This window comes from Conger conger, chromosome 6 (genome assembly GCF_963514075.1).
Source record: "Conger conger chromosome 6, fConCon1.1, whole genome shotgun sequence".
NCBI classification, from domain to species: domain Eukaryota; kingdom Metazoa; phylum Chordata; class Actinopteri; order Anguilliformes; family Congridae; genus Conger; species Conger conger.
In genome coordinates this window covers 17,867,791-17,986,380 of record NC_083765.1, presented here as the reverse complement: position 1 = coordinate 17,986,380, position 118,590 = coordinate 17,867,791, and the positions used below count along the sequence as shown (strand labels likewise).

The 118,590-nt window shown below is 42.9% G+C and overlaps 3 protein-coding genes across 5 annotated transcripts; all 3 read right to left on the bottom strand.

Moving 5' to 3' along the window:
* Positions 1-14,763: 14,763 nt before the first annotated feature.
* On the bottom strand, positions 14,764-58,754 carry chsy1 (chondroitin sulfate synthase 1). The gene is made up of 3 exons (XM_061245463.1): positions 58,063-58,754; positions 55,133-55,628; positions 14,764-17,552 (listed from the first exon to the last, which is right to left on the bottom strand). The coding sequence occupies exons 1-3, from the start codon at positions 58,371-58,373 to the stop codon at positions 15,957-15,959; spliced, it is 2,403 nt and encodes an 800-aa protein (XP_061101447.1). The 5' UTR covers positions 58,374-58,754; the 3' UTR covers positions 14,764-15,956.
* A 2,083-nt stretch (positions 58,755-60,837) lies between these two features.
* Positions 60,838-64,578, bottom strand: snrpa1 (small nuclear ribonucleoprotein polypeptide A'). Its single transcript, XM_061245783.1, has 9 exons — positions 64,373-64,578; positions 63,883-64,030; positions 63,667-63,745; positions 63,348-63,394; positions 63,075-63,177; positions 62,681-62,760; positions 62,247-62,319; positions 61,645-61,738; positions 60,838-61,275 (listed from the first exon to the last, which is right to left on the bottom strand). Exons 1-9 carry the CDS (start codon positions 64,452-64,454, stop codon positions 60,977-60,979), a joined length of 1,005 nt encoding a protein of 334 aa, XP_061101767.1. The 5' UTR covers positions 64,455-64,578; the 3' UTR covers positions 60,838-60,976.
* A 10,064-nt stretch (positions 64,579-74,642) lies between these two features.
* pcsk6 (proprotein convertase subtilisin/kexin type 6) lies at positions 74,643-116,458 on the bottom strand. Of its 3 annotated transcripts, XM_061246646.1 has the most exons (22): positions 116,237-116,454; positions 115,937-116,117; positions 113,901-114,005; positions 111,391-111,501; positions 109,202-109,345; positions 108,775-108,851; positions 106,632-106,720; positions 103,887-104,059; positions 103,114-103,326; positions 101,706-101,806; positions 98,235-98,338; positions 97,160-97,277; positions 89,851-90,039; positions 86,550-86,686; positions 84,956-85,117; positions 84,653-84,755; positions 84,003-84,199; positions 83,224-83,311; positions 81,476-81,579; positions 80,598-80,727; positions 77,321-77,433; positions 74,643-75,277 (listed from the first exon to the last, which is right to left on the bottom strand). In XM_061246646.1, exons 1-22 carry the CDS (start codon positions 116,314-116,316, stop codon positions 75,180-75,182), a joined length of 2,817 nt encoding a protein of 938 aa, XP_061102630.1. In that variant the 5' UTR covers positions 116,317-116,454; the 3' UTR covers positions 74,643-75,179. The 3 variants fall into 3 exon arrangements, 2 of the variants coding, with proteins under 2 accessions (XP_061102630.1, XP_061102631.1); XM_061246647.1 differs by having other exon boundaries at positions 115,937-116,454; XR_009709005.1 differs by lacking the exons at positions 74,643-75,277; positions 77,321-77,433; positions 80,598-80,727 and having other exon boundaries at positions 84,657-84,755; positions 116,237-116,458.
* Between the last annotated feature and the right edge of the window lie 2,132 nt (positions 116,459-118,590).

The window sequence follows — 118,590 nt, the reverse complement described above, 5'->3', positions numbered from 1 at the left end:
GGGGTAACAGATGGGTTTCTGGTCCTGTGATGTGGAATTAGCATGTGATTATAGCCCTGTAGTCACTGGTCACACCTGGGGATTGTCCTGCTTGTGATTAGCCCTGAACTGCCCCCCTGCATGGGCTGCAGCGATGCACAGGGCCTCCCGCTGACCTCCTCGGCCCCAGCGTGAGTTGAACCTGCAGCCGGGGCTCCTGGGAAGGGGCCTTTGATGCCCAGTGATTGACGAAGGACGATGGGCTGATGACAGGGACCGCACCTGGGCGGGGAAATAAAGGGGGCTTTTATGAGCCTCCCAGCAACTGCAAATTAAGCCAATTACATGGCACTGACTGAGGGCTTGTGACCTTCAGCAGGGAGAGGGGCTGATGGAGCTGCCCTCTCTTCCCCCAAAAAAACCAACGTACTAAAGCAGGATTCCAGCACAAAACGCAAAGCACGGTCTGCAGGTTCCCACAGTCTGGCTCAAAATGTTTTTGGTCCCTGATGGAATATTGATGCTTACAAGTTGGATAAATTCCACAGCATGACAGCTGCATACCATAAAGCAGGTCTCATGAACACTTTGCCTTTTGTGCATGTCAAACACCACTTGCCATGGCAATCACACACTGAGGCTTAGCCCGTAATAATAAGCACCACGTACCACCACATGGGGGATATCTCTAGCAAACTCATTTCATTTTCCTTTATTTAAACTTAGAGACAGGTGCCCTCTTTTGCAAGTGTGCCCAATGTACACGTAAATACGACAACAAGGAAAGGAAGTTTCAAAAGGAAACAATAAACTAATTTAAAATAGTAACTTCATATACTTAAAATACATAGTAAAAATAAATAAGATAAATTGCATTACTAAAAACATTTTAAAGTCAGGCTAACCAAATTATTTATAGTCACTTTGAATTAATTTTTGGACACTAAAGTATTCCGTTTCAGGTTTTGCAGCATTTCAAAGTCCTATAGATACCATTTCTCCAGTCCAGAAGCATTGAACGATATGGTGGTAGTCCCAGATTCTCCATGTGAGTCTTTGTAAATTTGGTGTCAAGCCAAATGCCTTGATATTTACACTGCCGTTCAAAAGTTTGGAATGAACGTTTTCTGATTTAAAACTCAGAGCTTTCATTAAAGGGTATTATGCTGATACAGTATGGAACACATTTGTTGGCTAAATGGCATGAAGGGTCCATGGTCTCAAATGAACCTCAAACTGTCATGCTGCAGATATTTAGTAGTGGAAATTTCCATAAGTTATAGAAGATAAAATATAATTTATTTACAGGGTCAACAAGACTGATCCTAGGATAGAACCTTGAGGAACTCCTGTCGTGACACTTAATGATTTATGTCCTGTGCTTCACTAAAAGCACACACTGACCTAGTTCTACTAGGTGTAGTCAACTCTCACTCTCTATGATGTAATGTGACCACAGGATTCCTCCAATACTTCTGCCCTTAATATAGCTTAATATAGAATGAATCTCATACTGATTCCCATGGCTTGGCTCACCTTCAGAGGAGTATGCTGGTGTTCCATTCCATTCCTTATCATTATTCAAATTGTATTATTATTATTAATTATCTATCAAGACAACAGTATCCACACAATTAACAAAAATAAAATATTTATCATTTTGACAGTTCTACTAGGTGTAGTCAACTCTCACTCTCTATGACGTAATGTGACCACAGGATTCCTCCAATACTTCTGCCCTTAATATAGCTCTTTGTTGAATAGCTGTTATAAACAACCGAAGAGGGCAGTGTGGAATCCATTGGCTGATCCTGAAGTATTGTGGGGGATCTCTTCAGCTGTCAGTTACTGTACATCACCACTCTACAAATAGTAGGAGAAAATGACAAAAACATATTTCAGTTGGTAAAGATCTTACTTGTGACTGCTGTGCAATAAAAGGGGACAGACTAACCTGCTGGACTACCTAGCTCATGCTTTCATTGGCAGAGTAGTGACCATTTAAATATGTATATTTCCAAAAATTCAAATACATTTTCAAAATTATCCCCTCCCTCACAATCCCACACTACTTGGTTCCAATCACTAGACTCCATCAGTAGCAATTTCTAATGGAGAATTTTAATTTGGTGTCAAGCCAAATGCCTATATATTTACACTACCGTTCAAAACATTGCAATCAACTTTTCTGCTTTTTCTGATTTCTTATTTTATTTTCTCTGTAATCAATCATTTCACACATAGTCAAAATGCAGACTCAGAGCTTTCATTAAAGGGTATTATGCTGATACAGTATGGAACACATCTGTTGGCTAAATGGCATGAAGGGTCCATGGTCTGAAATGAACCTCAAACCGTCATTCTGCACATGTTTAGTAGTGGAAATTTCCATAAGTTATAGAAGATTAAATATAATTCATGTACAAGGTAAACAAGACTGATCCTAGGATAGAACCTTGAGGAACTCCTGTCGTGACACTTAATGATTTATATCCTGTGCTTCCTAAAAGCACACACTGACCTATCTGAGAGGTTGTTCTGAAACCACTTGAGAGCTGTGGTATCAAGGCCAATTCAGGGAAGTTTTTGTAAAAGAATTGTTTGATCAACCGTATCAAAATCCTTTAAGAAATCAACGAAACTACATTTTTAGTGTCTTTGAGTACCTTGAAAAGCGCTCTAAGTAATATATACTTTTTACTTTGACACCAAACGTAATCCTCGTACTATCAGTTAGACACTAAATCTAGTCATGTTGATTCCCATGGCTTGACTCACCTTCTGAAAATAATGATGGTGTTCCATTCCTTATCATTATTATTATAATTGTATTGTTATTATTCATTATTCATTATTCACAATTAACAAAAACAAAATATTTATCATTTTGACAGTTCACCTAGGTGTAGTCAACTCTCACTCTGTGACGTAATGTGACCACAGGATTCCTCCAATACTTCTGCCCTTAATATAGTTCTTTGTTGAATAGCTGTTATAAACGACCGAAGAGGGCAGAGTGGAATCCATTGGCTGATCCTGAAGCATTGTGGGGGATCTCTTCAGCTGTCAGTTACTGAACATCACCACTCTACAAATAGTAGGAGAAAATGACAAAAACATATTTCAGTTGGATAAGATCTTACTTGTGACTGCTGCGCAATAAAAGGGGACAGACTAACCTGCTGGACTACCTAGCTCATGCTTTCATTGGCAGAGTAGTGACCATTTAAATATGTGTATTTCCAAAAATTCAAATACATTTTCAAAATTATCCCCTCCCTCACAATCCCACACTACTTGGTTCCAATCACTAGACTCCATCAGTAGCAATTTCTAATGGAAAATTTTAATTTGGTGTCAAGCCAAATGCCTATATATTTACACTACCGTTCAAAACATTGCAATCAACTTTTCTGCTTTTTCTGATTTCTTATTTTATTTTCTCTAATCAATCAATTCACACATAGTCAAAATGCAGACTCAGAGCTTTCATTAAAGGGTATTATGCTGATACAGTATGGAACACATCTGTTGGCTAAATGGCATGAAGGGTCCATGGTCTGAAATGAACCTCAAACCGTCATTCTGCACATGTTTAGTAGTGGAAATTTCCATAAGTTATAGAAGATAAAATATAATTCATGTACAAGGTAAACAAGACTGATCCTAGGATAGAACCTTGAGGAACTCCTGTCGTGACACTTAATGATTTATATCCTGTGCTTCCTAAAAGCACACACTGACCTATCTGAGAGGTTGTTCTTAAACCACTTGAGAGCTGTGGTATCAAGGCCAATTCAGGGAAGTTTTTGTAAAAGAATTGTTTGATCAACCGTATCAAAATCCTTTAAGAAATCAACGAAACTAAATGTTTAGTGTCTTTGAGTACCTTGAAAAGCGCTCTAAGTAATATATACTTTTTACTTTGACACCAAACGTAATCCTCGTACTATCAGTTAGACACTAAATCTAGTCATGCTGATTCCCATGGCTTGACTCACCTTCTGAAAATAATGCTGGTGTTCCATTCCTTATCATTATTATTATAATTGTATTGTTATTATTCATTATTCATTATTCACAATTAACAAAAACAAAATATTTATCATTTTGACAGTTCTACTAGGTGTAGTCAACTCTCACTCTCTATGACGTAATGTGACCACAGGATTCCTCCAATACTTCTGCCCTTAATATAGCTCTTTGTTGAATAGCTGTTATAAACGACCGAAGAGGGCAGAGTGGAATCCATTGGCTGATCCTGAAGTATTGTGGGGGATCTCTTCAGCTGTCAGTTACTGTACATCACCACTCTACAAATAGTAGGAGAAAATGACAAAAACATATTTCAGTTGGATAAGATCTTACTTGTGACAGCTGTGCAATAAAAGGGGACAGACTAACCTGCTGGACTACCTAGCTCATGCTTTCATTGGCACAGTAGTGACCATTTAAATATGTATATTGCCAAAAATTCAAATACATTTTCAAAATTATCCCCTCCCTCACAATCCCACACTAATTGGTTCCAATCACTAGACTCCATCAGTAGACAATTCTAATGGAATAATAAAAGCCTACAGATTAAATTGGCCAAATACAGTTCATCACAAATTATATTCATCCCAACCAAACAACAGAACATGCCATGGTTAGAATCTGAATGTAAAGAAATCTCATTCTCCAATCTATGATCTCCAAGTTCTCAGTATTACTATACAAATACGAAACCCTGTAAATACACTGCACTTTGGCATAATCCCAACTTCTTACTCAACAATACACCACTTAGATTTGTCAATTGAAAACCAAGCAGTATTTCCACCACCATCTTCCAGAAGAACACCTTCATCGCTTTTTAGGACAGCATTGGGGGAAAACCACAACATCCAATACCTCAAACTAAAATCTGGAGTAAATTCTAAATACAATCTAAGTACAGCTTCTCCCTCTAGTGCAGGACATTCTCTAATTAATATCCTCCTTCAACGCAACAATATCACTTCCAGTAGAAAACAAAGCAAAACAAAAACATTCTCACCTGGTACTGAATTCTTTGGTGAAACTTGCAGGAACATCTTCTAGACTACTACTGTAACTATGTGGATGTCCAGAAATACAATAATCCTGTCTGTCCCCTCCGGTCCTTCAGTCTGTCTGCCCTCCCTAGTTGTTTATCAGCAATATTATTCTGCTTTATTTTGTCTTGTTTTGTATAATTTTGTTTTTGTTCACATTATACCCTTCCCTCAGAGACAATGTTTTAGTACAATATAATTGTAATTTTAAAAAAAGAGAGGTGATCTCTGAAAGGAGGGGGGCGGGGGAAGCAGCAATATGGAAAAACAATCGCTGCACAAAATCTCACTGCATCCATCAGCAGATTTTGAGTGGCTTATTATGTTGTATAATTCTGGCTAGAGCAGGTTTACAGAGCGCATTAACAGTTGGCCCTTGCAGAGCTGGCTGCTCTGAAGGACTCTGGGTATGGAACTGGTTTGGGAGCAGCATGAGGGCTGCTAATCGTCTCCAGGTGGATGCCAGCCCAAAGGGAGTGACTCTGGGGAGGACGAGTGGCCACAGCAGAGAGGGGGGGGGGGGGGCTCCAGTTCACACATGAGCCTGTCTGATGAGCCAGCAATGGGGGGAAGGAGAGAACCAGATTGCCCTGGATTGAACCCGCTGCCCTCTGCACTCAAAACTCAGTCTCTGCAGCTGACAATTACAGGTTTCTCAATTACTGTAGTGCAAAGGAATGAATTCGCAGCCCGCTTGATTACCACAGTCCATTCACCTTGGTGATAAGCAGCCATTTTCCAGCTGAGCCCTTAATGTCTTAATTTAATTTCTTACATGCCACAGCACCCCCTCCCCAACACACATATTCACATTATATTTGCCACTGATTATGATGGTGGAACTGCAGGATTATAAGTAACTATAAAAGCAATATTGGCATTCTCAATCCCTTTTAGGTAATGTACATATATGCATGAATAATGAAAAGAGCATTTATATTTATTGTACCTGGGAAATAGAAAATGGAAAAGAATAGGAAAATAAAAGAATTTTATCGTTTTGGCACCTACCACTCTTGGGGTCGCAGTGGAACTGTAATTTCTCAGGCCCAGTACATAAACACTTTGTTGGAGAGAAGTACATGCAACTTTCTCTCCATTATACATAGTATTATCCCATTATCCCATAAACTTTGTCAATTAAGGTAGGTTTTACTTCTTTATTGACTTCCAACACCATCTTTTATATGAGATGTGATCCGGAGACACCACCCCATTGTATTTCTCTGGCCGAAAATCCTCAGTGTACAGTCTGATGGCAGGATCATGTACTGCTCCCACTGGTGTTCTGACGAAAGCAGCGATGTGTCCCATCATGCATCACTTTACAGGTTGGCTGAGCAGCAGCCAGCATTGAAATGCTGGAATCTGATTGGAAGTGGCCCCATCTGGAACAGGACCATCCTCCATCAGCTCACTTTAAAGAAGTCCCCAGTAACACGGCTGGGATTGTGGGAGATCGGCCAATAATGAAATATCACTGAACAAACAAAGGCCAAATTTTGCAAATGAATGCATTTTATGTGTATTTATCTGTAATAAGAGTGCATTTAATGTTTATGTCAGGTAGCTTATAAACCTGGTAGAGATTGCCTAAAAATTGCATTTACAGTGCAGTCTGTAATATTTGGACTGTGACATTTTTTTGTTGTTTTCACTCTGTACTCCAGCTAACGACACTATTGATTGGCGGGCACTATGTACAAAAAGGGCTGTAATTTCTACATAGTTCACCCAATATGGATTTAAAAACACTCAAATGAAAGATTTATTGTTTTATCTCTACTGTTTCTGACTGAGAGCAAAAACAACAAAAAATGTGTTCCTTTCGGATCCTTACGGACTGCACTGTATACCAAAGTATCAGTCAGCATTCCACAGAGACAACACTGTCCACCTGCCTGCGTTTGCTTTGGCGTTCCTTCTCCTGGGAATACCTGTGGCTTTGTCTCTCCTTGCCGTTATGATACAACATTGTGGTTCAAAAGGGTTTGGTAAAAGGGGACTTTGTTATTTCTGCGTCATAAAAAAGGCTTGATGTGCACCCAAAATTCAATGTGGGCTTTCAATGTAGCATGCCAGAAAAGCTACCTTGCTACTGCACATTCTTTCTGAGTGACTTTAATTTATAAACGCTGCATGATAACCCCCCAAAACTCTCTACCAGACAGAGGAAAATAAACACCTGGTGCACGGCCCCCCTCCCACTGAAAAAGACCAATGAAGCAGATTAAATTGGATACTGAAGATGGCTTTGCCAAGGTGACACTTGGCTTCTTGTACAGTAAGCAAATGGTAGTGACATGTACAGAACATAAGTTCAATTGCTCAGCTCATTGTCACATACCTCAGATCTGTGAAATTCATGGACCATTAAATTTTTTTTACTAGAAAGAAACGGCCATCTCTAACTTTGGATTTCTTCTAGAGTGGTTCTGTTGTTGGGCACTGCTGCACCGTACATGGCGTAAAAGTAAAGATGAACACATGTTTCGGGCAACCTTCAGCACATCCGAAACAGAAGTTTCTGCCCCCAGGTCTGCTGCAGAAAAAAAGGCTCTGTGAGACAGTTAAAAAATGTATATTTTAATTATCTTCTTCTGTTTCCATAAGGCGATAACAGATTCATTGTTGGATCATTTTTGATTAGAAAACTAGACATCAATGACACATCAAAGAGAACTGATTGACATTGATATTTAAAAAATGTTGTTGCATCTTGTTGCATTTGGAAGGCCTAATTTCCTATATAAAGGTTAAATATGGTTCTAACTTAAAGTAACAATTGCCAATAAATAGTTATTATTGCAAATAGCTGTTTATGTATTCAGAAACTAAATGTACCTGGTTTACAATTGTCAAGCACGTCAAGGTCCATTTGGAAGAAAAGTGCTTTTCCACTCAGCCCACAGTGGGCTGTGAGCGCAATCACACACTCAGCCCACAGTGGGCTGTGAGCTCAATCACACACTCAGCCCACAGTGGGCTGCGAGCTCAATCACACACTCAGCCCACAGTGGGCTGTGAGCTCAATCACACACTCAGCCATAATGCAGTTACACTGGGGATAATTCCCCAGGAATATTCTGCCTTTTTGTTCGAGGAGTGTTTGTTTGAACATGAATAAGCTTCGCGCAATAGAAACTGAGCTATGAGCATATGAGCCAGCCTCAAGATATGGCTTATATCATAATATATAATAATGCTGAATCAACTCACAAGAGGGTATAACATAAGAATTTGTTGACATGGGCTAGCGATGTCAAGCAGTGAAGTAGAGGGAAACGATTTGAACCTTGGCTATCAATGCTATTGCTTATTTTTACTAAGCTGTCTTTTAAAAACATTGGCCTTGCTTTTTGCTACTTAATACGTAAAGCACATATGGCGTCATTCCTTCTGGTGTCTCGAGAAGCAGAGGGAGTATAAATCTTGGAACAACTTGTACCATTGAAAAGCACAAATGCCATGTGGCCCGCAGATGACAGGAACAGACTGAATGCTAGTTCTTCCCCAGTAAAGGGAGGCAGTTTGAAAAACGTATGTGGACAATACAGGGAATAGGGTTGCTGTGCGAGAACCAAGGGCGGTTGTGGGGCACGCGCAGATTGTTTCAAGACTAGACACCTCTCTGCCGAGAGAGAGGGACTACGGCACACCCAGAACCCTGCAGGACAATAGAGAAACGCTTTCCACCCATTCCCCCTCTAAGACTGGTAATAGTTAGATGTAATCAAAACATTGTGCGGTTATAAGACGATAGGACTCATTTTGTTGCCTGGGATAGAATGGATCCAACTCAGCATGTGCCCAGAGTTCTGATCCCTTCCTGTGCCAGACCTACTTAATGAAACAGTGTGTGTGCAAAATAATCTCCAGAAAGCTGAATTGACAAATGATTGGCAACATCAATAATTAGTACAAATTCACAGGCATCTCAAGTGTTATCCACCTATTATGAAGGGGCTGAGCACCAAAAGTGTGTCTGCCACTTTGAGCAGAAAAACCTCACCAAACATGAAAGGTTTATAGAGGCTGGTGGACGTCCCAGTAGGAAATCCTTGTGAATGAACACGTGGTTTGGCTTGCATCGCATATTATACATTGGTCACATTAAGTCATTACATAATAGTACAATATAGCAACCATGAAATGTAAGAGCCTGAAACCTTGCACTCACTGGTCCATCACATTAGATTTTCTAACATTTTTAAAAGAACATAGCCCACTTGCAAAATCATCACCCAGGTTGCATCATTCAGTTTGCAGCATTTGCATATAATATGCAGATGAGTAAAATTGTGTGCAGACACTATCCACCATATGTCATTATGAGCCAAATACATTAATGTAGATAAAATTAACCCAAGAAAATGTATAATTGAAAGGACATACACTCATGTGAGCACTTTCATGTGGCAGCAATTAAATGCATAAAAGCATGCAGATGTGGTCAAGAGGTGTTTTTCAGACCAAATGTCAGAATGGGGAAGAAATGTGATCTAAGTGACTTTGACTGTGGAATGATTGCTGGTGCCAGACAGGGTGGATCTCCTGGGATCCTCACACACAACAGTCTCGAGCAGAGAATGGTGCGAAAAACATCCAGTGAGCAGCAGTTCTGCAGACAGAAATGGCTTGTTAATGAGAGAGGTCAGTGGAGAAGGGCCACACTTCCTGTCAAAGCTGACAGGAAGGTGACAGCAACGCAAATAACCACACATTACAACAGTGCTATGCAGAAGAGCATCTCTGAACACATGTGTAGAACCTTGGATAAAGTGTATAGGCTACAGCAGTGTAAGACTTAATAAGTCTAAAAAAATAAGTAATAAATACCTAATAAAGTGCTCACTGAGTGTACATTTATAAGATATTTACCAATTCGAATTTTGGTAGACTGCAAACTGGACAATGTGTGTGCCATCTATACTCAGTGTTTGAGAAAAGTATATAACTGCTGGACTGCATGCATGAAAATGCAATTTTCAGTATTCATTTCTCAAGTTTAAGTAGTTCTGGGGTAAAATGACTGCTACAGCCAATCATATTGCAGGTATAATTGAAAGACCATTACTTCTACAAATGTACTAGGTGTTGTATGAAAGATTTAAAGCTGCATGCCTTACATGTGTATAGTAAGTCAAACGGCTTCACTATGTTCCATAGTACTTTTTAAAGTTTCATATTCTGCATGCATGAATCTCACTGCCTGAACACTCAGCACTGAATATAGTTAATCTCGTCTATCTATGGTACAGTGATTAAATTAGGAGCAGCCATCGTGATTTTTCCCCAAGACAGCCCCATATCTTAAACAACTTTTCACGTGTCTCAACATATTCTGAGAAAATATGGAATTTTCCCATACTGTAGTCATACCATATTGCCCTGGGCTTTCTAAATGTAATTGGCATTATTGTATATTCTCATTGTATTACAGTCCATCCTAGATTAAATCTCATTTATTGTCAATTTTTGCAGATTTTTTCTTGTGCTTGCTAACTACGGCTAAATTTATTAGAAAATATTTCATTTTTATCATCATTCATTCATTCCACAGGCACTCTTACCCAGAACAAATCTGCAAATCCCATGACAAGAAGCAGAGTGTATATTGGAAGAGCTGCAGGTAGCGCTAAGGTACTGCAGAATGACGGACTTGTTTATTTAACATCATACAAAGCCGAGGTGTACTTTCCCTGACGCCAGCCGCGGGCCAGGCAGGTCAAGGAGGGGAGAGTGACTCAGAGATCTGTCAGTCCCAGACGCTCGCTGCGGGATTGTGACAGGAGGAAAGGGAGGAGCCTCAGGAGAGCTCACTCATGAAAGTCAGCGTCACACAAACGGCAAGTTGAGCAGATACCATGCCCTTTGTCTGCCTCCTGAAGCCCTTACGGACCAGAAAGGGAGGAGCCTTGATCTGCCTTTACCTTGGTCACCCTCTCTGGAGACATACACAGAAAAACCTTTCTGCAAAGAGCCAGTGCTCTAGACTTTGGAAAGTAGAATTCCTCTGCGTAATTCAATTGGTTAGTGCAAATTCACAACAGATCACCAAGAAACTTCGTTGTTTCACCAACTGAATACTGATGAGCAACGCATACAATAGTATTAACTTTCATTAGGTTAATATCAGATGAAAATGCACATCAGACAAATTTTACATTTCCTCACCAGTGCTCCTTTATGAGCACGCATGGTCCACAGGAAAAGCACGGTTCTTCTGTTATACTTTCAAAGGGATGCAGAGGGACGTCATTCAAAGCCAGTGTCTCGCTGGTTAGATTTATCAAACCCAGATGGGGAAACAGAACCTTTATATAAAACACCGCTGCGTATTTCAAGAGGGTTTAGGGACACAGCTTAAATTTGGTATTGTCCTGGTTAAGCTCGCAGGGCCTGCCAATGCTGCTCTCGTAAACACTCACTCCCCTTTCCCCCATTGGCCTCTTCTTTGTGCTGCAGGAGTTACTCATTACCTGTGGCCTCAACTCCTTAGAGGGTCTGTGAATGACAAATGGAGTGGAAAGAACCAGTGAGAAGATTCTTGAAGTTGTAGGGTTGTAATATTTCTTCCACTTCTCTGCAAGAGTGCCAGTGGGCGCATAAGCACAAACTATAATCCAAGACCAGAGGGGAAGTGCTTCTGTACATCGACCACGAGGAAAGGGAAACTGTAGTGTGTGTTAACAAGGGCCTCAGAGTGTGGTCAACATTGCCCCACATGCGACTCGTTGGCATTCTACTGGTCTTACTGTGGAAACAGTAAAATGCGGTGTTAAGACTCATGACCTTCAGGACACCAGTCAAAATGTAATGCGTTCTTGCACAACTCGTTCAAAGAGAAGCACTGTTGCAGTCCCTTGTGGTCTGGCAGATAATAAAGACAACACTACTGTAAACGGTAACTCAAACTGCCACATCCCTCCTACACATGTTCTCCATTGCCTTCCTGTTGGGGAGCAGTCTTGTGACCTGGGGGTTGGAGGCGGTGGGGGCCACGGGTTTGGGACTTCGCTCTCCTGGGCAAATCAAGAGGGGCTGGTTGAGGCAGCAGGGGCTTTTAATGAGGTCACATGTCAAATGAGTGCATTGATCTTATGCTGTGTGAGGCCAGCAGGAGGCAAAGATGGCCAGGCTGAAAGCCCAGGAGAGGTGACCCATAACACCGAGGAAATGAGGAGGAAATTGGGATTTCTTATCAATGCTACGGTCACAAGGGGTCAGACCCATAGGTAAAGGATTTAGAACCGGGAACAATTAAGGCCTTTTTATGCGTCTTGCCTTTCAGTAGGAGGTAAGATTAGGAAATTAAAACAGGGAAGTGAACATTTACACATAATTACATAAATATGTCAGTAGCAGGAGAGTACGATAGTGGTCTGAACCTGTTTTTGTGGATTAATAAACTTGCCAATATTAGGAACAATAAATTGGCATTAATGTATTTATACATCGGAAGTGCTGTTATTACCTTCTCTTCAGATAAAGTAATGTTAAAACAGAATTTGTGAATAAAAATATATTTTAACTGAACTAAAAAAATGTGTATTCAAGTTAGATCCACCACATTATATAAGACATACACTCAGTGAGCATTAGGTCTTTCTTAGACTTCTACTGTTGTAGCCTAACCACTTAAGAGTTATGATGTGTTGTGTGTTCAGAGATGCTCCAGCATACCACTGTTGTGTTTATTTGCATTATGGTCACCTTCTCTCTGACATCTCACATTAACAAGATAGGTAATCCCATGAATAAGTACATTACATTACATTAATGGCATTTGGCAGACGCTCCTATCCAGAGCGACGTACAACAAAGTGCATACCCATAACCAGGGATAGGTGCGCTGAAAGACCCTAGAGGGAAGTACAATTTCAACTGCTACTTGTACAACAAAGATAAGAACCAGGGCCTATTTGAATTTTTTTTATTTTTTTATATTTTTTTTAATTTTTTTTAAACAAAACAAGTAGGTGTAATGAAGTAAAAATGTTCCTAATAAAAGTGCTCGGTGAATGTATATATAAAAATATATAAAAGTGAAAAGGAATTGGTAGCAACTTAAGGATAATTAAGGAGCATTCTGTACCTTCTTTATTTGTAGCTGAAGAGCTACCTCCGAGTCCAATGTTTCCAAAACACACAGGGTTTCATTTGAGCTACTCGAGCTCTGTCAACAATGCTAGCTAATGCCCCTCTCAACTCTTCTCTTTCCCATGCCCAATTTCAAGGAAGAAGATTTCTCTTTTTATCCTTTGTGTTGCCGGTAGACAGGCAGACTACAGACCGTATATTTGGATTAGCCTCTGGGGGTTATTACAGTGACCACCCCCCCCCCCCCCCATAGAACAGTACTTCCCACAGGGGAAGAGATTCCACCTCACAGACCTACAGATTATTCCTCATGGGGATAGCTCACTGGCTGGCTGCCAGCACTCTGTGATCACACACAGCAATACAATTTCATCTAAATACATATTCCTACCAACACAGTAAACTACGGTTACTTTCTTTGTAAATTACATGTACAAAACACAAGGCCAGGTTTTCAGAGCAGGTGATTACTGACCTCTGTGACCACGTAAATGACAACAGGAGGTTCCATTCAAATGCTTTCAGTAACATTTAAGAGGGATTGTGGATGGGGGGCGGGGTGGAAGAGAGAGAGCTGATTCTCTCCCATTGAAAAACCTGCAGTGTCACCCTGGTCACCGTGGTAAGAGCGAAGGAATCAAACTCAGACATTGTATGAGGCAGTAAAGTACAGTAAGGGGAGCTGGAGCGTGCACGCTCAGCGTTTCAATGCCAGAACAATCCGTCCACCACAGGATCGGGGCACCAGCAGGCGGTTGCCCATTCAGACCAGTCTCTGGCACGCGCGCAGTAAATAAGGCTGCTTCTCTAAAGCAGCACGGGCAGAACAGCAGGAGCAGGGCAGAACAGCAGGAGCAGGGCCGAGCAGCAGGAGCAGGGCAGAACAGTAGCCTCGTTTCCTCCGTTTATGAGCCTGCCTTGGAACGAGCCAGGAACCCTGCACCCACAGCTTTTATTGCAATTTAAATAAACAATACAGGGTTACATAGCACACTTGGCTTTTTCCATTGTGGGGCTGATCTGCCAAAAACTGGCTTTACGTGGGGGAAAAAAAATGCTTAAAGCTTAAAAATATTTTACTGTATTCCCTGCATGTACGTCATATGCCTTACAATTCAGGAATAACAGGAGTAACAGGAATAGCAGCATCGCACTAATGTCAGTGCACTGGGAGCCTTACTTGATTGGGGTCAGCCATTCTGTGCCTATTGGACCAATAATGAGAAGTGTACTGTACAAGAGAATGGCCACAGGATAGAGAGGTGTCTCCCAGTTTCTTATCACTCTGCCTCTGAGTATAGCACTACTTAAAGAGGCTGGTCATCACTTCTCGCTTCCTGCTGAGAACAATTCTATAGATTAATTTGAGGTGAAACGCCTGTTCCTGAAGGAGTAATATGTAATAAGTTGATCCAAAGCTGTTGTTCTTCTGGGGCAACTTATTAAAAGTGAAGAAATGAATAGTAGCCTTTGCAGATGCTTGTGAACAGTCATGTAAATGCATTGTAAAGACAGACTTTACAACAGGTCGTTTAGGGGTTTAAAAGCATTTGAATTAAAAGTCGACCAAAACAAGGTCCAATGAACAGAACATCACAATGTGTTTAATAAACATTTTTCATTTATTTCTTAAATATAAAACCTTTTTCCCAGTTGGCCAGGGCCAAAAGAGGACAGAAATGTCAAGAAGATGAGACTATTGCAGGAGAGCCGTCCCTTCCCAGCGTTAGATAATGACAACTTCTAAAACCTTCTCCAAGAATCTTAGTGATTTTACACTGGTAAATGGCCATTTACTCCTACTAGGCTTCCCAGCGCGAAGTTAGGCGGTGGTGAGAACATCTGTGGATGGGACTGCTCACAGCTCTGAAACACCAGGTATGGATAAGCTTTCTCATGTGCTCTCACAGGGCTCTCCGCTCCTTTTCTACAGTACATGTTGTGTCGTGCCTGCAACTCCTCAACACAAGAAGCGATACATCCGCAACACTTTGCGCAATTGTGCAAAAACTCTTTGGTAATCCAAACACTTTGCTGAGAAATAACATTGAAAAGAAAATACTATCCACAACTGTGAGATGGTTATACAATCCTTCTAATAAACAATAAAAATAAAAAACACCAGATAACTGGAAAAAGTGAATGGATATTCAATAAATTAGACAGCTGAAATGAATCGCAAAATATCAGATCCAGCAGGTTTTGTTCTAGGAAGTAGAGATGAATTTCTACGAAATGGAAAACAAAAACCAAAACAAAAACAGAAAAAAAAACACAAACCAAAAACAGTGTTGTTCTGCATTATACAAAATACATAAAAAAAACAAATACATGACAAATCATGTAATTCTATGGCCCATGATAAATTAAGATTGTGGTCAATTGAGACATCAACCTTTCCTGCTGATGCTGCAGGTTCCTGCTCCCATCTGTAAACATTCACAAGTAAAAATACATTTACCCCAATACCAGGACTAGGACTTCATCCATGTACTTCATCAAGTTCCACAGCAACACCCAGAGTACCCACCATACCCCAATCTCTACAATAATACAGAACAGTCAGAACATTGTTTGTGAAAGAGAATTCAAAAGCTTTACTTTCTTAAACTTCACCGTTTCCATTCTTAGGTTCACGCAAGAATGATTTTTAAAACCTTGAACTGTGAATGCTTGCGTCTTATAAAAAGTATTTCCAAAATATTTCCGAGTCGCCTGCAGGTGTGTGTGAATGTAGAAAATAAATTAGGTAGTTAAAAATATTGATATGCAGTCACCAGGTCCACCCTCACTGGCTCATGCTGTCCTCATTGATTGGTTATTACTACTGCTGAGTTTCCGGAAGCCGTGGTCGTTCTTATCCAGCCACAGTTCAGCCAGCTGCTGTGTGGACCCGTGTGATGAGGCCTTCGACCCCAGGCACATTTTATACTGTTTGGGCTCAAGGTTGGGGTCACATATCACAGGGTGATGAACGTGCACTATACCAGTGTCTGTGCTTCTGAAAAGTCTCATTCCTGATTGGACAAATTTGTTAAAAAGGTCCACGTCCTCTAGGCCCCAGCCTTGGATGGAGACGTCAAAGCCCCCAGCTCGAAGCAGGTCTCCTTTGTATACACAGACTATACCGTAGCCATAGTGTCTCCACAGCCCCGTTTTGGAGGTGAACACATAGTGGTTGTCACTGGGAACCTTCCCCGCGTAGACAACCTTGGGGTCGTACTGGCTGAAGATGATCGGGAAGTACGTCTGCTCTCCCAGTATGGTGTTGCCCCTACACCTCTTCAAGAATTCGGCTGTAAACAGCAAATCGACGTCACAGTAGAAAAGCACGGAGTCATTGGAGAAGTGTGAGGAGCCTACTTCCAGGGCCAGGGCCCGGGAGAAGGGGCCCGACACGCCCTTGATCTCCATCTCGGCGCGGGGGTACTTCATGTGGTACTCCCTCATCAGCTCAGTCTGCCTCACCCGCTCGGTGTTGTTGTCCGTGCTGAACAGCAGGATCAGGAGCTTGACGTTCTGGTTGGGCACGAGGCACACCTTCTCGAAATTCGCCATGAAGCGCACAAATATGTCGTAGCGTCCCGAGAGCGGGACCAGGATGTTCACCTTCTTCTCCTTGGGCTCCTTGGAGTCGGAGCCCGCGCTACTGAGCTTGAAAGGCACCAGCATCTTCAGCGAGTTGGACAGGAAGGACAGCGAGTCCGAGTCTTGGTTGATCCTGCCAGCCAGCGCGACTGAGTCCATCTCCTCCTCCTCCTGGAACTGGATCCTGCTGAAGGTCTGCTGGAGGTAGGCGTGCCTCCTCACGGGCACGGTCATGGTCTTGCCCTTGTGCTTCTTGTAGAGCAGGAGCAGGTCCAGTACGTACTCGGCCCCGTACATGGGGTTGACCCTGCGGTAGCCGTACTGGATCTCCTTGAAGTCGATGACGCGGCCCCTGGTCTTGGCGTTGGCGTTGATCATCTCCATCACCTGCATTATGATGTCGTCCAGGGCCACCCTCTGCGAGGTGTCCATGCCGCGGCGGGGCGGCTGGCCGTCGGCCGAGGAGAAGATGTACTTCCCCGTCAGGAACTCCCACTCCAGGACGTCGTCGCGCTGGTGAGGGTGGAACCTCATGAAGGAGGGCGGCACGCCCAGCTGCAGGTCCTCCTTGCGCACCTCGGCGCTGCTGTAGCGGCTGACCTGGACGATCTCGCGGTGCAGCTGCACGGTGCGGTGCCGCAGCTCGGCGATCTTGCGGCTCAGGACGTAGCTGTGGAGCCGATACTGGTAGGGCGGGTTCTTGTTGGGGTGCAGGGTGATGGCGCGGTGGATCTTGCTGTTGTGCAGGTCGCGGATATACCCCTTCTTGTTGGGCTCGTAGTTTTCATAGAACAGCTGCTGCATCTGCCAATAGAGAGGAAGATACACTGTCAGACACGCTATACTGACCAAATTTCATCATGAAAATTAGAACCAAATTATAATGTTATGCCAAAGATTAAAATGCCACTAGCATCTGCTGCAGAAAATAAAATATCCAAGATTGAAATGACTTTGCCAAACACTAACTGCATTAATTCCTTGAAATTATTCCTTTCCCTCAAGCGAGGATATTGCCCCATTGCCTGCGTCCTGCAAGTGCAACGGGGCTCTGCAGAAACAGGCCTGCTGTTTCCTGCGGATCAGGAGTATCAAAACACTCAACAGAGATGCTGTTTATCTGAAGCCATGAAAATTCTAACTAGTGTTAATTATAATGGGTTCAAGGGACACACTGTTGGGAGTGCCGTGAAAGACCAAATATTGACGAGGAGCTAGTCTTTGGTGGGGAATGTTTACTCAAAACCTGTTGAAGCTTTAAAAACCTAATGTTCCCCAAATCACGGGGGACCGAATGTTTAAACTGTGGTACAGCTGTTACGGTCTCCACTGGCAGCAAATCAGCCATGGCCAAGAAGGAAGGTTTTGTGCTGTTGACTTCTAATGAAGAACTTATTAGAGAGCCAGGAGTCTATTTGTAAACGATGGTTAAAAAAGGCCAATGTGAGAGGACAGTTTTTGGAATGTGGCCACTACCCAGTCCCCTTGGGAAAAGCGATACACAGAAATGGACTGCAGCAGCGAATAAATGGGACTGGAAAGCAAAACCCAAAATGAGTCCAGTCACAGGAATTGAGCAACTATTTTTCCATCACTGGATACACATCTCCACATGTAGGAGCAGGCAAGCCATAAACAGACACACAAGCCAAACTCTAAACAATGGTTGGCTTCAGTCAAAACTGTGCGCTTTGGCCAAGGTCACTGTCATTACGTCACATTCAGAGGCACAACTAACGTTACTGGCATTAATTCATTATGCTGTAGTTGGACGTCATTTCTCATTCGAAATGCCCATACAACGAATTTGGTTTCCCCGAAAAACGCAAAATGGTCTCCTGATACACTTTGAAAACAGATGTGTTCCAAACAACACATTGTGTAATTTTCTCACACATTCATGGTCTACACATTTTGTGTTACTTTTAATGCGGTCTGTGTTAAGTCTCCCTTAGCAACAGAAATTGTATATTTGTAACAAAACCATATTAACTTTGAAAGAAAATGTGTTGACAGCACCACAAAAAGTGTGTTGGATATCAACTATCCATTTTGAGAGGGTTATCTAAAAGGCTAGCAGGGAATCGCCTTTTCAGAGAGTAAAACCGCCTTGCTCTATAAAGTTGTAAATTTTGTTATACCCGAATGGTCTTGGTTAATGCACAGTTAAATAATTTACAGAATGCTGCCTTTGCATCAATTAACTAGTTTTAGCTTCCTCACAGTTCCCCCCAAATAAATATACAAACTTTTGGCTATTCACAGGGAACTATCAACATTAATACAAAACAGATTTTTTGGTCCAAACAAAAACACCCAGCAGGTGAGGTGTTATTACAAATTAACTACATTGCAAATATACGATACGACAAACCTGTCCACAAGTTTTATTTAGATCCCACTCGCCTGCCCGCCCCATTCTTTTCTGTCCAATTCTCCTGCCACTGCTGTACTACCCGCACAAGAAGAAATGCAGCGGAGAATGTACACACTCCCTACTTTACACTCAGGTCACATACTGTAGCACTACAGTAACCCAGGAGACCGGCCGACATAAACCCATCCTGACCCCGTCGGATGAGGATAAGGTCCACTGTACGGTCTCCCGGTCATACGCGGTGAGTGTTAAATCTGACGACAGGGCCTGTGCCCGTGTGGTCAGCGTCTTTAAGCACTGAGCTATCCAGAAACACACTGCAGAAAACCCGCCTGGATAAACCTACCCCCATCCGAACACAGTATCCTGTCTGATGCAGAACAGTGTGCTTAGTCACCACAGCCTTTACTATGGATAACCATGAATTAGCCGCACCTTGTAATAACCGATGCAGAAAACAAAACCTTTAGGGGGGTGGCAATTAGAGATCAGGCAGAAATCCTTAATGAATTTAACTAGACACACAACTGAGCACTTTACTGAATTTTCCTTCAAGCTCAGCTTCTTGGGCGTTTAATGTTCATGCCAAAAATGTGATTGAGACACTAACACAGACAACGACCTGCAATTCAAACCTAAACATTTCGAACGACAAATCCACCGAATCATGCAGTCAGAATACAGGGGTTGGCACAACTGAATACACGGGTGGCCCTCTGTAGGGAAGCTGTTCCTACTCGTTTGCCTGTGTAAATGTTACGGTGTGTAACTTGTTTGCCTGTGTAAATGCTAGACATTTTTTTTGCTAGATTTTAAGTAAAGGGTAGTGTGGCACAGGATCAGAAGACTCCGCAAACGGAAGCTCCACTCCTCCCACAGCTATAACTATTACTGCTATACTTTCTCTTAATCCTAAAATTGCCACAACCAGTAATACAAATTATATGGGTGCTGTTGGATATAGAATTCTTCTGCAGGTTTAGAAAGCCAAGTAGTATACTGCTGCTTGAATTACAATGGCAGAACACAGGGTTATATCTTCCGATAGATAGGCTGTATCCAGCTGTGAACGGACAGTGGTCCGGATGTTTGCTGTGCTTTCCAATGGCCACTCCATCATTAGTGCTCCAGTAATTGCCTGACCTTTGAATACCCTACTTAACTGCCAGTTATAACTCATTATAACAATTTTTTACAGCCATTAACCTGCGTTTCACTTTGATCTCATGACCCCCCAGAGAGCCTTATTAAAAAAGGCTTAAGCAGCAGAACAATGAATTTACGTCTTTTACTTTGGCAGTAACGATTCACATCTTAGCTGTACTCCACAGACACACCTGTTGGCTGATGAAGAAGAAGAGATGGTTTCAGGGCAAAGTAATAGGCTACGACACGGCAGACCACCCACAGCGCTGCGATAAACAATGAATGTAATCTACTGACCAACGGATGTGTGATGTCATGAAAAGCTATAAAACATCCAAGCAGAAATGAGAATGTATGCTACTGTACACACATGACACAAAAATCCAGATGAAAAGAATGTCCCTTTACAACTATTTTGCCATTGCACACTTATGAGGGTATTACAAAGAAAACTGTACAAATCAGGGTCTCAACCACCATGTTTGCCTGCCTTCCCTAGTCAGGGCAGGATCCCTTTGGTATGCTTTTCAGAAAAGGGTCAATGAAAATTCATGACTCAACTGTCAATTAATCTCTTCCAGAAATGACAGAGCAAGCACAACATTTTCACAAGAATAACTAATTCATAGAAATTTTTGGTTTCCAGTATCAATCCTCATTGAGAACTCCAATGTCCTCCCATGCCATCTTTGGCACCATTAACCCCTCAGGACTGATTTCAAAGTTTCAAAAAGCCCCCAGATAAACCTCACACCTTTGCAATTACATACTGTAGACATTTCAAAGTCAAACTTCTCAAAATCACGCCGCGAAAATGGAGCATTCCCGTTAGTGCTTCCGATAAGACTGTCCTTCCAAAGCCCCGCAGTCTAAACAAATTACGACACAAGTAAAAGATTTATTTTAAGAGGATAACAGATTGAGCAGTTGACTTTGGTAAACAACCAGACCCTTCTGCATTATGTCTGCACTAATGAGGGCTTCTACAAGTAGTCTGGGAAGCGAAATCTGTGATAAGTCACAGTGCCACCCAAGAGATAGAGCGCGGCAATGCCCCTTCATAAGCGCAGAGCGTGCGTTTACTGTAAAATTAGAACAGAGCCACAGGGAAGTACGAGTCCAGCGTCGTTGACATGGGACTGTGCTCTAGGGTCAGTTTGTACTGGGATGCATGGTTACACAAGGCACATACGCCGGAGGGGGTAACATGGGAATGACTGCTTAGTGACTATATTAAGTGTGTGGAATCGAGCACGTGGAAATGTCCGCTAGCCTGGAAGGCCCTGGAGTCAACGACACCAGTCGGAACAGGAATCCTGGAACGCATCCACGAGATCTCACCCAATCACACCATTGCAGTTAAAGACCCTAACCTGCGTGTGCATATGTGGAAGTCGAGTGAGAGCGAGAGAGAGAGAGCCATTTGGAATTAAAATTGAAAATAACTTGACAAAATAAATGAGGTCAGAGCCACTGAATTTGTATATTAAACTGTTTTCCACATTAAACGGAGCTGAAATGGCGGTTACATTCAGGATCTTTTCAGTTGCACATGGATATTCATGAACAGATATTTGTAAGGTTTAAATACACGGGTGATTCTGGAACTGACTTTACTCTCCGTAAGACGCAGCCAATGATCAATGAGGAAACCAAGCGATCGACGGCAGAAGATGCCAGGTGACATCAGCAGCTCTGCGGTCGTCTGGTGGCTGTACTTGGCCTCGCGGTGTGTACACTGGCGCGTGCCAGCTCCACTCGCACTGAGGAGCCTTTGTGCCGGACCCTCACTGTCCGGCCACTCGTTTTTAAAGGCTAATAAAAAAAAGGACACAGTCCCCTGTGTGAGAGTCGCGCTCGCGTTCGGACCCAATCGCCTCTGTTGCACTGAAACCCCGTTCCCTTGTACTGCTGCCTTCACTGAAGCTAATCCTGTTATGGGGACGGTCTCGCCTCTCGCCTGTGCGTCTGCCTCGGCCGGCTCCCGCTGTGGACTGCTGTGAGGATGTGTGCAGGACCCGTATAATCCTGCTCCTGCTTCGGAGAACATGTAATAATAATAGGATTCTGTCGCGGTGCCAAGATTTCGGTCCTTTCAGCTTTTGTGAGAGGAACAAGGCGCTCTGTGTGTGCGTGTGTGTGCGCGTGTCTGTGCACGCGTGTGTGTCTGTGTGCGCGTAAGCTTTTGTGGGAGTTATGCCATAACCCCACTGCTGAGTCAACACCAGTTCCACCGCAGACTGTGCCATTTAGCACCGGACCGATTGGAATAAGGGAGAGAAGAAGCGAGGGAGAGTGGGGGAAGAGGGAGAAGAGGAGGAAGAGTGTCGGAAAGAGAAGCAAGGGAGAGTGGGGGAAGAGGGAGAAGAGGAGGAAGAGTACAGGGTAAGCAGTGTGGCTCGGTTACAAAGAAAACCAAAAGCTGGTTTTAATCTGTGCACAATGCCCAGAACCTGCAGCGATGCGCTCCATGCAAAGCCATTTGGAAATGCTATTATGCTGATCTAATTGGCTCTTTTGTAGCTGAATTTGGTTGGTCAAATTTGATTTTCTACCTCCTCCTCATACAGATGCATCCACTTGGCGACAGTTCCTGAAATGGAAGCCATTGATGGAGCGGGGTGGAGGGGGGGGCACCCAGTCTGTTTTCTGTCGATTCTGTGGAAAATTTTTTCCTGAATTCACCATTGAGATTTCATATGACTTCATTATTTTCACAGTCGCGGGCAGCGAGACAGCCATTCATGCGCTTTTGAACAATATCAGGTTGCGGTGGCCATCCACTTAAATAATGCCAGTCTGTGCAGCCGTGTACGCCACAGGAAACACTGACTGCATTTTATTATTTCAGGCAAATAAACTTACGGATAGTAAAACATTTCCTGAACAGGTTGGACAGACTAGAGTGAAGGGCCGTCTGCAGATCACAGGAGACCGTTATAACTGACACATTTTCCCAGTCTGCGAAGAAACATATGGTGTCGTCTGCCTGGCTTCTTCATTTATCCCAAGACATGAACTCAGCTGGAAATAATCTGCCTCCCAGTTTGGTTTGGAAACTGGAGTGTTCCTGGTGTTCTACAAATGCATTGTTGAACAAAAAAACATTGCTCCTTTGGCGTTCTGCTGAGTCAAACCTCGCAAAAAAAAAAAAAAAGGCCATTATAACTCAACTACAACCATGTTTGAAAAACAAATGTGTTAATAAATCATTGAATTCATTCATTCGGTCACAACATATGTCCTCGTCTCTTGAAATTACCTACAGGCTTTGAGCTACCTATGTAATATGGAGTCCCTTAACACATTCACAAACCACAACCCTATTTTCAAAACCATCACTCCAGCTGGAGTCTTGGAAGCTGGTAAGTCTTCCTCATAATCAAATTATATGTATAGCCTACCTCATAAATCACACCATGTGGCCATATCAGTTTATTGACTCAAAGATAAAATGAAACTCATCAAAGTGGACACTTTCAAATGCAAGATGTTACCTCAACATGAAGTTAATAAAAAAGTAAGCACCTACCCTCTTGACCTTACCTTCACAATATCCTATTCTCAGGGTTTACAGCACAGTGAACTCAGGGCAATGCAAAGTATCCACGGGAGCTGACGATATCAGTTTTAAATTTGCGGTTAACTAAATTCGAAACAGACGCTTGGCAGTACTGCCCTGTCACAAAATTGGGAGGAAGAGACAATGGATGCCAAAAAGATTCAAATGCAGCCTTCTGGGATAGTGTCTGTCACGCCATGACTCAAGACGGAAGAGCCAATAGTGCTCCATAATGAAGAATCATTGCTGCCCATGTGTAGCTTCTCAAAGATCCAATGTGTTACTTTTGGGACAGACCCAAATTAAAGATGGGTCTGTTTGGAGAAAGCCCCTGGGCAGGAGAAAGTAAAATTCTTCTGCGAATAACATGCATGCAAATCAATATTATTATTTGTTTTTGATGAAGTTGGATGGCTTTTGACTACATGAGGGTCTTGGATCCACACTTTCCTGGTAGTTTATGATTGTGCTTTGAAAGGTTTCTAATATAATTTCAAAAACATACCTCATTACTTGAACTTCATTTTTTACCAAGTTAAAATATACAGGAAAATGAACACCAGGGTTATTTAGATGGTACCAAGTACACTCCACACAAATCTGTCCATACATGGCAGATTCAATGCTTAGTCTAACAAACATTTCCCCAGGGATTGTAATTATATTTTCACAGTGTGTCAAGTGACTTTGAAATGGATCAAACCCCTAGAATTGAAAAGGCAGAAATAAATATGTATTTAGGTATACTGTGTAAATATGTAAATAGGTATACTGTGATGTGTGCATGCTCTCATTCGCGTGTTCCAAGTCACTTCCTCTTCGGGCATAGAAAATCTTTCGAGGTGATTTGCAAAGGAGGTAAATAATGGCTGGTTGACCGCTCTATTCAGAGGACGGTACCATGTTGGCACAATTAAAGAGCTTTGGGCTTGCCTGGGCCCATTCAATTCACCTCCCTGGAATTGAGACTACAGTGTAAAACAGGGCTTCCCCAACACGTGCCATTCATCTGATCTTCACAGTGACAGCAGTCAGCGTGGACACTGGTGCCAGTTACACAGGAGATTAAACATAAGCTACAGCCAGCTGCTTCCAGACCATTCATCATTATTTATTAGCTTGTCGACTTAACTGCGGTTACATATTTACGAAAGAAACTCAGGCAAAATAATTAATCATTCTTCAGCTGGTTCCTTGTAACACCTAGTAATACATCAAGATAATTTACAGCAATGCCACACACACTTTCACGTTTGTAAGTCAGCGGTGGGCCTACAGGTATGTGAGGGAGTGCTGATCTGAAAGTATGGGTGAAATTAAAAGCAAGGAGGAAGCCCATATCACAGAAGACACGGCCGCCATTACTGAGGCTCCAGTTCAGCTTGCTCAGACAAAGTCACTGGGATTGCAAGGCTTGCACTGTGGGTTAATGAGCTGGACAGCAACAAGGATTTACCTGGAAGAGTCTCCTTTGTAAATGGACTACCCCGATCCTTTATCGCCAAGGCTAATCCTTTAGTCTATCTCCCGAGTTAGGCTACAACAACCTCCAGGTTTGGTTACCTTATAATCAAGTCAAGGCTCTAGGTCCAGGAGTGATGAGTAACATCTAATCAAAAGACAAATGAGCAGATGGCCAAGCACTGGCAGGCACCGATGGCACAACCACCTGACCACCTGGTCCTTTAAAGAAACGTGTCCATCGCCACTCTTTCTCTTCTTGAAGTGGTCAAGAAAGCAAAGTAAGTAAGTGGTAATAAGAGCAAGCCCCCAACCCCAAAACCTCATCATAAAACACAGAATAAATACCTGGTGTGAAAATAAATGGATTACCCCTTTTCTAGTCTATAATCTTATACGCACACACCAATTAAAAGCAAAGAAAACCAAACATTAAACAGGAGCACTGCGTTTAGCACAGGGCCCAAAGCGACAGTAGACAAGGCATGGTGTTAGACAGCAATATCCACACAGAGTTCAAGGGGCTTATTTTTTATTACAGGGGAACCATAGCATTTAATAATGCTGAGCGAGTGCTGGCTGGCTGCTCACAGCAGTGAGAACTGGAGGAAACGCCATCTGATAAACAGCGAAGGCACGGCAGAGACAACAGGGAGTGATAGGTCAGAGGGGTGGAGGAATTTGAAGGCAGCAGAAAGAGGCTGTTGGTCTCCAGGACAAACGACACTGCCGGAGAAAATGAAATCCAGCACTGCGGCGGAGATGATACGTCAAGGCTAATAACCGGGTCAGTCAGGCATTGTTGTTGAAGTATGAAATCAACCCAATTACCAGACCCTGATGACAAATCGAAAGCGCTACTGAAAGCACGAGGGCATTGAAGCTGTTGGTTTGCCGCACCAGATGGCATACTTAATTCCTGGAAGTTTCTGAAGAGAGCTGGGGAGCTGGTGGTCGACACTCGACATCTGACACGCAGAGATCAAACGGCGTTATTGATCGCAACCGCAGGAGAACTTAAACAAAACTCTTTATGACTCATCCCATCAAAAATGATATTTCTTTCATTTCTAAGAATGGGAGATGATTAACGAGCTGCTTTAGAAAAGCATCAGTTGTGTGCCCAGAATGTTATTGGGGAGCGTCCCACTGAATTCATGAGCCTGTGATGGCCCCCCAAGCCCTGCAGTTGCGAAAGGCCGTGATCACGTGGCAACAGATCGGGTCCTTACCATACAGTGTGAGAACCACGAGACACATTTACCAGGGAATGGGCGGGGCAGCACCAAACCCAAGAACTTCCCTATTTCTGGCCACGCGCACACCGCCACAGGGTGTGGCCCTTCAGAGACAGGGGAAACCCTTCTGCCCTGCCCTGCCCTGCCCAGCCCAGCCCTGCCCCGTCATAGCGCCACCTCGCCAACTCCAGGCCTCTTCCAAACTGCCATTTCCTGGCCAGCCACAGGCCAGCAAACGCCTACAACCTTGGTCATCCGACAGGGAAAATAGAACTGGTGTAACATTCAAATCTTCCACCTCGCACCACAACTCCTTTTTTGGTGCATTCAACCAAAAGGCCTGGTAAACCAATTAATCAGCAACCACGAGGCCGTAGCTACTACTGAAGAACTGCACTTATAAGCACTGGCAAACAGTGAATTTACATTTACATTTTAGTCATTTGGCAGACGCTTTTAATCCAAAGTGCATAGGTTCTACCATAAGTCAGAGCATCACATCCAGAAACTAGCAAAATACACAGGAAATGCTGTTCTAAACATAGTTGTCATCAGAAGTGCCTTTTTTTTTTTTTTTTTTTTTTTTTGGGGGGGGGGATTAGACAAGGATAAGGATATCAGAAAGGAGGGGCAGGGGAAATCAGGAGGGAGGACTAAGGTAGAGTTTGAAAAGGTGGGTTTTGAGTCTGCGTCGAAATAGGGGGAGGGATTCTGCTGTTCTGACAGTGGTAGGCAAGTCATTCCACCACTGAGGAACCAGAACGGAAAACAGGCGTGAACGTGCAGCTCGACCGCCAGGTGCACGTAGAGAGGGAACCGTAAGGCGACCAGAGCTGGCAGACCGGAGTGGTCTAGCTGGGGAGTAGGGAGTGATCAGGGATTGTATGTAAGGTGGGGCAGTCCCCTTAGCAGCCTGAAATGCCAACACTAGGGCCTTGAAACGGAATGCGTGCGGCAATAGGAAGCCAGTGGAGGCCAATGAGAAGCGGAGTGACATGAGCCGACCTGGGCTGACTGGTGATCAGGCGGGCTGCAGCATTCTGGACCAGCTGGAGGGGCTTGATGGCACATGCTGGGAGACCGGCTAGGAGGGAGTTGCAGTAATCCAGGCGGGAAATGACGAGCGCCTGGACTAGGAGCTGGGTGGCTTTCTCAGTCAGGAGATGACGGATACGGCGTATATTATACAGAAAGAACCTGCAGGTTCTGGCAGTGGAGGATACTTGTGGAGCCAGGGTGAGGCAGTTATCAAGAGTCACCCCAAGATTCTTTGCCGTACGGGAGGAGGAAACTACAAAGTCCTCAACAGTCATGTAGAGAAGCTCAGTTTTGGCAAGGTTGAGCTTCAGGTGATGGGAAGTCATCCACGCAGAGATATCAGCCAAGCAGGCAGAGATCCGTGTGGTGATTTGGGTGTCGGGGGGGGAAGGAAATGAAGAGTTGGGTGTCATCAGCGTAGGAATGATAAGAAAAGCCGTGGGAAGAGATAACAGAACCAAGAGACATGGTGTATAGTGAGAAGAGGAGAGGCCCAAGAACCGAGCCCTGCGGGACTCCAGTTCGTAGGGGGTGAGGGTCGGAGACTGCGCCCCTCCAAGTCACCTGGTAGGAGCGACCAGAGAGGTAGGAGGAAAACCAAGCGAGTGCAGAACCTGTGACACCCATCCCAGACAGCGATGAGAGCAGAATCTCATCAGAATCTCTTCTCATCCACAGCTAATCCATATCCACCCATTAAAAATGCATACCATCACACAACACAATCTATTCTGTTCTGTATCAATTCTATTCTGAAAGATTGCTTTTATTATTTATTTCTCCCTTTTACCCCACCACCATGAAGGAAAAATGTACGTTTGGCAACTTTTGGGACTATTTTATAGTTGATCATTTATATTAATTTTATTTGCACGTAGAGCATACATTCCATTCGTTACATTTAAAAGGCAGTAAAGCTGAAGTTTCTCTTCCCATCCCCTCGACCTCTGTTCCATGGCATGTGGATATTAATAAATCAATACAAATGCTGTTCCATGACCTCACATTCTCATTTGCATGAAAAGGGAACTAAAAATCTATTTTCTTTTAAAATGTATGTAGGCTATAAAGTCATTCCGTGGAAGCAGGAAAAAGTGCTGCCACACCACTTTATGATCAGCCCCCGTGCATTACTGGAAGCGCATTTCCGTCTGGAATTTAAAAGATCTCTTCCACTGCACAAAGCAATCCGAATACGTTCACCTACCCCAGGAATGTTCTACTGCCATAGGTCACAATCAAATGAACGTGAGAAAATGGGCTTCATAGACGTCCACATTAAAGCCCAAACTGGCAGGAAATGATAGAAGTGGCTGTGCCGTGTACACCACGACGGCGTTCTCTTCAGCAGCCAGCAGCTGTCAGGGGAGATAAAGACCATTTCCACAAGCTGGGCGGCAAACTGGTCCCCCGGCTCCCGTCAGCTACAGAGGAGCCAACAACACTGCCAGAGCGTACGGTGTGGACCAATCACACGGCCGCGCTCACGGTCCATTCTTCTGAGCTTATACGGCTGGGAATCGCTCTATACTTACTGTATAAAATAAACTCAAACAGGGCCGGGCTAGGGGGTTTATATTACAGCAACAGAAACAGAAACCAGATCAGCTATACAAAACTCCCGCTCCTGTCCGGCAAGTTGGACAAGGACAAAATGTTCAAACTGATCAAGATCTAAAATGCAAACGTTTCCACGTTGTGCGGTTTCCTTGTACTTGAGTCAAAGCCATTGTATAGACTCACATACTTTTCTCCAGAAATGCTGGTTATATAATGGGCATTATGAATTTTTCAGTCCTTTCAGCCATAAGGATACGGATGTTCTCGCCATTATGAGAACCTCCCCATTTTTATTTCAGAATGAACGGAGCAACAGAGAGACTACACAATTTCTGAAGGGGCTTTTTGTCTTCATGCAATTACTGCAAAATGATCATTTAGTCCTTAATAAAGTGGGAATAAATTCTGTGGTGAAAGGAGCAGTCTGGAAGCTGGGTATTGGATTTCTGACCTTGGCACCGCGGCAGCAGACGGAGCCACGCCGCCACCGGATGCCAAAGACGGGACAGCACATTTAATAGTCTGAAAACCGCAATTTAGGAAAATGTGAAAGCCCTGCTGGATATTCCGTTTAGGTCAGCCTCAGTCCGTGCGGTGGCCGCAGCGACGGCTTACACTTTTCCCCAGGAACAGGAAGTTGGAAATCACAAGGCTTATCCATTTCACGGAGGTTAATAACACAAACCTCACTGTGATCACAACCTGTTGATATATTTCTCCATCAGGCCCAATCTTTTCCAATTGCACATTGAAGCGAAGGCCCTGTGTGTCACCCTCCTATAGCTGAGCATTGCTAGGACAATATCCCAGAGAAACCGTGTTTATTTTTTTATTTAGGAGCCCTGTGGGTGAAATGATGGCAACTTCTGACTATTTCTTCAAAAGGTCTGTCCACTAACTAGCTAGATACGTGGCTTCCTCACAACAAGCCAAGCCATTTATTGAACTAATAATGTTAGCTAGCAAGCCAACTCAGCTGGTGTATATCATTCATAAGTTAATACATTCCATATTCCCATTTATTTAGGCACCCAGTTGAGATGCCGCCCCAAGGTCTTAAATTTCAGCACGTGTGCGTGTTTGCACGTGTATGTGTGAAGAGAGAAAGGGACAGTATGGGAGGCATGATAACCAACACGTTGCACACACACACACACACACACACATATACAATGCCTGCACACATTAAATAATTAACACATAATTAGCAAAGAACATTACACAAAGAAGCTCATACAAGTTTGTGTACAATAAATAGGCTATGCCTTGGTATTACCACACGCAAGGGCTATGAAGTATAAGAAAGACGTGGAAAATGAACCGCATCTTGCCGCAGGAACCCTGCTATCTGACCATTGTGAATTATGATACTCTTACAATATGACAGGGAAGAGAAAAGATCATTTTTTCGAATAGCATGCACTCGAAGAACGATATTAAATTCACAACAGCAACAAAGGGCTAAACAAAGTGATTGAATCAAGATCTGGTTATGAAACTAGGGTACATTGTGTGCTACTCTGTACCCATTATGGCTCAGGGGACAAAGCCACAGCTGCAACAGATTTGAAATCATTGTCCAAATATGATTCCATCAACAACTTCCAAAAAGCTTGCAAGCAAAAGCGTTGCATTTTAAAACTGAACATAGGACCGAACAAAGGTTGTAGAGGACTGTACGATTATCCACGGAACAACTGCCCATGGCAAGAGCTTTGGAATAGTTGCTATGGACATCAACTTAAGACAGTTTGAAATCAAACAAATAGAAAAATTGGTAGACTTCTAGTTACTCGACCAAGAAATAATACACAGCTGACAGTGTACCAGAGAACTGGGGAAAGAACCAGAGACAGAGAGAGAAAATGGAAAGAGTGAGCAAGAGAGAAGACAGAAAGAAAAGACTAGACAAAAGACGGAGAGTGACTGTATGGTTGTCATGCCAATAAAGCAAACAGAATGAGAAAGAGTGCAAGGTAGATGAGTTCTTTTTTTATATATATAAATCTACTCTGTGCGATCCCTTTTCTCAGACTTTTTGAGCGAACGGAATTGGGGTGGCAGAGGGAAGGCCAGACTGTGGTAAATAAACGTTCCCTCCTGTCTCAGGAAGCAGATGTGGGAGGCTGCTGAGGGAGGTGGCGGTGAGCAGCCGTGCTGTGTGATGACGAACCAAGCTGCTCCCTTTGACGCCGATAGACGTCAAAGATAGATATGGTTGAGTGCGTGTGGGTCATGTGAAACGACAGAGCTCACAACATGGGAGAAACTGGTCCTCTTACCAAGAAAGGATGAGCAAGGATCCCAACCAACCAGTCTCACCACCTGCCAGTGAAGAGCAGTTGTGCATATCGCAAAATCTGAAGCTTTGATTACTGGCTTTTCACAGTGGGCTGGATATACTGATGCATATGGAAAATATTTTTTTTTGAAGAACCCAGACTTAGATGAGATATTTGATTTCATTTTCATTTTTGCGGATTCACTGGCTCGGTTTCCAGGTTAGTATAACATGTTAGCTTAGCATAAAGACTTGAAGCCTATAGGACTCAGTAGCCTACCTCCTACAAAGTGAAGAAATACACTGAACAGCAACTCCGAAGCGGTCTTATTTACATGAGGTATCGGGTATTTGAAATACATATGCAGGATTTATTTTATTTTATTTTATTTTTAAACGAGATGTTGTTTTCTGAGAAGTTAGACAGTTGGAACTATAACCGCTGAACACGCATGTATCATTCTGTCTTCCACTGGTTGAGTGCAGTGAAGAAGGTTGTAGCTCTACCTTCAGAAGGTGCACGGATCACTGCACTCAACCAGCGCAAGACAGAAGGACAACTCGTTGTTACAATTCGTTCCCCGCACGTGTACACATGCCTCGTGTAAATAAGACAGCTTTGAAGTTGCTGTAAGGTGTATTTCGTCACTTTTGAATGAGGTAGGCTACCGACGCCTAAAGGCTTCAAGTCTTTATGCTAAGTAAACGTTATGCTAACATGGATGTATGCAGCATCCCACTGCTCCTGGGAGGTCCAGGAGTCTCCCAAAATCCCTGATCCTGCAAGTTGTCAGAAATCTCATCTGGAAGGAAGTGAAGTTCAGAAATGCGCATTATCCAGTTACGAATTGACGAACAGTCGCGAAAAGCAGAACCACAAAGTGCAGGACAATCCAGGACCTTTCTTGCCACAGCTCAGAAAGACACCAGGGTCAGCTCCTTTTGGCAAGGCTGCACAGAATGGGACAACAGCAGGAGCACCTGGGACCCTTTGAGAAGGACCTTCTCTGGACTCAGGGTGCAGGGCCTTCACAGAGTCGCATTGTTCCGAGAGTAAAACGGGGCAAAGCCCTGCAGGCATTTCCCTTATTGCGACAAAGCACAGTGAAACGCACGTCAGCCGACTCTACGGAAAAGTTTGCCTTCTTACGGCCCTGCCAAAGCAGGCTGGCGGGAGAACAGAGAGATCTCCAGGCGGCTCCCCAGCTCCACCCTCTCTCTAAAAATACACCCTGGGACAGAAGGCGCAGAGAGGAAGATGCACCAAACTGAGCGGGTCCTACCCACAGCTTTTCACTGCAGCGCCACGCCAACCACCACGCCCGTGGCAGGAGGCCACTCAGGGCGTTCAGGTGCAGACCTGGTGCGCTCTGTTCGACCCGGTAAAGAACACCTTTCTCTGCACAAGCCAGTTCTTACATACCGACCTTACCATCACAAAGCTTATCTGCACGCTTGAATAAATGAACAGGTCTAACGAGCCATGTACACACAAGAGTGGCGTTTATCTGACAGTGTCCACACGCAATGTCAACATACTATCAGGAAAGGGTGGAAAAACTGTGTACTTTTCTGTGGACCTCCAATAAACTACCGTACAAATAAAATAAGTGATGATATTTAATGAACCGCGATTTGGAGAAAGGGACAGCTCGTCAGCTTCTCCCCTTAGGCACAACAAAATCATATCCACTGTGAACTAAAAGGTAATGACTGAAATGTTATGTAATCTGCCTGGCTTTGGAAAAAGGGTGTAGCCCATAAATAAAATGGGCTCTACTTCAGGTCAGGGACTGCAAACCTCTAAACAAAAGTAAACTTGCCGATATTTCTTTTATTTTTCACTGACAATGGCAATTAAGCTCTTGTGGTAGGAAGTGACATATTTGTGGAGCCCTGGTGGTCCCAGGTACTAGAATTAGAGCATTCCACCCAAGGAAGCCTGAGGAGGTGGAGGGAGATGAAGACAAATGCGGGTGCCCTGATCTCAGCAACAGTTTATACTTAACTCCCATTACTGAAAGTGAAAGAAACACAGGAGCCATTACGTATGCGGCCTACAATCACTTCTGTAGCCCAGGCCTAAACAATGCTATATCCGATACATACACCCTCGACTTGACTTTACGGTTTCCTCCTAAAGAAAGACATCTTAATTACAGAGATGTGGAAATGGCCTAGTTCTGAAACAGAAGGTACAGCTGTTGCCATTTCTCACCTTGTAATCCTGAGCTGGTCTGCCCTGGAGCTCACAAACAAAGAAAAGGCGAGGGCTTTCCCTCCACCCGAACATATCAACAAGAATGGGACCGAGCCCGAGAACTTTGCTTTGCTTGCTTGCTTGCTTGCAAGTATTTCTGTAAGGCTAGGGGGAGAATTAGGAGACGTAAATAACACGCTCGTGGAAAGCACTCCAACGGGGAGAGATCTCTCTGCAGCAAAGAGGGGGGGGAATATTGCTTCCGATGACTGAACACAGTCCTCAAAACACACAAATCCATGTGGGTGTCAAAACCTTCACAGCCGTCTTTGGGGTCCCCGACATGGACCTGGAGTTCAGTGAAGTAGACAGGAAAAATAAGCTGACCCCCTGAAGTGCTGACCTGGGGTCAGTGTATTTTCCTCTTGCTTAACGACCTAGTGGAGGTCAAAGGGCCTTTGTGGCTATGATGAAACATAATCTCCAAGTCCTGAGTTCCACAGATTTGCCCTTACATCTTCAACAATATTCTATCTTATTTTTCTGCCATACAGGTTTCGATTGCATCAGAAGTTTAGACTACACCGAATGTACAGAAAGGCATACAAATTTGACACACACACCAAGCTATTAATTTAAGTAGATGGATACTCACTAAAGCGATTCTGGTTAATTACCTGGTTCAAGGTTCAAAAAGTAGTTTTACAACAGGGATTTAAACATGTAACTTAGTTAGAAACTACTATGGCACATAATTCTCCAAATACATTTGTTACATTGTTTACACTTTAGAAGGCACATGGGAGACTGCAGGAGACCACACAATCACGTGCCTGTGCATGCTTTCAGTGACCCACTGCCTGGCTCCAGGCCAACAGGGTAAATTATGGCCCTCCGTCATGACCAATACTTGGGCTGGAAAGAGGACAGCTTCTCCACCCCGGGCCTCTTCTGCTCCCACATCAGCTTTGTATTATAAAGCTTACACTCTTACACAACTACAAAATAAATATTGCATTTATTGTGTGGTGGGGTATCCCTCCTAGGCAATTTTATGCACACCTCACTCACATAAGTAAGTCAGCCCATTGCTGGCTTAAAATAATAAAGGGTAATTCCGTTTTTGTTTATATGCAAAGCAAGCAGCTTGGCTTGCGCCGATTTTATAATTCAGAAGGCGGCAAATACAGCAGTCAATCTCTTTCGTCTTTACCCCAAGAAAAGCGTTATGAAAGCAGTACTGACGGTTTGCTACAATTGTACAAGGAAGGAGAGATGTGGTTTGTTGTTGACGCGACGTGAGGCTCCCAGCATGCATTTGTCATGAGTCGTAAATCTTCATTCACCTTTTTCTCCAGAGTCACAGTCAATTACAAGCTGTTTGACTGTTTGTCGCCTTATTTTGCCAGTTAATTTAACACAACTACCGCGAGAGAGAGAAATGTGTACGTGTGCGAGTGCGTATGTGTGTTTGAGTGCGAGAGAGAGAGAGAAAAAGAGAAGAGCGACGATGGAAGCTTGTGGTCATTCAGAAGTTATCTTTAAACAGCGGGTTTCCTGCACAGAATGAGCTGTGACATGACTCGGGTAGGGGGGAGGGGGGAGGGGGTGACCTAATGACAACGCGGCCCGTTTGATCCTGCTGTCTAAATTGGGAGGCAACACAGGTACACAAGCAGCTGCTGGCCCACAACAGTGCAGATGTCATCACATGGAACGGCAGGTCTAGGATAAGATTTTCTGCCTTGCACTGCACCTCCCAGCCCCCACTGCTCATATTCTGATGGTGCCTGTAGCCAGTGTGGGGTTGTCATCGTGAGCATTTGCCTGGGGCACAGAGTGCATCCTGACCATGCACGAGGAGCACAGCAATTCTTAAAATGCTCCTAGTGAGACGGTTAACAGTGCAGACACGCCGCCATCAGGATTTAGCTACAAAGATTCTCACCACAAGCTTAAGATACAAGAGCATGCCATGCATGGCTTCACACAAGCAGAAGAAAAATAAAAGTGGTAATAATAACCATCATTAACAGCTGGAAAGTTTGTCATTGAAGTGCCACTCCATTCATAAGCTCTGCAGATATTAATGTCACAAGAAGTAATTGTAAAAGATGATCCATCCATTAAGGAGGGTGTGTTCACAGTGCTGACGCTGCTGGCAGGGGGAGCAGCTGACTGAAGGCTACAGGAGCTCAGCATCGCCACCGAAGTGTAAGGAGTTATTTATCCACCTTCGGTCAAGGCCAACAGCGCAGGGATGAACAACACTTCTCACGCTGCGCCCAGTAAACGTGTGTCGACTGCAGCACTAACCTTACTGAGCCCTTACTGGGCTTATCACCTCCCAAAAGATTATCAATAACGTTTTTTTTTCCCCCGACAGAAACACCCATAAAATAGGATAATGGGCAGGGGTTTATTGGTGAGAGCTCAGTGAGAAAAGAAGTGACTTCTGTCACTCCTGAGCGGTGTGTGAACAAAGGACCACTTACAAACCTCATCAGCAGTGCAAGGTGACAGGGATACCAATGCGCATCATTAGAGCGTCCAACACACCCACAATACAACACACACAATCAAATGCCAACTTTTGCCTTCAAAGGCATGCCAGAGTTTCCTATTTTTAAACTGGAAGGCAACTACCCCTCAGGCACATTATATATTCAGAGGAATTTCACAACAATTCTTATCAGTAAAGCCACATACAAGACTGTACAATCGTTTAGGGAAGCAATTCATGTTCATGAGTCGACAGAGACCACATTAACTCATCACAATATGATGATGGATAAATAAACAGAGACAGACACTTTTAGTCACTTTCTTTGTGGAAATCCTCAGTTAGTGCTCACATTTAAGATGGCAGAAATCCTATTCCCTCTTTTGTTCTGGCTTATTCCCTGCATCTTTAGAAATAGGTGTTTGGACAGAACTCTTGGCAGGGGTGAATCTTCTGTCATGAATGAGATCCTTTTCGTGAGCTACTGTATCAAAATAGACAGGGGAGAAAATCACATGAACTCAGTCCTCACACCTAAATTGCTCACCACTATACAAGATATGAATGAAAATGAATAAAATTAATTTGAAAGAACATTTCCAGTACAGAAAGGCCAACAGTAGACTGATTGATTTATTGTTGACTTACTTTCCCCATGTATACGGTCAAATGAAAACAGCCTCTCTTGTTCCTACGGCTGATGCTCAGTCATTTTTACGAGGCTGTCCGGTTTAATGCACCGAGCACCTCCTTTGCAAGGTTTTTGTGAGCAGAATGTAGATGTGTCTGAGGGATGTTTGTGGGCGAGTCGTCTGGGCAGGGGCACTTCTCATGGGGGCAGTGGCCTGCTGTGCACATGCAGCCCAAGCCTCAAAGCCAGTCAATCAACGGAGAGGGCAGGCTTATCACATCTCACTCATCCAGGGATCCACATCGCTCAGTCCACACGTCTGCCAGACCGGCTTCAAAAGAGACCCGGTCACCACCGCAGACTCCCAGCCTTGTCATTCAGACAAAGGACCGAGTGAAAATATCACTAAAAATAAGTACTGTATGCTGTTCTGTGCAAAGAGTGTAAAGAGGATGGGGTTCCAAAAGCATTATTTACACAAAAAAAGCAAAATATTTCAAACCAAGTAATATCTTTGATAATATCCTCTCACAATTTTGTCCCACATTCATTAGTGTCCACCCAATATCGAACCAACACTTTCCTGAATTTGGCCTTTGAGTAAATCTAATGCAACTCAAGAAGGCAACACCTGATTTCTAAACAAGGAAGCAGAGAGAAAAAAAAAGCTAATTTATAAGATGCTTTGCTGTCAACCATGCATGTCACATGAGAGATTGAAACCGGTTTGAGGTACATGCATTCTTATGCAATTTGGTGACTCACAGTATAAGAGCAGGGACTCTGATGGAAACTTTAATGAGCATGTTTGAGGTGAGGAGGAGCTAAACACATAAAATGAGGTGGAAGAGAAAACAGCAGACCCTTAACACCGCCTGCGCTGGAAGAGCCTGAACACTGAAACCAAGCGTTACAGTATAAGGCCTTTTGGACTCAGCAACTTCCCTCAACCAACTCTGCTCACATGCAGTCAAATGTATCACATTTCACCTACAGCAGTGATTTATCCACAGGAGGATTTATGACAGTTCTTTGGTATTTCAAAAGAATGTGAAGTTTAAGGTCTGAAAAGGGGCAAACTGGGTGGGAGAGCATAAAATGCACTGCCTCAGCATTGTAATTGAAACATAACTGACATATAAAATCACATTGCAGCATCAAAAGCTTTGGTTCTGCAAGATTTAAGAAGATTATAAGCTGCCCAAGTCTCCAAACTGCATCCCTTGCCTTTAAAATACACAGCTGTAAATAGATGTTACTGGTGAAATCGCAGATTAATTACAGGGAAAGTAGTCACTCCTTTTGATGTAAAATCAGATGCATGTTTAGACTCGGTAAATTTAAAATAGTTTTTCACTAAATAAAACCAATTCGATAAACTTAGAACATGAACTGACACACGTAGCTAAAACCACACAGCGGGAATGGGCAGATGCCAACCTTGTTACAGGCTGAAATAGCACAGTTGTTCCCTGCCTTGACCAAAGCCAAATTGCTTCATTAACCATAGCTAAAGCCTACACAGGGTAAAGATGTAGAATGTAGGCCTAACCAGTGCAAGTCAACTGGATGAGAAGAGGAGGAAAATCAGGCCCTATTCAGTATTCAGTATTCAAGGGGGCTTTGAGAAAACTGAAGCAATGTATCTCAGAAACTGCGCAAATAGCCACATGGTAGTGGCTCTTTGCACAGTCCGAGGGAGCGATGAATACATGAACCCATACAGTGCAGGGAGCCAGGTTTAAATGCAATCTAAATGTTACATTATGTCTGTCGGGGGCCTGGCTAAATAAAACGTGTCACTCGATTCCAGTCAATTACCTTTCTGCGCGTTTCAGTGACGGACAGTCAAAATTAAGAATAATTTCACTGAAACACAACGCTCGGGTGGCTCAAAAGGATATTGTCACTTGGGTTATAAATTCCCATCTCAGTCTAAAATGTCCCTTCATGCCATTTCTGTTTATCCAATTTATCTAGGGGAGCCAGGAAAGCGACACTAATGGAAAGGGATAGGAAAATCCGGGATGCCAGGCATTCTCGGACGGTTTGGAGCGTCGGGCCTTACGCTCTCATATCCTGGGATTTGGTAAGACTGTGCTTCCTGCGGCGGAGGGCAGGGAGAGGGTGGAAAAAGCGCTGTGCATCCAGCTCGGTCCCACACGAAGAGAGCAGTCATTTATCACGGGAGTAGATTCTCCAGTAACCAGGGCAGATGCCATGCTGGCAGCTTAGGCTATAATAGCAGGTCTCAATAACTGAATAGCAGGGCCATTGAAATACTTTAAATATTTCAACATGTTTGATGCGGATGGACACAGTGAAGTAGTTTACCATGAGCAAATGAGGACTGGGTTTGCGCAGAGATGCATCTGCAAGATTACTGTCAAACAAGAAACCTCTCTTTCAGCTCTGAGGTCAATGTAGCATGAAGTGGATAAACTAAACTGGCTGACAAACTAATAATGAGAACTGAAGGTAACCAGAGAAGCATGGTGATCTGCTACTGGGCAGTAATCAAGTGACCTCTCTGTTGTCACAACAGCATGCCACGCATTTATAGATGCTCGGAGGACAATGGTGTAAAAATTCACACAATTCAGAAGGACATTCCCAAGCACCAGCAGAATCTCCCACATGCTAGCACTATCCGTTTGTCCCACTCTACATATTACCAAATGTGCTCCACACTCCTGCCATGGCAGACCAATAATGATGACAAATCTCCTCAGTATAAGTAGAGGGATGGGAGTATTAAAACTGCAGAATGTCTGCCCTCGCTCAGCGAAACCAGTGTGGGTTCTCGCTATATTTAAACAGGTTTGAGACGACTGGCTCTTCAAAATGCCAAGCAACAGTGCTAATTGTGTTCAGCACTCAAAGGCAAGCTAATCGTCTGCGTATGATTTTATATCCCTCTGATGTTATGTGGTTTCCTGGTGGGAGCTGGAGGGACAAGCAGCAACCGCAACATTTACCCGCAAGTGCGCAGGCCTGCACCAGTGCCAATGAGCCTTCATTCCTCATCCTGACAGAAGCCATTTTCTTAATTATGTCATGACAGGCTCTCAATATGTGCCAAATGACCGTGGCAGGGGGAGGTGGGATATTCAGCACAATGTCTACCTCAATTGAGTTTGCTTATAGAAATATCCAGCTGTATGAATGACAAACAAAAATGTGAAGTCATTCAGAATAACAGCGCTTGCTATAGTAGTCTCAAATCATGAAATAAACATGAACCTTACAAAAACAAAGCACAAAAGCAATGTTTTTGCACTCATAACAAATCTCTCCCAAACAGACAAGTGTAACTGATTCCCAAATGAAAAGAATTGGTACACAAATGTGAAAATAATAGCCCTTACGCATGATGAAAGATAATCTTGAGGCATGAGGCGTACGGCATGTACTGTAAGCCAGGGAATAAAGTGTCAGGGCCCCTCCTAGCACAGCGCTCTGCGTTTGGTCACACGTGTGGCAGCAGACCGTCGGCGGACCACCGGCGGACCTCCGTCCCTCGGCACGGCTGCACCCCGAAGCCCGCCTCCATCTGCAGCCGTCCAGCTCTGACGGACTGCAGAAAATCTCTGCCCCACATCTGAGCCGCAGCCGACGCAATCCTCCCAATGCCAGCCGAGCTTCATGAGTCACCCCGACCAGCCACATAGGACAACGGACGGGGGCGGCCTTCTCCGGCAACAACCGCACCGCCAGACAAGGTTCTGTCCATCACGCCCCCTAAGACTCCAGCTAATCTGAGGAGGAATTTAAGGCTAAGCCTGGGCTCTGTACAATTGATCCTACAACAGGTTGTGGGGGGAGATTCTGCAGACCCCCCCCGTCCCGGTTGTTTATAAACCAAATGTAAAACATGAACCCGCTACATCCGCTCTCAAATCATCATGTGGTTTGTACACTCATCGGTGTCTTCCGTTTCACAGGCAGAGATGATGAACCGTCTATTTTCAGGGTCCATCTTCTAAGACTCTAGATCCTTTGCCTTTGCAGGCAATGGTGGAAAATCTTATTTTAGTTTTTTTTGGACTGTTCCAGGGTACACAACAGTGTTTTCTGGAAGCCTAGCATGAGATTCCCTCCCCCCCGTAATCTCAAATCCACAAGGTATTTGTAGGGTTCTTCATAATAAGATTCAGAGCTGGTCACCGTGTGCAAAGCACTGAATATCTCCATTAGGGCGGCGCTCTGTTTGTTTATGTTAAGAGTCGGCTGGGAAGCCGCATCCATTTACGAAGCACGTATACCTTTTACTATAATCTGCTACTTAAGGCACGGTACAGACTCACGGTACGGTCAGTCTACTTGTGCACAGAGAAGCAGTAGTGATGGAAGTCCATGTGTGAAAGGCAGTACTATAAAGTCATACGCTTGTTGCTCATGCAGAAGAGGGACGCGTGGTCTCGTGTTTGACCAGAGGGTAGGACAACCCGCACAAAGAACACTGGGAAATGGAGGGGCGGTTTTCCCCATTGCTCCACGGTGTGGTGAGCTCAGTTTCATCCCTGCTGTCGCCCGAGCTCAGAGGGCTTCATTCAACAACCAGAATATTTTTCATCATGACTGCTGACTCCAGGTTTAGGACTTGACTGTAAAACTTTATCAATTTAGAGGAAGTTCACAAAAATACAGAAATTAATTTTAATTAGTACAGGAGGTCCTTGCAAACAGTCAGTGTAGTTAGAAAATTCAACAGACTTGCCTGGCTGCGTTAACCAGCACTTCAGCATAACAGGTATAAGCAATGCTTGTTTACTTGCCGCTGTGTTTGAAAACACGGGATAATCACTTTTTCCACCATTCAATGTCGGTCCGAGCAATCAGGCATTACATGACTGCAGACTAATGCTAACCACACTGTACTGTATATATGGCATGTTCTGACTGAAGTATTCCAAGAAGGCCGGCGTAAAAGAAAACGAGCCTAAATGTGAAACAGAAGATTATACAAAGGGACTGTGCAGGGTGAGTGGCTGTGCTGTGTAAGATTAAGTGTAAGTGTAAGATTCTTAGTGAACAATCTGTTAACAAGATGGAGGTACTTAAGTCTACACTCCGAGATTGCCAGTGCTTAAATTCATAATGGAGGAAAACACATTGAGTGGTGAATGGCATGCTGAAATAACCTATTCAAATGGCACAATTTGTTCCTGACATTTTACATTCTAAGCCAGTGAGTAAAGCGCCCATGGCCACAAGTGTCATTCATCAATCAGGGGTTCCAGGTACATACCGTGTCACAGCCCCAGTATATCTGGAGTCAGTGGGAGGGAAATCCAATATACCGTAAGCCAAGAGGGGGACTAATAACGAGGGAGTAATTAACAAGATGGAGGATCGCGCAGAAGAGGATGAGCCGGGGTCAAAGGGTAGCCCCCAGAGCAGGGTACAGTGAGCAGGGGATCGAAGCTTCATGACTCTCATAGTGCTGAACGGGAACTGAATGGGTTTGCGGGGCAACCAGGGATTTCAACGGCCCAGTCTGGGATTCCCTTCCGAGACTCCAGACTGCAGTCATTTTCCAATACTGAATCACGGCTGCCTTGGCTGACCGTGGCAAAGGAAACTATAAAGGAAGTTCCACACAGAGTCCAAAAATAAACACAGCAATTCTATTTATTGGAGGTAGTTTATAGAGAACATATAGTGAGTTACAAGACTTGCAGGTCGGCAAATTAAAAAAAAACTAACAAACCATGTATCAATAAACCATGTAGCTATCAATCAAACCTTCATCATTTAAGGCACAGCCGGCTGTGATTGGCATATTTGTTTCAGGATAAAGCTCTGTTGAGAGACAGGAGCAGCCCTCTCTACCACAGCTGGGAAGAGAATACAGACGTATGTCAGAATGTGGGAGATTTGGCACGGAGGTGGAACAATGCAGGGCCGGACCGCCTCACGCAGTGGGGCAGTCCCTCCTTCCGTGCGCCCACGCGCTAGTAAAGGAAGCCGGGTGGAGGGCGGAGGGGGTGGGGGGCTGGGTTCACACCCCAGTGAGAGACCGCGGTGCGCGGGGAGGCTGCAGACCACCGCAGCCGTGTGACGTTACAGGAATGCGGACCCCCGCTCCCTGCCTCCCACGGACCAGCTTTATCAGGCCGTACAATAAGAAGCATTCGTCTGGCATGCAGACAAGGACAAGGCCGGCACAATACCAAACGAGGGCTTCTTTCCTCATAACTTGCCTGCCAAGCTCATGGCAGCAAAAAAAAACCCTGAATGACACGGTGGAAATTGCATTCCTTCCAAGGTCTGTATTCTTTGCGCATGCCAATCTTATCAACAAATGGCTATAAAATGCAACTCAACCATCGGATAACCTTAGCTGATTAATTTGGCTACTTTCCCATGTGCGTGGGCAGGTGGCTTTTTCAGATGGTCCCTTCTGGGTCCACATCCAGACCCTGCGGGCGAACCCGGGGCGAGCCGTCAGAGGCGTGATGAATCCCGACGTCTACACAGGTGGATCTGCGCGATTGGCCATCTGCCGGCCTGCGATTTAAAGACACCACAGCTTCTGACTCATCCTCCTCCACCATTCTCATCCCCCAGAGCTTTAGCCTTCACATATTAGATTTACCTTTCAATTACCAAACAATTACCACCTGGAACAGTAGCCCAGGTGACTTCCCATCTAAACGAACTCAGTTAAACCATTACGAGATGAAGTAGCGCAATACCCAGCAAGCCCTGTTGGGCTCGGAGAACGGGAGATCGCCGCCCCGGTGTAGACGCTTTATCCAGGATTACGGGACCTGTCCTAATTGGATCAGCTTGACTGATGGAGGCTCTTATCCTCAGGCGAGAAGCTCATTCCCAGTCGAAGACATATGGTCAGTTCACCCGGTCAGGTTCACACGCAAGTCAGGCAACTTAATTCTCCAAAACAGAAACTACAAGTAGCTGGGGCATGAACTGATGTGCCTTGCAAAGCTGAAGAGGAATGCTTTTGTTTGTTTATAAATATACAGCTCCAATTCCTCGTGTGAATCCCGGGCCTCCTCGAACAGATGCTTCAAACGAATTCCCAAATCCCAGACGTTATTTATGCATTTGCTTAGTAGACACACTTTACATAGCCTACTATCCATTTTTGCAGCTGGATATTCACTGAAGATTCAGATTCAAGGACAAACTTTAAGTGACAACCTTTGGGATTTAAAGTTGAAAGTCTGCTTCCCTAACCATTAGCCTATTCTACACAGCCACCACACTGTTTGCATGAGACCATGAGATACCAGCCTGGGTTTCCTAACTCTACTTTGTCATTCCAGGAGCAGTAAAGTGCAGCAGGGAAACAAAGCCAAAGGAGGCATGCCCCCATACCATTACCCCACCCCTCCACTCTAGTCAGCTGTCCAGACTTGCCCCAGCAGCTGATTGGACCACGCAGAGGTGCGCTACCTTTCTAAACACGGCCTGAAGGCACAAGCCAACTCTCAGTCTTGCCACGTCATTCCCGGCTCAGTATACGGGAGCCAAAACAGGAGGGGAGGGTTTGAAAGGACCTCTCCCTACCCCGCCACTCTGCACCACACCCCTGGGCGCACAGGTGGATTAATGCCGGGCTTGGCTTTCGACCGGTCTCCAAAACCGACGCACGAGTCCTCCTCTGATCGTCCTTTCCCTTAAATGACCACGGGCCTCTGGCTGCCGATTAAATGCACGGTCAGCCGGCTGCCCACACCCTCCAGACATACGGCCTTCGTCTGAACTCCGCCGCACAGCTCCCACGCAGTCTGCCGCTGAATAATTAAACAGGGCCCGGCAAATTAATTAATTAAGCAGGTGGAGGCAGTGAAGCACTACCCAATGGGGATCTTAAGAAGGCTAATTAGCTTGTAGGCAGACGTACAATAATATCTGCAGTCTCGACAACGCCACATTGAAGGTGCTAATGAGTCAAGAGCATGTAAATAATGTGGAGATGTTTAAAGGCATTGCCCAATCTTCAATGTCCAAACATTGAGAGATGTCTCTTAAGGTTGCTTCAGATTCTTTGGGATTAAACACCAGGATCTAACAGCAAGACAAGTGACTATGTAGGTTCCCACCTTTTTATCAGCTTATAAAAACACAAGACTCCAAATTGCAGTGAGCTGCAGGAGATCATATTACAATGTGGAGGACGTGCATGCTATCCTGGGAATCTAAAATTGCCCTTCAACCCACAGGCAATATTAAGACATTCTGCGTAGCTCCTTTTCAGGATTCATGGCACCTGCAATGCTAGTTATGTGTTCTGAAAATTGTTAAAAGTAACAAACAGACTTGTATTTGAAAAGATTGCAAAGCACACTTTGCAACAAACGCAAATGTGCGCATACACAAGGGAGAAGCCCAGTAGCGATATCCACAGACATCAGCAGGAATGCTGGACGAGTCCAGTCAGCACGGTGTGAAAGACTCCATTTACTGGCTTCTCTTCATCAGCTATGAGCTTTCACCCATGCCCCAGGAAGACAAGGCATGCAGCAAACCACTCCAAACAAAGGTGGCTCTTTTACTAATCTGGACATGACAGGGAAAAACTTTTTTTTTTTTTTTTTTAAATGGCAAAACGCACAACCATTCAGGATGAATAACTCATCCACTCCCAAACAAATGTTTTATGAGCCTTGGCAGTGCTGTCTTTGAGGGACTGTAATTTCACCTTCCCAACATCCAAGCAATAGTGAAACAGAAAAGAGACTGTGCAGATCCCTGGAACAATGCCACCCACCCAGCCATTATAATCCCAGCTCCAGTGAAGAGAGAGGGGCAAAAAAAATAAAATACAACCTCATTTGGCAACATCTTCACGCTTGTTGGCTTAGGATATAGGACGCGAATGTCATTTTCGGGTCTCGTGAGGGGTGTCGAGCTTTGGCCAGTCAGACCTGCCTTCTCCCGGAGGCAGAGCAGCTCTGAAACCTGAGCCAATCCATGAATCAGCTGCAGCAGAACGAGACAGCAGGAGACACAACAGAGCGCAGGCACGCTGCCCGAAGAGCGGGCGCGACAGAACCAGAGGCAGGAAAAGGGATTTAAACAGAGAGAGAAAATGGGGCTGGCAGCGAGGTGCCAGGGATATGCTGGTTGCCGTGTCGCTGGATGCCAGCGCGACGGCCTGCGGGCGGCAGAGCTGGAGGGCCGCCTGCCCAACGCTTACTGGCAGCGCGGGCCACGCCGAGCTGCAGGACACCATTACAGGGGGAGGAGGACGTAAGAAAGGAAACCCAGAGACCCAGGGTCTGGCAGCCGGGACCGCGCTGCAGCGGCCGAGGGCTGCAGCTCTGAGGTTAGGGGGGGGAGGAGGACTCCGCACCATGAATAAGAAACCGCACCATTTTCCAACAGCTTCAGTCCAATATCAACATGGAGCGAAGTGATGCAAGAGATATGCCAATAAAAGCCAGAGAGAAAAGAAAACAAGAGGATAAAAAGAACACCGGAATTCCTAAATCTCCGAGATGTCAGGTCCGCGATGTGCGTCTAATGCGGTCACGGAAAAGCGCGCTCTCACTCTTACCCTAATGCACGTTGGTAATTTGAAACCTTTTTTCACTTTTTAAATGGAATGGAAAGGTTTCATTTCAACTGCAGTCTAAACCAGAGAGCACATGGCAGAAATAATGCTGCTGAGAGACAGATGGGGATAGTTTGGCAGTAGATCCAGACGTGGAGACTTTCTGCACAGTCAGTAACTACGTCAGGTTAGCGCAAGTGAATGGGGGGTTTGTGCATATTTGGCTGTCCGTCATTAGAGTGCATTATTACATTATTCATTCACTGAGCAGACCACCTTACTCAGGGTTGTGACTGTGCTTAAAAGCTTACATGTACTGGAAACCACAGCAGTGACCCAGCTGGGTGTCAACCCCTGACCCGAAAGGTCCTGAGCCCAGTGTTGTGTCAATTCCAGCCACATATTAGTGCCGACCTTGTCAAAGTGGAATCAGTTGGAAGTCAAAGCGGCCGTTTCATTAACCTGTCCATCACCTGACCCACAGGGGTATTTTAAACCCCTGGACCCCTCCCACAGTTCATAGAGAAGCAGCTCACAGTCCGCTCGCTACAGCCGCTAGCCGCTGCTCGCGTTGCCGTGGCGACATGGGGCCGGCAGGCTAAGTCCGTTCGCTTGAGCTGGAGCTCCGTGCTCGTCAGCCCACCTGGCTGGCCACAGGGAAAGTGACATTCAAGCTGGGTGGTCCTTCAGTTCGCGCTATTCATGTCCAAAAACAAGAGAACTCAACAGAGCGCCTGAGCACGCCTGAAGGGTGAACAGAGTCGTCTTCACGTGCTCAGCCTGAGGAGTGACGGGGGATTTGGGTTGTGACTCCCAGGTTGCTACGGCGACAGCTTTGGCACGGCGGGACTGACCCGCTGGCATAATCTGAGCCGATCCGTGACACAAAGCTCCTGGGAAGCAGCGGTTTCATTTTGCAGTTGACAGCACACAGGGCCCATTGGATACCCCCGGAACAGGATGCCAGCCCTGTGCGGGGGAAACGCAGCACTGCAGAATAAATTTACTTCAGAGGGGAAACTGCCAGTCTGGATTCAATCAATCCATTTGCTTATCCCTTCCCAGTTGACCACGATATACAAAAAAAATAAAAAAAAATAAAGATGTTTCTGCAATCCTCATTATAATCACGACTTGCTGTAAATTGTACAACCTGTCAAAACTATCATGTTTTAAATAAATACATAAATAGTTATGGGATTTGGAGAATTGCCAACACTTAAAAAAAAAAAAAAAACCCAAGTGCACAGGATGCAATCTTTAATGCATTCCGCCTGTAGTCATCATGGGACCGAATAGCTACTCAACAGGGAATGCAAAAGCCACCATCACCATCAATCCAAAAGCAGGACCGGCGCAGTAAAAAAGCAGGACCGGCACGGTAAAAAAGCAGGACCGGCGCATTAGAAAAGCAGGACCCCCGGCCTTAAAAAAAAAATAGATTCTTTAAATCACCCACCACATTAAAAGGCAGCTGGCTCCAATGCTTTAATCCAAGGGCCAAGTCCACTTTCATTAAGCAGTGAGCAGAATTTCATGCTGTTCAATAGGTTGCCTTCATTCCGAGTTAATTGAGAGACTGTTCGTTCTCCCCCTGGACATCTCTCCATGCTAAAGGACTGTTGCCTTCCCCACAGCGCTGGAATCCACTCTGCTCCCTACAGCTGCGCATGTTACATTAAGCTTGTATTCAGTTAACTAGATAACAGCTGTACTTCAGTCTTTAAAAGCACAACCACTTGCATAAAAAAAAACATGTTTTGGCATGGAAGAGGAAGCTGCCACTTAGAGTGACTAATCGCATTTGCGATTAAAAGCATAAGGCTTTCAGAGGAGCACAAAGGCGACTGGCTAGACTTGATTTTCCCACTATTCCACACGGATCCAAGCGGGATTGTACAGAGGGAGGGAGGGCGTGGTGCTGGCAGCGCGCTGCGCCTCGTTCCTGACGGGAGCACGGTGCGGAGCCGCGGGCCAAGTGTGCTTACGCTGCGCTGACATCACGGGCCCCCGAGGAGAAAAGGGAGGGGGGGGTTCACACCCACTGCAGTACAAGGCCCACAAGCAGACTGCAAGAAGCTTCTCCGGATATGTAGGCTAAGTAAGCAATGGTTAGGACTGGATTCTGAAAGAGGACCCCAAAAGCAGAAAAGGGGAGCGGTCCAGACGATCCCGCCCTGGCCCTTTTATTCCTGAAGACTGAAGCTGAGGAACATTTGGGATTGGGAAAGTCACCGGCCTTGTCACTCGGGTCCCGGAAATGGCATTTCCAGACTGACAGCGCGGACCAAATTACAGCAAAGCAGAAAATACACTTCGTACTGCGCAATGCTGCCTTAAATAAGTCTCTGTTAAGACACAGGATCTGAAGATAATAGAGCAAATTTTGATTTTCCCCATGCAATCACTTAAGCTGCTGAAGAGCAGTCTGCACGGCTTGTTCCAGAAGAGGGGCGGGCCGTTATTCTACCACTGACATTCTGTGCAGAAAACTACAGGTCCTGCAAAACACTAAAACATCCTCATAAATCAAAACAGGAAACTGATGTTCCTCGATTGCTTTCCTGAGGCCTGAGAGGCCCTTAATGAGCTGGTAGGGTGGAAATGAGCCTGTTAATCACCTTCCTCTGAAAACACTCGAGTCAAACTGCTGATGCTGAGACACATGGGTCACACCTCAAACAACGAGGCGAAACCGCATATGAGCAAGAACGTTAGCAAAACTCTATATACGTCAGCCGCAGAAATATTCCACAGCATCGCTCATTGTGCCAATACGTTAATAATAATAATAATAATAATATTGGATTCAAGTGTTGATCTGAAATCATTCTTATCATGAACTCCAAGTCTGCAAACAAGTGACAAGGCTTTAGCCTAGCTCTTTGCTTCATCAGGACATAACCACTGTTAAGCTACACGCTAACCTTATGAAACAAAAATCCGATGCAAAAAAATATGCAAACAGAGAAAAAGAGTGGCAAAGATGTAGATACAAGAGAATGAAAAGGAAGCAAGACATGCACTAGAACTAAAAACCACTAAGAACCAGTTCAGACCATGATGAAGATAAAGTTCAAGTGTTTGTTTTGTGCACAGCACATTGCATGGGGTGCAGTGATGAAGCCATGACAGCCATGGTTGTGAACAGGAAGTAACAGAAAAGCAGATGTGTGAGTTTGAGAAAAAAGTAGCCAAAGTACATTCCTCCCCCATAATACTAAACACTGCAGACCTGCAGAGCCATGCGTTTTGCCGTCATTTACAGAAGGTATTATACAAGTGAAGGTGCAGATATGGTGTTATATTCCTTCTTTGCCTCTTGTAAGACATGAAAAGAATACTGAACACAACGACCCCCCCCCCTTGTTATTTTCTCCTACAAAGCCATGGCTCTCTGGAGGCACAGACAGCCAGGCTGACGGGACAAAGTACAATAGAAAAAACATGACATCTTGTTGTCAAATGAATGCTTCACTGCAGAGAAGGTGGGCCAAAGGGATAATTACACACGTCTGCTGTTTCTGGCCCTGGTTAGATCCCTGGTAAGAGGAAGAGGGAGGGTCTTTGATGCATTGTACTCAATGAGAGTCTTCAATTGGCCATCGACGCTACAAAACGACTGTAGTAAATCTCACAAATACTACCTTCATATTTACGCATCAGCACCCTAGACATGTTATGGGGTAACTAATCCTTGACCCCACAGTTGGCAAAAGGTAGCTGACCTGCGGATTTCCTCAAATCCTTTTTTTGATGGAGGCTTTGAAAGACTTGGAAGATCACAGTCTGCAGAAATTGAATCCACACACACACACACACACACACACACGGCAATGTCAGGTGTTCCTCTTATTATGAGCGGTGAGTATCCAAGGTGAGAGCATCCCTTTTTTTGCAACCTCCATCCCTAATCTCATGGTGTGAAACCCCACGTAGGACCAGTGTTCTGAAAAGAGGCCTGTCACCGAGTCACCCCGCAGGGTCTGTGTGCGGCTGACTGCTTCGGTACGACATGAATTCCTTCACTTCCTGCAGGAAGAGGAATGTAGCCCGGCAAGATGTGGCAAGGCGAGGCAAGCAGGAGGAAAGGGTTACAGCACAAAGGACGTCTTGTGCTCGGTCGAAGACTCGAAGCACGGTTTGAAACTCTAACCTTGTCTGAAATTTGGCAGGCATGCAGGCCGCTCTCTGAAGAAATCAGGATAGAGCGGTGGGTTCAGGGGAGGATAGGACAGATGCTTGTGATTTTGATTAGCCCCGTTCCCGGCACGTTTATTTACAGGCACGGTGAAGACCCGCTGCATCCGACAGGGCACACCGCATGTCCCATTTAGCTCAATCCGTGCAAGCCCTCGCCAGCACATCTCTAGGAAGCCTCGCTGCCTGGGGAAAGGCAGAAATCAGACCGCGCTGGAACGGGCCGCGTCTCTCCCCTGCTCAGGGAGCGAATGGAGGCAGAGTCAACCGCTCCCGAAGCCGACCTCTGTCCATCTCCGACGGAGCACAGCATCATCACGTGACCGCACAACAGGCTGTCTGCTTGACCACAGCGGCCTTGTGCCATTTGATACGTGGTCGTTCGCTGGGAATAAGGTAGTGAAAAAGGTCAATAAGGAGGTCTTTACGGCAGAACATGCAATATACGCAAGGCCGCGGAGAGGGAAGTGAGGGGAAAAGGAGTATATAACAGGCTGCCTAATGCAGAGCCAAACGACACGGCGGTTCCCTATGATCGAGTGCTCAGATTGTGACACATCCTTCAGGGAGAATATAGGCTGCAGACTTTATTACACATTAGAGATGCGCTCTCTAAACTGGGCCCACCCAGTGGGAATCTAGCTAGCTGGGGTTTCAAAAATGCCCAGAAGCTCAAGTTTATTTTCCCCCCCAATGACTAAAACCCCCCCCCACCCCCCCCACCCCTTTACTTTGCATAAACCGGTCAAAGCTGGAATTCATCCACAAGTCAGCTCCGGTTTGCATTTATTTATATTTTAAATGAAAGTTGTAAACATTTATTTGCTTATTTTTTGGTCTAAATTTAGTGTACTCCCAAGCGAAGGCAGAGGGGGAAAAAAAAAAACAGTAGAAGACATACATTTGACCAGAGGCCGCAGGATGTCTCAAAATACATGAGGTTAGCCACACATATGAATGCCTAAAATGCAGAGATATCTCATGCGTAATTATGTTCTCTCTCTCATCTTCTCTAACAAACCAAATATTCTCCAATTTTTACAGAAAAAATGACTGAGGCAGCTGAGGTGGGAGAAATGTCGGTGATCTCTGGACTACTAGATCAGAAATATCACACAAAGTTATTATGTTAACCACTAGACTCGCAACATGCAGAGTCAATTTACTTTATGGGAAAATGGCATAAATGTCAACAATCAGTCATCTAAAAATTCTGTAAGTCTGTGCTATACGTACAATTTCCCATAGGGCAATATAAAGAGTAAAAATAGCACAAATTACTTTCTCACTTTGTCAAACAGTGATGTTTGTGCTTTGGGCTGAAATAGAACTCATCTTAAACATATTGCACTTTTTTATTATTATTTAAATACACAGCCCTTTTATAAACAGGAGGGATCTAGAAAATGGCACATCTCTCTACAGCCATTAAATCCACCTTCTAGTAAACACCCACAAAGTAAAAGGCAACAAAACATCATTTTCAGCACTATAATGAAACACCTACACCATTTCTTTCTGTGTGAGTCAGTGTGTGTACCATGGCAATCTGGTGAGCAGACAGGTCTGAGCCTGATAGCAAGTAGGTTGCATGAACCTGCGGGGGCTGAAGACTTCCTGGGAAAAAAAAAAAAAAATACTATCTCATCAGGATATTTGTGCCGAGTCGTGGGAAATGATTAATGTGCCACATAAAACAGGCATATCGACGGAAAGAGAAAATAACCCTGCACACAATGGCCTAACACCACCCCTGCTTTTTTCACCGATGCAATGGAGGCGACAGCATGAAATATATCAAAGGCAGATAAACCAGAACGTGCTGAAAAAGTTAGAAAGACAGTTGCGTGACTTCGGACTCAGCGGGACTGAAAGAAACCCTGTTGTGTCAAAGCACACAAATCTGTGTGCTTTGACTTTGGAACGTTTTTTTAACAATCAATTGAGGTCTTGTTTTCAGCCTTAGCCATACACATTTAATTCCGTCACGCACTTGGATGCACCGAACCATGATCACACATAAAACGCAGGAGTTATTAACTCTGCAGAGGCACCCACAGGAAATGCACGGTCATCTTCTCGAGTGTGAATGTGCAAAACTGACGAGAGCAAAAACTCTACCAGACGGAAAGGGAAACAAACTCAAACTGAACAGTAACTGCCGGGCTGTGAGCCCGTGACGCGTTTTCGGGTAAGCAGTCGGAGAAGAAATTAACGTCGTTGGAGGCCACTTCACGCCTTGCTTTTAAATATAACTTCAGTGATGATTTAAAAAACGGTTTTCACTTGAAAAATTATGTGAAAGCAATTTGAAGACGTCCAGCACTGGTTGTCATGGTTTCTCCATATGTCAGACTGAGGGCTATTCGCGCTCACAAAGCCAGATAAAGATTGGCATCGATATCAAAGCAGTGTCAACTCCTGTCAAGTGTCATCCACCACCCCCAAGAAGCAAGAAGGCATGTGGAAACAAAATATCCACCATTCATTACTATTTTACATCCAAAAGATACACCATAAACAAAAAGAAATTGGGACATTATTTTTGTTTCATTTAAGTCATGAGAGAGAGCCTGGTAGGCCAAACTGGTCAGAATTCACACTCCTTTGTACAATCACTTCAAACAGGAAGTAGTTTAGAAGTTCTTCCTGCTTATTTTTAAAGAGATATTATTTGTTTGGCAAGACCAAAGACATCAAATCTTCAACGTTATTTTATGCATAACATGCAGTACATGCATTGTGTTGTTATTATTTTGAGTTGGCATCTCATTTTTATTTTTTTATCAGAACACGAGTGAATTTGTGTAAAAAGGCAGATTTCGAAATGTCCTGCAGTGCATGGCTATCGTGACCACCCCATGTTGCCTCTTGTCATGGAGGACCCAGCAGGCAGTAAGCGACAACACTCCTTTACTCCCCGGATGGAGGCGCACTGGCGTATTTCTCCCGCCGATTCGCTTGATAAGATGGTGTGCATTACTTGAGCCGGAAATCACCGCAGCGTCGTTTTTGGAAAGGTCCTTGAGAGGTAGACTGCAGGGCTGCAGCTATGCAATCTGTAAGAGGCCTCCATCGCCTCCTCTGCCACCTGTCACCACGGCCATTCACTCAAATCATCCGTGCAGATTTACAACAGCGTTTCAGAACCAGGTTCATCTCCAGCTTCTCAAGGCTAAACAGTGCCCTTTCATACACGCAACCATTCAAAAGTACAGGACCTTATTTCACCCCCCAATTTAACGACACAGAGAATTTCGGACTCGCAATTTCTGAATGATTTCTGAGGACTGAGGTCTTACTTAATTTTGGCCTACGCCCGTTTCAGTGCATCTGGGTGTTTTCAATGGATCTGCATACGGCCATCCGTTTCAAGGCACTATCGCAGTAAGATGTGCAATTTTTTATAGGCTCAGGCAACAGGAGACAGGTCTCCTGAAATTAATGGTACTCTTTGGGTAGAAATATAATACCGTGATTAAAATCTACATCAAAGCAAATTAAAGTTCCCAGAGGCTTTAGTATGAACGGTGGTTTTATAAAGTACCATAAAATAAAGAGTAGGAGCACCACTTCTGCTCAGCTCTCCACAGTAAAACTAAATTTACCGATGGCTTTGAGGCCCTCCCTTTTCACTTAATTTTGGCAAGTTATAAATGCAAAAACAAACGTGGCATTAAAAATAATAATTCAAAGTTACTACTTCTACACACAGTGATGGGAACACTACAATGCTCAGAACAAGGCCATAAAATAAAATGCCAAATACCACTTGAATTGTGAACCAATGAATTATGAACTGCACAGAAACTGGCAGCACCTATATTTTTGAGAGCACAGGTAAAAATGCTGCAGCGCTTCAGACAGAAAACCCTTAACTAACACTAAAAACTCAAATTTAATGGTATGAAGTTAACACAACACAAAGCCTACAGGCAATTCAGAGAATAGTGGCAAACAAGTCTACAGAAGGTTCTCTCAACCAAAAACTTACATTGAAAATGTAATCTCTTAAATTGCAGTTCAGTGTTACAGAATCTGAATCTGATTTTAGTAGAACACATATTCAGCAAAAATACTCAGGAAAAGCTAGATGTCTAATGCTTCTATTCAAAGGGTTGACCATTCATTTTAAGTGCTTTCTGTGACCTCAAATGAATATGTTTTTGGAAAGTCAGTGTGTCATTTCAGAAAGTTTCCTCAAATATAATGCCGTCTATTCATCCATGACACAATGTTTTCATGATTGCAGCTCTATTCCATGACATTTATGAACTATAATTCTTTTTCAGATTTGTGGACAGATTCCAATCATTCGTGTGGACAGAATCCAACAAAGTCAGTGGCAAGCAAGTCAACAACATTTTAGGCCTGAATCCCTTTTGGATTTGAAACTCTGAAATGATGGATCTATTCAAACTCCAGCAACAGCTTAAGATCCAAAATTTCAGCAGAGTGCAACAACCTTAGCTTTTGGGAGGACCCGCTTCTTAAACTTGTATGTAATATTCTTCCGTGGCCACAGGTCGCGTAAGGTCAAGACAGAGTCATCACCAGTAGCCTGAAATAGCCCGCCTCAATGTCGCTGAACTGCGCCCTGACCTTGCCCGTCTGAAGGGGAGTGACACGTAGCTACAGGACAGTGCGGTCTCTCTTACCTCATAGGACCAGACGCACTGCACGCCGGCGAACCTGCGCACGCAGCGGCCCACCTCCACGTCCTCGTGCGTGGTGTACATCTCCTGTAGACACTGGCGGATGTGCGGGACCATCCTCCGCAGCACCTCCCGGCTCATGATCACCCCGGGGCCGCCCATGCAGAAGTTCTCGCCGGGCTCCAGCGCCAGCTTGCCCAGCTCGTCGCGGGCGCCCATGCCCGTCTGGCCCAGGAAGATGGCCTCGCTGCTGTTGAGGCTGCGCAGGAAGCCCTCCAGGCGCTCGCTCTTGATGTAGACGTCGTCGTCCGCCCGCATGAACCACTCGTAGTGGTCCAGGTAGTGGTCGTGCATGTACTTGAGCATCATGAAGGACTTCTTCTGCGGCGGGTACGAGTCGTCCACGTTCTTCAGGGGCACGATGGGGACAGGGATGGAGGTGTCTGAGCCCTCGCTGGAGAAGAACTCCACCTTGCCTGGGATGGTCTGAGCCCAAGTCCTGCATGGACACAACACAAAGGAATGATGGGTTGGCAGCGTTGCTTGTTTTGATTGCTTGTAATTGCAGGTTGACTCCCCAGGCAGGCATTGCCATTGTGCAATTGAGAAAGGCATTTAAATACATATAAATACATGTTGCATTACATTAATGACATTTGACAGACACTCTTATCCAGAGCCACGTACATCAAAGTGCATACCCATAACCAGGGAAATGTTGCCAGTAAATGTACACTCGCTCAGTTAACGTAAATGGGAAGAGACTACTTTTTTTTTCTTCTTTTTTTTTTATTATTATTAAATGTTATAGATAAGAACTTGGGGCTGATAATATTATACCATTAGAGCTTGTGAGTGGGGTCCATTTCTCCAGGTCCACACTGACAGGAATAAGCTAACACAAAAACTAAGCTGAACACTGCATAGGATTTGAGAATACTCAATAGTTTGATGAAAGATCTCATTCGTAGAACTCCATTTGTGTGTTAAAAGCGAAGAAAAAAGAAAATCTAATCCAAATGAAATCCGGGGGGGGGGGGTTAATAACAAAACCCATCAATTTCCTCTTGCTTAATTTAATTTAAGCAAATATGAGGGGGGGCAGGTTACAAAATCCAATCACTCAACCACACAGAACACACTTCTTGAATGATTTAAAATACAATATTCTGCAGTTTGCCTGCATCTGTTAATTTCTTCTTTTTTTTGGTCCTCAATATCATACTACCCACATGACCGTAGAAACGTGTTCACATGCTGGCACTGTTCACATATCCTCCATCTTTGCTCTAATTCAGTCAGGTTAATGACAACTAACCAGTAGGCTAAATGTTCCAGAATGTCAGAATACAGTGGATCTCCAAATAGTACCAATGCAAAAATAAATACATAAAACAACTTATCCACAGGTCAACACATTCTTTTATGAATAATCAGCCAGTGCAATTTAGCAGCAGCCAGGTTCTCCAGGTAAAAAACAAGATGCTTAGTAAAGTAAACCCCTGTACTATAGTTAAGTAGTGTCTCCATACTGGTATACAAAAACCTAGAACATGCATGTTTTGTCCTCTGATTAAAATGTCAGACATGGAATAATGGGAAGACGCATTATTGGCAGAAATAGTAAAATGGCAAATATTTCTCTTCACAAAAACATACTAGAACAAGTTCTATTTTGGTGGTAAAGGTCACACTCCAGGTTGCCCTTGGAATGGTAGTTCAGTTCAGGCTGAAAGACAGGCTTTTTCTTTTTTTTAAAGAATACTCTAGTGAATGCAACATTAAAACGGTATTCCATCCATTGAAGGACAAGTGAGAATCAGAGTCCCCTTTGTTTACATTCCTTATATTCACGGGGACCATGACTTGAATGCCAAAGACCCCGAATGAAAACAACATGTCTTGTGATGCTTTACAGCTGATAAAAAGCTGACAGACTGCCCGTGTGATTAACTGTGATGTAGATGAAATATGAAACCAATGGACATTAATTTTCAGGGCCACGGAGACCGTAAAATTGCAAGCATTGGACTAAATGCAGATCCAAATACTGAGGTTTCTATTAAACATTAAAGAACTTTGAGTTTTTTTGGGTTTACCATACAAAGAATTCCCAAAATGCATTAGACTACTACTTACTACATCATAGGGTAATTTTCCTTTTGTTCACATGTATTATTATTATTATCTTTTTCTGGAAAATGAATATAAAATCATAGAAACTGAACAGGCTCACAGTGCCAACGCCGTGCTAGCAAGATAGCGGGGTTTGACAGCCGCGATTTAAATTGGTTTGATATCTATATTATGAGCAAAGTGTGAGGCTGACCCATGCCCTTCAAGACGATAATTAGCCAATGGAAATATTTTATCGTTACATTTCAGAATGAATAACACAGCAGCTAGCTAGGTACATCTTGCTAGATCTTATCTTTAGCTAGAGAACTTGCATGGTTGCCTCAAAGCAAGAGTTTTAAAGCAATTTGCTAAACGATAGCTACGCATGTAGTGTGTGGCCAGCTGTAAAAAAAAAAGATTTTAAAGTGTGTCGGCATTTCAGAATAAATAATTTACCCCGAGATGTTAGGCCCAACGTTACTGTCAAACTAGTTAATTCATCATAGTCAAAGCAAACGTGAATAAGGATTCGACTTCTTTGTTACATATTCCAGACTACATAGCAGCAGAGCTAGTTGCAGCAAGCTAACGTTAATGCAATTCAAAAGCCATCTAGCGATCTGAAGGGACAAGTATCGCCCACGTAAGCTAGATTGCTAGCTAGCTATCCAACCCCTGAGTTATAGTCCACTCAAATGCACAGCTAACATTATAGCTACGAAAAATTCACAATCAAAGCGTTTCAAGTTAAACGTGAAAAGCAAAACTAATGTAGCCATAGGCTAGAACAGCGAGAACATCGCCTCAGGACGTACCTGTAAGCAGCCACAGCACGGTTGTTCAGATATTTCTGAGCAGTCATCACGCCAACGAAAAGAAAACTGCTGGACCTGGGGACCGGCTTCACAGTTGACGCTAATCGGTTTTCTTGCTGTTGCCACACTAGCGCACCGCCGTCTTTTCTCAAAGCCCCTTGCAACCCGCAGCCGCCGGTGCTCGCCCTGCGTTTCTGACCAGCTTTATTCAACTCCGTGGCCCTGGGCAAAATAAGTCTGGAAGCCAGAGTGAATCCGACAACCAGTCCTAACAGAACACTTAACCATGCTCTTCGGCTTCTACCTGCCATTCCCCTTAAACTTAACCAACTCTGTTCCTTTCCACCTCGTAATCTTGCGTCTTTCGGCAGACCTTTTTTTTTTTCTTTTTTTTTTGCTAAATTCTGACACCCTCCAGAAGGCTCTGCTCACTCTCTTTCATGATAGAAAAGCTTCTTTCTCCCGCTGCCGTTGGTCCCACCAAGGGTCTGCTGCATACGTAGCAACACAGCCGTATGCATAAACCCTCCGCCTAGCTAAACCATCCTCTTCATGTTACCCCTCTAATCATTCAGGAACACGGTCGTTTCAACAAAATGAAAAAAATCAATCTTTATCTAATTCCGAAATTTCGTCTTTGCGCTAAGAGAAGGTCCTCCATTCTCTTCCACCGCGTCGTTGTGTGAATGCCCAAAAGCCTCACACCAACGCGGCTTAAACTGTATAGTTTGACCTAATTGAGTCACCGTAGCCTAACTCTGATTGGTGGTTGGATTTGATTACGTATTTGTGGACAGTACTTTTTTTTCCTCAGGCTAGAAACGTTTCACTTTATACCGCAGATAACGGTAGTTAGAAATATCCCTACGTAAAACACAATGGTATATTTATATACTTTTTAAAGATTGAAACGACGAATAACGGAATAATAGCCACCTGTGGTTTCTTTGTTTTGATGGGTATTTTAGTGGCTAATTGTATCCATATTTTATTACTTTTTATGTTTTAAATGTAAAATAGCCTTTCTAACTAAACTAAATTCACTTAATCCTTTCTCTTGGACACATTTTGCATTATGTGTGCTACCATGTCTCGACGCTAGCAGTATACGCCAAAGCTCGTCGCCAGATGGTTGATTCTTTTGAAGCGCTGATAAAACCACACTTCATCAAATAGAAAAGTTAAGTCTTCTGTTGGCGTTGGGCTGGCAACGCTAGCCAACTTCCCGACGTTGATTGAGTCCGAACGATGTGCAAACCATATACGTTTTTAACACACTGTCGCCATCTCGTGGATTAGCTGAAAAATCAATACGCTACTTAAATAATGAAAATACACGTCCGCCCCATACAACTCAGTATAGCCTACTGCCTTTTCGTAATCCCACTAGAAACGAACCACGGCAATGTTAATGTGATCATTCGCAGACTAAACTACATTAAATATTGAAAATGGAGGTAACATTTTTATAAGCGTATATTTGCATATTTAACATTTGTATTGTGGAAGTCTAGATTGTACTGGGGGGGGGGGGGGGGGGTACATTTACTGGCATAAATGTGTAGACTAACCCAGGGGTGCACAATTGCGTACTCGTTTTTGTTCCAACCAATTGTCTTGTTTTTAATTTGCTGACAACTCTATAAATTACCCTGGTTCAAGCCTTTACTTCAGCATTGTAAAATCATTGGGATGCACTTGCAGTCTGGAGCTGTAGCTGGTACTCATGCATGTCAGATAAAATATGATTGAGTCAATTACACAATTAAGTCCAGAAGTTGGCACAAAATCCTATATATATATAAAATGATATACTATAATAAGGCATAAACAATAAACCAATAAACTAAATTGAAAGGGAGCATACAATTTCCCATCTCAAAACTTCTTCAGTACCGTCATGACTGCATACATGGTATACAATTATAATAATCAGCAAGTTAAGCAATCTGTATATTCACCATATTTCAGAACAAGCAAAACATTGGAATACATGTTTTAAGTAAAGAATCATGTTCCAACAACCGACAATGTTAGTCCAAAAATGTCTTGATTACTCCGCAAAAGGAACAAAAACAAAAACCAGCCTGTGAAAACGTGTATCAAAGAACATTCGTCAGAAGTGGTTTTTGGCACAAGCCGAACCTAGCATGTGCCACACGTAAAGCATGTAAATCCGCTACCTACACCCAACTGCTAAGGTACTGCAGCTTACTTTACAATGCGTAAGGGAAACGCAGACAATGACAATGGATGCGAGACACATTTTAACACCTGGTGGAAACACCCTGCTGGTGAACGGATGGCAATCTGACCACAGACGTTACAGCCGGACATCGACGTCTTTCTTCTTTGCCAGATGTAAATGTGGCCATAGGTATGTGCAAGCATGGCCAAGTAGGAAATCAAGTGCCCAGGAAATAAACTCCAAAATGTTTTGTAAATGTTAATACGCATTGAAGAACATGAACACAGTGAACGGATATCGTTTTGTTTTTAAGTCTTCAGTGGATAGTCCTGTGTCATGCACACAAAAAAATAAAAAATAATTTTAAGTGTTTGAACCACTGAACTTGCGTTACATTCTGAAATATCAGATTTGGACAGTATTACACCAAACACTGCCAATAAACCATCTACCAAGTTCCTCTGAAGATTAGAATCGCAAGATAATTGGATATGGCTATTGCATAATATAGTTTCAGCCAGATGGTCACAAACAATACATTTGCCATAGAAATTTTTTTTTTTTTTTTAAAAGGATCAAAAAACCTCTTTATATACAAAAATGTTTAATGTACGTAAATGTATTTTACAATTCAACATAAACATGCCACATACAACCAGACTTACTGGTTACAAAAACTAAAACTTAAATTACCCAATCAGGGGTCAAAAAACTTTGTACATGACACTATGCAGATCCATTAACTGGAACGCCTTCGTCCATTTCTTCCTCATCATCATCGTCGTCATCATCATCGTCGTCGCCATCGTTGTCATCGTTTTCTTCTTCCTCCTCCTCCTCTTCCTCAGGTTCTCCTGCCCCCTCTTCTTCATCCTCTCCTCCATCTTCTCCTTCACCACCACCAGCTTCCTCTTCCATGGAGACAACAGTTTCCATCTGCACAGCTTCCCCTTCCCCATTTTCATTTTCATTTCCCTCTTCCTCCTCCTCCTCCTCCTCCTCCTCTTCCTCCACACCTGAAGGGCCTAAGCACAAACACAAGCTGTTCAGTCCCAGTGAATCCAGTGGCAGCACAGGTTACACCAATTACCAATGGCAGAGTGCTTTTAAATTGGAATCATTTCCAGTCATTAAAAACTGAAAATTACTTCATTGAGAAGTACGCACCCACTTTGTATTAAACAATTGGCACTGGTGCATTCCATTTTCTTGAGATCATACCAAATAAGTGATGGTCGACCAATGTTGATTTTGAACCCACCTGCGTTCAACTGCAAAATAATTTGCTTCAAGATGAAGTTTTGTAAACGAGAAATGAAAGTGATTTGGGAAAAGGAAGCTAATACTTTCTGAACGTACTGCATAATCTTTACCAAACCATCTCTTGCACATACCTGGTTTCACATCCCTCCCTGGAATTTGACCAGCCTGCAGTAGGCCTTTCAGCCTCTCGACTTCAGCCAGCGATGTTGCATTGGCTATGGCGTTCTGATGACAAAAATCATGGTTGTGCAAATAATGATCAACATGCATGGAAACAGTTACGTGGGAGCGAGATCCTACGCGACCCTACGGTCCACCTGCAACAGCAACGACGTCTGTTGAAGTCGTGATGTGCTCTGGAGTGCAGCACAGCTTACTTCATATACTATATAGGCAGAAATAAAGAGTTCTAACAGCCACTTAACTGCGAATGCTAGCGTGAGCCCTCCCAAATGAGATGACACAGCGACAGCACATACATACAATTACTATTGGGAATCCTAAATGGAGAAATTAACAATGCCTTGACCTTTAATAAATACACACAATATAAACCATGTGAGGGTGACAGTACTGGATTTCCTGTAGAAGAATCTCAGATCAAAATGACAAATACTCTGATTTTACAAATGACTACTTGAAAAGAAACAGGATGTGACTCAATTAAACCAAGAATAAAATAAGAAAATGCAAATTGCCAGCTTGTGATGGACACTTGGAAAAAATGAGGCACCTTAATGGCTTCCACATCTGCTGGGGACGGTCCAGCCTTCTTCTCAGTTTGGAGGCCTGCACCAGGGGTGAACCTGAAATGTAATCATGTCGTCACGCACTTGATCGCTGACAAATCCGCTTCTCCAGCCGTTTGACAAACAGTTTAACCCATCAGTGTAGTATCTCATCTTTGTCAATAAACTGATACAGCAAGGCATTCCTTGAAACAGCTGTCCTTAGAAACACTGGTAAGATATATATATATATACATTTAAAAAAAAAAATAGAATTTAGTTTGACCAAGGGTGCTTAGAATTAAAATCCAATTCATTGTACAGCCTCTGTCCAAAGGGTCACACTCCACTGTTCTGAACAGTCAGCTGATTTCAACCCTCATAGGCCAGACCGCAGTGTTTCTGAAGGCGCGTGCTCAATCAAGTGCTTTCATCTTACGTTTTTGTTCGCTTGGCAATATCCTTTGCAAGCTGTGCACCGCGTTTGCCTTTGAACATTTTCTCCGCCTCCTGACGCTCCTATGGCGATACATCACACAGTTAAAGCCAAACGTTTCCACACGAGCAAGACTTTCAGTTGAGATCCGCACAGGTGCTGTTGTGCTTGAAGAGCATGATTTGATTAAAATTATATGTAGAACAAAAATATCAAATAAGCATAGTGTGCATTAAAATCTACCTCACCTGACAATGCTAGTTTTACAAATTAATGTGCATTTTAAATCAACATACTTTATGAGCTGTCCCCCCCCGCCCATCTAGATGACACTACCCACACATTTTGTAAACTGCATTTCCCTCCCAGAATTATATTAACAGGGGTCTGTGTTTACCTTCAATTTGACCTTCTGGAAATCTAGCACCCGTATCTGAGGAATTTTGTTGATCACATAAAGTCTGTAATGTCTCTTGTTAGTCACTGGGTTCCTTAAAAGGCTGGGGAAAAGACAGATGGACCACATTTTGGGAAACAATTCTAATTCTTAGTATGTTGTAGCAGAAAAGCAAAAACACTTAAGCTCGGATAAATCTTAAATCTGACTTCTAAAGAAACCTCTACATCCACTACCAGGATTTAAATCTAGATGGGAAAATAATTTAAGTACCTGAGTAGGGTTAAGGTCTTTATTGAAGCAAGAGGATCCAAGTCTCCCTAAAAGGACAAAAGAAAGTTCATTTGTAGTGAATAGGTCCTGCATAAATAATCACTCATCATGCACAGTTACATTACTGCCATTTAATAGACACTTATCGAAAGGAACATAAACCATTTCTACATAGCATCCACTTAAAACAGCCGATTAAGTACTTGGTTGAAGGGAACAAAGGCAGCACCTTTGGTTCTGGGAATCAAACCTGCACCGACAAAAATGGTGATTGTGCCAATGTTCACTCAGAAAATGTTGACTCGACTCCGGGACGTACCAGCTCCTGGATGTTGTTGTTCGTGAGCACCAACTCCTTCAAGCTTGGAAGTGTGTGCTCAAGGCCTTCACCTATCCGACTTTTAGGGAAAGACATACAACATTTGTTACCTGCAATGTTACCTTAAAAAGTCTAATTTACCACGGCAGGTAGCTATCGGTGTTACAAAAGTAAATGACGTTAGCCAACGGGTCATCCAGCTTCAAAGCTACTTACCATATTCTATTATTATTCATCATAAGCGTTTTCAGTCTCTTCAGCAAGGGGAAGCCATCCAGTTTTCGGATTTCATTGTCAGAAAAGTCGATGGTATCAAACTGGTCCAGAGTTGCGCCAAGATTTTCAAGAACAGGTATTTTATAACCTATAACGTTATCGTACACAAAACGACAGACACGGTCAGCTAACATTCTAGCTAACGTTAGTTGACTAGCTAGCTAACGTAGCTGCCTACATTCACACAAGCGCGCTAACCTGCTAGCAAGATACAACTCGTTTGCGCTTTCCAACGACACTCAGCTAAAGACCAAGTACATCGTAACACTAATATTACTTACTTGTATAATGTGAGCTAACTTCATTGAAATCAATTTACCTTGCTTTGTTGGCGTTCCAGCTAGACAGCTATATAGCTACAGCTAGTTACGCGGAGAACTATTGAAGCAGGCCCGATTTTATTCTCAGCATAATTAATGCACTAACTTACCTCGCAGGTCCAGTTCTCTATCTCGGACCGGGTTTGTATATTGAGCCGCTTGTTCAATTAGCTCGGCAGATAATTTCACCATATCGACGACTGGTTATTTTAACAAACGCAGATAAGGTTCAGCCTTTCTCTAACTCCGATATTTATTTCACACGCTGGCGCCCGGAAACACGCGTGCTTCCCAGCATGCATTTTGGCAGAATCTTGTGCCCTCTAGCGGCGATAGCAGTGCGGTGTGACCATAGACTGTCTACGACCATATTCTTTCCTTAATCAGATTGCTAATAATAATAATAATTATTATTATTATTATAATAATTATAATAATTATTATAATAATAACAAGAATAATAACAAGAAGAAGAAGAAGAATTTTATAATTTTATAATTATTTTACTTATTACAGATGATCTCTGATGGTACCCTACATCAAACATATTGTTTGAGTTACAGTGGTCCATGCAAGATACTCAAAGCCTGGAGTAGGTGGAGATAAACTGACAGATTATTTTTCTGTTGCTGAGGATGAACCTGACAGATTGGGCCATAAAAGCAATATTCGCTGAAGTAGAGTTTGTCATCAGAAATAACAGCTATTTTTTTGAACAGCACTTTACAACTTGGGAGGGGAACAGTGAGGAACCATTAATTCAGCTGCTGAAATATAGAGAATTGAGGGTCAGGTATTGGCCAGTAAGTGGAGCATGTCTGTCATATCGAGATAGAGTTTAAGATGAAGATTCATTATCCAGGTAGAGATTTGTACTATGTGTGGAAACCTGTGAGTGTGAGGTATAAAAGAGCATCTGGTGTTCTGCTGTGTCAGGCGCTTTAGAGGGGCCCGAACGATGACAGAGAAGGTGCAGAGCGGAGTTTCTTTTTACTTTTAGTTACAAATATACTACCTAGCAAAAAGGAATGTACTGAGTATCACTCAGGCTCTTAGGCTATAAACAACTCTATTTTGCATATATTTGTGTTTCATATCATGCACAATTTTGAGTTTGGCAATTTCACTCGCCTGATGCTGTCCTAGCTGACCAGCTTCACTCTCCCAAGAATGAGGGGCAAAGGAGCTATGGTGAAGGAGCATTTAAAACATCATCACAGAAAAGCTTAGTACTTTTTACTTTCATCTGGTTATGCTGAGAAATGTCTGCCTAAAACATTTTAAAATACCTTTTTAATTTACATTTCCCTTTTGGATTTTCTCCAAACTTGGAATCCTTAATCACAATAGCAAGACCATCCTATTGCTACAACACCCAATCTGGAAGAGAGCAGAGCAGCCTACATTCCTGAAGCTCATGTAGCCAGTTGCTGCTTTTTCACTCTACAGTCCACTGACTGCACAGTCATTGCATAAACTTTGGGAAAACTGCCGACATCCAATCAACCAGAGGAGTTCTAGTGTGCAGTAAGGCAGACGCTGCAGCCAAATTATGAGCCATCCTGCAGCTCTCCCTGCCACAATCAACATTGGCATGGTCATGATTAGATTCTCAAACCTGGAGCATATTGCTGAATCCAGAGCTTGATATGTAACCAAACAGCCCCCGAGAAGTGATGCAGAGAAACTGGGGAGGACAGGAGGTGCTGAGTGAGTGTAGCACAACTCATGAAATGTACTGGCAGCTAAAGCGCTGTTTAGCTGTTTGAGTGTTCTCTCAAGACCTGTAATAAACATCTTTGAGGAATATACAATCAGAGCTTAGGCTTGGTATGCAAATAGATATAATTAAATTTTATTGGTAAAAAAGGACACTGCTCTCATGATAACCTTTATACTTTAGCAAGTATAGCAGAGATCAGTAACATAAGTGAGCATATGAACCATTGCTATATAAGGTAGGATCCCTCCCAGAGCCCAGATAAGAGTTTGATTAGTTCCCTTAGCTGGGGACCTGGGTCTTCAGCTTGGAGATTTAATTGTATCTCTGCATGTGGACAGCAAAGGCAACCCCTTGTAGACCTACAACATTGCGCAGGCAATTAGACCTGGACATTGCAGTGGGAACTGGCCTACTCTCAATTTAATATTGGATGCCATGCTACAATCATAACGGAAATAAAAACTGCAATGCCTCAAAAAGAAAAGACATCATTTCTGTACCATATATGCAAAAGGTTGTGTTTTTTCCATAAGGTTGAGATTCATAATCTGTATTCTACTTGATGTAAAGTACCATGGGATAGTGTAGAATCTACCCATTCCATTTATAATCTTCCCCAATGTCTGCAACAGCAAGTCAAAATGTATGAATACAGGAAATAAATGAGAAAAGAGTATTTGATACTCAGTCAGTGATAGCAGAAACAGAGATTTATCCACATTCAGTTGCAGTTGATGCATTCACACAGTCAGTAGGAAAGAACAAATGGGATATTTGTTTTTAGGCCACTGACACTGTATGACTTCAGGACATTCATGGTCTGTTGTTCTGCACTTCACTGTAGCTGGATCACTTGCATTTGCCTATTAAGATACAGGCGGTGCTGCTTCTTATTCAGCAAAAGATTGAAGAAGCGTTGAGTTTTCCCCATCTTACAGGAACTGTGAATATATTAATTAATTATAAGTCCAGTGGGGAGAACACTCTGGACACATTTCACTTGGTGTATAAATTTTGTATTTAACAACGACCATCCTCAATAATTCGATTTTGCTCTTTTATCCACCGTCATTAATATTCAATGGGGAAATGTTACTAATGCCTGTATTCTTTTCCCACGCTGATTTTCGCAAAGTGGCGCTGCTGTTGTCTGAACTCTCGGGAGGTTTTAACCTATCTTGTTGCAGATTAACATGTCTAGATGATGGATTCTTTCTGTCAGTCTCTTACAGAAGATGGTTTGTGCAGCCAAATGAAGCTGTGTCTCTTCCCTTTAGGTGGATTCGGGACCTCCAGCAAACTAGCGAGCTAACCCACCTACCTAGCCCTCTCTGCTGCAGCAACTCCTGCCTCCCCAAATTGCACCCTCTACTTCATTGTCTCCCTCCACTTCACTTACACAGCTCTCTATTGCTTTCTCCTCTCTTTTCCTGTCTTTATATCCAGACCCTCTCATCTCACCCCTACTTGAAGGGAAATCATTGGAAAAGCAAATGGCTGAACAATGAACTGATGGGAATGAAAAACAACGTCCAATTAGTTATTTATTAGATCTGAAATGTGTGTAGTAAGATGTTATTCTTCATCACCATGCACTGATGAGTGAATCACTGGATTATTTTAATGAGCAGTGGCATTGCCAAGAGTGAGCAGACAGAACACAATACTTTCTCACCAGGGGAGCAGTGTATTGCCCATCTGCATTCATTCTGCTCAGCAACCACAGATTCCCTGGACTCATTCTTCCCAGCACCTACACTGGGACCCACAAACAAACAAAGAGACTCATTTTTACCACTGTCAGTAGAATGAAGAACATTATAATTAGCGACAGTAAGAGCCTGACAGAAATGATGCTGAAAAATGGTCCTCTGCTGTGTTCACAAACTGTGGAGGTGGTGGAGATGTTGATAGATCATAAATAAACAATGAAGACACCAGCTGCAGGATCAAATAGCATCGTAAAACATTCAAAAGACAATTCAGTGTAAAAAGTTTTCTGTGCCCATTGTGATTTAGAAGTTCATTATTTCAGCAACCCAGCACATCTCTTTAATATCTTTAAAAAACTGTAGTCAATAATTGAAAGTTGTGGTATCTGTTGCTGCTTTCTCAAGTCATAAGAGATTGATGTAAAAAAAATGCTGCATATGAGATGATACCTCAAGAGCCATATCCCGATGCAGAGGAATGCCTGGGCATTTTTATAAGCAACCATTATTCTAAAACCGACAGGTTAATAATAGCAATGGCAGATGTTGTTTTCAAGCTTTAAGTCTTGCAATGAAGGTGGTAAATGACTAAAAGTCTAAAGTATTTAGTGATAGCAGAATGGTCAGAAATCAAGGGTAGCGCATACAAAAATGCAGTGTTCTCAAGCAAAATAATGAAATAATCGTTCCAGCCAAGACCAATAGGCTTTCTGTCAAAAAAGGGACACAATAAACATAACTTACATCTTGGAGTGGTGTGAACACTGGTCTATAATTCCACCTCTCTGTGGTAATCGCTGTCATTTACATGGTGTGTATTGTAGTAAACAATAGCTTCTGTAAATACTGCATGTATAAATTGACATCTTGACTGTCAAAATGCACTTTCCTTAATAGTTTCATGTTGAATCAGCAGAGATTTGTGGTTTCTGCTCACATCAATATTTACCCTCCAGCAAAATTGTTTTTTAATGCACCAACTTCACAGTAAGATTTGCTTTCAGAAGCAGGTGTCTTGTGCCATAGAGGAACTGTGAGGACCTCAGGAGCAGAGGCCCCTCAGGCTACCCCAAAAACTGATCCAGTGCACTGGGATTTGGCTTTGGATGAATACACCTACATAGGCTAAGCCTGGTCTCAGTCACCATGTGCTGACCATACACAAGTACTGTCCAGTCCAATTCATCAAAGGGCATAATAAAAGCTGAGGTTACTTCCAAAGTACTTGTGGCAATTTTATTGTAAATTCCACATTGCAACCTCTCTCTGCTTAGCGAGTATCTTGTGCCACAGTACACCAGTACTTCTTTTGTGCTGTCCCTGAAGCTGAGTCATGTGCCCCTTGAGAGTGATCAGTGAAGTTCCTTTCAGCTGCCCATATGAGATAGCCACACTGAAAAGATAACCTTAGACTACCACAGATTCTCAATGGAGATGAGACAAGCTAATTCCTCTTGACGTTTACTGCAAAGGGGCTCTTAGCATTCAGTGTGGCATGTTCCCTAAGCAAAGACTCCTTTCACCAGCTTATCTGCCTGTGACTGAAAGTTCACAAAGGGATTGGGAGTGTGGAATTATTTAGAGAGTCTGCCTTTTACCCTCGAACAAAGTCAAGCCATAAATAAATCTCAGCTATTGATAACTGATGGCAGAAATCACTGGGTCTATGACCAAACACAAATTTAATGACCCTAACTTCACCTTGAATGCTATTGCAGTATGTGAAGTAACAATGCCCAGGTTCAGCCAGTGTTGAATTTTTACTACAGAAATTGTGCAGCCTAAAATGAGGCACAGTGTGTGGCTTTAATGTGACACTGCTTGTATTGTTTTGATTTGTATTAAATAATGTGTTGAAAAAATAAGCTTCACTGACTCCAAACCAGACCAGTGATAATGAAGAGCCACAGCTGTTGTTGTTATTCATCCACTTAAAATATCAATACTTAATTGGTCCAATTAAACATGTTCCTGCTTTCTCATTTTCTCATATACATTAACCCCTTAAGTATCAGCCCTTTTCTTGACACAAGCTTTAAAATGACATACTCAAAATAAAATGGTTACTATTCTTGAACCCTTTTGACTACAGGCATATTCCTGGGCTCTTCTCAAAGGTAACCCATTGGGGTTTGTTTTCCAATAGCAAAGGTACAGAACCCCAAACACTGTGAAAAAGGAAGCTTTTATTCTCACTGAAAATGTTTTTATATTTTTAAAATATTTTTTAATGGATACAGATTATTGTGGTTGTGGCTAATGCAGTTCGAAACATAATGGAGCCACGACCACAACACTGGATCATCAATTTAAAATTTGATGACAAAAGCACCAAAAATGAGCATCCTGCATGTTTTTTTTCGAAGCTACAGTCAGGTCCATAAATATTTGGACATTGGCAAAGTTATTGTTATTTTAGCGGTCAACCAGAGGATAGTGGAGTTGGAGTAAATAATGAATATGAGCTTTAATTTGAGGGTATTTACATCTAAATTGGGTGAACGGTGTAGGAATTACAGCCTTTTTTATACATAGTCCCCTCCCAATTTTAGGGACTCAAAAATAATTGGACAAATTAAGATAATCATAGATTACATTTTTTTATACTTGGTTGCATATCCTTAGCATGCCATGACTTGCTGATGTCCGTGACCTATCAACATGATCAGTTTTCCTACAAGCGATACTAAAACTGTTTGCATTTGAATGGATCTCTATGGGAATTGGGGGGTGGGACTAAATTCAGCTCTAAATTATGCTGATACAGGATAGAACACATTGTTTGCGAAATGGCTTTAAGTCATAAAGGATCCAAGGTATCAAATGAGCCTCAAACCATCATACTGTTGTCAGATATGCCACAGATACGGATGGATCACTTCAAGGGTCGTTTCTCCTGAATATTTTTCCATTGGGTTCAGTAGGACAATTATTCAGGATAAACAACCCTTGAAGTATATATTGCATGTCTGGCAGCAGTATGATGGTTTGAGGCTCATTTGATGCCTTGGACCCATGACGACTTGAAGCCATTTAGCCAATAAATGTGTTTTATACTGCATTAGCATAATTTGAGCTTCAAGTTTTTAGCTACTAGCTATGACTGTATTTCTTGTAGTATGTAGATTTCCGAAGTGCAGAGAAGGTGAGGTCTCCCCACGCTTGTTTTGCCACCCACATTACAAAATAAGGTACTGTTGTCACTAAATCTTAAAATAGGTTACACAGATGGAACCGTGAGTTAACACTTTCAAACAGTATATACCGTTACCATAGTGATTAAAAATTGCACTGTGAAAAAAGGAATGAATGCAAAAAAAAAAAAAACCCTGCACCTTAAGAAGTTAAGGTTTTCTTAAATTCTCATGGATACAATTTCAATGGGAACATTTTCAGAACCGGGTTGGTCTCCATAGTGTACTAAACCCATTATCTTGACTGTAGTCTTTCCATTTGTAACCAAACGGAGGTGCACATTGACAAGGATTAAAATGATCATTCAGCCTTATGGAGTTGATAACTGAATTAGCTCAATAAAACAAAGTAAAACAGAAGGAGGAATCATTTGAAGGGAGTCTCTGAATCTTCTTTGGTGTTGAGACTTTAATGAGATGCTCGAGCACCAGCTAAGCATAAAGAAAATGCTGACAGCACAACTTTCATTCAGGGAATAAACAAGATATTCCCTAAGCAAAATATTTGGAATTAATTTACAGTTCATGACTGACACATTGTTTTATAGCTTCTGATTCGTGTTGTTTGATATTTGCCTAAACTTAGCCACAAAGGGATATAAAGGGGTTGAAACTAAGAAATAAACAAACACACACACACACACACACACACACACACACTCACTCAAAATGAAAGCACATTCATCTCACTTCCTAATGAAGTTGTTTGTCATATCTTCTGCAATGTATAATCAAAATGCTGCATGGTGTTATGCATTAACCATTCATTTTAGGGCAATGCTAACTTCATTCTGGGAGTAATGCATTCGTTTTTTTTAACTGCAGATCCATGAATAAACCTTAAAATAAAATGTCTTCAGTGTTTTGCATTTACATTTTTCTCCACCGACAGCCTGGATGTCCAATCATAATTCAGGAAATAATATCTAAAAATATTTCAAAGGAGCAAAAAATATTATGGGTGTTCATTTCACCAGCACATTCTACAACAGTTACAGTATGTTGAGCCCCACGTGCACATTGCATAAGGCAAGTTATGAAGAACAACAATCTTCAGCCAATTTACTGATTTTACAAGACATGCAAAAGTGCATGTTATAATGAACAAAGCTTGACTTCATCAATTACAACATAAATATGATTTAAAAAGTATATACACAGTGAAAATGAAAACGACACCATCTGCCTAAATTAAGGTTATTGTCTTAAGGATTTTAGTTAAAAAATACTTTTTTGATGACCTAAAAAATTTGATAGTGTATCTCAAGTATGTGTAAATGAAGTATGGAATGTATCATAGTTCTATTTAAGCATGTTCTCGGTTGTGATCATTAATGACCAAAACTATACAGTACATGTAAGCAATTCAATATCAAAAAACAGCAAGAGGACACGCGTCGTGTTTCACTGCCAGGTCTGCAAGCACAGTGATGAGAAACCAGCAATCTCTTCAAGAGCAATGAGCTGATGTGGAATTTCAGTCCCTCTAGTAAAGTTCATGTTCATAGCATTTGGCAGCACCAGACCTTGAGTAATGGGGGCCAAGAAGAGATGGATTACTACTGGGAATACGCAGCCACAATCTCAGTACAAAAGGTCACATAAAATACTTTAAAAACAAGATGATTATGATGCTTTTTACAAGGGAATGGGGAGTAGTAGGAAGGGGTATTAGTCTCCGAACAATTCAAGCAGTTGTGTCAACATGAACTGCACGTGGTCACATGACAATGTGGACAGCCTTTAGGAAAGAGGGATGTTCACTGATCCAAGGAGAATACATGAAACAGGTTCCTCCTGGGACCTGCTGTAATGTCAACCAAGTTTACTTCTCTCAATTTGGCAAAGCTTTATTTAGTAAAGCACTATTTCGTATTTTGTCACTTTTTGTCACAGAGCACTTTTCAGGGGAAGTTTTTAATATGGAACAAAAAAAAGAATAAAATAATATCAGGCTATCATTACATTACATTTCATTAATAGCATTTGGCAGACGCTCTTATCCAGAGCGTTGTACAGTTGATTAGACTAAGCAGGAGACAATCCTCCCCTTGCTCAAGGGCCCAACAGCTGTGCGGATCTTATTGTGGCTAGACTGGGGATCTAACCATTGACCTTGCGGGTCCCAGTCATGTACCTTAACCACTACGCTACAGGCCGCCCTATCAACATATGGCCCTATAGCCAAACGGTCTGCCAAGTTAAAGTATGTAAACATGGGTACAGTGATGCCTTTGTATAATACTATTGGGTATAGAATAGGATTACTCATTATGGCCGAGGCCTGTGCAAAATTTAAGAAAACAACTGGGGAAAAGGCCAGACATGTTTCCCCCATTTAATAAAATGGTATAACAACTCAAAAGCATAATTGCAAGTATTATAAAGTTGCAGGTGAATGATGCTAAATATAATTGAAAGGACTAGATGATCACAAATTGAAGGGTTTAACCAGCTCCTAGGCGGAGTTGATCTTGCACAGATATATGAAAAAAGGGTAAATGAAGCACCCAATCATCACAAAGAGAAATTATGTTTATTTCTGCACAGTGGAGGCAAAGCAATATAATCTCTGGACATCTTTGAGGGTTTCAGTAGTATACACAGGTAGCTCCGAGACTCCCACTGAACACCAGGTACACCACGAGTCCCTGGGCCATACAATGGAAGTCTTGTTTTTATTTATTTCTTTTTTTGATTGTAAAACAGTCATGTTTAGTGCTGCCAAACCCCTAGGGCCAGCTCAGTGTCGCACTAACAAGCCACCAAAATAACCTCCATTTTCAGTCAATGCGAAGTCATTTTTAGATCTTGAAAGCACTGAAAGATGTCAGCCTGACATGTTATGATTGCACAGGGCTGTGGTGGTAGAGGTAGGTTTTTTTTGTGCCTTGGAAAAAAAGAATATCACTGCAGAGGTGCTTAAAAACAATGTCAAAAGAAAATCATTTTAACACTGTACTCACACTGCGCACACACACGCACCAAAAAGTTTAAACGATGCATCTGGCTAAAAGTTAATAATGGTGCCATCTACTGTAGAAAATATACTGTATAATCTATTATTTATATGAATAACATACTAATCCATTCTCTGTAACCATTTTATCCTGCAGAGCAGGATTTCTAAAACTCAGTTCTGGAGGTCTCTTGTGTATGCTACCCTCTTGTTCAAACCACAAACGCAATCCTGAATTCTGACAAGTTGCGCATTGTTCTTAATTAGACAGGTCTATTGAGAGATGGTTTACCATCTGAAGGCCACATTATGGAAATTGGAAATTACAACAGTATGCATGTTGTGAAGAATCGAGGGATTGGTTGTAACAATCAGCACACCAAGGGGGAACCCCAGCTGTTGAGTATCAGCGTGAAATGGAGGCAAACCTGACAGGTGCAGGGTTAAACACAGGGCTCCATCACAGATGGGATGCTGGATCATTGCGGAGTGCATACATAACACACGCAGGAACAATTCACTGATGCCAGCTAATCTGGAAATCAACAACTGCACTATGGGAGGAAACCATACTCTGGAGGAAGCACAACACATGGATGGAAATCGTATTGGCAGCAGGGCTGGTTGAGAGAAGTGAGCACCTCCAACTGTACCACTGTGCAGGCCCATATTCTATATGACAATTCTCAAATTAACCATTTTTGCTGGACAAGAACAGGACAGGAAAATCATATTTAATCTACGAATATGGTTCCCAATCAGGATCACAGTACGTGTACAGTATTCCATTAGTGAGAGCATGTTTTTATTTGAGCTTATTAACATTTTACATAAACAGAATAAAAATGGCAAATAGAATCTCTAAAATTTACAATGGCATGAACCTACATTCTATATTCAATTGCTTTCTACGGTTATTTTTTTATTACAAAAACTATAATACTTTTACAAAGTTGTTTTAAGGAAATTCAATGATCAAGTATGAAAAGGATTACTTTACAAGCAATACTTTATATTCATAAACCTGTTCATACTGCTGTATCATTTTATCAACCTTTGTCTGAAACAGTGGTTCAGATTCATATGCTGCCATATACATTCATACACAGCACCATATTTTGTAATAATGTGGTTTTTGAATAAAAAATAAACACTTTGTACATGTTGTGTATGCAGTCTATAAAAACATACAACCTTAATACATTTTACTAAAATCAAATATGCACCTTAAAGGGTTCATCAAAATTAAGTGACTTTGAGGTGTAAACTAGTTTAAAAATGTACAACAGAGCAAGAGGCCAGTGCCCAAAGTACTTTCCAGTTCCTTTTTCACCCAGTCATGAGACACGTCCTGCAGCAGAACTGTCGGAAAAGCTTCTTCTCACACAGCCGGTTGGACTTCACCATCTCACAGAACACTTCATCCGCTGGACAGGGGGAACCATGCAGAGAGAGAGGGTAAGTTTAGCTGCAAGACCTAACTCTTCATTTGACAGCTCTCTCACCTCAGAAGGATTCTGTTCAGGAGGTAATCTAGCCCGGATTATAAACAGTTTACTCATTTGGAAGCTAATCTAGACCAGAATGCACAGTGAGGCCCGTACATATTTGGAAAGTGACAATTTTAGAGGGCTGTAATTTATAAACAGTGCACTTGATACGCATGTACATACCCTCAAAGTAAAACGATAGCTTGCACTCTAATTTGAGGGCATTTACATCTCATACGGAGTGAATTGTGTAGAAATTACAGCCCTTTAAAAGTGTCACTGTCCAAATACATATGGATCTCACTGTATAAACTGTTTACTATTCATACACACCAATGAATAGTAGACCGGACTGGGATATACTGAATTGAAACAGATTTGTTTGATCAGCATTTGTTTGTCAATACAAAGGGCATTCCAGCCGCAAATCTTGCACTAATTTGCTTCTTTGCTGCAGCTCTTTTGTAGAGCCAAATTCCTCTGCATTGAGGACACACTATCGATCGCCCTGGAAACCAGGCCTCATAGGTCTTACGTAATTGGGTGAGGGCATATTGAAAGCGTGCAGGGCAATGTTTAGTCTTGGCAACACTGTTCCATTTCCCAGCCAATCACGCCCTTCTGCAACACGTGTTATGGCCCACTTTAGGGCCATAACACATCTCATCTGTCAAACAACCAATGCAAAGCATCATAGGATAGCAATGCACATGTGGGCCTCAGTCAAGGGAAGCACACTTGAATTGCAGTGAAGTGGTGGATTGAAAGGCTCTAAAAACATTACATGAACAAACAGAACAAAAAAGCATTTCCATTATGTCATAGTACGCCAACAACGTCAGTTACGGTATGTAATTATTGCTTTGAACTTAAAGTTCTAATTGCGGTTTTCACCTTGTTAAGTAAAGGCATTCCTGCATTTTACCCCAATTTAAGACAAGAATCCGTCCACTAGAGATGGGAAGGACGTGAAATGAAATCTCACAAATCTCACCCCACATATTGTGTCCCTAAAGCCCACACACATACAGTATGTGTGGGGGAGGGTTGAGGAATGTGGTTTCCCCAGTAGTGGTTACAGCTGAATGGAGTGTCCTCTGTTTTGTGGAGCGTGGATCCAGCCCATTAAAAAAAACTAAATAAAACACAAAACACCATATATAAAGTCCCACATTATAGCACGCACAAATTTCTCTCACAGCAGGTCTGTTCACTTGATGTTGACCAACAAACAACTGATGCCAAAAAAGACCCCCCCTCCCCCCTTCATGAACACAGGCCTCATTTCCAGGAATCCGTTGCATCAGGACAAAAACATCAAGACAAATTAAGCTTTTTGCTTTGGCTGTAAACAAAACCATTAAAATATATATATATATATATATATATCCCTACGTTTATCCTTCATTCTAATAACGTCACACATAGACAGGGGTTATTTTCAGGATGGGAAGAATAGAGCAACATGAAGAGACCAATGTCCCAAGTGCACAACTTGACATACCCCTTACTGCATATCAATGCAAAGGAACCCAGCAAACCACCATAAAAAACTTTTCCAAAGTTATGCAGCCGTATATAGCCACAAAAGATGGGCAGTGCTAACAACCACTTTGTATTCATTTTGGATTTCATGAGCACTGCCGCACAGCCACCCCTCCCCCCCCCAGCCTAGCTTTGCCACAATACCCACTTTATTATGGAAAGGGCTCCTGAAGAACAATTAGAAGGTTTTATCTGCAGCACTTTCACACTGTCCTCAATGGAGGGAAGAGGAGGAGCCGCGTAACATGAATCTTGGCTGTGACTCAGTCACTGTTGCATCTGTTCAGCTTTCACAGCTTCTGCTTCTCAAAGGCAACTAGGGTCACCTGTTCATGTCCACGGTGGGTATCCGTGTCACTCTCACACCGATACAGACACAGACACATACACAGACAGAGACACACACAGACACCCTGCACCAGCAGACCAACCTACCGTTGTTGCAGGTGGCATTTGCGATGCACATCCTGCTCACAAGATTGTATCCTTCTCGACATCGGCTGCAGGTTACCCCAGGGCCCTGACAGCTCAAACAATTCTCTTCACACCTGGAAGCCACACACATAGGTGATGAACAAAGGGGATAAAATGGCAAAAAGGGCAATCTACATTTCTAGCATGCTCAGACTTGGAGGCAAAAAGACGATTCTGCGATAAGATGGCTTGCTGCTCAGACCTATTCCCCTGTCAAATCAAAGCAAACTGATTCAACAGAGGCAAATCCGCTTATCGCACAATGCGACATTTGCATGCTGTGCAGTTAACTTTCCCCCAGAAAAACTGAAACAAAGGTAGTTTCAGGTGCTAAAAAGGAAGTGTTAAATGCACATCTACAGAAACAAAAACAAACTTCAAAAACAAAACAAAACAAAAATTCAGTTACACAGTTCAATTAAGCAGTGCCAATCAATAAACATTGTGCTTTACTCATGTACACAGTATGTGCATTGTGGGTAAAATGATACCATAGACCATTAGAACAGGGAGTTTGGACAGACACAGATCAAACACACATAAATCATTCCATGCTTTTGGCTATGAACATTTAACACCCTAGGAGTGACAGAAATACAATAGCAAGACTACATTGACAGCCCTGTGTTCAAAAGTCTTTTGCTTTGCCTCTGAAGATGAAAATACATTCACCTCCAGCATGAGGATTTCAAGAACAATTACAACTTTGCTACTGTAATGACAATAGAATCAGGGTAAATCTTAATTTATGGACCTTAAAGATACTGGCTTCCAATCTGACTGACAGCAAGAGTCAAACCACAGGGTAGCTTCGAACTACATGTCAACACAGCAGACTCATCTTTGTACCCCTCCAAACATGCTTTCTTATGGTTTACATTAAGTGAATGAGAAGGCTGTATGAGCATGCTGACTTTACCTTGACTGTCAGAACTTATAAAAGGATTAATTGCCAACTGGCTTTAGCTGCGGAGTAAGCCCTGTGCTTACTCCTGCATTAGAGCATAACTTGATGGAGAACTAGTGTAGCTGGTTCTGAGCATGCCTCTATCCACGGGTTTTAATGGACAAGCTCGGAAATCCATACTGAGACGTGGAACCAAATATCATCTTCCAGAGCATAATTAACTGCAGCAATAAAGTGGCCATCTGTGCCATACAGGGACTTGGGAAATTGATGTGACACTGAGTGATCAGCTAAACTCACGTCTCTTAAACAAAGATCACACGGAAATCGAAAGCGGAAAGACTGCAGTATTTATCCCAATCCCGGACGAGCCCCTCCCCCAGATCCATTAAGATGCAACTGATTCATTAACAGCCAAAATAAAGACTTTGATTAAATGCTCGTCACCTAAGCTGGAGGACAGAGTGACAGCTGCTGCTGCTCTAGACCTCGTGCTCTCCACATCTCATTCATCACCGTCTCTATATTTGGAGGCGATTGCTACTCATAGAACACACCAGTCCCCCAACCCCACCACCTCCTCCCAATTTACAAACCCCGAAGGGACACAGGAGCATGGTTCAAATGCCTCATTAACTCTCACAAGTGGGAGGGGGCATGCAAGGTGGTGCTACGTATGAGTAAGGAATTAAGGCATGACATTTCTTCTCTCGGGTTATTACCCCTCATCTGAAATTTGGCAGTTGCCATTATTAATGAAAAACCATTTAAGAGCTGGAATCAGTAAGACGTATTGCTTAAAGTCATTATGCAAAGCTTAGGACAAAGTGTCAGAAAGATTATTTGAGTGCACTCCAAAGGTACGACTCATTTCTTTTGATGTTCACGGACTCTGAATGCAGTTTCAACTGGATGCTGCAAAAAAGATTCACCAGTTTCTTCACAGACTGACAGCAGCCGCAGAAGGATTACATAAGGGGCTCATTAGAGGCAACTCATTGGCCTGCAGAGTCAAAGACAAGGCCAAATATAGGATGGCATGAAAGGAATGAGGTTTTCCTATAACTGTCGAATTTCTGCTTCCTGTTCTGTTACTGTCACCGATGCTGTCGCTGGAGAGGTCACAACCTTTCCTGGTCTCTACCGGCAGATTGCCCCCAGCCACCAGGACCGACATGTAGCCTCCCAGCAATATCCTCCCATTATTTCCCAAATTATACTTAGACTCATTCAGACTGCAGTCAGAATCCATGACCTCCTTTAAAAAGCTTCCATTTTGTTCTTCAGGGCCTCCATAAACCAACAGGCCAATTCATAAAAAACACAAACATGGGGGAAAAAAAGAGCAACCCTTCCATTCTGCACAGGCCTCAGTTGCACCCATTACAGTGATGTAAAGTGCGCTGATGTGACCGTAAATTTTTAGTTGTGGTGCAGGTGAGAGATTTATGCCACCGTCATCCCTGTGCTCCCTCTTAAATTGCAGGGCGGCAGTAATTTATAGCCAATTATGGACATGGGGAAAAAAACAGGCTAAATAAACAGAAGAATAATAAAACAAGGAGTAAAAAAAGACACCAGGCACTCCCATGTGAAAAGGTTACCAAGATACCCCAACTCATCAGTGCACACAATGGGTTCTGTAAGCTGCCAGGACTTAATACAGCAGCTCTTCCCCGGTCTCTAGCAGCACAATGCTTAGGACACTGTGAGAGCGGCTCTTTAGAAGGCCTGGCATTCAGCAATAGCAGAGCTTTCACTCTTGTCCCAGATGAATGACATATTCACAAGCTCACGACTACATACAGGAAGTCAGCCAGCAGATACTGATTGCTTACGGGACACAGATAAGACTAGTCAGAAGGGTGTGAATGAGGGAGACAGAAGAGGAGGGAAAGGAGAAGAGATGTGATGCAAAGGCAGGGGAAGACAGCAGAAGATTGCGTAAGTTCAGCATCGACATGGAGGAAACTATCACCTCAGAGTCAATCTCTCCTCACACCCACCATCATCCAAAAACCTGCTTCAGCATAACACTGCACTGGCAGTATATGACAATGCTGACACACAACTACAGAGCACTGGAGCCAACATTGGAATAAAAACACCCAGGAATGTAATGCCCTTGAAATGCTCATAACCTTCATCAGGCTTTGCATAACTCAATGGCATAATCCAAAAAGCACACCCTGGCAGGACATCAGAATCCAGCTCAGCAGCTGCACATGCAATGCAGTGATTTCAGCAGTACTGCAGTGAATGAAACAAGTCAACGGGGAAGGGACTACTGCCTCTGAAATAACGGTGCGCAAAATGGCAGAGGATACTCACTTGCGACACATCTTCTGTGGGAGTCCAGCAGCTTCCCCTGGGTAGAAGCCCTCAGTGCATGCTGGGACACATCTCCACTCCTGCTGCAGGAAGTCTTTGGCACACTGGATACATTCCTCTTTCCCTGGGCCTGAGCGAGGGACGGCACCATCAACACTACACACTGAGTCAGATGCCTGCCCTGCCAATAGCCAGGCCTTTCATTAAACCTGACGCAGACCCTGGCAGTACATGGACTAATTCAGCCACAGTTATAAACAGCCATCTCAAGAGTCTTGATATTGTGCATGACCCTTTACAGACAAGGGTTTTTTAAAATTTATCATTCCTTCCCATAAGCGCTTAAGTGGGCTCAGCTGTGCAATAATATCCACAAAATCCCAAACAACAGTCATTCCAGTAAATGTCAAATGGACAGGATTTAATTCAAATTGCAAGCCTGAGATCCTTTGCAAATAATTCTGTTATCTTGACTTATGATGCCTGGTTAACTGGAACTGAACAATAAGCCTGTGCAATTAGTCTTTCGCCAAAGGTTTGCATGTCGACAATATTGTCTAATGCTCATAGCAGTAAGTTAGTGAATTGCATATTTGATAATTCTTGAGTCTTTTGTGCACCGTTGAGTTGTACCCAGCTCAGTCCAAGTGCATTGTGGGAGAACCAAAGCCTACAGTTACTAACCAGAAATCTCAGACTGAGGAAATGCAAAGGAAAAAGATTGAAGCCATTTGCAACAAGTGCACTGGCACATTCCTAAAATGTATCCTGTTTTGCTTCACTCATATCAAACATTGTTAAGTATTGGGACGCACCCCATTGGAGACTGTGCTGACGAGAGCAGGAATGCATTCTGGGACGAAGAGACTTGTACTGACCTGTACAGGTGGCACAGGAGTGATGACAGGCGATGCATTTCATTTCTTCCAGGTGAAAAAATGTTCCATTAGCACACATGGGGACACAGGTCATACCTGCAAGACTAAACCCCCACACACACATTGAGGCAAAGAAAAAGTGAGTCATGAAATCACTTGCACAAAGACAAAATTAACTATTAGCAGCCACTCACAAATTAAGCTCATGAGTCAGTGTAATCTATTGTATTATCATAAAAACTCCCACACAGCTACACTAACCTTTGGGAAAAATGGTACATTCAAATGAGGCATGTAAGCTCAAGGAATTTTGATAGTAATAGCAGTGTGGATTTTAGTAGGAGTAAAAAAAATCTGAAGTTGTTCTGTAGGATGGTCAAACAAGATTTGAAAAAAAGAGACCCAGTGAACAAGTTATCTTCTGTCCCTATGCCCCATGTGGAGCCCCATGCACCCCTCAATCTGTTCCTTTTCGGTCATTTTATTTTTATTGAGTGGCAAAAGGAAAGGATAACAATGCCAACATTCACTGAAAAGATGGGCCTGAGGTCTGAATGCACAGAAGGGGCCAGAAAATTCCCAAATCTCAGACAATGAAAAAAAAAAAAAAACCTCAGATCCCTCCTTTCGTGATTAGCTTATTAATTAATGCAGCTCCAAAGAGCTGTTGGCCCTAAAAGTTGCATCCAGGGATAAATAAATTAGAATGGTAACACCAAGACCCGCACAACCAAAACAAACCCTGACACTAATACTTCCCTCCCCCCAGCGGACTGCCTCATAGACGCTAAGGTTAAAATATGGCGAAATCATTTCACACAATTAATGTAGTTATGCATTTGCAAATCCCAGCAGCATGTATAATATGTTAATTTAGGCATGGTACACACATATCTATATACAAGCTCACACACAAGCAAAAAAGGCTATAAATAAATATATAGTGAGGTCCGAAAGCATTTAGAGTGGTACAATTTCTGTTCTTTTAGCTCTGCACTCCAGCTCATTGGAATTGAAATGGACCTGTGAATATGGGATTAAAGTGCAGACTGTCACCTTTAATTTGAGAGTATTTACATCCATATCAGGTGATTTGTTGGGAATTACATCCCTGCGCTAAGGAAGTGATTGAATATACCCGTCTAATCAGAGACAGCTGAGAAGCCAACTGTCGCCTGTTTTTGTCCCCTAAAATGGGGAGACTGTATAAAAAGGGATGCCGTTCCTAAAGATTACCCAAAATGGAGGTAAATACCCTCAAATGAAAAAGTGTCAGTCTGCACTTTAACCTCATAAGATTTTATAGAGAATAGTATTCATCATTTAATGTCAAATCCAATGTTCTGGAGTACAGAGCCAAAAGAACAGAAATTGTACCACTGTCCAAATACTTGCAGATCTCACTATAATATAGCAACACAGTGCACACGCACCCACGCACCCACACACACACACACACACACACACACACACACACACACACACACACACACACACACACACACACACACACACACACACACACACAGAAATATAGACAAGTATAATTGGACTATTTATTTGCTCATTCACTTAGCGAGCAGATCTCATTACTCAGTGACATGGGAACACTGAAGAAAGGTCTGCTGCTCAATAATACAATAGTGGAGCCCCACCAGAAATTTAAATCCAATTTTTGAACTCTGACCCCACAATGTCTGGCTGCCTCATTTGCATTTAATTGTTTATAGATAATGGGAGCCAGTTACCTGTAGCCGTCATTGCAGGCAGTGCATCGGTCAGAATCACGCACACACTTCAGACAGTTCACATGGCATTTCGTACACTTCCTCGGAACTGTTGCAGGTGGGGAAAAGGCACCATTAGCCAACCGTGACGCCTGTTCAGGTACAAGTAATAGCCCACAAAGCCCACACTCCTATTCCTAGGAACAGCTAGCTGCCACCCCCCATACCACCCCCTCCCCCATACCCCCCCTCACCAACCAAGGAGGCATAACACACAAAGATGAAACAACAAATTAAATGTTAATAGCTTTTCACACTTTCTTATTTTTTCCAGGAAAGCAACAGAGCAAGGTTCCATCTAATGGCCGTATGGACAAAGGGATGGGAGGATATACAGCATGTGCTGACTGATGGCACTATAGTAATCTGTCTGCCTGCAGAAAACAGCTTTGTTAATGGCTTTGCGGTGCCATCAACTCTTTCCATTTCACACATTCTTAGGCACACTCACTAATAAGTTACTTGAAATAAAAAAATAAATGAATAAAATGAGCCAGATGTTCTTGCAGATTTTATTCTCAAACAGCCATTTCGCTTAATAGCAACTTTGCACATTTCAAACATCAGTATAGACTCGGGTCAGAACAGAAATAGAACCTCCAAAAGCCCCCCCAAGAAATGAATGCCTACCCAGGGCAGCAGCATGCTCTCAGCAGCCTTCAAATTCCTGCAGTTTGGAGGATTATTAATTTTTCTGGCTGGCGGCGATGGATCCACGTTGTGGCCCTGCCTTCTCTTACCATCGTCAGCGAAGTAGCCTGTGGCACACGTGTCCACACAGGAGCTGTGGTCGGCGTGGAGGTAGAGCCCTCTGCGGCAGGACAGGCACTCATTCCACGCTCGGCCCAGGCACGTCTCACAGCCTCTGGAGCAGCGTCGACAGCGCCGGGCCTGCACATCCTCATAGTAGCCCAGGGGGCACTGGCTGACACAGGTCCTGCAGTGGGCACAGGACACATCACACGGGTTCAGAAGGTCCTGAGTGACCGCTCACATTTCTTCAAATGCCTGGGAATGGGGTGGGGGTGGGGGTGGGGGAGCTTTCAAAAGTCTGTCAATTCAGGTCAATCGTTTTCTCTTTTCTAAAGAGTGTTCGCACAAAAACATCTTCACAGATAAAGAGTAATAAAATGAAATAAAATACAAAAACATCCACAGGTCTCAGGAGGGACATAGGGCTGCTGTTTATCCACTGTATGTTTTTTCCACCAACTGGAAATATGCAGTAGAATTAGTATTCAAGCAAACATAATACAATATGACAACAAAAAGTATAAAAGCAGGGCTGTCTGAGGAGAGAGGCAGCAAACAGTAACTGGCACCAAATCAAGTGGGTAGGCATCATCATGGGCACACTACAATATCACAATCAGCCCATAAACTCCTTTACCTGCCTGTCTTGACGTTGCTCAGGCTGAAGTGAACACAGTTCAGACAATGGTCAGCATCGGGACCATCACAGCCCTGGTCCCCACATTCAGTGTGACATGGCCCTGCAAGGTACAGGTAAAATTCAGATGACCAGTTAAACATCCTCCCCAAAAACATATGACCCACAGATCAATCAGATGTTTTCTTAACCAAAAAAACAGAAACAATTGCCAAAGAGTGCACCTTATAAAACCAGTATATAGCCAAAGTCACACCTGCACTTACATCACAAATGCACGAAGGCAATGCTTCCATAGCTTACCATTGTACTCTTCCTCTTCCTCCTCTTCCTCTGGGATCTCCTGCAGTGGCTCGTGGGCCTTGGGGCTGGAGATCTCCAGCATCCTGGAGCGTGAGTGGTGAGAGGTGTGGTAGGGGTGCTCGGCAGTGCCGTGCAGGATGAGGGACCACTCCTTCAGCTTACCTGGGGGGTGAGAGGACATCTTCAGCACTGCATCATACTGAACAAGTGTGCTGCACACAGGCAGCATTGCTACTGCTCAGGAACAGGAGCACACAGGTCTCCTCTTCTCACTGCACTGCCTTCAGCAAAAATGCCATTAACCCAAGGAGCTGCACTGCCTTCAGCAATAATGCCATTATCCCAAGGGGCTGCACTGCCTTCAGCAATAATGCCATTATCCCAAGGGGCTGCACTGCCTTCAGCAATAATGCCATTATCCCAAGGGGCTGCACTGCCTTCAGCAATAATGCCATTATCCCAAAGCACTGCACTGCCTTCAGCAATAATGCCATTATCCCAAGACGCTGCACTGCCTACAGCAAGAATGGCATTAACCCATTATGGACTAAGGCGCCATATATAAAACCCACAGAAAGGTGTAGGAATCACAATGCATGCATCTTGAAAAACATTCATATGATAAAATACAACGCTGGCATTGCATCTGCCCATAAGGGGTTAAAAATAACTGACAAATCCATTTCACTTCAGTTTTTCACCCCAATAACAATTGTGTGTTTTTTTCCCCCCAATCTGCCAGCTGAGTTGCTCCACTACAGCTGGTATATTTGAGCTCCAGGCACCAGACGGAGCAGACATGACTGACTGATGAGGTATGGGTAATCACCCCCTCCCCCAGCTCTGAGTGACTCTATGGTTGATTATGTGGTGCCTCATGGGAGCCCTGGCTTGCTCTGGATTTTTCTGGACACAGAACACACCATTGCATCACTTCAAAACATTTCACAAGCATATACAGTATTATAAGCATATCTACTATGAAAAAAGCATCAGTTGTGATAACTGGCCTCAAAGACACACCCACCATCTCTACAAACAGCATGAGATGTTCTCCCAAAGATTATCCGTAATTGCAGATGCATTATCATTTCAAAACACATCTAAAATTATATCTTAACATTTACATCAATTGGCAACAGAAATGAACAGCAACCTTCAAGAACAAGGTCAATGACCATTCGAAAACAAACCCAAGGCAAAGTATTTAATTAGGTGTACCAAAGCAAACAGCAAGTACTTATCTCCAGGTGACTTTTACACAAAGGTTAATTGTTTTTCTTTAAATTCCTCATATTTCATATTTAATTCACAAGTCCACTTCATCACCGTCACAACCTCCAGAGTGCATGCAGGCAGGCAGCTATTGTTTAATACGACTGCTGTGATGCAGGGGTACTGGTATTTGTATTCCGCAGGGTTGCTTTCATACCATCAGGATTTGAAACCAGCATCCTGATGCCTGCCATTTTGGCACATCAGTACCCTGAAAACTTCACACAGCCCTGGAGAGATGACATTTGGACAGGTCCAGTCCAGGGGGGAGCTGGAGGAAGAGGGGACTTCTGAAAAGAGCAGGACAGCAATCCCTTACCGAGTACCTCAGGGTTACGCTGCTGCGAGGGGGAGTCAAAGATCTCCAGAGTCCACAGTCCCTCTGCCTTTTCTCCCCAGCAGTGCACGGTCATGAACTCCCAATTCCTGAAGCCCTCGTTTGAGTTATCAAACAATCTGCAAGGCCGTGCAATTGCGAGTGAGAGAAGAAAAAAAGAAAAAAACACAGAAAATGCTTATAAAACAGAAAACAGTGAGCATTCATTTGAAGAGTTTTATTATCATTCACTGGGAACAGTTCCATCTTCTATCAACTGCTGTTCTAATGCTGAAGCAATTACCCAATTCTGCAAAGCAACACAAAACCCATCTACATAGAACTTCAAGTGTCTGCAAAAGAAAAACTCATTTGGAAATTTTCAACGTTTTTGTTTTTATGATGTCCTCCAAATAACAAACCAGCTTTCATTTATTGATGTAAAGGAATTGATTAGATACAATTCCAGTCATCAGATTGAAAGAAAATTATTGCATTACAATGCAGAGTAGTCAATTAATTTCTAAAATTGTCGTTTGGTTATCTCATGTTGCACCTATCTACATCCTTGATGAAAATGTCTGAAAGGAATTGCACAATTAATTGGTTTGTTAGAGATGGCTAAATATACACCTATTAATTAACACTCATCTTCAGAAACCAGAGAAGATGGATGGGACAGCCACATCCTGTATGAGCTGTATAGTTGGGCAATGCCAAGAAATTGGTAAAAAGCCAATTAAATCTAAAAGCTGTGCCACCAGCTTACTACACAGGGTAAAAAGCCATCCAACGCTCAAATCGGTACTGGAATTGAAAACTGTAATTTGTCAGTTCTCAGTAATGTGTGAGACATTAATGGAGAAAGGAGACCAGGGCTGTGTTTAGGATGGCTCCCTAAACACTGTATAGCCTACCATTTAGGGGATCGGCATTTTGTAGGGTGCCCCTATTTACGGTATCAAATTTGACACCCTAAATAGTTAATTCAATATTCCCCACAATGCACCACAAAATGTAGGGTACGAATGATGTACACTGCTCAATCACAGGAGATATGTTTTTCAAGATGACGACTGAGCCTGCTGCGCTCATCTATAAATGTAAGGCTGGCAGAACATGCTCACGTGAACAAAAATAGACCCAATGTCTGTTTAATTTCTTATTGGTTATTAATCACAGATGCATAATTAGTGCACAACAAGCCAGGAAAACCCTTGTTCAAAACAAAAAATAAAATGAAAAATTGATAAGTAGCCTACTCAGAATCTAGTGTCCGAAATAATCTTCTCTTTTCACCACTGAATCCCTATCCAGCGCTCTGGATTTCCCTATGTAGTGTATAGGGAGGGAGCGGATGAGCGAGCCATTCTGAACGCAGCTCAGGGTTTCCTTTTGTACTCCAGAGTGAGTGATTGAGGATTTCCTTTGAGCTCCTGAGCTTGATTAGAGGGAACTTCTCTTCCCCAGTGCAACAAAGTATAATCAGCTCCTGTGCCAATATCCAGCACCAGCCCTGCTGCAAATGAGCTCTGAGAACCTCCCATCATCATATGTAAAACAGTACATAAGCTCTGCCTGTTTGTAGTTTGAAAAATGTAACCATTCCTGCTCATTGAGAGAAAATGACATTGTAAATCTAGTGGTCCATAGGGGTTCTGGCCACAGTGTCCCCTCAACACTAATTCAAAGCAAATGTCTTCTCCGGCAACTTCCGGACATTATGACAATGGTATCAGCTCAAATGTTCTTCCTGTTCAGACAGAGACTGGACTTTTAAGATCTAACACAACAATACACACTGTTCAAAGCAAAATACCAAAAAAATGTGAAATAAATATGGTCTTAGTATGGGGTCCCACATATCAGACAACATACACTCACTGATCTATTTATTCGGTTAATATCTACAGTACTCCATGTTGCAGAAACTCAATGTATAAAATCATACAGATATTGTCATGTGTTTAGATAAAACATTAGAATGGTGAAGAAATGTAATCTAATGTAATCTAAGTGAATGTTTGTTGTTGCCAGATTTGGTGGTTTGAGTATTTTAGAAAGTGCTGATCTCCTGGGATTTTCACACACAACAGTCTCTAGATTTTACAGAGAATGGTGCAAAAACATCTAGTGAGCGGCAATTCCGTGGGCAGAAATGCCTTGTTAATGAGAGAGATCTGAGGAGAATGGCCAGACTGGCTCAAGCTGACTGGAAGGCAACAGTAACTCAAATAACCATGCATTACAACCGTGGTATGCAGAAGAGCATCTCTGAACACACATCATGTTGAACCTTGAAGCGGATGGGCTCCAGCAGCAGAAGAGCAAGTTCAAAAAATGCATCTAATAAATGCATAATAAAGTGCTCACTGAGTGTATTCTCAACAGGAAAAGAAAGCATTTAAAGGGAAAAAAGGGAATTTGTTAAAAAGGCTAAAAACGTGGATCAAAGCCTTGCCCAAAAATGCCATAAAGAATACAGTGAAAACAAAGAAAACTTGAGAACAGCAGTAGAAACTGCTACTCAGCACTGACATCATTACATGCTGGCATGAAGAGCATAGCATCCTATCTTTTATTTACATTTACATTTGATGTCAGAGACAGGGATCTCCCATGATAAAAATCGAACGAACAAAAAGGTTAATCTATAAACCCTTCCTAATTTCTAGGATCTGAGGATAATAATAATTTATCCTTTCAATGGCGATATCAGACATCCAGATAGCAGTGGACGAATGCCAGCTAAGTGAGGTGGCATGCGTATGCACCGGTGTGTATCGGTGTGTGTACAGGGGAGAGAACTAGAAGGCTAAACAAAGAGAAGATAGAAGAGAATACAAATATTAGTTTTGTCCTCGATGGATGCCTTTCATTGCAATGAAAGAGCTCTCCTGACACAGAGAGAGACGATTGAAGTGACATCAGGGCTCTTGTGGACCCAATCCGCATGATGCTCAGTCACAGATATTACATTTACAGAAAACTCCACTCATTTCCCATTTTTGCTACTGCTGAAACTAGAGGTCATATGATTTTCTGCTTCGTTATGAATATTCAGGTGGAGACAGGATATCCATGGGCCGCATACAAGTCTGGAAAGCACAAGGACCTCTGAGATGAGGACACATGCTGGGGCAAAGAACCGGAGCTGGAGCTGGAACTGAAAGACTCCTGTCCTGTGGGGTGGGCTTGTGTTTAGAGTCTGTACTGGGACTGGGGGCAGTGGAGGCTGTGAGTGGGGTAGGGCTGCTTTATTATTTGGAGGACACCATGGGTTTTGCAGGCAAGGCATCCTCACCTCTTGGCCAGCAGCTGGGAACGAGTCCCGGAAGGGGAGATGAGGTTGATCTGCAGGTCTCCTCTGCGCGGGTGTACGATGAGGACTCGCACCACAACGTGCTCCAGGTACACCACGCTCTGGTCAGGGTGTGTAGAGCAGCCCGACGTGATGATGCTGGCATTCAGGTGCTGGTCCGGGCGAATGTACCTGTCAGGACAACAGAGAGCGTGAGGGAGAGGGTCGTCTTTGGCACGATGTGACCAGAAACCCTGAGCCATGCCCACAGCTATGCGACACAATTGCCAAGGAAAGCCTTCCACAGGCTCTGTACTCTGTCAAACTCACCCAAAAACCAAAATTCTATCTTTTGCTTGTTGCTTATCTTTTTAGAGTCCGTACATGACAAATAACTAGACATAGTATCACGCCAACGGAGATCTTGTTCTGCAAAGCATGCCTCTGACAAATTGCGTCATTTGGGAAAGTTGAGTGTTGCTAGTGGTTTGGGTACTGAATAAGTTGTAATGTGGGGTCACATGGTATGAGTGCATGGTTGTCTGAGAAGTATCAAGACCTCTACATTGCAATGAGGACAACACCATTTTATATTTCATACAAGGTTGAACATTCAATTTATCCACAGTATAAACTTTCCCAGACTGCAATCTGTGGGGTTTGCACTGTTCCAGGTAAGATATGAAAAAAGACATTATGGGAGACTATAGTTTCAGTAGGCTGAACAGGAAGTTCCTGAGAACATATCACATCATTTGTTTTAGCGTCTTAGCTGCAAATACATATGCATTTGGCATCACAAAGAATAAAGGAAAACAAGTGAAAAAACTGTGGTAAAACCATCTTCATTAGTGTAGGCACATGTGCAATGGAGAGCAGCAAGATCATGAATGAAAAGAGCAAGGCTGCATTTTAAAAGAGAAAAGCACCCAGGATCACCACACTGAATGATTCAGTTTGTGCAGCCAGGCATCCTGGGCTGGAATTGGATTCTATAATCAAAATGTTACTTCATGTCACATTTCACAGCAATGACGAGAGGTGGTCAGAGCCAGAGCAAAAAAGTACTAAACAACCTCCAACAACGGACTTCACGTCCAATCAACAGCTGTGTGACACTGATCAAGGTTAGCCTGTAGAACTGACCCCTGAAGACTTACTTGGTATATGCTGAAAGTGCATGCCTTGGGGATGTGTGGGCAGACATTTCCTGTCTCTCTTGGTTGACATTTTGACATTACATTCCCCACTGCAATGTTGAGGGGGAGGGGACTGAGATTGTTAATCAATTCATTGAGACTGACCCCTCGCTAATGATAATCAAACTGTGGGCCAGCATCCTCTCGCCGGCCTAATTCCACCCTCACACCACGCCTCTGGGGAAACACAGATGAGTCAAAATTCTGACTGTCACTTTGCAAACAGTACTAAGAGAGCCTGTTAACACAGATTAAAGAAGGCTGAGGAGAAGATGTACCAACCAGGGACGCCATCTCTGACGACAAACAGTAAAACCAACAGAAACATTCAACAACGTTCAGAAAGCTCGTTACCTTTTCAAAGAAGACTCAAAGCACTCTTAGTTAAAGGTGCACTGCGTGAAAATATGGTCATTTCATATTTTATTTATTGTTGGCTCAAAGCATTAGGTGGGGTTCATATGTGAAATACACCGTTACTGTTTTTTCCTAGATTACATATTTATCCTACTTGTGACTTCCACTTACATTGCATGCTGTGGATGGTGGATAATTTAGTTTCTCTTTTTTTTAGCACACTTGCAAATGATGTGAAGGTTGACCAGCAATGTGGTGTTTTGAATGTTGACAAAATATGAGCAGAATCCATTTTGCTGGTGTGCTTATCTGATTGAGTCTGCGGGTAGGCAATCGAATTCCCTCTGGGGTTTCCAAAGTTACGCTCAATCCACCGGTATGTCCCCTCCACCCCCAGCACTTCATTTCTGCACACTTGAACAAATCCCTGAGTGTTTCTCTCACAGGCAGGTAAATGCCCCATCTGGCTCGGAGCGAATTGCAGACACCATTACCCCTGGTGAATGAGCCAGGCCTCCCCATGGAGCGCAGCACACAACACATCACCTCCTGAGCGCCTCTGACACAACACAAGTACGGCGCTGAATAAATGACAGGAAGGTTTTCCCAAATTCACCCTTCTCACTGCATCATTTGTGTGATTGATCATACACTTCAAAACAGAAAGCACCAGAGGTGAATTTTAAAGCTGCTTTGAACACTGTGCTATGAAGAAGGGCTCAATGTTTTTCTGCCAGCCATCACGAATACGCATACAATTCAAAGTACCATCTCCTACAGTAGCACTGCCCCCCTCATCTTTTTCTTCCGCTCCGTGATGACAAAGGACGGCTCGGATTGCAAAGGGAGGAACTCTGAATGACAGCTGGAGACTTCACCTACCAGAAAATCTTTGGACACCAGATGAAAGAGAAAAGTTGACTCACAGCAGGAATTCATGGACTGTCTTGCCTATCCTCTACTGCCACACGAATGAGTTTCGGCACCTTTTAGGGTGGTTGTACAGAGTGAGGGACTGAGCCGTACAAGGAATATTCCTGTTGAAAACATATTCAGGAGGAACAATTATTGTAGTATCTACTGCATATCTGACAGCAGCACAGTGGTTTGAGGCTCATTTGATATCTTGGACCTTTTAGACTTAAAACTATTTAGCCATCAAATGTGTTCCAGCATAATTGACAGCTGAAACTAGTCCCACTTCTTTTATAAAAGCTCTGTCTTTGACCAGTTATGATTTTTTGATTGCAAACTGAAAAAAAACAAAAAAACAAACCAGAAAAAGCAGAAAGACAAGGTGACCCTAAACTTTTGTATGGTAGTGTATGACAAGCGTTCTTTCCTAAATCTCCAAAAGAAGGAGGAGGCAGGAGTCATTTGGATTTGACAGGGCTGCGATTCAATTAGCGAATGATTTACAGACGGAGCAAGAGGCGAGACGGCTTTCTGTCAATTAAACAATAAAAACCCAAGGCAGAATGAAACCCAACAGACATGATGCAAATATATGATGACTGGAACTGCCCACCCTTGAACTGAATTCACGGCTTCTTATGTAAAGCTAGGCACTGAAACGGAGCCAAGCTTTCTCTGAGACATTTTAAATCTTTTTTATTACCATGGAACACCTCACAAATACATAGCTAAATATTTATAGGCTAATCAATGAAAGGTAACATGTAAATCCTCCCAGGGAATGCCCCACCTTTATTTATATATTTCTTTATATAACTCATTAAATTAATATTAATATTTTCATTCTAGCCAGTCAAGACCAGGGACTCCAGTGGGAAAATAAGAAAAGCCAAGATTTCAAATCCATCAAATTCTTTTTTTCTTTTTCTGAAAATATGTAGGGGAGCAACATTATTTTAGCCAACAAGCATTCCTCCTTAGCCAGTCATATGACCATTTCTCTGAATTATTACACTGAATTACAGATTGCTAGAGCAATAATAGAGACAATACGATGCATGCCTTTAATATGAATGTCAGATATCGGAGATCAATTGAGTAGCTTCTGATTCATTAAGGGTGTTTCTAACAGGTAATTACCAAACCCTCACTTAATCTCCTTCATCCTAATAGCAGCCCTCCCCCAGGTGCTCCAATTAATTGATCCAAAGTTCTGCAATTTTACCATTTAGTGAAACAAGATGGCATATGACCTGATAGCAAAAATTAAGCCATACACACACCATAATTAAATGAAACAATAGCAATTATCCAGCTCACAATTTGCCAAAGAAATTAGCTCTTGGTTTTTCATGGCCATGAGAGGAAAAGGCCAGTGCCTGTCAAAGCTTCCACGCAGCAACAACAACGTCATAAGCACTATAAGCTAGGAGTTCCTAAGGGCAGAAAAAACTTTGATCTAAAAAATAAATAAATAAATGAACTGGGACAGAGAACACCCCCAAATAACTAGGTCACGTGATACAGCCCCCCAAACAATTTGTTGACCTGCATTGTGGCTACAAGGCTGATTGATGTCAAGTTATGACATGAATACTTTTCTACCTTATAATTCAGTAGTGTGCAAAAGTACTGGTCCAAATTTTTTTTTAATGAATATCTAAGTGAACAGAAGCAAACCTGAACTCCAAATGGTACAACGTTAAACATGACACATTCCTTCAAATTTTAAAGCAAGATTACTTATTAAACATTTCTTTTAACTTTACAGTTTTAAAATAATAAAAAAAGGAAAAGGCCCTGTGCAAACTTTTGGGAATCCAGTCAGTTAGTACTTTGCAACTCCTCCTCGTGCAACTGTAACAGCTTGTAAAGAGCTTTCCAAGCAGAACTCTAGCTCAGAAATATTCTTCAGCCTCCTTGTATAGCATTTTTGAGATCTCTCCAGATTTTCAATAATATTCAAGTTTAGGGACTGTGGTGGCCATTCCAAAACCTTCATCCATCTTTCCTGGAGGTACTTCATGGTTCATTTCGAGGTATGGTACATGACTGGGACCTGCAAGGTCGGTGGTTCGATCCCTGGTGTAGCCACAATAAGATCCGCACAGCCATTGGGTCCTTGAGCAAGGCCCTTAAACCCTGCATTGCTCCAGGGGAGGATTGTCTCCTGCTTAGTCTAAATCAACTGTAAGTCGCTTTGGATAAAAATGCCAGCCAAATGACATGTCATGTAATGTATGCTTTGGATCATTGTCTTACTGGAATACCTAACCTCTCTTCAACTTCAATGTCTGGACTGACCTTTGAACTTTGACCTCTAGAATTTCTTGATATTTGGTAGAATCCATTTGCACAATATTTCCTGTGCTCCATCTGCTACACAACAGTTTTCTTCAGACACTTAATTTGAGGTTGAGGTCTTTCTTTCTGGAAACTCTGCCATTGGTCTTTGTTTTTTAAAGTATGCTGTATCGTTGTCCTGTGAACAACTGGACCTGTGTTTGCTACTCTTTTTTGCAGCTCTTTTGCAGTGAGGTGTGGGTTCTTCTGAGCATTTCTCACGTATCTTGTACCATTGTATCTGAAATCTTTCTTACCTTGACTTCAACTGTTCCATTTATCTTCCATTTTCTAATAATTTTTCTGACAGTGAAAATGGGTAGTTTGAAACATTGAGAGTTTTTGTAGCCATCTTCATTCTGAAATCCTTGGACATGGCATGGCAGAACAGCCACTGCAGTTGGATAATTTAGAAGGCATGGAGTTAATTCAGAACTCATTGAAGCCCTAACGAGTAAATCACCAGGGTAATGAAAAATAATGGTTTCCAAACTTTTGCACATGGCCCTTTTGCGTTTTTTATCATTTATAAACAGTAAAAAATAAAAAGCAATCTTGCTGTAAGATTTGCCGAAAGGTGTTTAATTCCATTTACCATTTAGAGTTCAGTGTTTTGTACACATCACATTATCAACATGAAAACAATTAAAAATAAAAATAAAATACATTTCTGCCCCACTAGTCGACATAGTATTGACCTGGGTGACCGACATTGATTAGTGGTCCAGCCGGTGACACGATGTTTGGCCACACAGAGCATACCGCCGCATACTCAATCCAAGTGTGTGTACAGACACCGTCGTGCGTGTGCATGTGGGTTTCAGACAGTTCGAAAGAGAAACGGGAGAAGATGTTATCCCCAGCTGACCCCTTTAAATTGATGCATCACCCCGCTCGGCCATTCTAGGCCACCGCGCTGAATTCCCCGACGCAGAGAGGGAAACGAAGCTCCCGCTCCTGCCGCTTTCCCCCGCGATGCCCAACTCAATTTGTTTCGCCCGCATGCGGTTTGAGCACCGTCGCCGAGGTCTCCGAGCTCCAGAACAAATCACCGCTGCTTTGGTTAAAAAAAGACCCCGCGCTCGCGCCATCTCCTGCATCTGCATTGCCTGTTGCGGTGGAGAGTGCCGATAAGCACCTCTGATGTACCTCGCGCTCCGGTCGAGGCCGGCGGCCGCCAGTGGGAGAAAAGCCCCCCCCCCCCACTCCCGTTTCGCCAGACGAAATTGCTCCTCCGCCGTTATCTCCCGAGCCTCAGAAGGCCCTGTCCCGCCGCGTCAGGACTTACGTGCTCCTTCATAATGTAATCACAGCGCGCCGTCCCCGCGCCCCGCTGCCCGGGGACCGTAATTCACAGAGCACTCCGCCGCGCGCGCGAGGAGCCGGGCGAGTCGGTCTCAATCACAAAGGGCCCGGCGACAACATGATTGCAGTTAGCCCATTACAAACTGCAGCACAGCATTTAAATAGAGCCACGCAGGGCAAAGAAGGTACATTTTATCATTATGCTTTCTGTCAACACAAAGGGAGGGAAAAAAACAATACAACGCTAATACAGACAAAATGAGAAATTCAGCATGACAAGCATAAACAGGTTTGGAATTTGTTAACTTTTCCAGTTCTCTGGCTATTTGCTATTTTTTTTATAAAATAAGATTTTATTCTTCACAGCTGTGAACAAACAGCCCCACATACTTTGACCCGGGCAAATAGGACCCAGCTAAAATCTCTCAGGCTTAGAAACCACAGGCCAAGTCATTTAACTGGTGAAACGGATTTGTCCATTAATAAAGCAGAGACCTAAGGGAGGAATTGTGTCCTTCGCAATGCAGGTAAAAATAATCTTGCAACTGCTGCAAGCCCAGGGGCTCAGAATACAATGTGCCCTTCCATACACTACAGGTGCCTGAAAACCCCCACAATCCACTGCCGTTCACTGATGTGCAGCGGAGAAAATGGATGTACTGCTAAGCAGTGTGTACACACTATCATAATGTTCAGACATGCTCCACTTATTTGCAATGGTCTCCTGATGAAAATAGATGGGTCTAATTACAGCCCATTATCATCAGATACCTTTTTCAAAACACAGTGAAGGATTTATTACAACTACGGCAAGTAATATGCGTTTCAGAAGCACAAATATGTCTGCTGCCACCATGCAGTAGAAGTGAAGAGAATTAATTGCCCCAGTGATTGATTCCAGTGCTACAGAATACTTCATTATGTTTCATTATGGCATTTTTGGAGGCGGTGTGTTTCAGATGGGAGGATGGCATGGACTACGAAGAGGAATTTAATTTGTACCATATTACACTCTGGAAGTACCAAGTACTTTGGCACATGGAGACGATAAATCCATGTGTTCAAATAGAGATGGCTGGTGCAAAGTGGCACATTAAGAGTCTGTGGCTCACTGCAGCAGCTGTGATATTCCTGAGTAACATTGTGAAGGCACTCCAGGAGGAACAGGAATAGATTGGTTGCGCCGGGCTCACCTGGTCCTGCGATCAGAGATCCTGGTGCAGGTGTGCTGGGCCGGAACACTTCTCCACTTTTTGGCCTCCACCACCATGGCCTCTGCATCCACCAGCCCAAACCCATACAGGTGGCTGACTGAGGAGACACCCGCACAGGTAAGCTCTGAGCCACACAGCTCAACTCTCCTACGTTTGTACTTTCAACTCAACATATTCTTAAGCACTACTTGTAGTCTCGACTCACTCCTGTTTTGCCTCTGCTTGGATATATTTTAAAGGGTTTTATTCTATGTTTATATTGTTTGTTTGTGAGTTTGTGTTGATCTTTGATCTACAAGCTTTAGTCTTTTTAGTTTTCATAATTGCTGAGCTAACCAACCAAGAAAATATAATCATTCTTATATGAGTTAGTAAATGTTGATTGAATCACAACCCAAGGATTCATCATTCTTTATTTCACAGTTCACAGAGCATGTCAAGAACAATGCTTGGCAAAATGTAAAATTATGTTTAGTATGTGGTGATCAGTCGTGGAGGTCACAACTTTTAATCATGCACCACATTAAAATGCGTGACTTCCAACAGACCGGCGGAAATTAATGTTGCAGCCTTCATTTTAATTTAGTGCATGAGAACATCAAACTGGATTACTTAAGGCATTTGAAATGTAGAAATATTTGATTAACAATATACTCTATCACATGAGCTGTTGTGCATATCAGATCCATGTAATATATGTACAAATCTAACATATGATTATCTAATGAATGCTTTATGAAGACACATTTATTGTGCTGTACAGTGTGAGAAAATGGTGTTATATATTTTTTGTAACGATTTCTGTAACGATTGTTCAAATCTTCCCAGGAACACAACATGAAAAGTAGGGACTACACTAACACACATGATTAAAATTATACACTGCTCCAGTAATGCAAACAAAATATATACACATGTACCAGCCTGAATTTGAGACAGCTATAACACTGAACATGTGTAATAATGCAACATGTGGAAATGCAGTGCTATAGAATATCCATTTGAAGTCTACGGAAATGGCAGCACAGTGCAAGTCAGAGGCCATCACACTGACCTTTGTGTCCTGCAGAATTTGTCTTCCAGTCATTAGCTTTCAAATGGGCAGGCCGGGAGGTCTTCACCAAGAGATGCTGCACGTCTCTCCAGGTTATCAGCGGACTGTTATAAAAAATAAAATAAAAAACCACAAAAACAAGAAGTATTTCCTTATCACAAAGACTCTGATCCAGAGTCTGAACAGAGCGATTTACATTCTGAAAACAGTTGAATGATAAACCGCCTACATCCATTCCTAAAGAAGTTGTAATCATATTTTTGATATTTTCCTTTTGAATGGATTTTTTTTTTTTTCAAGTCAATTTAAAAATTAATGGAAAAATGGCCTCATTGAAGACTGAGTCAGTGATGGAGACGGAAATGGCAGGCGGGAGGCGAAGGGAGGGTTGACCTTATTTGATTGCAATGTTTTTAGTCTGTGACTGCAAAGCTGAAATATTTGTGAAGGAACTGTTGAACTAATTAGTCATATTTTAACCCCATGATGTCCCTCCGGAAAAGGGCTACAGCTAAAGAATTAAAAAACAACAAGTATCGGTGTTATCAATGATGCAAAATGTTCTTAAGTGTCCCAGACCTAATGCCATGTAGCACGGGTCAGGCAGTGCTCCATGGCATGCTCTGCTGTGGGAACACTGTGTCCAAACCCTGCAGTATTATTAATGAACTCCATTACCCAGGAGGGTGCACTGTTTATATCAAACAGATGAAGGCTTTAATTAAATAACACTCAAGACAAACAACAACTGAACAGACACTAGTAATATTGACCGCAACTACTCCACTGGCTGTTTCTCAGTGCCTCCTGTGGTCAATCATTATTGCTCAGTCAATAACCGCTCATTCATAACTGACTACTAGAGTCAAAAATCTCAATTGATTTAGTCATTTCTATGTTCAAGGTCTTGAATAATACAAAAGCACATTTTATAACAAACTTTTATATCAAAGTATGGATTTGAAAAGAGCAACGTTATTCAAATACCATATGCTCCCAAAAACTGTAGATTGTTAAAATATCGTTTAAAAAAAGAATGCAACAGTATTTTCTACTGTATGTGAGCCCATGTACCTCAGCAAGGGGCAGTTATAGCTGGCTATGATTGGCATGGGCTGCTAACGATTGTTGGCATCAGACAGCCTGTGCTGTTGCTCGTGTGCCAAACATTCCAAAACATCACAGCCGAGAAACCTAGAATTCTCTGTTCAGTCTCAAGGGAACTGCAGATAAAGACTGCCTATTGTAATGCCTGTGATAACCTCATCTGTACATTCCACCTGAGCAGACTTACATCCTTCAGGAGAGTTATGCCCCTTTCACACTGAATGCCATTGCACAAAATCACCAAGGGTAAGGACAGCAATGAAGCACAACAATACAAACATCTACATTAATGCAGTCGCCACTTGTATATGGTTATTCTTTGAATAATATCTGCACTTACTAGGATTATAAAATAACATTGCAACAGAAGAGCACCTTCCATCACAGCATGTCAAAACATTGTACACTGAAAGACATAATGGGTTGTAGGGTGCAGGAGGGTTGCCTGAATGATTACCAATGTGACTAAAACACTTATTGTATGGCAGCCTTTTTGAAGCAGAACGATCACTACACATTAGGTAATTAAACTGGCTGATGATTGGAAGGCAAAACCAATATGGGAATTTTGCCATGGAGCCATTATAGAAAAGGAATCGTTATACTTTGCCATGAGGCACTTTGCAAAAGACAGCATCCAACATCTCACTCCTACAGCACAGTGTCCCCATCGTAGAGAACATTGCCCCCTCCTGGTCCACCAAAACTATATCCATATATGCTCAGCCTTGCCTAGCTATACAGCGGTAATAGATAAAGTGGTATATACTATAGTGGTGTAATATGAATTTATCCTCACATCTTTTTAGAGAAAACATGGGCCCATAGCTAATCTGAATCAGAAAACAGACAAAAAGATTACCTATGGGTTTACCTTGCTGCATATGGAAATGAAGACTGCCCACTATTTTATCCACCCCAAAGTGACTGAGGTTGCCTGAGAACAGAGCGTCACACCTTTTGTATTGTTTCACATTTTGTGCGAATCCTACTATACGCACTTGATAACTGGACACACTGCAGGTTTTTTGGGGCAGGGAGATTTTTGCTTATACATACAGTACTACATTAATAAACTCACCCATGGCGATAAAACAGCCATTTCTCAGAGCACAAGCTGATCACATACCACAGGAGATCACTTATTGAAACATGCAATCTATCGGATAAGCACCAACAACCACAAGCATGGCGGGGATCCATGGAGCCACTTCACACTAATCTGGTCCAGTGGAACCAGTCCAGTGCTGTCCTGTGAGAGCCTTCCTCTCACAGTCTGCTCACAACATAGCCCAGGCTCAAGGACTATAGGGCAGGTCAAGGCCACAGCTCTCAATCTACTCTACATATAAAGCAAATGCATGTTCCCCACTGAGAAATTCAGTACATTGATATTGTAAGTTTTTTGGCCATTGATGTATACCCGAAGGGTCGGTTATGACCAGCATATGATCTGTACTAACCCACAATGTGATACAGCACTAACTCCATTTGAATTAAACAAAATAAATAGCCTAAATTGGTTATCTAAATCTACAATTTCAAGGTTAATTAAATGTGTAAAAGTCTTTTCTACCATTTATATTGAAGTTAAATTGGAATGAATGTCATCTCATTTTATAATTTTGCTGATAGTTGCTACATAATTGGTTTTCATCTTTGACATTTTATGATCATTTATTTCAGGCAAAATCAAGTTGAGATTGAAAGGAATACTAAATGCAATGTTTTACATCATCATAATGAGGTTTCCTGCGAAGTCATTTTTGTGTGTAATGCATTTAAAATAACATCCATTCAAACAACTGAATACTACAAAATCACCTCCCTTGAACATATTACAGGAACTATTCATTAAATTTTGACTCATGTGCATATTGCTTGAATAATTGGGCTCATTCAACATATGTCCCACATCAAATCCAGCCTAGTTGTTTCTCTCTAAGATAAAAAACAATACCTTAGCCGTGCGTGTTAGCACAGTTAGCATCTCCGAACCAATGACGCCTTCTGCCGCAGTGAGCATGTGAAAGCAGCAGTACCCACTCTCATTTGGAACATCAAAGGAATTGCTCCAAAGAAGCTGCCTCTGCTTTTATGTTCCAGGCACATTTTGTGTTATTAAAACACAAGTCATTCACCCCAGTGTTTTGATACAAATGAAAACTTTGGCATCATACAACCCTGCAGGCCTGGAACAATAACTAGCCTAACGGAGCCTGTCCAGCATTAAGCATTCCCTTGAGAGTTGACCTCACCCTATGTACTATGCAACACAGAATGCTGCCTTAAAAAAAAAAAAATAAAAAAAAAAACTCTGCTGGCACGGGAAGGGGACTGCTGTCACAGTGACAGGGGACTTACTTGGCCTCCAGAGCCAGTGCAATGACCCCAGCCACCATGGGGGCGGAGACAGAGGTGCCTGTGTGGCCATCGGTGCAGCGCTGCCGCAGGTCCGTCGTCACCTGAGTGAGAGAGGGGCAGAGGCAGAGATCAGCGTGACACAAGCGCCACCGCGACCATCACAACGTGACCGGCACGACCGGCAGATGCAGGTCTCCATGACAGCGTAGGAGTGTCCAGATGAGCTGATTACACAGCTGAACGGCCGGGACTTGTTGTTCTGAAGAATAAGGACACTCACTAGAACAAGCTCCCCCCCCCCCCCCCCCCGGTTTTAACCCCCACCACAGCCATGTGAAGCCGAGCTCTGGTGTTGTACAACGCTCTGTAAATATTTTCTTTTTGCCCCTCTCAAACAAGACTGGACACCCACAGAGTCGGACCAAACCACAGAGCGAGCAGGCCAGATCACCACCTGTAAATAATTAAACAGCCCCCTTAAATCAGACACAGATGGGATTCACTGTGGCGTGCGAGAGCCCTGCGTTTGGACCCTTCCGGAAATGAGAGATAGACGGGCAAACAGGGCTGGAGGCACCGCTGTGTGATCCCTGGCCTTCTCCCTGGCCCTGCCCACACCCCAGGAACACCCAATTCACCGAAGTGAACTGATCCCTCTCTTACATACTGCTGTCAGGAGACCGACTAGAGGAAAAACTTCAGAGCGATCTGACCCAGGGCTCATGATCTGTTAACCGCTAGGACTCATGAAGCCCACCAGTCATCCTCTGCCCTTTACTCAATTAAATGAAATAAAAAATGTATAGATTTGTCACAAATAATGACCATGAATCATGTCCATATATTGACACATTGCGACATCCACAATACTTCTATGCAAGAGGGCTTCTACTTTGCTTACACACATGCAAAATAAATCATGTTCATACACTTATGAACATGATGTTTGTTGGGAAATATTTCCCCAGGAGGTCGTAGCGGCACAACCCAGGGTTTCTTTGTGGTAGTATTCAACTCTAAATGCTCCAAACATTTCAGTGGATATCGCTCTTTATCTTGTATCCAAGCACATGCTTTCAAGCACGCAAGTCAGTCCAAACACTTTTTTTCCACAATTTCTCAAATAAATAATACTTAACATAAGCGAAGGCAAATCATCTGTCCATACGAGTGTTATTCATTTTGCGTTGTTTCCAGTAAAGAAAGTACATTTCCCAGCAAAAGCAATGCTTGGAATTGATGGATGGGAAAGGTCCATGCCTTGGCACGAACAGATCATTCCTGGTTTTCTTTAGTGTGTGTGTGTGTTTGTGTGTGTACGTGTGTGTACGCGTGCGTGCGTGCGTTCACACATGTGTATGCTGTTTATCCTCCAACAGCCTCAGGAGGCGTGACATCAGAACTCAACTATTTTCCTGTCGTAAAACTCCCCGCTGCTGTAGGTGGTGGCCAGGGTGGAGGAGCACACCTCCAGGTACCAGGGCTTGTTCCCGTTCTCGGTGCTGCTGCTGACGGAGATGGTGTAGATGCTGTTGGTGTAGCCGTCGCAGGAGCAGTGGTCGCCCTGCCGGCCCCCATTCCCAGAGGCCCAGACGAAGATGGAGCCCAGCCCCTTTCGACCCTGCGATCCACCAAAAAATTTTATTATAAGGTTCCATCTGCATACTTTCATAGTATATTTGTGTAAAACATCACACGTATATTTAGTGCCCCATAAACAACATATTTATACAACATGGAAAGGCCTGGAAAAGGAGGACAGTCGGCAGCAGTGGCACATGAGAAGCCAGGCAGGAGGCCAGAGACCGCCAGACCACCAAGAACCCCATTGTTCCTGACTGCCGACCTCCCGGATGCCCAAGCAAGGGACATAATCATGTCCTTTGTGTGTTCTGCATTGCTGCGCCCGCCCATTGTAACCTACTTTCCTGCATCATTGGGTCAACGCACCCAGACATCTAATCCAGCAACAGCACGGTTTCCCCTTCCCCTGCCTGTTCCCTCCCGCCCCAAACCGCACACTGTACCTCACGCAACAACCTTCAGATCCCTCCGATGTAGTTACCGCAGTCTGAGAAAGGCACAACTCTCTAATTGGACTAATGTATGAACAAAAAACCAAGGGTGCTACTGGAAGATCGGTGGAAACTTTCCAAACACTTTCCGCGCCAATTACCGGACCTTTTTAATGCCCTGTTCAAAGGCCTGCTTGGCGAGAGGACCCGGCCCATCCACAGTCTTCCCGTCATCGTCAGGGCCCCAGCTGGCGCTGTAGATGTGGATGTAGTCCGGCCGTATGCCAAGAGACTTCGCCTCCACCACATCTGTCACATCACCGTCCAACATCCGAATGCCTGGAAGCAAAGACATTCAGCGGAGAGAGCTCTGTGCATGTAAACGTACCCAAATTGCAATCAAAGGTCTTTGTTCCACAGTGACTGCTGAGAGCAAGGAAGTCTTTTTTTATTATTATTATTTTTTTAAACTGTTGTTTAATGAAGCATTAGATGACCACTGATGTTCTTTGTTGGCATTTTTCACCACTGGATGACCCAGGATAAATGAACCAATGGCGGAATTCTGCAGCTGTACCAGAGTAGCACAGCCCTACAAAGCCTCTGTTCCTGCCATCACCCTCTGCTACTCATTTCAAAATTAACGAGCCTGTTCCATGAATAGAGGGGAAAAATGCTGGATAAAGTTCTGAGCGTCCGCCTAATTGAAATCGAGTCTCACAGTGTGTTCTGCACAACAGTCAGCTACAGCCGAGCAAATCTGTTCACATCAATTTGATTACATATTTTGGATTGTGCAGGTGGCTTAGACTTCCCAATCTATTTTTGGCAAATACCATCTGGTTGTTCATCTGATCTATTCAAACAGGAAAAAGCTTTTGTGGTAATGAGAGACAAAGCTACTAAAAAAATGGAGATACACACCTGCCGCCTCACAGCGTAGGAAAATGACAGCCATACAGCATTAATGAGATCTCTGAGACAGCAGCTATAATCTTTAACACGGGAAGAATAAAGCACGCCATTCACTCCGTTTGACCGTTCTTGAGATTTATCGGACCTTTTACTAAACTATTCACAGCAAAAATTTACAAACATACTGGATTTTGTTTGACATTAGAGTGTCTCTTTGGAAATAGGAATCAAGTTTTATCAATCCATATTTGCCAGACTAACCATGGTTCAGTATAAATAGATTTATAGGCTCAGAAATAGTGTACATGCAAATACCAAATCTCAGCACAAGAAATTTATGACAAAAACATGCTAATTTCCCCGTTACAACTTGCCAACCACTTGTGGCTTTTGAAGCAGAGAAGGTACGGCGCTGCATGGGCAATGATGTCACCAGGGGATCAGCCTGAACAAGGTTTACTTTGGCTGTCATCCCAGACATTTCCAGTCATCCACTTCAGGCCGCAAAACAGAATTTCATTATTCCCATGAATTTGCCACAAGCGTTATGCGCCAATATGAGTTTCACAATATGTATGTGTCAGTGCAATTAAAGTTATCAGCAACTATAGCAGACTGTTTAAAAACATGCAAATATTTTCCAAGCACTTTACAAGCCCCTAATGAGACAATAAGGAATGCAGGTTTTTTTATGCAAGAGCACATTCAGGGCTTAACCAGACAGATCCATGCCTTGAAAATGTTCCGTTTTAGCAGAGAATGCAGCCCCTGGATTAAAGAAGTCACACAACAGAGACACAGGCTATTTGGAATACGGATAGCTAGAACAGAAATGTTTGATTTAACCATGTCGTGTCACTGTGAGCCTCAAGTCTGCGGATTAAATATAATTGTGTTGGAAGTATTTAATACTATAAGCTGATTAAGCAGGTGGCAGTGAATGTGGATTTCTACCTTAGCTGTAGTATGCTGAAAATTAATGTAGAATATGTAACATTCAAGAAACAATGCGTCTAATACAGTGCTGATATGAAACAGACAGATTAGTTTAGATACACACAAACAGTTGACCATGCCTGGAAATTCTTTAGGAAACACAAACACCTGCATCTGGAAATATGACCAAAAGCAGCTATATATAACTCAGAGGGGCCTGTGCAAATTCTGAATCAATTACGTCCCTTGTGGGTCTAATTTGCCTTTTAAAAACAGTGAAATGATTGAGCTTACGGGCTGACAGGACTACTGTGCTACAGGCACCTCAGCAGCCATAACTGGAACCAAAACATCTCTGCAGCGAGAGCACAGGCCCCTCGCCATCCAGAAGCCATGTTACAGAAGTACCATCTCTACCTCTGTAACATTTATGAGGGGCAAGAGCAGCCAGCAATAAAGACAGCCGCTAGTAAAAACGTGGTGTGACTGGTGACCTTATGAATTGTGGGAGTTGGTGAAGGTCAGGAGGAAAGGAAGAAGAGAGAACTCCGTTCCCAGCCAGCCCAATGCAGGCGCGCCTGGGATGTTAATAAGCTGCCAAGCCCTTCTGAAACAAGGCCCTCATTTTAAAAAAAGCTGCCCATCATTATTTACCTATGATTGCATCATACCTCAGAAATAATCTCTGCTGCAATTCATTAGTGCTGTAAGGCAGAGCCCTGCCGGAGGTGCCAGCGCCAGTTTTTCGGATGGGGAAAAGAGGAGGGGGAAGAAACTCACATCCGACTTTCAATAAGCACAGCTGCAGATGGAGGAGGAAAAAACCACAGGGTAGGCAGTATGCGCTTGGATTCTCCCTTCTGATTAAAAGAGCCCTGACGTACACCCCAGACCCTTCCAGGGAATTCATAGTTTTGTGAACGCATGAATGTGCACCCGCTCATGGCCTGGCCCGAGCAGATTAATAAGCGAGGGGAAAAAAAGAGGCCTTCGACAGACCAACACACCACAGGGTTAATCCTATGCACCCATGCAGAATAATTCCATCTGAAGATCCTACCTCCGATCCGGGCGTTGTACGCAATGCCAACCATGCAGTGAGAGTTATTGGCCGCAGCTGCGACTTCACCAGCACACCGAGTCCCGTGTCTGCAGAGGAGGAAAGAGGAATCACGCTCACACACACACACTCACACACAATCCTCCACCTTTGATGTCTTTTCACTGATGGAGGAACTGACATCTAAACACAAGAATGAAGCTCCGCACAACCTGATTCTCAATGTCCCAAAACATTGTAGTCTTTGATCGTATAGCTCTGAAACATTACATGCAAAACATCTGTATGAGCAAGTGTTGAGATAACGGTAATCACATCTGGTATCTGCTAATATCAATAGACAGTGACATATTGCTTTTCTCCCACAGAATGAAACAAATTTCACCTAAGGCTGTCCTAAGAGAGTCCCTGTTGCTCTGAGGCACTATTAGTCAATATTAATGCAGAACCTGTATTTGGTCTCTCTTATCTCAATATGCAGTTCACCGATAAGGGATTTGGTACAAGGTGAGACAGCACTGAAGGATAATATGGAATAGGAATTAGACAACAATAAATCACAGGACCTGCTATAAAAAATGGTCTGCTCATCTGACTATGTAATGAATCAAATGAATTTTTAAACATATCAGTAAAAAAAAAGAAAAGAATGGAATGGTTGAGGAATATATGAATTAGAGGTATAGAATTTGCCAATTGTAAAGAAGCAAAATGGCCTTTTATGTGAAAAAAGTGAGAATTACAGAGAACCTGGCCCGGTTTTCAAGAAGCGCCCAGACCACCACCTACGCCCTCCCCAGATCAAACAGCGTGCTCCACGCAGGGGCCGATACCCTGCCCCTTTCAAAATGAATATGCCCCTGAATGCAGACATCACACCACAGAATACAAAGCATTCCAGCAGATCTCATCCCATTAGCACTGCGCTAATGAACAGAATGTGGAAAGAGAATGGGACCGAATATCAAGCTCACTGCGCTAACCCCAGGCCAGGTGAGCGAGAACCGGCCCTTCGCCACCGCCAATCTCCCCAGGCTTGTTTGACAAACTCAAATTGAGCACTTCCCTTTTAATGGATTGGGTTCTTTCCCCCCCCCCTCTAGTTCCTGCCTTGTCCTTTCTAGCAAAGGGAAATTATGCTGCTCAACCTCAACCTTCAAAAAAATTAATTAGATTCTTTTGCATAATTGTTTTGCGCAAACAATCAAAACAGGAAATGGAAAAATGCTGCTTTGAATGTTGTGCTCTGTAGGCATAGCCTGAATGCATGGAGGAATGCAATAAGGTAAACGTGACTGGCGATTACTGAGATTTATCGGAATGGAGACTTTTCCATCCACACTCACTTGCAGGCTTTGAAACTTTTGCCATTCTTCAGTAAAGTAGTGCTCTGGATTGGCTCTTTGTAGTCCAGATGGAGGCAATGCACAAGACTACCAATACAGATTTTTATTTCACATGTTGAGCAAGTAAACCAGTACAGGTGGTTTGTATTACAATACAATAGCCGCAGTAAAGCTAATTTAATCTAAAACAAAAAAATAGCTTAAATTTAAATAGATGAACACTCACATTTCTATGAAAAGCAGCGAATGAATAGCATGGTGAGAGAGGCGTAATCTTGTTAGATCACAGTTCTCCTTACAATTCTCATTTAGAAAGCTTAGTGTATGGGCCTGGAGAGGAAGGAACGGAGTACAGAGACCAGACAAACACCCACCCATATCCCCACACGCAAGCAGCCCTGACCTTAAAATTAAAGCAATGTAATAATGAAGAGCATTCCGCCCATTGAGCGCGGCAGCAGCCTATAGCCTTGTAGCTGTTAGGCCCTTGAGCAAGGCCCTTAACCCCACATTGCTCCAGGGGGGATTATCCTTAGACTAATCAATTTAAGTCTCTTTGGATAAAAGCATCAGTGAAATAAATGTAATGTAATGTAATGTAAATGTAGCATAATGACTTAAGCATTTGGTGCTTGGGCTAAAGAGGCTTCAATTCAATTGTATTGCATAGCACTTTTCACAGCAGACTGTCCAAAAGGCAATTTACATAGTAACAACATGGAAGAAATATGGGAAATATCAGCCCTGAGCCTCCAAGAGGACAAAGCAAACTGCCAACACCATCCTGGGGGTCTTACTTGTTTTCATTGCTGGAGTCATATCGTGGAGTGGGATCGTGGTCATTTCCGTTGACATCATAGCTCGCAAGCTGATCCTGGGGAGGAAAAAAGAAACAGCACAAAAAGAAGAAAGAAAACGATTCATCAGGGTACAGGGAAAAAGACAGTCAGACCTCAGCTTTCTTCACCTTTCAGTCATATCTCATCCTCTGTGTGTTATTAGGAAACAAGCAATAAATTAGGAGCTGCCCCTGGCCATAACTTAAACCTGTAATCCAAACTGTCTTGTGAAGAAATTACATTTATTTACTGCAAGGTTGTGTCCTACAATAGACACTGTCAGTCAGCTCCCAGAGCTGGAGCTTGGCTTAGCTTTACACTGACAGCGGTTGTCAGGTCAGGCCAGTGGGGGAACCTGAGTAGGTGGAGGGTTTAATAAACTCACATAGTTCTGTGCAAGGTCGGGGTGGTTCCGCTCAATACCGTCATCCAGGATGGTGACCACCACATTCTTGCCCGTGTAACCTCTCTGCCAAGCCGCCAGGATGTTCATCTCCGACCGGCAGCGGCTGCTTTTCTCCCCGCAGTGCTGGAGGAGAAGGGCAGCGGTGTCACGCAAGAAAAAAAAATACACAAAGCATTTTCCGGAATGTTCTCATTCATACCCCTGTAACCTGAGCGTATGATCAGAACTGGTGAACCGAACCATGTCACACAGGATAAGTGCATTTACAAAAGAAAACTGATTTATTCAAAGGCATGTGGCTACGTCCTTGGGTGTCCCATTTCAGCATCTTGGAAAGCTAAGCCAGCAGGGAGCCAACCAGTGAGAGCACTGAATTGCCAAGAAATGAAATTGTTTTCACCTGTGACAGGAAGGTGGAATTACTTTGGGTGGTTTAGGGTTTATAGATGGAATCCCACTTTGGATTAAATGGCTTACCCATCCCCCATTAAACCAGTCGAGAAAAAATAATAATAATATATATATATCTATCTGGGCTACAGCCTGCAGCCCCTCTGTTTTTGTTGTCACCAGTACAAAACCATGTTAGTCAACCTCCCACAAGTAAAATTCTTTCTAACAATAAAAAAATATAATGTTTAGGACAAAGGCATTTTTTATTGGCTCTGTACTCTACAATTTGAAATGGCAAAATGTGTAATCCCTTCCCATGTGGCTAAAGTGCATGTTACAGATAAGAAATGGTGGAGTACAGAGTAAAAATGTCTGTGCATCAATCATTATGGAGTACACTATATAAACAGGGTTACATGAAGTGCTATACTGGTAAGGGAACTGGGCTTATAACCTAAAGGCCCGGACACACCAAACCGACGGTCGGCCTTCGGACGTCGGTGGCGCCCTGTCGGCCGAGTCTTTCCGGTGTGAGCTCTCTCATCGACGGCTCCGGGGGCTCCGACGCCGACCGTCGGTTTGGTGTGTCCAGGCCTTTAGACACTTGAACAATTGAACAAGGTACAAATATGAAGGCATGCTGCCTTACAGCCAATGACCAGAGTCAGAGCTAGTAAGCAGGGTAGGGGTTGGAGGATGATGTGCTATAAGGTTGTTAGGTGGGGGGAGGCTGACACAGGAAGGTGTCAATCACCTGGGACACACACTCACTGAGGAAACACAGAAGAGATTACAGCTGCAGGCCACTGTTTCAGGCTTACTTTCCATCCTTGAATAAAAACAACTGTGACGAAACATGTTGGCATGAGTGGTTATCAGTGTAGACATTTAAAGATGTGATTTCAGACTCAAGGGGACATTGATCTCCATCATTGCTGCATGTCTCCATTTTCTGTCTCTGCAGCACACTGGAGCATGACTGAACCACACCTGTATACTTATCTATATGAAAAGGGCAGGAATATATAAAACATATGTATAAAAAGAGGTCTGTAAAAAAATATATAATTCATAAAACATAATATATGTGTTTGTAAAACTGGTATTTTTGTGACACACAGCAGTTTCTTCCAAAACAGAAAACCTACATAATTCCTACTGTAAAGCCTTAGTCTGTAAATAATTTTCCGTCAGTAAATAATTTTGTACCTGTGCGTGTGAGAGAGAGAGAGAGAGAGCATGTTAATCCACCCAGGCACAGATTTCTTGGGTTTTATCCCCCATATGAAGTCCAATGCAGTCAGACAGTCAGAACAATTTCACACATGAGCTATTATATTCTCAGAAATCTCTTATCACGCACTCATTTAAAAACCTGTCAGCAAGTATATTTGCAAGGAGTAACGCTTATTAAATATGTTCACACTGACAGCTGGGCCACTTCAAACAGACCGCCAATGCAGTCATGACTTCTGCACATACAGCTTGTGTTTCCTCAGCTAACAGATTAAGATATAGTCCATATTGCTAAGAAGAGGAGACAGGTGAATGTCCACCTTAGCTGCACTGCACCAACACCACACTTTCCAGCACTTTAGGGTCCAAACCATCCTTGTAATGAAGTGTGTGTGTGTGTGTGTGTGTGTGTGTGATAGAGGGATAAATAAAAGAGTTCAAATGGGATTAGCACCTAAATGCATGTCATTGTGAAACTGCACTTGGACTGAGATAATTCAAATGATAAATCAAAATGGGAGAGAGAGTAATTCACTTACAATGTACCACATGCCTGACCACTTGGGATCGTTGAAGTGCACAAAGTTGAGATCATTCGTGATATGCCGCTTCACCCGTGTTTTCACCACCTGCTGCTGAACCCAGTCAACCTGTAGGGTTTTCACAAAAAACAGGTGAAGGTCCAGCCCTCCAAAACCCCCGCTCTTAACCTCTGGTCTGTGTACCAAGTTGTTGGTGGCTGTCAATAATCATTCAATTGAGGAATAGAAGTCTATAAGCAAAAATGCGATACTGGTTTGAAACATTATGTTAACACATATTCCTTTTAGAGTTTGCCAACAGACATTAAGCAATGGCTATACCATTCTTTAGAGATAACATACGGCTATGTTCTATACTATTTTCAGTACACACAATAGCAGATGGGGTTTATCTTAAAGGACACATTGGATAAAATGGCCTGAGACTCATTTAACAGACAGACACCATTTGATATATTACAATTCACACATTCCCTATGTGCCACCTGCCTTGTTAGATGCAATTTGAAAAGTCCTATTAAACAGATTTATCAGTGGCTGTAAATAAAGGACAACGCTCATTTTCCTATCTGTAAAAGTTATCCAGGCGTTAAAAGAACTAAAAAATGCCCTGGGTGAGAATCTAATTGTAGATCACTACAAATTACTATTCTGAAGCCTTCTATATATCCCGATGTGCTCGGAGTGCAGTTCCACACTCACCTTGCCTTGCTCAAGGGATCTAGATGTACCAGAGCAGATTAATAATTGACACCCTGAATTCCTCTGCCATTAGCTTTCAAAGGCTCTTTACAGTTAAGTTTTTCCCCCAACCTCAAAATAAACCTAATTTCTCTTCAGTAGGTTTGCTTTCTTATTTTGGCTTCCAAGTACAATCTGCGACATGCGGCTGCTTGAAAGGTATAAAGGTAATAGGGGAAAAAACCCGGTGGAAATCTATCGCATGGTGTCAAAGCACATGCAATCTATCTGTGTGATAAACGGTCAAGCTTGGACAAAGGGAAGGTCCTCCTATCACATGGAGCCAAACAGAGGCTGGTGTTGGGCTGATCAGTTTTGTGGCAAAAGCAGAAAATAACACTGAGCACAGCAGGTGAATCAACAGTAACATGACACAGATAAAGGAGGTTATTGAGTGTTTTGCCCACTCCGCCATTTGTAGACGCCTTGGGGCACGATAAAATCAGCGTGACTCTAGGCTAACCCTACGATGGGTCTGGTCCCGTTTTTTATTAGAACTGACATCCCAGCTGTCTGACAGAGATAATCTTTAAAAAAAGGCCAAGTTATTGGTGGAGGAAGCAGCTTTACAGTCTTAAACCTGCCGTTTTGTTTTTTTTTCCTACATTAGCTGTGCTCCGTTACTACTCATTGGTATTGGTACCCGACTGATACAGCACTTAAATATTCGGTATCACTATCAAAATTACGAGCACTGTACGTATGTAGGTACATAGGCCACTTGCACTTAGTCTGCATGCTACATCAACAAGCATAAGCATGACAGCAGCGTGAAGGACAATCATCTCAGTAGTGTGACAATTGTTTTTTTAAAACAGCAATGTGTGCAATGGCAGCATATTAAGGGGTGGTAGAACTCCCAAAGACACAAACACAACTTAATTAAGCATCTGAAGAGTCGCCATCCTAGCAAACATGCTGTAAGAATTTTCTGGATGCTTGCACAGCAAAGCAGAGCAAGCGAGTGGTTAAAAACAGACTAGTGTACTGTTGCCACTGCATGCTGCTCTGCTTGTAAAAACATTCTAGCTATTGGTAATTTAATTCCATATTTTTCCTCAAAAGAAACGCGTTATTTAATTTTAGTTTAATAAACATTGCACATCTCAAAGAAATATTTTGTTTTGTGATTCAGTCTTGAAAGAAATGGCATGAGTGCACCCCTATTCCAGATAATATGGAAAATAGCCCATGTAATATTAATGCCCTTCCTTTTGAATCTAGACCATTCCTCACAACCACAAAAAAAGCATGAAAGATAGAGAGAAGTCTGTATCTTCTCTGTGGAGAAAATAAATCTTTTTTTATGTCCAAATGCATGCAAGATATCTCCAGCAATGATAATTTATCTGATAATTTTATTAAAGAAAATCCAATTGGTGGCTGATATTCAATGGACAAAATATTCAGTGGAACCTCATCATCATTTTGCAACCTGCAAATGTAGTATACTCCACCAGACAGACACAGGCATGGGCAGCCTATAGCCAAGTGGCTAAGGTGCTTCACTGGGCCTGGGAAGGTTGGCAGGTCAAGGTTCAAGTCCCAGTGAATATACAATAACATCAGTGCAGCTGTTGGGTGCATGAGCAAGGCCATGAACCCCACAATGCTCCAGGGGGAATTGGCCCCTGCCTAATCTAATCAACAGTAAGTCGCTTTGGATAAAATAATTAGCTAAATAACTAACATACTATTTCACCAAATTAAGGAGGACAAAAACATTTTACTTCAATGTGAGAAATAAATTAAAGCCAGACGTATACCTGTGGATCCATGTGGATGAAGCTGTGGGTCCCCCTTGTAGAGAAGGCAGATCTTTTCACAACTCTGCTATGATGAAAATGGTAGTGATCCTCCAAGCTTCCAATCTGAGCAACAAAATACAGACCATAAGCCACATCAAAAGGCTCACTAGGGCAGCATTTGGGCAATGAAAATCTGAAAACATGGGTAATGGTTCTCTGAACAAGGATGTTAACCAGCTATGGGGAAGCGACATGGAATCAGTAGGCCTTTCTTCTGTGAGAAGCCTGGCATCAAAAACAACTGACAACAACATACACATTAACTAATATCGCTCCAATATCCAGACTATTGAATCTTCAGGAAGTGTAATGTGACCTCCCCTCCATATTCTGTGAGGAGGGAGGATAGGGAAAGGCAATCCCACCAGCTTCTGTACTGCACTTACAGGCACATCCTCAGTCAGCTCAATTTCAACCATTTGAGAATCCCCTACAGACTTGCAAAATTGCATGAATATTGTGAAATCTGTTGTAATAAATATGCTCCAATGACATTGTCTTGACAAATGTACAATAGGCATGGGCAGCCTATTTTGAACATGGGTTCTCCCCTTTCTCCAAATCCCACTTTACCTCCTCACTTCTGACGACTTTTAGAAGTAGAGCTTATCATGGGTGTGTGCGCGTGTGTGTGTGTGTGTGCCCATATGTCCGCCAGGCTATATACACATGGGCACACATGAGTGTAAATAACTGAAAGAAATTTGTCATATCCTGCTTAGCCCCTCATTAGTTGTTAGTGAGCACATGAAGAACTTAAAGCTTCACTTGTTGATATCACCATAGGGAAATTGACTCAGCTTAAACGCATTAGAAATCATCAGAGAACAGGCCATATATCTGTCATGGCAAGAGTCCCACAGCTCCCAGGGACATTAGTGTATAAGCTTTAGAGGAGCATGAATACAAAATACTGTATGCACGTTGTTTATAATGAATGAAGTAAGCACATAATTCCATTACAAATGTATATACACATTTTGTATTTGTATAGAAAATAGTCTACTCCAAGACAATGTGTTATTTATTTCAGTGACAAAAAAACTGAACACTTGTAAAATTCATGAATAAAACTACGAAAAATCCACAGAGGACAACATTCTCTTGCTCACATGCACATACAAAAGACAAGTTGGTCTGTAAAGAGAGAGGGAGAGAGAGAGTGACAGAGACAGACAGATACCTATAACGTCGTGATGAATACCAGCACTATTTATGCAAATAAAAAAGATACAGTATAGCAACATTGTCAACATGTCAGCAAATAATACGATTAATTTCATTAATAACATCAAACATAGGCTACTTGTCGACACAACCGTGCAGTGAAAACGGCTGTTTTAAAACACTTTTATCACTGGTCTGAGCTTGCAAACAAAGTCTGAATTATTAACTAGCAACGAAAGGGTTTCAAGCAAACACAAGGTTCAAAGCAAACAAAGAACATAGCCATCTTCCCACGATATAATAATACACCCGGCATGCTCCTACCGTAAATGACTAGCCTACTGTTCCGATCTATTGCAACACAAACACTGATAAATTATTATGTCAAATATTTTTTTTGTTTAATAGCGTGTTAGATGCGTTAGTATAAGTTAATCAAGGCATAATATACGTATGTCAAGAGTGGTTACCCGGGCTAGATTTGCACACTTGTAAGGAAATCCAAGCACTCGCAATTGCTGACGTAGACTAAGTGTGTAAATTCACTAATTAATACATCCATTCTCGGTTTTACAACACGCCTACTGCTGTTGGTACTTTGAACACCTTGTTGATACAAGTAACTGAAAAGATTATAGTACTTGTACATCGGGTGCAGGCTACTTTCTAACAAACATCTAGTAGCCTAATCTCCTCGACAAACCGATCAAACATGGGTTTCGATAAACACGCATTATAATAACCAGAATCATTTTGGAAATCCAAAGCAAACGTTCTCGAATACTCATGTAAAATGTCCTATCTAAATGAAATAAATAGCCTCTTACCTGCCCCAAATTATTATAGCCATATTTTGAAGCAAGTTTGTCAGCTTCCTCGCGTCCGCCCGAAATTCGCACAGCCCAGTGATTTGTATAGACGTTTTGAGAAGGTAAGGTCTGGCAAACAACAAAAGTTAAAGATAAAAAAATAAAAAACAAATCCATGCTTTCATTTAGTTGCCAGGTCCTGTAATATCAAGAATGAAAGAATATATGTCACTGAAAATGCCAAAAAAGTAAAAAATTATAATAAAGTGCCAGATGGTGTAGGCTACTTGAATCTACATTAAAACAACTGTGTCACACCTAGGTCGTTTCTTATTGTATCTCATTGCATCATTCATTCCTGGTATCCGACTGAAGTACACAGATGAATAGATATACATTTAAACGTATAGAAAAAGTTGCAATGGAAAGTGGCTAGGGGTGTCGTGCTAACGCTCCACTATATGTCACTACAGCAACCAATCGCAAGCCGCAGTACAACTCAGCCTATAGCAGCCGAACGCAGAAGGTAGAACTGTAGCAGGCGTCAGGCTCACAGAGAAACCGAGGATCAAAGAGACTGGTCCTAAACCAGTCGCACATCTCCGAGCTCCCAGCACGATCCCAAACGTGCGGTTGTCTCAGTAGGGTCAGATGTGAAAACTCGATATGGACTGTAACGATTGCTCGGCACTTGGGACTCGTTTGATAGAGGTTTTTGCATAAACGTTTTATTGATATGCATTTTGATGGAGGTAGGGTAAGCATATGCATACTACTAACGATGAGCCTGCGACTTCGGTGCATTATGTACTGACACTGATTTAACATTGTCCTATTAAAATAAGTATTGGGTATTGAGCATTCATAACATGTGGAATGCAAATGTGAATGAATCTCCAGGGAGGAGTGATGGGATACAATTCTCACATTTATTGTTCGCTGAAACATCTCATAGAAAGTCTCCCTATCTAACGCTTTAGTTGACTTACTGGTTGGACTCTGAACACATGTTCAATGCGTTTAGGCGCAGGCTACTACTTTATTGTCGTTATAGCTATACGTATCATTGTAATGTAGTTTATGTTGTAATTGTGGCGTTACGAAACACGTTTGTTAAAGTGTCCATGTTTTGCTCCCTTCAGTGAAGTTGACAGAATAACCAAATGTTTTCCAAACAGCCAATGCAACAAGTGGGTTTCAGTCAAATACTTTTAACAAAGCCAACTAATGGTCTGCCATCTTGCATCACATATTTCCCAGAATAAAGGTATAATATGAGCAGAATATCTGCGTTAAAAAACCTAGAATTTTAACAACCGGTCGAGCCCTAAGCAACCTTCGAATTGCATCAGAACTTCAACAGTTTTGAAATGCGTTGTTACGCGTATTATGGGATTGCGTATGGAATGGAAGTAACATTACATTAACGTTGTGCTCCTGGTTTTTAAATTTTAGTGATTACCGATTGCTTACAGAATGCCGAGGTGGAAAATCCAGATTCAGAAAGTAAAAGTCCTGCCCAGTATTTTGTTCCAATCACCTGGATTTAATTCTTCTGCCAGAAGGTACAACTAATTAGTGAAAACAGCTGGCCAAGTTCGTGGTTGGAAGAAGCGTCTAGCAGGACTATTTTCTGACCCCTTGAGACTTTCCACATCTGAAAGATTGTGTTTTAAGTGCAGGCCTGTGACATGGAGTTCTGTGGTAGTAGCTGTAGTACCGGTAATTAACACAAGATGGCATTACAGACGACTGCAATTAGACGAATCAATTCAGAAAGGTGTTTCAGGCGTTGTGTCAAGTGAGAGTGGAAGAGAGCATGACCGTTATGTCGATTCAATATTTCTGTCATGATCTTTGTTTTTACTTTACAGGCCATAGCTATTCCCCAACACATTATTCCACACAATAATATCAACGGACTGGGAGAGCGAAGTAATATAGGCCTATAGTTTTACAGAGGTATTAACACTAAATAGCAACATGGTTTCATTGTATTTATTATATTCTAGAGCAGAGGTCACCAACTCTGGTCCTGGAGAGTGACTGGGTCTGCTGGTTTTCATTTTCACCTTAAAATCAGCACCCTGTTGAGACCCAGGTAACCAGGTGAGGTGAGTTAGCTGTGTAATCATCTGCTCTAATTGATTAATTAAGTGCAGAGTAACAGCGAAAACCAGCAGACCCTGTAGCTCTCCAGGACCAGGGTTGGTGACCACTGTTCTAGAAATTAGATGCAATATGCAATCTCAGAATAAAGCTTGTAAAATAACATTTAATAAAAAAAGAGCATCTGACCTAATGGCTATATGATTAAACAGCCACACATTAATTAACACTTATTGTATCTTTAAAATTACCCATAAACATCATACATGCCTGATACAGTATAATCGAGGACAGTTACCTGTAAGGTACAACACATGTTGTCTTAAAATGACATGTAATGTCATGTCATGTACTCAACTGAGATACTTAACTCTCTGACCTTCAAGTCAAATAATTGTTGCCAGGGCAGGACCAGACCGTAATCTAGAATGTTCCCAAAAACAGTGAGCAAACATCCCCCGGCTGTGAGGATGATGTATTGATGAATAACAAGACTTTTCATATACATACATTTTCCATTGTCTTTGGGGACTTTTTATGTGGTATGTTTACAGTGAGCAATA

What these genes read in the sequence shown, in the direction of transcription:
- pcsk6 (XM_061246646.1), bottom strand. Translation starts at nt 116,316, where the DNA reads ATGTATATCTATTCATCTGTGTACTTCAGTCGGATACCAGGAATGAAT. An exon ending in GGAAGAGGAAGAGTACAATG is followed by an intron (nt 84,756 to 84,955) that starts GTAAGCTATGGA and finishes TGTACCTTGCAG; the next exon opens with GGCCATGTCACACTGAATGT. An exon ending in CTCCTGTGCCACCTGTACAG is followed by an intron (nt 80,728 to 81,475) that starts GTCAGTACAAGT and finishes TCCCTCGCTCAG; the next exon opens with GCCCAGGGAAAGAGGAATGT.
- chsy1 (XM_061245463.1), bottom strand. Translation starts at nt 58,373, where the DNA reads ATGGCAGGTAGAAGCCGAAGAGCATGGTTAAGTGTTCTGTTAGGACTG. An exon ending in CGTGCTGTGGCTGCTTACAG is followed by an intron (nt 55,629 to 58,062) that starts GTACGTCCTGAG and finishes GTGTCCATGCAG; the next exon opens with GACTTGGGCTCAGACCATCC. An exon ending in AGTGCGTCTGGTCCTATGAG is followed by an intron (nt 17,553 to 55,132) that starts GTAAGAGAGACC and finishes CTCTATTGGCAG; the next exon opens with ATGCAGCAGCTGTTCTATGA.
- snrpa1 (XM_061245783.1), bottom strand. Translation starts at nt 64,454, where the DNA reads ATGGTGAAATTATCTGCCGAGCTAATTGAACAAGCGGCTCAATATACA. An exon ending in TAGAGAACTGGACCTGCGAG is followed by an intron (nt 64,031 to 64,372) that starts GTAAGTTAGTGC and finishes ATAACGTTATAG; the next exon opens with GTTATAAAATACCTGTTCTT. An exon ending in AAGACCTTAACCCTACTCAG is followed by an intron (nt 63,178 to 63,347) that starts GTACTTAAATTA and finishes TCTTTTCCCCAG; the next exon opens with CCTTTTAAGGAACCCAGTGA.